This window comes from Vicia villosa, linkage group LG7 (assembly GCF_029867415.1).
Source record: "Vicia villosa cultivar HV-30 ecotype Madison, WI linkage group LG7, Vvil1.0, whole genome shotgun sequence".
Classification (NCBI taxonomy): domain Eukaryota; kingdom Viridiplantae; phylum Streptophyta; class Magnoliopsida; order Fabales; family Fabaceae; genus Vicia; species Vicia villosa.
The window spans coordinates 103,785,761-103,917,508 of NC_081186.1; the positions used below are offsets into that span (position 1 = coordinate 103,785,761).

The 131,748-nt window shown below is 32.2% G+C and overlaps 10 protein-coding genes across 15 annotated transcripts; 8 read left to right on the forward strand and 2 right to left on the reverse strand.

The window, feature by feature from the left end:
• Positions 1-14,743: 14,743 nt before the first annotated feature.
• On the forward strand, positions 14,744-15,956 carry LOC131618115 (stem 28 kDa glycoprotein-like). The gene is made up of 3 exons (XM_058889377.1): positions 14,744-15,192; positions 15,304-15,513; positions 15,604-15,956. The coding sequence occupies exons 1-3, from the start codon at positions 14,786-14,788 to the stop codon at positions 15,782-15,784; spliced, it is 798 nt and encodes a 265-aa protein (XP_058745360.1). The 5' UTR covers positions 14,744-14,785; the 3' UTR covers positions 15,785-15,956.
• A 6,608-nt stretch (positions 15,957-22,564) lies between these two features.
• On the reverse strand, positions 22,565-23,922 carry LOC131618116 (stem 28 kDa glycoprotein-like). The gene is made up of 3 exons (XM_058889379.1): positions 23,486-23,922; positions 23,180-23,389; positions 22,565-22,934 (listed from the first exon to the last, which is right to left on the reverse strand). Exons 1-3 carry the CDS (start codon positions 23,881-23,883, stop codon positions 22,754-22,756), a joined length of 789 nt encoding a protein of 262 aa, XP_058745362.1. The 5' UTR covers positions 23,884-23,922; the 3' UTR covers positions 22,565-22,753.
• A 10,855-nt stretch (positions 23,923-34,777) lies between these two features.
• LOC131618117 (stem 28 kDa glycoprotein-like) lies at positions 34,778-37,717 on the forward strand. Its single transcript, XM_058889380.1, has 3 exons — positions 34,778-35,218; positions 35,316-35,525; positions 37,380-37,717. The coding sequence occupies exons 1-3, from the start codon at positions 34,821-34,823 to the stop codon at positions 37,558-37,560; spliced, it is 789 nt and encodes a 262-aa protein (XP_058745363.1). The 5' UTR covers positions 34,778-34,820; the 3' UTR covers positions 37,561-37,717.
• Positions 37,718-42,247: 4,530 nt separating this feature from the next.
• LOC131619887 (malonyl-CoA:anthocyanidin 5-O-glucoside-6''-O-malonyltransferase-like) lies at positions 42,248-43,696 on the forward strand. Its single transcript, XM_058890926.1, has one exon. It carries the CDS (start codon positions 42,248-42,250, stop codon positions 43,694-43,696), a length of 1,449 nt encoding a protein of 482 aa, XP_058746909.1.
• An 18,382-nt stretch (positions 43,697-62,078) lies between these two features.
• Positions 62,079-65,410, reverse strand: LOC131618118 (protein IQ-domain 26). 4 transcript variants are annotated; one of them, XM_058889383.1, is made up of 4 exons: positions 65,266-65,410; positions 63,869-64,319; positions 63,321-63,527; positions 62,079-62,826 (listed from the first exon to the last, which is right to left on the reverse strand). In XM_058889383.1, exons 2-4 carry the CDS (start codon positions 64,298-64,300, stop codon positions 62,206-62,208), a joined length of 1,260 nt encoding a protein of 419 aa, XP_058745366.1. In that variant the 5' UTR covers positions 64,301-64,319; positions 65,266-65,410; the 3' UTR covers positions 62,079-62,205. The 4 variants fall into 4 exon arrangements, with proteins under 4 accessions (XP_058745366.1, XP_058745365.1, XP_058745367.1 ...); XM_058889382.1 differs by lacking the exon at positions 65,266-65,410 and adding an exon at positions 64,841-65,177; XM_058889384.1 differs by lacking the exon at positions 65,266-65,410 and adding an exon at positions 64,815-65,177.
• A 14,194-nt stretch (positions 65,411-79,604) lies between these two features.
• LOC131616328 (nuclear poly(A) polymerase 4-like) lies at positions 79,605-84,976 on the forward strand. Of its 3 annotated transcripts, none has more exons than XM_058887631.1 (11): positions 79,605-80,084; positions 80,158-80,235; positions 80,797-80,904; positions 81,132-81,194; positions 81,283-81,444; positions 81,719-81,832; positions 81,934-81,996; positions 82,102-83,448; positions 83,694-83,770; positions 83,861-83,937; positions 84,581-84,976. In XM_058887631.1, the coding sequence occupies exons 1-10, from the start codon at positions 79,929-79,931 to the stop codon at positions 83,886-83,888; spliced, it is 2,196 nt and encodes a 731-aa protein (XP_058743614.1). In that variant the 5' UTR covers positions 79,605-79,928; the 3' UTR covers positions 83,889-83,937; positions 84,581-84,976. The 3 variants fall into 3 exon arrangements, with proteins under 3 accessions (XP_058743614.1, XP_058743613.1, XP_058743612.1); XM_058887630.1 differs by lacking the exon at positions 84,581-84,976 and adding an exon at positions 84,075-84,242; XM_058887629.1 differs by lacking the exon at positions 84,581-84,976 and having other exon boundaries at positions 83,861-84,242.
• A 5,211-nt stretch (positions 84,977-90,187) lies between these two features.
• LOC131618119 (hexokinase-2-like) lies at positions 90,188-94,367 on the forward strand. The gene is made up of 9 exons (XM_058889385.1): positions 90,188-90,505; positions 91,218-91,368; positions 91,506-91,688; positions 92,680-92,754; positions 92,842-92,997; positions 93,091-93,189; positions 93,284-93,414; positions 93,500-93,581; positions 93,758-94,367. Exons 1-9 carry the CDS (start codon positions 90,234-90,236, stop codon positions 94,079-94,081), a joined length of 1,473 nt encoding a protein of 490 aa, XP_058745368.1. The 5' UTR covers positions 90,188-90,233; the 3' UTR covers positions 94,082-94,367.
• Positions 94,368-102,041: 7,674 nt separating this feature from the next.
• On the forward strand, positions 102,042-104,353 carry LOC131618120 (auxin-responsive protein IAA2-like). Its single transcript, XM_058889386.1, has 5 exons — positions 102,042-102,690; positions 102,868-103,145; positions 103,503-103,698; positions 103,949-104,013; positions 104,094-104,353. Exons 1-5 carry the CDS (start codon positions 102,356-102,358, stop codon positions 104,117-104,119), a joined length of 900 nt encoding a protein of 299 aa, XP_058745369.1. The 5' UTR covers positions 102,042-102,355; the 3' UTR covers positions 104,120-104,353.
• Positions 104,354-119,541: 15,188 nt separating this feature from the next.
• Positions 119,542-123,598, forward strand: LOC131616329 (lysM domain receptor-like kinase 3). Its single transcript, XM_058887632.1, has 11 exons — positions 119,542-120,548; positions 121,002-121,079; positions 121,204-121,506; positions 121,618-121,763; positions 121,852-121,941; positions 122,050-122,155; positions 122,261-122,412; positions 122,504-122,601; positions 122,685-122,832; positions 122,953-123,060; positions 123,248-123,598. The coding sequence occupies exons 1-11, from the start codon at positions 119,936-119,938 to the stop codon at positions 123,410-123,412; spliced, it is 2,007 nt and encodes a 668-aa protein (XP_058743615.1). The 5' UTR covers positions 119,542-119,935; the 3' UTR covers positions 123,413-123,598.
• Positions 123,599-126,470: 2,872 nt separating this feature from the next.
• Positions 126,471-129,081, forward strand: LOC131618122 (uncharacterized). Its single transcript, XM_058889387.1, has 4 exons — positions 126,471-126,639; positions 126,855-126,968; positions 127,694-128,561; positions 128,672-129,081. The coding sequence occupies exons 1-4, from the start codon at positions 126,535-126,537 to the stop codon at positions 128,899-128,901; spliced, it is 1,317 nt and encodes a 438-aa protein (XP_058745370.1). The 5' UTR covers positions 126,471-126,534; the 3' UTR covers positions 128,902-129,081.
• The last annotated feature ends 2,667 nt before the right edge of the window (positions 129,082-131,748 follow it).

Sequence of the window (131,748 nt, forward strand, 5' to 3'; positions counted from 1 at the left end):
TCTTCATTCTTATATAGTTTTATATAGTTGTTTAATACAAAGTTTATAATATATTCTCTAAGGTTTCCAATGCTTAAGTACCATATATGAGAATGACTCTCATATTCATTAGGCATTCTAATTTTATTGATTTGTGTGTTCATTCTCTCTAGCTCGAACCTTGGAAAAACTCCATGAATCATATCAAGAGTATCCCACGCATCCATGGAAGAATCACAATTAAATACTAGCGTCCAAACGGGCACTATCGTGCCCGTTTGTATGCTTTTTTAATGTGCACAACGTCAAAAAACAAATTGAACACTATTATAAAAATGATCTAGAGACCAATTTAACATGGCAAAGGTTAGATTGAGATAATTTAACTTTATCAAAAGTATATTGTACTTTTGAGAATTTGAATGCTAAACAAAGTGTTTCATGTTTTTTAGCTTAACTTCTACTCTCTCTCTCTCTCTCTCTCTCTCTCTCTCTCTCTCTCTCTCTCTCTCTCTCTCTCTCTCCCCAACTTTTTTGATATAATACTTCTTTTTCAGAGCTTCCTTACAATATTAAAACTACTATAATAATCATACAAATCATCAGCGAGTCCATTTAGAATATGATTTTGCATAGATAATCATTCTCTTTTCATAAGGTGATTTCTTTTATAAGTTGTAATCATTTGTTTTTATCTGTGCGCAGATTCAGCTTCAACATTATTAAGTGTTCCATCTAAATCCGCATATTTCTTACCGTTAATTTGTTTGGTTGATCTGGAAAGAACAACATGAATGCCATCGGTCATAACGTTGGTAAATCTTTTTACGACTAAGAAAAATCGCTTGTTTTTTTGTTGCCAACTTTTGAAATAAATCCGCATATTTCTTACCGTTAATTTGTTTGGTTGATCTGGAAAGAACAACATGAATGCCATCGGTCATAACGTTGGTAAATCTTTTTACGACTAAGAAAAATCGCTTGTTTTTTTGTTGCCAACTTTTGAAATAAATTCCGTCAAACTTGAACAATTTATCAAAGACAACAGCCCAAGAAGGACCAATAATTTTTTTGGTAGCCATAGCAGATCGGAACATCTTAAAATTGTTGTTTTTCAATTTTGAAAAATTGCCACTGAAGAAATTATTTGGTTCAGTCACGGATTAGATCGCTCTCTTTAAAAAAATTTGTGACACTGCTCAAAATTGTACAAAACAATCACTCGACCACGATGTCTCAAGGATAAAACAACTCAATTTTTTAATATACAATTATTACTTGAACAATAGATAATCAATCTAAAAATACACAATATGATACAAAAACCATTCAAATATGGTATAAATATTACTGATAATATCTAGTATAAAGATTCATCGTAATAATTTCTTAAATATCTTTTGTTCTCTCGTATTTCAATTATTTCAATTATGACTATAAAATTATTAAAGGAGTGATGATTATAATGAGAAGCCATTAGTGGAAAATGTCCAATTTCATTTCATTGGAAATCAATTATCAATATCAAAAATAAAATAAAAATAAAATTATAGGTTAGAATTTATAGTTGTTGCCTCACCATTTTTTTTCTAAGGGGTGTTTCTTTGGCATCTCAGATTCTGATGTATTCTTCTTTCTTCTCTTCGTATTGTAGAACTATTTGATTATGTGCATTTCTTAAATTATTAGTATAAAAAGTGATTTAATTTTTATAAAAAGTTATTTGCATAAAATGAATTTTGTTGTCGCTGCATATTGTAAAACTATTAGATTAATGGTGTGATTGGTTTGGCGTTTGAGCAGCCAAATGCACGTCTACTACCTCTCCCACCGTAATTTTTGAAAACTGCAAAACTAAACTTCTACAGTAACGTAGAATTTCGCCGCACTTTTTCTTTCCTTTTCGTTAAACCAAACACACCATAAGAGCGTTTCGAAAATTTTTCTACTTTATCGGTTTATCCTACAAGTTTTATGGTCCTTTTAGCTTAAAAAAACTGATTTTTTTTTTGTATTTTAAAATATTAAAAGATCTTTTAAATTGATTTTTTCATAAATTAAAAAATTAATTTTCACATTCTAATATATATATATATATATATATATATATATATATATATATATATATATATATATATATATATATATATATATATATATATATATATATATATATATATATATATATATATATATATATATATATATATATATATATATATATATTATCGAAGATGAAAATATAGTCAAAATTATAACTTTAAAAAAAATATATTTTAAAAATTATTTATAAAATATTATTTAAAATATAAGTGATTTTTTCAAATGTGCAGTCAGATTCTAAATTAGTGGTTGCAACGGTTTCCAAACCTTCTTTGGTTCTTTGGAATATTAGAAATAGATGGAATAGATGTTTGATAGGCGTTATGTCTAGGAATTTTTGTATATCTCACATCTATATAGAGAGAATAACAAATGTGCAGATAAGTTAACTAACAAAGGTCTAACTTTAGATAATTTTTCTTGGTGGGATGATGTTCATACCAATGTTTTGGTGGACTTCAATAGAGATTTGCATGGCTATCCGAGTTTTCGGGTTATGTCCTATTAAGGTTTTGACCTGATCTCCCTTTTTTATTTCTCTTTTGCTAATACAGGTCTTTAACCCCTTTTGATTAAAAAAAAAAATGTTTGGCTATAAAATTGATAATCTCCGTACATGATAGGCTCAGTATTGTTTCTTATATTTTACCTTATTTACTGAAATAGGAAACAAAATTGTAATTTAATTTTTAAAATGTTAGTTAATTTTTAAAAAAAAATTAAGTTGTCAAATTTATTGGTTGAAACTTTAATATTAATAAAATTGTCATTAAAGTAATTTGATTTATTTCAATAAAAAAATTAATTTGATTTATTAAAGTTTAATGATAGATAAACTAAATTACAACTTAAAAAAAAAGGTAAAATTAAGAACAATTATAAATAGTATTGCTTATATTATCAATTTTGTATATGCTTGCTACTTTTAAAATAATATATTATTTTTTATGTTTATAATAGTGAAGAATAAACCATTAAATTAATAAAGTTAGTATGATAAAAATATAATAGTTTTAACTACTTTATTATATTTTTAATTTATGGGTACAATACAACTTTATATCGAAAAGGAGGGAACACAAATTTAGTTACTTTTTCTGCAGGTTCATTTTTAAGGAAATGAGTACAGAACATTATTTATTTTTAGTGGTCAATAATAGGTACAATGATACTACTAGCAACTAGTACATGTACGTAGAAAATGTTTGTAAATTAAGAAAAAAGTGATCACGTTTCTCTCGTGCATAGAAAAGACATTGCAAACGAAACAATAAAGCTAGATGATACATTTCCATCTTTATTCTCATATTCAAATCTATTCTTTGTTTTTGTATTGGATTTTTGCCACTAAAATATTTTGTTCCATTTTTTTACCACTATCCCACAAAAATAAAACAAAATACCATTATGTCACAGGTTAAAAAAAAAATCGAAAGTGTCATCTTTTATAGTTGGAGTTCGTCCATACATTGCCTGAAGCAATACTAAATTTTTTTTTCTTCATAGTTTCGTCCATGCATTGGACGAACACTTGAAAAATTCCAAAAATTACAGAAAATATGTTAAGTCGGTTATATAAGATATTTGACTTAAACGCTCGTCCAAGGGTTGTCTGAACCTCAACTGCGTGAATTTTTCTTCACGGGATTGACCAATGTATGGACGAATCCCAACTGCAAAAGAGGACACTTTAATTTTTTTTTTTAATTTGTAGCATATTGATATTTTATTTTCATTTTTGTGACATATCGGTAAAAAAAATCTATTTTGTTCATCATTCTCATTTTTGCAGATTCCCATAGTTCTGCGGATATCTATAAACATAAATACATTATTTTTAAATTAATAATTCAAAAATTCAAAAACTAATTCTAAAAAATTAAGAAATTAATTATCTACTATAAATATATTGTTACGACCATTATTTGTGTGAGAAGGCTCATGGATGTTGTTTGACCATTATTTGGCAGTGACTCGATAGACTCCAGATTTTGCATGTCCTCTCGTATAAGTGGAGAAGACTCTGGTTTGGATTCGATTTCCAAGGTCTAACTTATTGTATTATGATGAAAGTTTCATTCTTAGTTTGACATCTATTGGGGGTACTCCTATTAAGGTAGATACTAATACCCTAAGTGTAGAGCAGGGAAGGTTTGCCAAAATTTGTGTGAAGATTGATCTGACCTTGCCGGTTGACGAAAAGGTCAATGTTAATGACCAGTGGTACAACATGCAGTATGAAGGCCTTCACATTATTTGCTTCAGTTGTGATTGTTATGGATATCAGGCTCGTGATAGCAAGAAAATACTAGGTAATTTGATGCAGTCGTCTGTAACTATGATAGTGCAACCAAGAGGTCTGTCCAAAAATGATGTTGTCCATGAGAAAAGGCTTATAGAATTGCACAGGAAATGGGCGATAACAACACCGAGATTGTAGCAAAAGAATCGGGAGAAAGAAATGTAGGTCATGGTGATTTGCTGCTGGTGCAGAGGAAAAAATGCAACAAAAAAGTCAGTTATGGTCAAGAGAAATCTTTATCCAATAATGCGCATAGAGATATGAGAAGTTCTAAAATAAAGGGGATTGATGTATCTTTAAAAGAAATAAGCACTGAAAGCAAAACTGCTAGACCTAGTCAATTTGACTTAGTTTCCAAGAAACGAAGATTTAATAAGAGTGGACCTACCCCATACGCACGTCAGCCAACACGCAGAGGGGACCCATGCACCAAGGTCAAGTCTGACATTTTGGAACCATATCTTTTTCTTAATGGGCCTTCACAAAAAAATGGTCAAACTTTAAATTCCTACCCAGCTCAAAAGGGTGTACCTAGTACTACAAAATACACCTATATCGTTCCTATAGTAAATTTAGGTTTGGAGACCATCGCATGATACAACATTCCTTATTTTGAACCGAAAACAAGTAAGCATAATGGAAATAACCAATGTGTTATGGATGAGGGGGTTCTTCTCAAGAAGAGGAAGTTGTTCGAGTAACTTCCATTGAATGGGAGTCGGCTACATATGTTGTCTTGTTTTCTGGACTTTCTTTTTCACCTCCATCAACTTGACTAGTTACGTTAGGTTTCAAAGAAGTCATAATGCTCTCCTCGAATATCTAGGGAGCCTTTGATAATAAGTCTAACAAGCAGATGATGAAATTGATTAGAAAACACTCTCCAACGTTTCTAATCGTTATGGAAACACACAGTAACTTTCAAAAGACCAAATCTTTCTATAATAAAGCTGGATGTGTGAGTGTTCACTACGTGGATGTGCATGGTCAATTTGGAGGCATTTGGATGTTAAAGCAAAATGGTAGTAATATTTCAACTGTCGTGCATGAAGTCTTTATGGATACAACTTCTATCAAGCTATCAATGAGAACTTTCTCTTGGTATGTAACTAGAATTTATGCTAGTCTCGTGTACACTTATCATCTTGATCTATGACTCCATCTCATTGAGCAGAGGAAAATCTGTTAATGGTCCTTGGATGCTGATTGGAGACTTTAACGATATCATTCATCTGAGTGAATAAAAAGGAGGTAGTTTTAATTATCCTAAGGCAACTTCTTTGTTGAATGTTATTGAGAAATGTAATTTAGTTAAAGTAGACATGACTGGTGTAAAATTCACTTGGAATAGGCCTTGTAGTGGTACTAGAATGGTCAATTGCAAGCTGGATAGGGCCCTGGTTGACGTTTCTTAGTGCATGGCTTTCACTGATGCATATGTTAAGGTGTTGTGTAAATTTCATTTTGACCACAACCCCATTCTCCTAAGGTGTGGCCTTCCCCTCCAAGACTACGAGCCACACCCTTTTAGGTTTGAGCCAACTTGAGTCACTCATCCAGAATACTCTAATATAGTCCAAACTGTTTGGGGGAAATCCCCAAATGGCATCGTAACTTGTCTCCAAACTATAACGATTCTACCCTTTAAAGATGAATTTATTGAAAAAACCAAGTATCAAGCTGATAATTGCGTTGATATCTATTATGAACTTCTCAACTTCCTTACTCAAGAATCTTTGATCACATCTCATAGTGCTGAGACATCTCCACCTCATGAAGTCTTTGGACTCAAGAATATTCTAAGTCTCAATATCTGATAAATGTGTTGACTTCGACTTTGTGTCGAAGGTTTACCTTATGTTACCCTTTTTGAGATTTTGGACATGTTTTGAAGAGAGAGTGATCTTAATCTTGTGGACCTGTTCTTGAGATTCTTCCAAAGCATTCTTACCACGCTAACCAAACTACTTAGCTGGAGTGGTTAATATGTCAAAGCTTTTCAGTCGAGACTTCTTCGCACTTAGCATTTTTCAACGTAGCTATTAGCATTCTTCATTGACTTTTATCAGCTAGAATTTCCAAGATAACAGTAGGGTCACCTGCATGATCAATTTTCACCATTATGTTCTATCCATAACCATGCATCTATCCAAATAGTTAATCTCGAGATCTTTTTAAATAACGTCTCTTATAGTATTCCTAGATCTTCTTCTTCGTCCAGTTGTTTGACTTTGCTTCATCTGATCTACCCTCCTTACCACAAAATTGACAGATCTTCTCTCTACATGCAAAAACCACTTAAGTCTATTTTTCACCGTCTTCTCTAGTATAGGTGCTACCCCAATACTCCTTATAATATTTTCATTTCTAATCTTATCTTGTCTAGTCTTACCATACTTCCAGCGCCACATCTTTCACATGTGTTACACTTATTTTAATATCGTGTTAATTCTTAACTATCCAACATTCTGTCTCGTATAATATCGTAGGTTTTATCGCAGTCTAATAAAATTTTCTCTTAAACTTTAGCGGTATCTTGGCATCACATAAAATCTCAAAAGTCCTCCTCCATTTCAGCCACACAACTTGAATTCTATGGTGTATATCTTTTTTTATTTCTCTATATTTTTTATTAAAGATCCAAAATATTTGAATTGCGTGACTTATGGAGAAGATTGTCTCATATAGAAAAATTGTATATTACCAAAGTTGATTCATTTGGTTAGAAATGCTCATATGAAAGATTGTAGGTTAAACTTTCACTGTCCTCTAAAAGCGTTTGTTCAATATTCAAATATCTTAGAGTTTTCCTTTTTTTATTGAAAAAGTAATCGTTACTGTTTTAATAATTATTGTTTTCTATTTGAGAGCATCATGATTGTATTATTCAACTACTATTTCGGATAGTTTTGCTCACAATTTCTCAAATTTCTATTTGAAATCATCATGATTGTATTTTTCAACTACTATTTTTTATAAAATATTTATTCAAATAACTTACTTTTAAAAAAATAAATATAGTCTCTCCTATTTGTTTGTACACTGTCATCAATCAGATTAGCAACTCTTCTTATATGTTGAACATTGTTGTCAATTGAATTGACGTTTTTTGTGTGTTTGAATTTTTTTATTTAAAATCCGGTGAACCGGCGGTTTTGGAAAATCGACGAGTCAAATGTATGTGTTTTTTTCCTATAAAAAATGACGCTGTTTTCATAATTTAAAAAATATATAATTAGACTTGATTCAAAAACTTATTTCAAATAACTTTTAGAAATTTGTATTTTATATTATTTTGTTGTGACCAATGACTATATTTAGAATTTAAATTTAATGAATGAACATGTGAAATTATGATATTTTGAAATTTTGTAAGTATTTTAATATTTTTTAGAGACCAAGTCATCTGGTTCGACCAGTTTAATAAATACATAGTTTTGTTATGGAGACCGGTTTATTCAACCGAGTTATCTAATTTAATCTGTTTTAGTCATATTAGATACGTAGGCTTTATTATTTGGGTCTGATGTTGTTTATTGGGCTCAATGTAATATATATATATATATATATATATATATATATATATATATATATATATATATATATATGACCCAGTACAATTACTCTAGGAAATGAATCTAAAATTGAACTGATTCCCTTTTCCCACTATAGCTTATTTCATCTTCTACCTTGCAGCTAAGTTGCGCTAAGCTGCAACTGTAATATGGTATCAGTCGACTACACTCCTTTCATTCATCTCTTCCGCTTGCATTAAACCTACCCTGCATGGCTGCATATCCATCTTGCTTCCATGGCTTCCGATGACGAATCCGATAAACCCGATGAAAATTCCAACGACAAACAAGATCAAGTCTTAAACCTCAGAAACGCGTACTACATTCATCCCATTGAAAACCCTGGTGCTACCTTTGTTGCACCACCCCTCGATGACAACAATTACCACAATTAGAGAAAAATTGATGAAAAACGCATTGGCGTCCAAGAACAAGATCTCCTTCATTTATGGCACTCTTCTTCAACCCTCTGCCTCAGATCCAAACTATGAACTATGGGAACATGCCAACAACATGGTACTTTCTTAGATTAATCGCACCCTCTCTCCTCACATTGCACAAAGTACAATCTGCTTGGATTCAACATATGAGTTATAGGAAGACCTTCATGAAAGATTGACAAAAGGTAATCATTTTCATTTCTCTGATTTTCTCCATGAACTGCATTCCATTCAGCAAGGTGGCCAATCTTTGTCTAATTATTTCACCAATTTGAAGATTCTATGGGATGGAAGATCTACGTCCAACCCTTTCATGTTCTTGCACTATACCCAGCACTTGTGATTTATCCAAAGTTGTGGGTAACTTCAAATAGATGAAGTATGTCACTTGCTTCTTGAAGGTATTGAGTGACAACTACCACAGTATTCATACACAAATTTTGGTCCTCGACCCTTTTCCTTTAATCAACCGTGTATACTCCCTCATAGCACAACAACAAGTTGCTTCTACTATTAACTCCACCATTCTTTACGCCAACAACACCCTAAAAATTCTGCTCACCGACCTCCTTCCTTCAATCAGCCGTGTATACTCTCTCATAGCACAACAACAAGTTTCTCATACTATCAACTCCACCATTCTTTACGCCAACAAAAAATTCCATGGTTTGCACTAATTATAGCAAAACCAACCATACAGTGGACACATGCTATTTCAAGCACGGATTCCCACCAGGATATCGTAACAAGAACCCTAAAAATACTTCAAATTCCAAGCAATCTCATACTATAGAAACTGCCCCTAACATTTCCAAGTAATTTTAATACTCCCTCCATGTGGATTTTAGATTATGGTGCTTCTCACCATGTTTGCCCGCATATCACAAGTCTTTCTAACTTAACCAATATCACCCTTGTTTCCATTCACTTACCTAATGGCATATGTTTGACTGGTAAATTTTTTGGAACTATTACCATCAATGTCTTCCTTCATTTGAAAAATGTTTTTTACATACTGGAATTTTAGTTCTAATTTCTATTTCTAAACTTTGCCAAAATTCTGATTATAGCATCACTTTCTTACACAATTCTTGTTATATTCAAGATGTGTCTACCAAGCAGAGGATGGGACAAGTCACTCAACATAACAATCTTTACATTCTTCATTGAACCCATATTTCCCACCTTATTTCTCATCCTACATGTAATAATATTAGTTCTAAGAATCCTGAACATGTGGGTCTTTCTCTATGGCACCATCGTTTGGGCCATCCCTTTAATGAGGTTTTACAACAAATGTCCAAAAAATTTCATATTATAAAATTCAATAAAAGTTCTATTTGTCATACATGCAATTTATCTAAGCAATGCAAACTCCCATTCCCTATAAACACCACTGCCTCTCTTAACGGCTTTGATTTAGTCCATATGAACATTTGGGGGCCCATTTCCATTCCCTCTAAGGATGGTTTCAAATATTTTTTAACTATAGTAGATGACTTCTCTAGATATACTTGGATTTTTCTTATACATAACAAGTCTGAAACCAAAAAACATGTTCAAAATTTTATAGCTAATTGCAAAACACAATTTTCTTGTAATATCAAAACTATTATAAGTGATAGTGACCTTGAATTTCTCAAGCATTCCTATTATAATTCTATTGGAATTTTTGTAAAGAAGTTGTATTGAGACACCTCAATAAAACTCTCTTGTTGAAAGGAAACATAGGCCCTTATGTCAAGTCACTAGATCATTGTTATTTCATGTTAAATTACCTAAGTGTTTCTGGTCTTTTGCTTTGTGTCATGCTACTTATCTTATTAACAGAATCTACAGCTATACCATAAACAACAACACTCCTTATGTTATTATTTTTCAAACACCTCCTTCATACACCAACCTTAAAACCTTTGGTTGCTTAGCCTATGCCTCCACCCTTACAAGACATCGTGACAAACTAGATCCTAGGGCCACTAAATGTGTGTTTTTAGGTTTCACTCTAGACATTAAAGAATATCTGCTATTTGACCTTCAAAACAGGTCCCTTTTCACTTCCAAAAATACTATATTTCATGAAAACACCCCCCCTTACCGACCTTACCCTCCTAATTATTCTAATACTGAAATTACTCTTCCCACAAAATCATCCACTATTTTTTTCATCTTTGATCACCATCCTATTATAGACAACCCAATCATGAACAACAATATGTTGAATGCTGCTAATGACCATAACATTAACTCTGCTAAAACTATTTCCCCAACACACATCAACACTCTCATTCACCCTTTTGGACATCTCTCTTACTGATAATACCGATAATATCTCCAACTCTAAGGCTGATAATAACAATGATCATGAAGATAATAATGTTAATGATATATCCAACACTAGACAGTCCACTAGAATCAAATCTGCTCCTGCCTACTTAAAGGGTTTTGGATGTGTTTGGACTGACAGTGGACAAAATTGATTCTAGTAGAATTGAGTTTGTTATAATTGATTTTATCAAAATTGAGTTTAACAGGGTTGATTTATGTTTGGATACATTTATGTAAAAGTGAGTTGAACAATAAATTTTAGTGTAAAAATCACCCAAAATCAATTTTAGAGGCAGAAACTACAAATTCCAGCTTCAAGTTGAATCAATTCTACTTTAATTTGTCAAACCAAACATCTTAAAAACGCCCAGAATCAATTTTATATCTCTAAAATTGGTTTTTGCCTCTTTCAAATGTCAATCCAAACATGCACGTTGTATGTCAAGCTTCCAATTCATCTCATCGTTTTGCGTTTTAGTCATGTAGTTCAATCAATGATTCATTGCTTCGATTAATGAACTATTGATCCAATACTCTTACCGATTTGATGATCGTCCGATTTTTAAAACATTGCATATTCGACTTTGAATATTATTTTTTTGCAAATAAAATCTATTTTAAAATGAACTTAATTGAAATTTTTTAGTTATGTTTTTTAATTATTATTATATGTGCTACTTTCAAATAATATGTTATTTTTTACGCTTATGATAGTGAAGAACAAACCATTAATTAATGAAGAATATTTTTAAAAACACAATATTTTTTAACAACTTTATTATATTTTTAATTTACGTATAAAGCCTTATATTAAAATGAAGGAACACAAATTTAGTTTTTTTTTGTACAGATTCATTACTTAAGGCAATAAGTACAGTGAATTATTTACTTTTACGGGTCAATAGTAGGTACAATGATATTACTAGCACTAGTAACAGTATGTAGAAAAAGTTAGTAAATAATTGAGAAAAAAGTGACCACGTTTCTCTCGTGCATAGAAAATATATTGCATATAAATTTAAATATTTTTTAAATGATTAATAAAAAACTACTCTAATGAAAATATTTTTTAGAACCTACATTAACAACATTTTTTATTAATATGGTCCATTGACAAATTTATGTAAGATATTAATTAATTAATAAAAAGTTTTATATCGTGGATATTTTGAAATAAATAAGTTAATTGAACGTCAAATCAGTTGATATTCTTATAGATTTAATAGGAAAAGATCTTTAATTGACTCGGAATTATAGTAATCAAATTTTTAGATGCTCCTTTTCAAGAACACATATGTATGTTGCGATTTGAATTTAGAGATATATCAAATATGATACAAGAAAGTCTCATTTATGAAGATAAAGGACATCCATAACTGATTGGATACTTTGTTATTATTGGACATGATCACTCATTGATAGACGATCCACGTATGAGTATTATGTACTCGTTGGAGGAAAGGTGAAATCTTAGAAAAGTAAGAATTAAAATGTAGTCACTAGATCAAGCGTCAAGGCAAAATATATGACCATGACACTTGTAACATGTGAGCTCATTTGATTGAAGTAGTTGCTAAAGGAACTCTTATTTGAAAAAGCAAGACCAATGTCACTTATTCGTGATTATCAAACTACATTGCATATTGCTTCTTATCAGGGCCGGCCCAATCAACACAGAGACCCTGTTCTAATTTTCAAAATGGACCCAAATTGAAAAGTATAAATACAATTATAATAATTAAAAAAGACACATAAAAAATACAATTATGTATTAGTCAATAATATATTAAGTATAATTATTTTGAGTTTGATTTATTGCAATTTCAGTATGTATTGACTCTTTATCATAGCACTTTTTTAATTTATTGGATTTTTATTATAAACATTTTATTTATTTCGATTAATATTTATTAAAAAAATTGAACCTTTCAATAATTTGGGGCCTCCCAAAATTTGGGGCCCTGTGCTGTAGCACTTCCTGCACATGCACAGGGCCGGCCCTGCTTCTTATCACATGAATGTGATTTGATTTGGTGCCCAAACTATTTCTTGATTTGAAAGGAAGTTTGTCTTCATAGAATTCAACATTATTTGATTCTATGATCACTTTTGAATTTAGATCATAACACAAACATACCTTACTATTTATTGCATACTCAAAAAATGCACATTCATATGAACAAGTAGTGAGTTTAACTTGTTTAAGATCTTAAATTCTGACATAAGCCATACAACCCCACATTTTAAAGGAGGACAAGTTTAGTTGTCTTTTCTTCAATACCTCTTAAGGAGAGATTTTATGTTTAGACTTGAAAACTCTATTCACTACATAGCAAACAGTCAATAAAATTTCCCAACTAGTGAGATGCAGCACTAGAATTCAACATAATAGTAACAACTTGTTTAGTAAGAGTTGTATTCTTTCTTTATGCTTTACCATTCATTTCAGGAAAATATGGTGTAGTAGTTTCATGTACAATTTTAAGTTCTTTATAAAATTCATTAAATAACTTGGATTCATACACAGTTTTCCATCTCACTACGAAATCTCTTAATTTTATTACTAAATTGATTTTCAATTTTATTCATAAAAATTATAAATATATTAGTTTTATTCACAAAATATCATTCTTTGTAATGGTGTATTAATCTACCCTTCTAGAGTGACTTACAAATCTTTTATTTTGAGGCGAAGGAAAGTGATTAAGACTTTTAAACTATGGACAATTTGTTAATAATGAAATAAATTTGGGATTATTCATCTAAAGATATACCTTTCATTGATGATCTCATTATCAGTATTTTGAAGTTCATAATATTGAGTCTCCATAGACCTTTCATCTATACTTTCTGCTACTTTAGGTAGTGGCTAACGACATACTTCTTTGCTCCAACTTTTATCGATATCATACTTCTTTTCCAGAGCCTCCTTACAATATCACAACTACTCTAATAATCATACAAATCATAAGCGAGTACATTTAAAATATGATTTTGTATATATAATCATTCTTTTTCTCTAAGGTGATTTCTTTTCTAAGCTATAAAATATTTGTTTTTATTTGTGTGCAGATTCAACTTCAATATTATTAAGTATTCCATCTAAAATCCACATGTTTCTTACCGTTAATTTGCTTAGTTGATCTGGAAAGAACAACTAAATGGCATCGGTCATAACGTTGGTAAATCTTTTTACGATTAAGAAAAATCGATTTTTTTCGTTGCCAATGTTTGAAATAAATTCCCTCAAACTTGAACGATTTATGAGAGACAACAGCCTCAGAAGTACCAATAATTTTTTCGGTAGTCATGGCAGTTCAGAACATCTTAAAATTGTTGTTTTTCAATTTTGGAAAATTTCCATTTAAGAAATTACTCGGTTGAGTCGCAGATTAGGTCACTATCTTTAAGAAGTTTTGCGGCACTCCTCAAAGTTGTGCAAAACAATCATTCGACCACGACGTCTCCGGGATAAAACAATTAAGTTTTATAATATACGATTACTACTTACACAATAGATAATCAATTTAAAAATATACACTATAATAATATAAAAACCATTCGAATATGGTATAAATAGTTAAATAATGTAAAGATCCGTCGTAATAATTTTTTAAATATCTTCATTCTCTCGTATTTCAACAATGACTACAAAATATTAAAAGAAAATTAAATTCTTTTCTACAGAGTACTAGTAAAATAGTTTACTATATTTATAAATTTTCATATGAGAAGCTTCATGCATTTTCCGTTGTGGTTCTCTCACTTCAAGTGATAAGTTGTAGTTTTGCACAAAAATTATGTAGATTTTACTATAATATACCGTTAGATATAAAATTATAAATCATCAATTTATATATCAATTTAATTCAACTAAATAGGAAACACTAGTTGAGTGTTAAACTACCACAGCCACGTTAATTTGTACACCCAACTTATCTTTTTCACTGTGCAATTATTATGTTACCAATTTTGCTATCCTCTAACTAGAGAAATCCTCTATATAAAGAACAAAACCCTCTCAACCATAAGCACACTAAGTTTCAAAACCACTCACAAGAATGATGAAGAGTCACATCCTCCTTTTCTCTTTTGTTACTCTCTTGGCAACATGTCATGGTGATGTTGAAAACCTTGAACATGGTTCAAACTTCAACATTTTCCCACTCCGAATGAAAACTGGCTCAGGTGGACACTACATTCCAGAAGTCTCATGTGCTAGCTGGAGACTTGGTGTTGAAGCACACAACGTTATTAACTGGAAATCTGTTCCACTAGAATGTGGAGAATATGTTGGTAACTATATACTAGGTGACCAATATAGAGCTGACTCTAAAACTGTTAACCGTGAAGGTTTCTTCTATCTTAAGACTCTTAATCTAAATGGAGATGGAAAAGATGTTTGGGTCTTTGACATTGATGAAACCACACTCTCTAATCTTCCATATTTTGCCAAACATGGATTTGGGTATGCTAATATTTTTGTTTTCCTATTTTTTCTTCTAATATATACATATACTCATATAAATATTTTCTAACAAATTTTTTTTTTTCATTTGACAACAAAAAATATTGATAGGGTTGGACCATTCAATAAAACATTGTTTAATGAATGGGTTCTCCTTGGAGAAGCACCAGCACTACCGGAGACACAGAAGCTGTACAAGAAACTGTTGGCACGAGGTGTGAAGATTGTGTTCTTAACAGAAAGACCATTGAGACTAAAGGATGTAACAATAACCAACTTGAAACTTGCTGGTTACCACACTTATGAAAAGATAATCTTTAAGTAAGTTTTCTAAACATTGATTAATTAATTATTCTTCATCTATATCCTTAAAGTTTTCATGTTAATTATTTGTTAATTTTTTTGATGTAGGGATAATTCAATTTATCAAGGTAAGACATCAGTTACATACAAATCAGCTGAGAGGAAGAAGCTTGAGGAAGAAGGATACAGAATCATTGGAAACAGTGGTGATCAATGGAGTGATATTCTTGGAACCAACACTGGTGCTAGAACTTTCAAGCTCCCAGATCCACTTTACTATGTTGCTTAATTAATTAAGGTTTATGCATGGTTTAAATAATTAGCTACTAGATTAGTGGATAATTAATGATGTTTTATTTACATGAAATGTTCGTATCATGTAATATCTAATTCTAAGCTAGCTAGTTTATGTTTCCTGTAATAAAACTAACCATGTAATGAAAGGGAAAGTATTCTCCTAATTTTGTGGTTTTAATTATTGCATGTGTTCTTATTTTGTTTACTTTATGTGAGTTACAAATCCACTAAAAAAGTCTTTAAAAATTGTGAATCTAGGGCACATAACTAATATTTTTATAATCAATATTTTTAATGAAAACAGATTGATTCTCCTTATAATTTATTTTAGTTTTTAATTATAACATAAAGAAAAAACTAACTTATAATTTATTTTGGTCGCTTAAATCAACATCACTATAATTAAATATATTATATTATCTAACTTTATATAAAAACAACAATTTCAATAAAAAAATTTATCTACTATCCACTATAAATTATCATTATGTGCAAAGCTCTCTTTTAAAAAAATTTAACACTAACTTTTGATTAAGTTAAAAGAAATTGTTAGAATTTGTTAGGTTTGAGGTTTTGGCCTTTGTCCCCTCATTTTTGTACCTACTTTTTCTTTTATATATTTCTGGGCTGAGTGCCTTTTTGAGTTAAAAAAAAAAAAAAAGAAATATTTTATCAGCTCATTTAAGTGTCCTTGGATATTATTATTAGTTATTAGATAAAAAAAACTTTTAATAAAATAACTCACTTTTGAATAAAAAATCCAAAATACTTTCTATTTTTTTTTGCATTTTTACAAAATATTCACATCAAATAAAAATGTATGGATTTTTTTAGTTATTTTTAAAATCTCATAAAGACTTTTCTAGGTAGGTTTAAATTTCAACATATTTATTTCTAAAACTTAAAAAAATTAAAAATAAATCAATAGAAAATCTATAGATAAATTCGTATAAAATATAAAAAAATAATTAAAATAAAACTTTATGCCCGTTCATTTAGCATATATATTGACAAAACTTCAAAAGTGAGATATTTTAAATTTTTTTTAAATATGATATAATTTTTTAATATTATACTTAAAAACAAGTTATTTAATTTAAATAAAACATCCATAAAATAAAACATCTGATTTTTTGAAAATGTTTAAATGATTTGATTTTGATTTTGAAATTTCCAAAAGCACCCCTGGTTGTCGCCAGAAGAAGAAAGAATTATAGTACTAAAAAAGAACCCTAGTAATTTAAATTTGACTTGACCAGTCATGATTAAAGACAAACCGACAAAAGCAAATGTTTTTGTGGGCTCCACTCCAGGGTTTGAAAATTGAAAATGCGTGGATCACGTGCTATCTTTCATTTAGTGTTAATAACTACAATTCAATTTTTAAAAATTGGTAATTACTTGTTTAATATCAAAATTTTATCATTGATTTACACATTTAATATTCGTTCTCACTACCTATAAAGTATAATAGATTTAACTTGCAGGTTTATGTATAAAATAATTTAGTATGTTTTATGGTTTTACTTATCTATTTCATGATATAAAAATAAAAAGCTGTTGAAAAACATTAAATAATACAGTTTAAGCACCTTAGCGTAAGTGAGTTGCGATGTTAATTAGGGTTTCACTTGACTCACTAATGCCATGTGTACCAGTATGATTATAAGGGGTTCAGAGGAAGGAGCATAACGTTCACTAAGGACATGCGATACCGCATATCACCCAAAATGGGTCTTCTAGTCTCTCTTGATTGAATCACTCACCCATTGGGTGTCACATTCGCCCGTCAGTCGTATCACTCACCCTCTGACGGGATTAGATAAATCCACCTATTTCTCATTCATGAAACATGGGGATTAACATGTACTTGGACACTAACAGTATGGAATCTCAATCAAAGGGAAAATTCATGTTCTCTTATAGAATATGGGAAAATATTAGTTTCACACTCATCATAAGAGGGGCAAATAACTATCTCCATGGGTCCAAGAATCCAAGCCCAATAAACCTCTATAAATATCTCAAACTTGAGGTTGAGAGGGGAATTCAAGTAATTCAAAAACCACATGGATACAAAGCTCCTCACCATGGGGCCATAGTAAACTGACCAAGTAACTTTTGCATCAAGCTATCATATTGGTATCAACATATTCACTCCCTCTATCTAATATGGTGAACAAATGGATAGCAACTCCAACAAATAGTAGTTCTGGCGGAGATGAAGACACCATAGTGGAAATGCATGCCGCCATGGAAACTTTATGTTGTCAAAGGGACAATGTCCTTCTCATACACCATAGCGGATAACAACTCTAAAGGAACAACGTCATTCTAAAACAACATTGTGAGTAAGAAGATGGCCTTCTTGAGAAGACATAGTTTTTGGACCCCTAACTTCTTTCTTATGAAAGATGAGGGGCATACCCACCAGAGAATTTCAAGCATCCATCATTGACCAAGTTTGATGGATGCACCAACCCCCAAGAGCATGTTACCTTCATTAACACACATATGGAAATTATTGGAGCCTCAAATTGCGTGAAATGCAAGCTCTCTCTGGAACCTTAAAGGACGCAACACTAAGGAGGTACGTGAGCCTGCCATTGCACTGGGTCACCCGCTCTCAGGACCTACAAAATAAGTTGGAGGAGGTAATAACACACACAAAATTTATATATAAATGGTGATGAGAGAAACACTAAGAAAAATGCCCAAATTTTGAAGGAGTGGACAACTAGAAACCTTGATATCTCACAACAGTCGTGCAAGAACCATTATACCTTGCTTCTTAGAGACATGGTGGCCTTCAAAAGGAGCAGGAGGCCTACGGATATTTTCATGCCCTTGAATACTCTCTGTAAGCAGATATAGTGTGAGGCCCTATATACACACAATTTTCCTCTTCCGCCAGCTGATAAGTGCCAAAACTATGTTAAACACGTAGGCACTCGTTAACTTATTTTACAAGAAATCAAATGAAAACCCCTATCTTATTAGTGAAAATGATAAAAACACTGGTATGGAAATTTTAACTGTGCATTTATGAAATACATACAAAAAGATTAAGAAATAAACTAAATCAACATAGGAGACCATAATATGAACTTTCCGAACAAATCAAAGAAACACAAAGGTGCATCCTTGCAAAGAAAGCAAACAGATGCGCGCTTAGCGAGCAAAGGTGGTTCAAAGATTTCAGGATTCGTTTACTTCAAGGAGAAGTAAGGGTTTGGTGGCTAAGCGAGCAGGGGCGGTTTTGTTAGCAAGCATAAGCGGAAACTTTAGTCCCATGATAGTTTAAATTACTTAACCAAGAAGAAAGTAGGCGCACTAAACGAGCCTTGGCAGTGCGCTTTGTGAGCTTACTTTTCCCAAGCCTATAAATAAGGGTGTCACGCCTTCATTCAATTCATTCAATTTAATTTGATTCAAGAGGATTGTATCATATTCGTTGGAATTCAAGATGGTTGCTTAGACAAACTAGGTTGTCACCACAAATCATAATAAGAGAGGAAGATCTAGGGCGGAAGCACTATCCAAGGAATCGTCAACAAATTATTTTCAACTTCCTTCTTCTTGGGTTTGATTGTAAAGCAACGATGAGTAAGTGTAACTAGATTTCTCATTTTTATTTGGGTTAAATGTAGTTGTCATGTTACTTGTGTTATGATATCGGTCATGGCATACTATGCAATTGCTATTAAGTTTTAATATTTGATGGATTCATCATTCTTAAGGCTTGTTTTGGATTGGCTACCTAAGACACGTTTTCATGGTATGACTTAATATTCAGAAGTTAAATAGCAGTTATTCACTTAAGTTGGTTGGAAATACCAAAAACACTCTTTCAGACCAACTAAGGAGCAAAATAACATGAACTACTGAAATCAGCGTCGCTGCCCAACACTGGTTGTGTCAGGCAACACGGGCACCATTGTTGGCTCTTTGTCAATTTATTTTCTTTTTCAAGTTCCAGGGCGTGCAACACGGTCCGTGTCAGCTGACACGGGCACCCGTGTTGCATCACTAACTTCTCTCTTTCTGAACTTCGTTCCCAGCTCTCTTCCTGACATGTTAGGTAACATGGCCACCCGTGTCAGGTCTCCTGAAGCATTCTTTTTGAAATTTCTTCTAAATTCCAAGTTTTGTACTGCGTTGTCCCGATTTATTCGTCTGAGCCTAAAAAAAGTAAAGCCCACAACCAACGCATAAAATCACGAAGAATGCAATAAAACACTTAACAATATAAATCAAAGACAACAAAAATCAACGGCAAATAACCGTGTAAAACCACTGATCAGTAGCCACACCTTCCCGAGGCGTTCGTAGACTTGTCTGATTTTAGCCAAGTGTGATTTGTGCTCGACGGTCGGCCAAGTGTAAGCATGTACGAGCAAGAGCTCAATTGGGCTTTTTCCTTGGTTAAGTTGGGTTTGGGCCTTGCATTATGTTTTGGCCAAGTGTCGGTCCAGTCTAGAACAATAACCATTTTATAAATAAATGTTTAATATTTAATTTGTATTGGATATATGTGTAAATCTTTAAAAATAATATAAATGAAGATATAAATGACATTAAGAACATAATCGATGAGGATCACTCACCACCCCATATATACATATATGGGCCTGTTTGTTTCAGCTTTAAAAAAATGGATTTTTTCTTTATATTTTTTAAAATAGAATTTTCAAAACTATTTTTCAAAATATTACAACTTTTTTATTTTCATTTTTTCTAAAATAAAACACTAATTTTGACATCTTATAACATAAACATATATTATTGAAGACCAAAACTTGGTCAAAATCACAACTTTTTAAAAAAGTTATATTTCAAAAATAATTTTTATGAAAATCTATTTGAAATAGCTTCAAAATTAAGTAATTTTTTGAAATTTTGATATTCAATTTTTTCCCCATATATGTAGATGAAATACCTAAAATCATATTTTAATATTAACTATTCAAACAAAATTTTTATTTGATGTTTTTTATATTTGTAAAATTATTTTACACAATCATGTAACACTATAAAAATCATTTTTAAAAAAATCCAAAACAAACTAGAGGAATAGTCTCCTAATGAGATTAACTATGAGTTTCCATCCAGGAACATTATATGTCAAAATTTTCCACAACGGAGTTAGGTTACATTCAAGGAAATATTTACGAGGGGACAGCATGAGCTATATGGCCCCTCCCTCCCCATCCATTAGTTAATATTCATGTCAGTGTATCTACTACCTAATTATTTATGTGCACAAATTCCTTAATTGAACCACATGTAATTCACAACGTTATTATATATGAAATAATTAAATTTAATAAATTGATAATTATATTTTTTAAATTTTTTTATTTTATGAGTTTAATTGAGATATATATTTTTATTATAAAATAGTTTTACTCTGTCTTTTAATTTATTTATGAAAAAATGAGTGATGCACTGACAGCATAAAATAGTTTTAGACTATCAACGAATCACAATCATGTATTCAATTACAACCTACTTTTATTTTAAAATAAATTTAGTGACATGTCATATTGTTTTTTTTTTTATAAGCAATGATATATTGAAATAGTCAAGAGCACAAAATGTACTCAAGACGTTAATGTACAATTAACAACGATTCAAAAATTGAACCGGACATTGGCACCATAAGTAAAAATCAGATACAAAATTTGATTTAGATCCTATTACATTCCACATCCACGCTAGAGTAATTGCCTTGTGAACAACTTCATCTTCATGGTATTCTTGATCATTAAAAATGATCTCATTTCTCATCCACCATAATGCCCAAACGGTTGCCAACCACACCACAAGACGCTTCCGTTTATTCACCAACCCGACTAGCCTCTCAGCAAAACTCAACAAATGGTCATCAATCTCATCATAATAATCCAAACCCACTCCTAACCAAACCCCAATTTTCTGCCAAACAAATCTTGAAACAAAGCATTCCACAAATAAATGATTTACGGTTTCAATTTCGTTGAAACAGAACACACATACCGTGTCACTTTCATCTAAAATTATTCCGCGAGCCGCCAATTGTTCTCTTGACGGCAGCCTGTCGCGTAGGATCCTCCAAGCAAACACATGCAACTTCGAGGGCACTTGGGTTTCCCAGACTAAACGCATTGCTGCCACATTCAGGTGCTGAGCTGAAACAAATTCCAACCTTTTTGAGAATTCTGCATAGCCCGGTGCTACCGTATACGCGCCATCCACCTCTTTAAACCACTTAAACCTGTCCAAAGATGTTCTTTGCGGTGATACACCCTGCAAAATGACATACAACTCCTGCAGCTGCTGCACACCGTCCCCCACCACACCTCCATCGCAAAGATTAATCATCCAGTGCCAAGAATCTTCTTCAAATGATCCACATTCAGAAACAAGCGCAAATTTATCAGAAACAACCACATATTGTTGGTTTCTATTAGATGACAGTGTATATGCATTAAACCCTTTATTATTTATCATATTGTCATGTAAATTTATATTATAACCAATTTATAAACAAATGTTGATTATATATGTGTAAATATTCTATAAGGCAACGTCTCATTTTCTTTTGTTTTGATTGCAAATTTTTATTATAATACATTTGTATGTTAAATTGATTAATAATAATCTTTTGAATGGATTTTTGAATTCGTCCTTGATTACATATCAAAAAAATATTTTAATTTAATCATGTAACTAAATTGAAATTTCTCGAACAAGTTCTAAATACATCAAAAATCAACAAAAACACCATGAATTTATAATTAAAACCACTAAGTTAAGAGAAAGCTAATGTTTCTCATGTAACACTGTTAACATTATTTGAGAAAATACAAAATTAGCTAGCTCAGAATGGATTACATGATAGGAATCTCAAATAGAAAAAGAAAATCCATTTGATATAAGTAGCTAATTATTTAACCCATGGGATAGAGAACTTAATTAATTAAGCGATGTAGTAGATGGGATCAGGGAGCTTGAAAGTCCTATTGCCAGTGTTTGTTCCAAGAATATCACTCCATTGATCACCAATGTTTCCAATAATTCTGTATCCTTCTTTTTCTAACTTCTTTCTCTCACTTGATTTGTATGTAACTGCTGTTTTACCATGATATATTGATAAATCCCTGCAACCATCAAAATATAATATTTACAAATAGTTTGCTGAGTAAGTTAGCAACATCATTATCCCAAACAACCCTATTTAATGTTTGCAGGCCAACAATAATGTACTAGTGTGTTTTATTCTTTATCATATTAGCTGGCTTATATTGAATCAATTTATAAACTAATATTTTATTATTTTCTTGATGGATTAAAAGAGTAAACAACGACCTATGTGAAAAAATTTAATTTAGAAATAAAAACTTACTTTAAAATAAGTTTTTCCCATGTGTGATATCCAGCAAGTTTCAAGTTCTTAGCAGTTATATCCGTTTGTTTGAGTGGTCTTCCTGTTAAGAACACAATCTTCACACCAAGAGACAACAATTTTTTGTATAATTTCTGTGACTCTGGCAGTGCTGGTGCTTTGCCAAGTTCAACCCATTCATTAAATGATGTATCATTGTATGGATTCACCCTATATCAATAAATATATTTAAAAAAATATCAAATGAATATATTGTCAAAATATACATAAAAAAAAAACAAAATAAAAAATCATGAGCATACATACCCAAAACCATGTTTAGCATAATATGGAAGATTAGATAGTGAAGTTTCATCAATATCAAACACCCATATATCTTTTCCATCTCCACTTATATTAAGAGACTTAGCATAATAATAACCTTCACGGTTAACAGTTTTAGAGTCTGCTCTATACTGATCACCTAACAAATAGTTACCAACATATTCTCCACATTCTAGAGGAACAGTTTTCCAATTAATTACGTTGTGTGCTTCAACACCAAGTCTCCAACTAGAACATGATACTTTTGGAATATAGTGTCCACCTGGACCTGTTTTTGTTCGGAGTGGGAATATTTTGTTGGTTGAACCATGTTCATGGTTTGGAACATCACCATGAGATGTTGCTAAAAGTGTAACAAAAAAGAGAAGGAAGATCTTCATTTTTATAAATGATTAATTTGCAACTTAGTTGATGAATATTTTTGAGGCCTTGTGTTCTTTAAATAGACATTATTGTAGTTGAGGGATATCATGGTTGTGAATATAATAATAAGACAATAAATGAAAAAGATAATACAAAATTTCTTGGAAAATATATTTTATTGAAAGAGATAAAATATAGACTCGTTTGAAATGAGGGATTCAATATTTCAATACACCTTACCTTAGGACCTATAATATGGATCGACCTTTTGGAAAAAGGTTCCAAAGGTTAAGTTAAGCCTTTTAATTTGATTAAGTATTATCAATATAATAAATTTTATGGTCAAAATCTGGAGCCTAATTGTTGTGCGTGGATGATATTATATGTATGAAATGAAGTTGAGTATATTATTTAATTAGATGTTCAGAGATCATCATACCCTTATTAATTCAATGATTTTCTTATGGTTATTTTTTAAATCAACTAACAAGGTGCCTTGGCAAATCGAACCCACTTTCCAGGTGAAGACAAGTGATCTCTTTTCTCCATTCTTAGTTACAGGGTCGGCTAAAAATATAGAGACCTAAGACAAGTTTTAAATGGAGGCTTTCTTTTTTCATTGACAAAAAAAATTGTTGAAATCTTTTTTAAGTTATTTTTTTCATTAAAAAAATGGTACAAATGATAAGCATAAGGGATGTTAAATAAAAAATACACAAGGCCACAAACATTACAAGGGGCCCAACAATAAATTAAGAAATGTATTGCATTGGATTAGAATTCCACAACTCCCAATCTAGGCTAACCCTCCCTTTGAAACTAACAACCAACAACTTCCAAGTTAACCCTTTGACTAGACCTAACACATCCTCCACATTCCTTGGATTACCTTTGAGGACAACCTAATTTCTCGCCAGTCACAAAGACCAACAAACTGCTAACCACAACAAGCGGTGAACTTCTTCCTTATCGTACCTTAAAGCCACAATCGTGCCTGCTGCAGACAATTTGGATGGAACCAACACCATTAAATTCACTAACGGGCTGGGTTTGCCTGCGGTCAGCAGGTCCATATAGTCACGCAGTCATACATTTTAACCGTTTGATCAAGACAAACGGTGAATTTTTTTTAAATAACTATTTTTTTCAAAAAAATTACACATATAATCAAACTTTTAAATTAATTACATAAATGACCATTTTTACATAAATTACATAAGTGACGGCAATGTGTTAAAATAGTGAAAAAATGGTCATTTATGTAATTAATTTGAAACTTTGGTTATATGCGTAATTATTTTTGAAAAACTTAGTTATTTAAAAAAAATTATCAAACGGTTGTAATTTAAGGGAGACATTTTTCAAATGATTATATAAAATTTAAATTTTTTTGTTTTACACTGTTTGATTAAATTCTAACAGCCATAAGCATTGCGACTGTGTGATTGCGTGAAAACTCCGACGGTAGAGAATTCATTTTCATTCATTGACTCCCAACCAGTTACTAACCTTACACCACACCCGCACAATAGTCAGGCAAACAAAGAACATGTGGTGTATTCATTACAACAAATAACGCTTTTCATTACGAAGTTTTCACAACGTATAAAACTAAACCGCAAGTACATGTGAGCGGAACTAATTGTTATATTTAAAAAAATATTAATAAAACTGTTACCTCAAATATTTATAAATCCGACATAAATATATGCTAAGGGTTTGAGGTTCGATTCTCAACTCCTGATATTTAATGTTATATATGGAACCAAAAATGCGCCATCATATTTTCTAGATTTTATGTCGCATATGTTACCTCAATTTTTTTGAAAACCAATATAAATAATTCCTAATTTTTTTAAGTTTAACCGAGATAAATTTTTAAATTTTGACTCCCACGTCCATCTAATTCAATTTTCGAGCCCTAACGAAATACTCCCTCCGTTCCTTTTTAAGTGTCGTTTTAGTAGAATTTTTTTGTTCCTATTTAAGTGTCGTTTTATAATTTAATATTATAATTTGTCATTTATACCCTTGTTTTCTCAATAACTCCGCCTCAAATTTTTCAATTAGTTATTGGAAAAAGAGAGTGAATGATTGAATTTATTTGGAAAGAGAAAAATAAATAAGGGTATAATAGGAAAAGTAACTCTAATAATCCACTATCTTGGTTGAAGAGCTTTTTGCTAAAACGACACTTAAAAAGGAACGGAGGGAGTAACACTTTTTTTGGAGCTTAGCCAATGAAAGAACACTTCTTCTCTAAGGAGCTTAGCCAACGAAAGAACATTTCTTCTCCAATGTTGTTGTTCTTGTTGTTCTCCATTACTGTTGTTCTTGTCGTTCTCCACGCATTATTTTATTGTTGTTGTTGTTGATAAGATATATTTTTAAACTTTTTCTTATTTTATTTTCAGAAGCTTTATTTGATTATGGATTGCAGTTGGATGAAAGCAAATAGATTAAGTAGCGGGTATGGGAAAGGATTGTTACAATTTCTTGATTTCATAAAAAAAAAAACATTCCTAACAACAATGAAATTTTTTGGTGTCCTTGTATGAATTGTTATAATACGAGAAAACATCCAAGGAATGTTATATTCAATCATTGTGCCTGTGATGAAATCATTCAAAATTACACAAAATGAGTATGACATGGTGAAGGAATAAAAAATAGACCTTTGTCACAAACAGTTGAAGATGATGAATGTATAATCTAGAAGACATCATTCGTGATATTGGACTCGATGCTTTAAAGAAAGCTAATATGGTAGATACTTTGCAAAGAGACATGGAAGATTCGTTGTACCCGGGATGTAAAGATTTTACAAGATTGTCAGTTGTGTTAAGAATATTTAATCTTAAGGCAAAAGGTGGGTGGACGGATAAAAGTTTTACTGAATTGCTTCAATTGTTGAAAGAAATGCTTGTTGAAGGTAACACGTTGCTAAACCGTACTTAAGAGGCCAAGAAGATATCGTGTCCAATGGGTTTGGACTATGTCAAAATACATGTTTGTCGTAATGATTGCATCTTATATAGGACAGAGTTTGAAAACCTGAACGAGTGCCCGAGATGTGGGGTGTCACGCTACAAACAGAAGGACAATGGTGTTGATGACGATGATGGTGCAACTAGCAAGGTTGTTTATGTCAAGGTGATGTGGTATCTACCGATAATTCTAAGGTTCAAGAGATTGTTTGCTAATGTTAGTGTTGCAAAGAATACTAGATGGCATGTAGATGAAAAAGTCTAAGATGAAAATTTTTGTCATGTAGCTAACTCATTGCAATGGAAGAAAATTGATTTCTTGTTTCTATATTTTGTTAATGAACCGAGGAACATTAGGCTTGGACTTGCCACCGATGGAATGAACCTTTTTGGTAATTTGAGTACTAACCATGCGTCATGGCCTGTTCTTTTCTTAATTTATAACCTATCTATATGGTTTTGCATGAAGCGCAAGTATATGATGTTATCGATGATGATTTTGGGTCCAAAACAACCAGGGAATGGCATAGATGTTTATTTATCGCCATTGATTAAAGATTTAAGACTTTCGTGGGAGGAAGGTATTGATGTTGATGATGATAACTTTAAGTTCTGTGCCATGTTATTTTGCACAATCAATGACTTTCCTGTATACGGTAATTTATCTGGGTACAACGTCAGGGGTCATAAAGCGTGTCCTAAATGTGAAGTTGATACATGTCACAACCAATTACCAAAAGGAAAAAAGACAATTTATCTTGGGCATTGAAGATTTCTAAGACCTAATCATTCGTATCGTAGATTGCGCAAGGCATTTAATGGAGAACATGAGTCTGGTATCGCTCCAAAACTCATAACTGGGAAGAAAGTTTATATAAGACAACAACACATTAAAGTTGTCTTTTGGAAAGAAACAAAAAAGCCAGTGGAGAAAAATTCTTGGAAAAAGAGGTCGGTGTTCTTTGATCTTCCATAATAGTTCAGTCTTGATGTAAGACACTTCTCAACATTAAAGGCAAGATAAAAGCTACTAAGAAATCGCGCAAAGATATGGTTGTGATGGATATACGACAAGAATTATCTCCAAAAGAAGTAGAAAATATAACCTATTTTCCTGTCACACTCTGTCTAAAAAAAGAAAAAAATTGATTGTTTGCAGAGTATCAAAGTTCCCCAATGGTACTCATAAATTATGAAGAAACTTGGGTCAGAGAATGATCACAAATTAATTGACTTAAAATCTCATGATTGTCATGTCTTGATGCTACAACTTCTTCCAGTGGCTATCTGTGGCATCTTACCAAGAAATGTAAGAGTGACTATAACCAGATTGTGCTTATTATTCAATGCTATATGTAGTAAAGTTATATATCCTGAAAATTTAGATGAATTGGAACAGGAAGCTGCAATTATCTTTTCCCAATTAGAGATGTTTTTCCCTCCATCATTCTTTGACATTCTGGTTCACTTAGTTGTTCATCTACTAAGGGAGATTAGAATTTGTGGTCCAGTTTATTTGTGGTGGATGTATCCAGTAGAGCGTTACATGAAGATTTTCAAAGGGTATACAAAGAATCATCACCGTCCAGAAGCTTCGATCGTAGAAAGGTACATCACAGAAAAAGCTATTGAGTTTTGCACAAACTATTTGTCAGATGTGAACTTTATAGGAGCTCCCGAGTCTCGTCATGACGAGTTTTATGATGGTAGAGGTATTCAAGGTTTAAATGTTAAAACATTTAATCGATTAGTAGTTCTTCAAGCATATTTGTATATATTGAATAACCTTAGTGAAGTTGATCTACACTTGACCACGCACAAAGCTCTTATAAAGGAAAAACACCCTCGGATGAATGAAAAATGATTGTTGACGAAGCATAACAGAACTTTCATATATTAGTTTAATGAAAGTATTTCTAATGGGAGTGGTGCATCAGATAATTGAAAATGGTTGTCACGTATGCCTAAGTTTAATGTAATTACTTGGAGTGCATACGACATTATAAAATATTTATTTTGTACAAAATCAAAAGATGATCGTAGCACCATGCAAAATAATGGTGTTATGGTTGAGGCTGAATCCATGTACTTTTCTAATTTCAAAGATTACAATCTCGCGTACTTTGGGATCATTGAGGAGATTTTGGAGATTGAGTATATTTCTTTTAAAGTGCCTTTATTTAAGTGCAGGTGGATTGACAATAAAACTGGTGTAGAAACATATGAATTAGGATTCAGAAGGGTTGATCTTCGAAAGGCAACTTAAAAAAACGAATCATTCATCATGTCAAACCAAGCAAAACAACCTTTTTATGTCACTGATCCATCTAACACTAGATGGTCAATTTTTCTTCAAGGAAAACATATTCCCGATAGTATTGATGAAAATCGAGATTTTAACTATGAGACTCCTTGTTTAGCTACACGTGTAAGTCAATCATCTGAAAAAAATGATTTAGATGATGTGCATGCTATTTGTCGTGATCGTGAATAGGGCATATGGGAAAAATAGTAAGTAAATGGTTTTTTGCTTTTGTTTCTTAATCATTTGTTTTAATTTTGATGAAAAATTATAAAGTGTGTGCCATTTAGAGTTTGTGTTTGGTGTTAATCAATGAATATTTCTGTTTGAGATTGAGGAGTGGGCAAAATATACAATATCTGTTCCAGGAATCTGCAAAACATGGTTTTGTATTCTAAAATATGGTTCTGTAGTTCAGGTGCAGACGGTAGTAGAAAAAAATAAAACAATAACCCCTCAGTTTCTAAAATAAACTGAGGTAAGAATATTGATATATTACCTCGGTTCTTGAAAATACTGAGTGTTAATATTAGGCGCGCCATCCAATTATGAAAATAATAAAAATGTTGACATTGGGAATCAAACTCACGTGCAGTTAACTTAACTCCTCAGAGTTTTAATAACCGAGGTGATAAGGAGTAGCCTTTCATGACACCCTTGTTTATCTCGCTTATGTAACCGACATCAAACACATTTTGCATCCGTCGTAAGATGTTTTTTTTGTAGTAGTGACTGTTTCTTCCAAATCGATGCACAAGGGACAATTAACCTACTGCACATCACCCATGACACCTCTAATAGACAATTCTTTCCTAGTTGACAACTTGTTGAGGATAAGTCTCCAATAAAACAACTTGATCTTGCTTTTAACTTTGGCTTTCCACAAAAATCTTAATTCTTCTAGCAAACTATCATCTAGTGCCATATTAGCATTACTCAAACCAACCCACTTCAAGTAACTTTTATTTACAAAGAACCCATTAGTATTTCTCCACCACATTACTTTATCAACACGATTTTGAAAAGGTTGAACCTTCTTCAAAATCTCCATTAATCCTTCCAATTGAACTACATAATCTTCTAACAGGTTAGTTTCCTATATACCTAGGTCCCAATGCCACATATTTTCAATCCAAAATCCCATTTTTGTCACTTTAATAAGTGGAAGAGTGGAGCAATTATGAACCTAAGGATGAAGGATCCTTAGAGGAACAACTCCCAACCATTTATGGTTCTAAAATTCAAAAGATTACTCATTCTCAAACTTACAGGAAATGCTATCAGAAAACCACTATTGACCTTCAATAGGGGATACAAACACACTTCTCACACTTTCCACAAAAGTGAATATCTTTTTTCGTTGCAAGACTCTACTGCATCCAGGACTTTGGAACTAGTATCACCATACGTGAATGTTAGCAAACTTGACCAAATGGCATCTGGCTCAGTTAGGATTCTCCAGCATCACTTTAAAATGAAAGCATGATTGAACTTCTCATAGTTCTTGGTGATGGGGAGTCTGGGAGAGTCGGGAGCCAATTGGACCAATGCACCAGGACCATAAGAGAGGGAGACGCAAAATATCAACCCAAAACCTTCAGGTGATAGGTGAATGAGTCTTCTCTATTATAAATAAAACAATACACACATTCATATGCAATGTGGGACTTTAATCACTTACACTTTCACCCAACATTCTCCCCACAAGTATGAGTCCCCCACATTCTATAATAGGATCCAATTCAGAATTCAACTCTCGCTCCTCCACCAAGCTGAACCACAACTCAGATACCATTGTTGGGGGACCGTGGGAGCCGAGAGCCCCAACGAGATCAATGCTCCAGGACCACAAGAGAGGGATACACCACATATTAACAAAAACCTTAAGGTAATAGGTGAATGGGTCATCTCTCTTATAAATCCATCATTTCACCCATTCATAGGCAATACGAGACTTTAATCACTCACACTTGCACCCAACACTTGGCTCCTAAACCACCATCTTCTTTAGCCATATATAAACTCTAGCCCAATCCAAATGATCTTTAAACTAGTTTAGCGAGCAATATGACTGGTAAGAAGATTGGAAAATTGCAATAAAATCGACCCAAAGTAGCAGTTTGGCTAATTCTCCAGGTTTTTAATGTTTTGGAACTCCACAAACATATGAGGTACATCAGGAGAAAGAGCGACCCACACACCTTACATGAAGAAATCTCTGATATGTTGTTTTAATTACATTGAAATTTTTTGTTGTTTTCTTTATATAATAACTTCTAATTTAATATATTTTCAAGGGCACGATTTAAAGAAGGAATTAAGGATCGCATTGCAAGGGAAACGATTGACTTGATGGATTTTGAGATATCTCCCACCTATGACACAAGGCTGGTTAAAAGGTTATAGTCTAATCGCACTTCTAAGAACCAATCTGAAGTTTGTTGATGCCAACATTATATATGCATTGTAATAATGTGGCATCCTGAGACATCGTCATTTTACATGTCATTTGGTGAAATGATTATTACTTATGATGATGTTTCTTGTTTACTTCACCTTTCGATTAAAGAGGATTTCTATCGCCATCCTACGAGTATAAATCAAAACAGAGGTGTTGCACTTGCTGAAGAGTTATTGGGGTTGACTAACGAGGAGGCCAGGGCATATAGATGATGACACTCTGTCAGCACATAATTTTTATAGCATTTTTTCTTTTCTTTCACTAAGTTTGAGTTGATTTTAGTTAAGTTTTATTAGGAATTAATGTGTTTTTGGAAGAAGACCAAGAATAAGGAAGAGAGTAGAAAACATAAAGAAATAAGGTGAAAAGGAGCAAGAAAGAGGCAAAACAGATATGGGACTTACGGTGGGACTTGCGGAAAATGAAAGATAAGATTCAGAGCTAAAACTTTCATGAAGAAGTATAAGTCTAAATGAGAATTTAAATGGATGAAAAATAGAGATGAAAAATATGACGTTGTGATAATGCTAAATTGTGGGATTGGGTTTTTCTCTCAACTCTAAAAGCCCAATACCAACTCCTATTTAAGAGAAGGATTAGAGGAGGATTCAATATCAGGTGTTGGGAAGAAAATTGAACAATAAATCACATTCTGGAGCGAAGGTTTTCATCATCGAAAATCAAATTTAAACCAGACTTCCACGTACTATTTCTTCATTACTTCTGTCATGAATTTAATTAGTATGAGTTGTTAGTTTTCTCTTTATTAAGTTTTGTTAAGATGAACTTGTATGAATCTATTGGGATCATCTGTTAGGTCTTTGTTCTATTTGAACTTTTGATTAAATCAATTATGTTATTCAATTGATATTTGTGTTTAATGTTTTATATGCGTTAATGAATGTCCATATATCGATTCAGATTCGTGTTGATTACTAACCCTAACTGTATGAATCCGACCTAAGTTAACTACTAATTTTTATAATTGAGCAAGAGATAGGAAATTATTGTGACATAGGATTTAACACACCGAAACATAGCCTGTTGTAACTATCCAGCTGACCTAAGAGATTGAGGATTTGTTGTATAGAATAATGAGTTATATACCAAGAGATTGAGTATAACAATTAAGTTAAACCGTCATGATTGGTGAATTAATCATCGTAAGAGTAAATAGACGCTATCATCAATAATGACATATAGGAGATTCAAAGCAAAATCTAATCGCCTCTAATTTGATCAATTTTTCAACGATTTGTTTATGCAATTTACTTTTCGCAAATTAAAATCTTTTAAAACCCTCCATTTAATTTCAATAGCACTTGAATCACCTTGTTAAAAAAAAAAGCAATCCCTGTGAAGATGGGCTTGTAAATTTTATTCATTTGATAACAATTAGTACATTTGCTAATTTTGTCATCAATGGGTAGGAGCTGATATTATAGCACAATAAGAAAAAGGAGTTGATATTATAGCACAATAAGAAAAAGGAGTTGATATTATAGCACAATAAGAAAAAGGTGTGAGGAACATGTGATTCTGACCTCCTATCAACTTGCCACTGTTGGATCTAATTGAATTGAAAAACGATCTGTAGGAAGGGTCGGATAAGGTGGAGACAGTTTTAACCGCTTACACTATAAAAACTTGAAAAGTGCCAGTTCCAAAAAAAAAAAAATTTTCTCACCCCCCAAATACTTCTCAGTCATTCATCCACTTGGACGTTACAGTTCCAACTTTGCAAATTCTTTAGGGTATGTTTGGAAGAGAGAAGAAGTTGAAAAGAGAGAAAGATGTGAGAAAGAGTGTGAAAAGAGAGAAAAAGAAGAGAAGTAGACTAGATTTGATGTAGTGTTTGGAATAAGAGAAAGAAGAGAGAAATAGAAGAGAAATAAGTGTTTTATTTTATGATAAAGACATAAATGTCCTTGGTTAAAATAAATAAATTTATTAATTTTATTAGTTAATTTTTAAATAATAATATGTGCTAAATAAATTACTTGATTTTATTTTTAACTTTAAATATTATTTTAATATTTCTTAGTTAAATTTTTTTTATTTTCATTATAAATAAATTTATATTAGTTTATATAATGAATTTTGCAAATAGATTTAAATTATGTTACGTAATAATTGGTCTACCAATTTGTTTTAGGTAAAAAGAAAAAAAAACTAGTAGTATTATATATTATTATTATTATTATTATTATTATTATTATTATTATTAATTATTAATTTATTATTGTTGTGCATATTTTTTGTTTCTCTACCATTCATAATAGGTATTGTTTCTCACCTATATTATAAAGTGACATTTGAACAAAAAGAATGAGGGTATATATGAAAAGTTAAAAAATAACATGTATCCTTCATGTTTCTTCGCTCAAGAGAGAAGATTGGAAATATTGATGGGATCCACTATATTTGGATCTCTCCTTGCTATTTCATTGCCCACCAAACAAGAGAAAGAGTGCATTTCTTTCCAACTTCTCTCTCTGCTAACTCTCTCTTACCAACTTCTCTCCAACCAAGCATACCCTTAGAAAACACAAAATTCAAACCAGACTTTCACTCTATCTTAACTATAAAGTTTTAGAAGAGATGAAAATTCATATATATAATATCATCCATGAATAACATATGGGCTCCAGATTTTGACCACAAAATTTATTATATGGATGATACCCAATAAAATTGAAAGGTTTAACTTAACTTTTGCACCCATTTGCGAGAGGTCCATTCATACTAAAAGCACTAAGCATTATTGAAATATTGAATCCCATATTCCAAACGAGGCGATTATTTTTTCCAATAAAAATAAAAAGTGTACATTCCACCAATCACATTGCATCATTTAATTTTATCTTATTTAATTAATTATTAAATAGTATATTTTTTTTGTTGTTTCCAAGACATTTTACATTGAAGGTAACTTTACCCAACTTTTTAAGTTAGGTAGATAAGAATTCACAAAAATATTTTTTCCTCAAATTTTGTAGGGACACGTTAAGATTTATTTAACTTTTCAACGACAAGATATATAGTAAATAATTTGTACAGATCAAACACGCTATCTTTTTCATTAATTGTCTTATTATTATATTCAAAACCATGTTATCTCTCAACTACTGAAAATTTGTATTTAAAGAACACAAACCCTCAACAACAATCATCAATTAAGTTACAAATTAATCATTCATAAAAATGAAAATCCTCCTTCTAGTTTTTGTTACACTTTTAGCAACATGTCATGGTGATGTCCTAAACCATGAACATGGTTCAACCAACAAAATTTTCCCACTCCGAATGAAAACTGGTCCAGGTGGACACTACATTCCAGAAGTGTCATGTTCTAGTTGGAGACTTGGTGTTGAAGCACACAACGTTATTAACTTCAAAACTGTTCCACTAGAATGTGGAGAATATGTTGGTAACTATTTGTTAGGTGATCAATATAGAGCTGACTCTAAAACTGTTAACCGTGAAGGTTATTATTATGCTAAGTCTCTTAATATAAGTGGAGATGGAAAAGACATATGGGTGTTTGATATTGATGAAACTTCATTATCTAATCTTCCATATTATGCTAAACATGGATTTGGGTATGCTCATGATTTTTTTTTCTTTTTTTATTCATGATAATATATTGATTAATCATTTTTTAAATTTATTTGACATTTATATGTTTATTGATTATAGGGTGAATCCATACAATGATACATTGTTTAATGAATGGGTTGGCCTTGGAAAAGCACCAGCACTGCCAGAGTCACAGAAATTATACAAAAAATTGTTGTCTCTTGGTGTGAAGATTGTGTTCTTAACAGGAAGACCACTCAAACAAACTGATATAACTGCTAAGAATTTGAAACTTGCTGGATATCACACATGGGAAAGGCTAATTTTAAAGTAAGTTTTACTTCTAAATTATATATACACACGTTGTATATTCTTTCAACCTATGAAATACAATTTCTGGTCACACCTCTAGGATAGGCGTGTCGCGGTGTCTGATATTTATATGATAATTGTCGAAAAGTCAGATACTAATATTTTATTCATAGAACAAGTGTTAGACATAGACAAATATTTTAAAAAATATATTTATTCTTTTTCTTAAAATGCTTCATACCTTTTTTTAAAATATAATTGTTACACAAATTTAAGAAGATTAAATATTATTAAAGAAATATTATCAATGAAGGATTAAAGGAAGACATAGATTTTTATTACAATAATTTATAATTTTTTTAATAATATATGTATAAGTGCAGGTCAATTATTATCGTATGTAACAGTAGAGCTGTCAAAACGGGTTAGTCCATATAGGCCGGTCCAATAGGCCTGAAAAATTATAGGGTTTGGACTTCAAAATTAGAACCCATATTTTTCAGGGCTTTTTTAGCCCAGCCTTGAAAAGTCCGCTACCCATTAGGGCTAGCCCATATGGACCGTGGGTAGCCCATTTGACCCGCATAATCATAAATTTAAAAAAATATATTAAAATTTATATTATCTTACTCCAAAATAGCATATTGACTTTTCTCACTTCACTAAATTTTATTTCTATTTTATTCAATTTTTCTCTTTTAAATCTTATACATTAATATAATCAACATTTTTCATCGTATTATATTAGTTTTTCTCTTATAATAAATATTCAAGTATTATTTTATACAATTTAGACCTATATTGTATTTAGAAACACATTATAGTATTCATAAGAGATAATATAGTACTTAAAAATGTATTATGTTTAAAATAACATAATTTTTAATTTTATTTATAATAAATATTATGGAGTTTTTATTTTAATTTTTTAAAATAAAAAGTCCATTTAGGGTCAGGTAGCCCGAAGTCCATTTAGAGTTGGGCTCGGGTAATAAATCTCGAGCCCATATTACACATGGCCTTTTTGGCTCAGCCCTAAAAAGCCTAGGACCCGTTAGGGTCGGGCCATTTAGGGTCAGATAGTCCATATTGACAGCTCTTGTAACAGTACTTAAATTCTAAAATTTTAAAATTATTGATGTTGAAGTGTTCGTGTCGTGTGTATTCTGATGTTGTGTTAGAGTTGATAGCTTTCGACCAAGAACAAAATAATAAAGTATTTTTATCTTTAATATTAATTTTGGGTTCTAATATTAATCTTAGGAGTTTATTTTGATCTTTAATTTAAAAATTGTCCAAATAACTTTTTTAGCTATCCAAAATGTGTTGTGGTAATCATTTTTGTCTATTTAACAATCAATTTTTAAAATTTTTTATCGCTAATTAAATATAAATATCAGCATAATACATTTTGAAGAATTAAATTTAAAGAATTGAATTGATATACACCAACCGTGCAAAGAATTTTTACACTATCAATTAATTATAATCGTTAAATTTTTATTTTTATTTGACTTTTTTTATCATATTTAAAGGATCACCGATCATTAATAATTGTGAATGTGATCCAGCAGATAGTGTAAAATATTCTATACCCACAGTATATATTCTAAATTTATCATTTGCATGGTATATACTATATATTCTATAGCTAAAATAATAAAATATTTTATGAACAAAATAGACTAATATGATAAAAAATACACACTAGTGAATTATTTTTGACCTTTAAGCATTAAATATGTTTGTTTGGGATACGTGAAATCATTTGGATAATGATGTCTAACTTACTCTGAAAACTATTTGTAAATATTATATATAGATAAAATAGCAAGTAAAATATCAAGTATAACACTGTTTATATGGTTGCAGGGATTTATCAATATATCATGGTAAAACAGCAGTTACATACAAATCAACTGAGAGAAAGAAGCTTGAAAAAGAAGGATACAGAATTATTGGAAATATTGGTGATCAATGGAGTGATATTCTTGGAACCAACACTGGGGATAGGACTTTCAAGCTCCCTGATCCTATCTACTACATCGCTTAATTAATTAAGCTTTATCCATGGTTTAAATAATTAGCTTAGCTACTTACCGAATGGATTTTATTTTTCTATATGAATATTCCTGTCATGTAATCCATTATGAGCCCTTTTGATAGAAAGGTTTATCTCAAGTGATATAAGTATTGAGTTTTTATTTTTAGCATTATCGTCTTGTTTAAATTTTTCCTATAGTCACTTGTGACATTTGAAATGGTCTCAACATCACTAAAATCTTCCTTAGCCAGGCCTATGTTCCAATTCTAAACATATCCATTAGACTTCCCCATCTTTGCTATTTTGTAGGATGGTTAGGATGCAATTGAGTATATGCAGTTGGATATAGAATTTTTAATGGCTCTTGCCTCATCCAATTGCACTTCCAAAACCCAATATTTCTGTCATTGCCTAGTCTGCAGCAAACTTACTTGTTAAACCAATTATGATCCTCCAAAATACTCAAGCCTACACTTATCACATCCCTCCACCATAAGGACTTTTTGATGCCTTTTATTGAGCCTGCAGCTCCAAAATCTTGTCTTGTAAATTGACATACTTGGGAGATAATAAACCAACCCAGATGGATAGCTTAAAGTTTTGTTATTCTCTTTACTTTTTGTGTAAACCCCTGTGTTCTTGCTAAAATTACCTTTTGGATAACCTTCTTGATGCTAGTCAAGTGAGGTCGCAAATGTATGGAAGTGTGTCTGTAACGAGTTTGTTATCAGTGTATTTTATCCTCCATTTTTCAGATGCCTTCCTATTTGCTTTGGTATCCTTTATATAGCTTGTGTTTCAAATCTTTATCCATAATGAGTCGCCCCTTCGTCTCTCATGCTTAAATGTTTTAGATACCGCCTGCCATCACCATTATTGCCACCAATCATGCTCTAGAACAGCTCTACCATCACTTTCATAACCTCCGTGCAACTCTAGGATTGTCTCTTAACCGTTACGTTGGACTACCAACTCGACTATCAAGCATCTACCAAGAGTCGAGTTATGTGTTCTATTCCGGGATCCTGCACGACTATGGCACACGGGCAATAACTCGGCACCTTGTTGGTTAAGGATATTCCTACACCTCTGGTTTCACACCCTCGACTAACACTGAGAGAGATATCCCGACTGAACTAAAAACTCAACGAATTACATAAGCCCCTGAGGCTAAATCCTGAAAGGAGGAAATGTTCAGACAAAGAATCCTGAAATGATTGTCTAGCTCAGACTTGATTTGTCTAGAGATCGTCCATAGTCCTCGGCTTGATGTCGTATGACGGTGTGATCAGCAATGACTGTGAATATCTTACAAGATTTCTCCTTTCTCTTCGTAATGATGAATTTTTATGGAAAAACTAAGGCCACAAGAAGCATGAAGTGGAAGGAAGCTCGGAATCTCTCACCTCAACATGTTTGGAAGCATTGCCTATCCCCATGTTCCAGGCGGAAGAAGAACAAAGCTCAATGATAAAAGTGAGAAGTATATGTTCATGAGTTACGACTCAAGCTCCAAAAGGTACAAGCTCTATAATTAAAATAATGGAAAGCTCTTCATAAGTCGCGACGTGGAGTTCAAAGAAAAAGATGAAGTGGAACAACCAATGATAGAGGAACATATTACACCACCTACCTCACCGACACCAAGGTTGGATGAAATAAGATCAAGTGAAAGGACATCGTGACTAAGGAGCATTGAAGAGCTTTACGAGGTAACTGAAAACTAAAATGACATTAACCTCTTTTGATTTTTTGGTGATTGTAAGCCTTTAAGATACCAAGAAGCGATAGAAAACATAAAGTGGAGAGACGTTATGGACGAAGAAATCAAGTCAATCACGAAGAATGATACGTGGGAACTTACTACACTTCCACGAGAACACAAAGCAATCAGAGTAAGATGGATGTATAAAGCAAAGAAGAATGCAAAATGAGATGTGGAGAGATACAAAGCAAGATTGGTGGAGAAATCATATAGTCAAAGATAAGGAATTGACTATGATAAGGTATTTTCTCCCTTTCCTCGACTTGAAACTATTAGATTGGTCATTTCTTGAATGGTTTTCTCAAAAAAGTTTATATCAGACAACTATTGGGCTATGAAGTAAAAGGGCAAGAAGAAAAAGTCTTGAAGTTGAAGAAGGCGTTGTACGGTTTAAAGCAAACACTGAGAGCATGGAATGTCTGAATCGACAAGTACTTTCAAGACGATAACTTCATCAAGTGCCCATATGAGCATGCACTCTATATCAAAGTGCAAAGTGGAGATATTTTGATTGTGTTTGTACGTAGATGAGTTGATTTTCACAGGGAAACAATCCAAGCATGTTCGAAGAGTTCAAGAAAGACATGTCAAATGAATTTTAGATGACGAATACGGGACTTATGGAATATTATCTCGGCATCGAAGTAAAGAAAGAAAACAAAGGAATTTTCATCATCCAAGAAGGTTATGGCAAAGAAGTCCTTAAGAAGTTCAAGATGGATGGCGCCATTCCAGTTGGCACCCCGATGGAATGTGGCAGCAAGTTGAGCAAGCATGAAAATAGAGAGATTATGGATCCAACACTTTACCAAAGTTTGGTTGGAAGTCTATGTTAATTGACAAATACAAAGCCAAATATTCTCTATGATGTCGGAGTCGTAAGTCGCTACATGGAAGCTCCAACAATAACTCACTTAAAGGCGGCAAAGAGAATTCTTCGATATATCAAAAGTACAACAAACTTTGGCTTGCATTATTACTCTTCTAAGAGTTATGATATTGCTGGCTATAATGATAGAGATTGAAGTGGAGACTTGGATGATAGAAAAAGCATTACTACTTTTGTGTTCTTTATAAGAGATGCTGCTTTTACTTGGATGTAAAAGAAGCAACCAACAGTCGCACTATAAACTTCTAAAGCTGAGTGTGTCACCGCCACATCATGTGTTTGTCATGCTATTTGGATAAGGAACTTGTTGAAAGAGTTAAGAATGCCACAAGAAGATCTAATAGAAATATGTGTTGACAATAAATCAACACTTTCTTTAGCAAAGAGTCTCGTCTTTAATGAAATAAGTAAGCATATAGACACCTGTTACTAGTTAATAAGATAATGCACCGAGAAAAAGGAAGTGAAGTTGAAGTATGTGATGTCTCAAGATCAAGCTTCCGACATTTTCACCAAACCACTCAAGTTAGAAACGTTTATGAAGCTAAGGAGTATGCTTGGAGTCACAAATTAAATTTAAGGAGGATATTGTTGAAATATAATTAAACTTGATTTGGGCCTAACTTTATTATTTGGTTTTTTGGACTTAGTTATTTTGAGTGTTAATAATTTTGGGTAATGTTTTTAGAAAACTATAGCAGTGTTTAGAGTATCTAGATATTTTTTATGGTTGTAATATTTTCTAGAATACTCTTGAGATTTTTAGGATTGAGAATTCTCTAGAAATTAGTGTGTTTGGAGTTCTCCTTAGAATGCGATAAATAGGGATGTAATCACACATTTTTGCATCAAATAAAAAATATAAAGCTAAAAAAAATATCTCCTACCTATCAAGTCTCTAATATTCATAAATACTTTGTCTAAACATACATAAACATAAACATAAACATAAAAGGCCTTATTTCCAACAGTATGCACCAGAATTATGCACCAGAAATGATCTAACTTAAAAAATCATTGAACATGTATGCACCAAAATTTAAAACATGGATCAAATTTAAACATGTATGGACCAGAATTACGCACCAGAATTGATCAAATTTAAACATGTATGGACCAGAATTACGCACCAGAATTGATCAAATTTAAAAAAATCAATTGAACATGTATGCACCAGAATTTTACACTTGGATCTAATTTTAAGCTACACATGAAATTTTCCACTTGGTTCGGTCGGGTAAGCTCAGATTGATATTAGAGTTGTGGTAAGGTTATAATTAGATGGTTCGGTATTAAAAGTTACTCACAGTTTCATGTTCTTATTATTTGATATTTAAAATTTGTAAGATGATTTAGTTTTGACAATATCATATTTAACAATTGTATTCTTTTTTTTACACAACTCTCTGTTGTATTCTTTTTTTTTTTTACACAACTCTCTGTTGTATTTGTATTCTATATGATCAACTACTTGTAGCATTTCTTCTTGTATTCTTGAGTAGTGTTTTAAACACAATTATGTCTTTTCAAAAAATAATAATAATTATGAGTATAGAATTTAAATTTATTACCATTATTTTTTTTAACCCGCTTTACTAACTTTTATTTTAATTGAAAGTAAATCATATTAAATTCAAATTTATCAATTTTTCTTTCTTTTATTATTATTATAAATATAAAAAATTTCAAACATCAATACAATTATAAATCATAAGTTTTCACAACATAATTTTACAAAATTTATTTTACAAAATAATTATTTATGCTTTTAAAAATATATATTTTTACAAAAAAATTAAAAAAAAAACATTGTTAACATATTAAAAAAACATTATTAACACACATAAATATGATGAACCGTATATGTTGAAATATGAAATGTGTGTCAAAATAAATTGCGCTTTCTATTCCTAAAGATTCTCAACATGAAAGATATATAAACATGCAGCTTGCATGCATGCTTGGTAAAACAAAAGCTTAATATTTGTAACTTAAAATCAATAGTTCTTCTATTTGTAATATCAATAGTTCTTCCGTTTCTAATGGCTTTCAACAACAACAATAAAATTCACCAGCACTTGAAGGTTGTTCCTCCATCATCATCATCATCATCACAAACAACAATAACCATTCCTCTCACTTCCTATGACCTACTTTTTCTAAGGTCCCGTCCAGTAGAGCGCATCTTCTTCTACACCCTCATAAATTCTCAATCACACCCCTCTTTCTTCTTCCAAAATATTGTTCCAACTCTCAATTCTTCACTCTCTCTAACCCTCCAACACTTTCTACCTATAGCTGGCAAAATCGTTTGGCCTTCAGATTCTTCAAAACCATTCATCCGTTTCAATCCTAATGACAATGATACCGGAGTTTCATTGCTCATAGCAGAATCTAATGCTGATTTCGATCATGTCATTTCAAACTCACCCCATGAAGCTTCGTTATCTCGGTCATTTATACCCGACTTGGAATCTTCAGATTCCTTTGCTTCTATTATCTCACTGCAAATCACTTTTTTCCCAAACTCTGGCTTCGGCATAGGAATTACTTCACACCATGCTGTTTTTGATGGAAAATCTTCATCCATGTTCATGAAAGCTTGGGCTTATATATGCAACAAAATAATTCAATCTGAAACACCAACTTTGTTGCCAGAGTTAGAGCCTTCGTTCAACCGAGAAATCATCGACGACAAAAATGGAGATGACTCAATCGAGCGCATAAACAAGTTATTCCAAACGGAAACTGTAAATCAAAGAAGCTTAAAGATTTTTCCATTTGAAACAAAACTTGTAGACTCTGTCCGTGCTACGTTCAAGCTCACACGCGAAGATTTGGATATAATAAAGCAAAATGTGTTATCAAAATGGGAAATATCTGATACTAATGAATCAAAGCCACATACTCTATCCTCTTTTGTTCTCACTTGTGCTCATTCAGTTGTTTCTATAGCAAAAGCTATGCATGGAGTTGAAAAAGAGAGAGAAAAATTTTCTTTTGCTTTTGCAGTAGATTGTAGAGCAAGGTTGGAACCACAAGTACCAAACAACTATTTTGGTAACTGTGTAAGAGGGGCTTTTATGGATACAAAACCATTTGATTTCAAAGAAGAAGATAGTGTCTTTGTAGTTGCCAAACGTATGCATGAGAAAATAAAGATGATAAAAGAAAAGGGTCTTGAAGGAAATATTTTGGATGTGTATGATAAATATAATTCTTTAAATAATGAAGGATGTGAAACTATAGGGATTGCTGGGTCTAATAGATTTGGTGTTTATGAGACTGATTTTGGTTTTGGAAGGCCAAAAAAGGTGGAGATTGTGTCAATTGATGGAGGTTTGGCAATTGGTTTGTCAGAGAGCAAAGATGGCAATGGTGGAGTTGAAGTTGGTCTTGTTCGTAATAGACATGTAATGGATTTGTTTAGCATTTTGTTTCATGGATTTCAACATTGCAACAAACCTGCATCTCTGCTGGCAACTTGTTAAAGGAAACTCTTGCTGGTCCAATCTTCTGGCTGCTAGGGTGTTAAGGAACAAAAGAGCAATTTCTTACCATCTAAGCTCCTCTATTTGGACAAGCATTAAAGACAGTTATCAAGTGGTGATGGATAACTCTAAATGGATCATAGGTGATGGAAAAAACATTAACTTCTGGCTTGACAATTGGTTAGATGAGCCTTTGGTGAAGAAGTATAAAATTCCTCAGATTTTTCACAAGAGAATTGCTGTGTTGGTTAAAGATTGGATTGAAGATAATAGGTGGAAAATCCCCTCAAATGTGTTAGCAGCTTATCCTGGCCTTAGAGATTTAGTGGAGAAGGTGGAAATCCCAAATTTTGACAGTGAGGACCAAATAATATGGAAGAATTCTGGCACTGGGGAGCTCACTGTTAAATTGGCCTTTGACTTTCTTCAAAATCAGGGCAATGGTAATATTCTGCCTTTTTATCCCTGGAACAAATGCGTGCCTCCCTCTCACTCAATGCTTATATGGAGAATTGCTCATGATAGAATGCCCACGGATGAGCATTTGAAAGTCAGAAGCTTCCAATTTCCGTCTATGTGTGTTCTGTGCAGAAAGAGTTCTGAAAACACTGCTCACATTTTTTTCCATTGTTCTTTTGTGCAAAATATTTGGAACTGGCTGCTTCCTAGGCTGCAGTATGCTGGCAATATTCTCTCTTTGCAGGATTGCTCCAACCTAGTGAATGCCTCGTGGTCTAGGCAAACTAAAGAGGTTGCTTTCTCTTGCATTTGCAGTGTTTTCTCCACTGTTTGGCGGGCCAGAAACCTGAGGATTTTTGAAGATAAAGAGATGCACTGGAAAATCTGCATTAGCAACATAATTTCAAGAGCTAGGCTGGTGGGGAATCACACTGCTTGTACCTCTAATAACTGTATCGACAGTTTCACCATCCTTAAGAATTTTGATGTGGTTATCTTGCCTAGTAAACCTTTGAGTCTTTTGGAGGTTGTGTGGTCTCCTCCTCCTATTGATTGGATAAAGATCAATGTGGATGGTCTCGCTCGTGGATCTCCTTCGTTGAGTGCGTGTGGAGGCATTTTCCGTAATTGCCATGCCTTGCATTTGGGAAGCTTTTGCAAGTTCTTGGGTGAAGGGGATGCTGTTCATGCTGAGCTTTGGGCTGTTATCATTGCCATGGAAAAGGCCAAAGTGCTTGGCTACAAGAAAGTTTGGCTGGAGACTGATTGCAAGTTGGTTGTCTCTGCGTTTTCGGATCCTAGTCGTGTTCCTTGGAAGATTAGATCTCGTCGGCTCCACTGTATTGATTACACTCGTAAGATCGAGTTTATGATCTCTCACGCTTTCCGTGAAGCCAATTTTTGTGCTGATCTTCTTGCGAATTTAGGACTATCTTTCGGTAAATTTTTTTGGTTTGATCATGTACATTCTAGTTTAGTTTCTGACTACCTCTTAGACAAGGTAGGCACTCCTAGAATTAGATTGTGTTCTTAAAGGGGTTTTGGCTTCATCCCCCCCTTTGTGTTGTTTTATTCTTCTTTTGGTTTTAATATTATTATCAGTTTAAAAAAAAAAAAAAAAGGTAATAAAATGCATTTGAATTTTTAATTTTTTAAACAAAGTTTAATTTAATCGGACTTATTCATACTTCTAATTATAATTATTTAAAAGGATGTGCTTTAAATTACTAAAATATTTTTAAAATAAGGAGTTTTTTTGGTATACATTGAGAAAAATGATATAGATGAAGATATTTGATATAAAATGTCTCACACTCGGAGACATCTTGTTTAAGGTTGCTTTGCGCATAAGTATTCTTAGATAATTATCACGATTTTGGTGAAGTGTTTCTTTTTATAGATAATTTGATAGATGTGGCGATGATGTGGTTTCGTTAGCACATTTCATTCTTACTTAGACATGAAATATTTAGGGTTATCAGTCGGGGGTTAGGATTAGAAAAACGCGGTAGGGTATTTTTTTTATGTATTTTCAGATGTTTTACCAGTATTTTTCCAACTTTGAGAACTATGTTTGTAATATTATGACATGTTTTTTTAATTACTAATTGATTATCCTATTTTGAGATTTTAATTGTTGAATTAAATTATGGATTATGGCACTGTTAGTCAGATTAAAATGGCTTCGGATTCAAAAAAATACAAACTTGAAAAATGTTTTTGCCTACACTTCATGCAGGAAAGTTTTCGAATATACATATCTGAAATCATTTAATAAATATTCGAAGATGCATATCTGAAACTTATACTGAATAAATAAATGATAATTCTCATTGAAAAACACTGAACAATTGGTTCATGGATATTTTCGAAGATGCATCTCCAAATATAACTCAGAATTATTCGTATATGCTTTTCCGAACCATTTTTGTCAATAATTCATAATGCGTTCAAAGATGCATCTCTGAATATTTTAAAAACATTTTTAAATATTTAAAAATGTGATTCACTACACAAAGAGTAGAAGAAGAAAAATTGCCCATTTTTAAAACATTACACACAGCTTATGTGTGTTCTTCTTCTACTTAATTGGGCTCAAGCTCAAACCTACTGCTTATCATATTTTACTTTAATAAATAACTTGTTGAATATTCGAAAATTTTATATCATACCTCTAAAATTATATTTTCACCCTTACAAACTATAATAATTTTTTTTTTTTTGTCTTTAAACGTTGTCCTTGCAAAATATATTGATACACAGAATCTTTCTTAAAAATTATTCACAACTTAACCGTGACTAAAATTAAGTTATTTGTATTAAAATTTTATTAAGTTCTGGAAAAAAGATTTCTGAAATATTTCACACGGCTTAACTATGATGTAACTGAATCTTTTGTATTAAACTTTTAAACTGAACGATTTAAAATATAGATTGCCGAAAATTTACATATAACTTAACTGAAAATAAATTATAAATATTTTTTTTATTTAAAATTAAAACAATCCATAGCAAGATTACTCGCGCAATATCATATCATGTTGATCATTCTCATCCTCATACAGTTGATGTTCATTCCCACCTAGCTTTGTACAAAAACAATTTTAAAAATTACTATCGAATATTTTCGTTTTCAAAAAATTTGGTTTAAAGATTCATACTAAAAAAGTTTTAAATTCATAAGATCCATCACGAATATTGAAACAAGATGTTTTGAATTTAAAACTTTTTATAAGAATATTTCTAATCAATCTTTTTAATGTAAAACTTCCTATAATTTGAAAAATAATAATTTAATTTGTTATAATCAATTCTATAGTTTGAAACTCATATATTTAGGGATATGAGTATTATTGAGGGTGTGCATAGAGTTAGCAAAGCTGGCAACTTAAATTGGGCTGCACGTGATGGACTCAAATGTGTTTTGGATGAGCTAAAATGTTTGCAAAACTTTACTTTATACATTTACCCCTCCATCCTTATAGCTTTTAAAAAAAAAAAATCATTTTGTTTTTTTAACATATCAACTAATTTTCGTTTTTTTACTATTCCATTCAAGTATTTGGAATTTGGAAATTTTTCACTCCCACATATGTTTATTGAAGTCCTTTAGAAAAGTCATCTAGTACGTTTTTTTCATAATCGGAGAACTTATGATGTATATTTTTTATTCTAAGAGAACTTGTTAGTATGCTCTCCGGTTTGTAACATGTGTTGGTGGATATCTTTGTCTAATATTCAGTGATTTTCATTTTGTGTACTCGATTAATTACCATTAAGTAATCTGGTAGTTTTTTTATTAAAAAAATTAACTTTTTTTTTTATGATGCTCAGATATGGAAATCCCTTTATAGATATGCAATAAAAATCATTTATGAGTAGATAATCCTGATGCACTCTCAACTACACAAATATTTGATACACAAGAAGAGGTGGTGGGTTAAGGATGTTGAAATTAGAAATAAAGTAATTGTTATTATCACTCGTTCAGATATCAAAACAAGCAAGAGAAGGAGAAGCAACAAGATAATATTTGGTTGTGATAAAGGTGTGAAATACAAGGAAACATATAGTGGAGCACCAAATGCCACTAAGAAATGTGATTGTCCATTTGAAATTAGATCAACACCGTCGAAAGATGGTTCTAAATAAAAGATTGATGTAAAATATAGACTTTGTAACCACAATTGACCTGATAGATTAAAAGTTCAGGCATTTATCGATTGGATAAGTGTTTATGAGCAACAACAAGTTGTTGATTTGACAAAGCATCGTGTTTCACCCAGACACATATTGATGTCACTTGGATCACGCAAATATATAAACATAAGAGTAAGTTATTAAAAGAGATAAGATGTTCTAGAACTAAGATACAATATTTGTTTAAGCTGATAGAGGTTGCGGACTATGTTTGCTGTGTAGAAGAAGAGATTACTCAGATGTTGTGAGAGATATTTTTTTTTTTGCCCCACCAAGATTCAATCAAGTTGTTGAATATTTTTTCTATTGTGTTGCTTATGAACACCACATATAAGACAAACAAATATAGACAACATTTATTTCAAATAGTTGGCATGACGTCAACCGAGTTGACATTTCTTATTGCATTTGCCTATATGGAATCAGAGGAGACATCAGACTTTAGTTAGGTGTTGGATAAGCTCAAAAAATTGTTTGTTAAGGAAGAGTCATGTCCACAAGTGATTTTGATCGATAGATATCTTGCTTTGATGAACGCAAATGAAGTTATGTTTCCAAGGACGGCTAATTTCTTTTGTCAATTTCACATCAATAATAATGTTGGTTCAAAATACAAGTAATATGATGTGAATGACCTGTAAAAGGCGACATGCACATTATGGATGGAAGTTGTATGGGTTATTGATGCGGTTGAGTATCATCAACGGTAGCAAGAACTTGAGCAGGCATGTGTTGATTGTAGTGAATTTATTGATTATGTGAAAGGCACGTGGTTGACTCGTCATAGGCATAAATTTGTTGAAGCATGGATCAAACGAGTGATACATTTGGATAGCACCACAACTAATAAGTATGTATCCCTAATATCTATGGTTTATATTATTTTGATGTTTAGTGTCGTTTTTATGTTTTTATTTTATTTTAGAGTGAGATTTCTCAATGAAAATTAAAGTAGATGTTGGAGAACAGTACAGGTGACATGTGCAAATGTTGGGAGAAAATGAACAAAAATTTGAAGTTACAATTGGACAACATTAGTGATTCTTTTTAGAAAAGTTTTTATGAAGTTGAGCATGCACACACTAATCCATTTTTTGGGAATCTACGTGGATCAGTATCTTGAGCTACTTTGAGACGCATTTCCGAAGAGTTATTGAAGGTTGATTATGTGAGAACTAACACCCAAACTTGTGGGTTCACTCTTAGAACATCTTATGAGTTGCTTTGTGCTTATAAGTTAGAAAGATACACAATTGGTGGTGATCTGATACCAATAGATATTGTTCGTATCCATTGTAGGAAACTAAGCATGAAAGTTGACTTGGAGATTAATGCAGATGATGGATAATAGGTGAATATGAGTAATGCAATAGATGCATTATGGCAAAGCTACAGGTCATTGGATATTGTAGGTAAAAGTGCATTAAAATGTAGGGTTTGCGAAATTTCTTACCCCACTACGAATTCACTGTGCCCATCATCTGAAACATTAAAAACTAAATGAGGATCGAAGAAGAAAGGGAAGAAACCGGTGGGATATGATGCTTATGGGGACCCTTTATATCATAAGTATGTTGATCCGAATTTCAAGATCTGGACAAACCCCTCAACCAAATTCTTTGTTTGTTTGGTGCTTTGTCTACGTGATAGAGAATGGTAAATATGGATTTCAATATCTTGACATTTTTCTTACTTGTATTTGGCATGGTTAGGGTCGGTGTGAATTCCAATTTCTGGATTTAAAGGGTATTTTGGAAAATTCGTCAGGGTGGGTTAGTGAGGCACGAGTTGCAATGAATAATGCTCTAATTTTTAATTACATGAGACCAACCCGATTGATTGAAAACTTGGGAGAGTGGTCAAGGCAAAAATTAGGGATATTTAAAAAAAATGAATAATCCGCTATGTTAAAAACCTGAAAAATGTGACTCAAACAAAAGTTAGGGATTTCCAAGAATACAGAGTGACAACAATGTGTAAGCCCACACAAAATGCAAATATAAAGATGGGAAAAATCAAACTAACTACTATCCTCAAAAGCCACGTTTTATGGATTTAGATTTATGTGCGGGAATGACATTTGTTTTACTCTAATGAAATTCTAAAATTTCTACTTTTCCATTTTTATTTGAGTGTCATTTCATGTTTAGTTTTTGTTGTATCAATGAATTCTCTACATAGAATCACGCCTTTATGTGATGTCATTATATGTATGTGTTGCATTTCTTATCAAATATTACAATCTCATTTTGTACCTTCTTTGTTGAATCTCGTTGTAAGATGTCATTTATTTTAATAAACATCGAAATAATGAAATTAAAAAAAACATGATGGAAAATATAAATATTTTGATGTATGGAAAAATTCTAAGAAAGATCAGTGAATTTTGACGATATGTCGAGCTCGTAAAACATAAATAATCAAAGATCATCCGAGTCAGCAAGGGAAGATACAAAAATTTACTACCTAAAAAAATCAACACCAAACGTACAAGTAGCATATCAGGCTTGGGTTATGTAAAAGTCTTTGTGATCATCCATATAACCTTGAAGTGTTTAAGTGTTGGGGATAACATTTCATCCATTGATCAATCATCATATTTTACGCACACTTGCATCTTTATCGTACACATTACCCATATCATATATCTTTGCATGGCACCACTAAGTAAAGAATCTATCATCAGCATCCATAGCACGAACCATTTTTGACATTAACAATTGTCGCACTCTAAATTAAGCCATCTTGATAGTCACATAGCTGATAATGAAAATATGGCCTCCGTATAAATGAATTCGTGAAAAAATAAAGTATTTCTTTGTTTGATAACTTGATGCTTGTATCAAATTATATATTAATAATAAGGCATTTCTTTGTCATGTTTTTTTCGAAAATAATAAAGTCCTTATAATAGTTAGTCCGTTTAATGAAACATTAAGTATGACTTAATCATTAAATTACATTAAAATAAGGACTTTATTCTTAAAGTATCCATAGTCAATCATTATTGTGAAGTGGGATAACATTAAAGCACTACGGCTATTATATGTATAGAGTGATGGTCACATCTCATGAATCATAGATAAAAAATTATCAAGTCTTTACATAAGTATGAATATTAAGAGTAATATTTATACTGAATTCACCCACAATGAGAATACCATATATGGATCCTAGATGTGGAGTTGAATACCACATATATCAATCAAATACTTTTAGTAACAGGATGACCATAAAGATGGTTGATATGTACTCCAGAAATCATGTTGAGGGACATGAGTGACCTAAATAAAATTTTCTCATCCTGCGTAATAGGATATAAGTCTAAGAGCCAATATTGAACTAGACAAGGTTGACACAGCTTATGTCTTATGTTCAATATAGACATGAGAGCAAAAGGGTAGTTGTACACACAAATATTATCACAAAAAGACTTTTGTCATATCACATGACATTTTTTTGACTTGGGTAGAAGTGATGTGTTGGAAGATATCACTCACTATTTATTATATTAAATGTGTCATTTAGTATAATTGTCAACATCAGGAGAACCTTTGGGGTCACGCATATAAGGGAAGATTGGTGACAGAGTGAAATACAAAACAATGTAAGATACGATGTACTTGAGAGAATTAAGGAACACTGGAAGATATAATGCGCTTAAGTGAATTGTAGAACACGGTAAGATACAATGGACTTAGTGGAAAATAGAATATCGTAAGGTATTGTGCACTAAGATGAAATATAATACACTGTAAGGTACAATGCACTTAAGTGGGCCTTTTCACATTACAACCCACACAAGCGATTCTTTAAATAGAACCCTTGTGCATAATATTTTACACTTAAAGAAATATGATTTTAAACCCTAGTCCTATTGAAGGCATCACTCAGTCTTCATTTGTACCAGCTATCACTAATATGGAAGGCATTATATTCATATTGTTTTTCTTTCGATGCTTGTGATTGTTCATTTGATTCTGCATCAAAGGTGTTAATCGTCGTAAAAGGTAATCGTTCATATCATTAATCATGATCATTCTTAATAAGGGTCGACTTAAGGGGAATTTTTAGTTTTTGCTACGTTTATATTGCGATTTCCCTAGAACAATAACTATGATTTGTTTATATATTACCAAAGTGCATCAACGGATAGGGTAAAACTTCAATTTGGCTTCTTACAACAAATATCAACTCAACAAACATGTCTTAGAAAACATCACAATATGACCATGATCAGGTCATGGAAACAAAATTATTTCTAGTTGAACAAGAGAGCAATATGAGCGGAAGAGAGGGTGTTATTTGGACTTGAAAGGCGCATCAATGAATTGTGAGGTAAAGTCAAACCTATAATATATGGCTTGGCTTAATCTAATTTATTTTACCCATGTTCAATGACACACACACAACGCAATTTCCATCTCAATACACTTCCTCCAAAAACTCATACCCAAACGCATACTTCCAACTAACTCAAACTTAACAATATTATAGCCAACAAATTCCTTAAACACTAACGTACTCCAACAACCCGCAATCTTACCACCACACTCAAACCACAGAACAATAGAATTTTTATACTTCACAGTTTCAACAATCAACTCCTTACACCCTAACCCCTGAAACAAGCTACCACTAGCAACTACCATGACAACAAACCTTATTTCTCTCATCCCTTCAATACCTCAACTAAACTTTGATAGCTCAAACCCCCAACAATATCATATCCTTTCAATTGATCCCATTTACCCAAACACCAACATACAACCAACACAATCCCAAAATATTTTTGCATCAATGGACGATGATGTCTTAGATTTTGATTTCGAGGGTTTACAAAATACTTTATAGAAACTCCTAATAAATCCTACATTCTTACACGCATCACAACATGACAAGATTCTTCGTCAGAAACTACAATATCTCCTCCAACTAGTCCAACTAAAAAATTAGATTGCGGCAAGCGTCAGACCAAACATCGCCGATGTGAAACCGACGACCACCTATTCTGACAACATCGATAATTAAGCTTTTACTTTTTTTTATATTGTAATCCTTCGAACTTATATAAATTTAAATTTCTCCATGATTATTAGAGTTTCTTTATCTATTTAAAATAAATATTTTTTAGAATGAAAAAAATAATTAAGAAATATTATAACATATGAAAATAAAGCATTAAAACTTTGTTTTCATTCAAGGGGCATTCCCATCAAAAGTCACTAGTACTACTTCCTTATTGGATTTGGTTTTATATTAACTGTGTGCGTATAAAGAAATGGATATTAATGGAGCAGCAATCTCAAAATAGCTCCATCAAGTGACGAAAGCAGCAGAACAATTAAGCCACTAGTAGACCAAACAAATTGGACTCCATTTTCTTGAACCAAGTGTTGATTGATGCATACTATCGTATAAAAAATAATACTAGTACTTTTTTAAATAAAATAATGTTTGAATCACAAGTTTCGGATTAATATAATGTTTGTTTAAGGAAGCACTTAATATATTAATACATCTTGGCTTCTTCTCAACGTCTCTTTCTGTGTTCAAACAGTGGGAATAATATTAAGTCATAAAATAAAGAAGAAGGAATAAGTTAAATCGAAATTCGTGGAAAAAAATTCAGTGTGTTTTTCACCAAAGCTATTTACATATGTGTGTGTGGATAATCTTTCACTCCGATTGCTGTTATACTATTTCAGTCTCACATTAATATTTATGTGTCCAAGTACAATGAATTTGGCTACTATAAAGTTTATTCTTAATTTTCTAATATAATTTATCATTTTAATGGATTATAATTGAATTTAGCAGAGATGCACTAACAGTTTTGCACTCTCATCTAATAAGAATTATCATTTTGTCATGTCATATAAATAATTTAAAATTTTTAATTTGATTTAGTTGGATACATGATCATCATTGATTGACAGTGTAAAATTAATTTACGCTGTCAATACATATTCTATTTTCTTATTATAATTTGCAATTATATCTATTTTTTTTATAAATAAAGAGATTGAATTAAAAGTGAGCAAATGAGTATTCAACTTTAATACAATTAAAGTCTTAAAATTATGCCAAATCCACAAAGTTACATAATGCAAATTAACGGGCTAAGAGCTCAAACACCAAAACCAAAAGCTAAAGGGCTCATACAACTTGTCCTGAACTAATCTCACGCAAGAAATTTAGTTAAAGAAGCAATATCTTTCACCCCTTTGTGGGCCACCTTTAAAAAGGGTATCATTTCTAACTAACTAAATTGGTCAAGTGACTGATAACCAAAACAGTAGACACAAGTTCCTCTTGATCATTTCTTTTAAGATATGTCCCCAGGCCTTCAAGTGATCTAAGATCGCAACACATTGTGGCATCCTATCAAGACCAACCAAGTCGATAATGAGCTTCCAACACACACAGAGTCACCAGGCAAAAAGAAAAAGATGAAAATGAGTTTCTTCTGGTCCAAAACACAAAGGACGAATTAGATTATGATAATCCATCGAGGCCTCTCGTTTTGCAAGACCATTCCTAGTTTGAAGCTTCCTTAGAATCAACCTCCAAGTAAAAACTTGAATTTTACTAAATTTGCTTTCCACGACTGCTTGAGAGCATTAGACCATTCCAAATCCAAATGTGAACCTACCATGGAAATAGGTGTGAGTCTATTGTGGGCAGATTTAACAGAAAAGCATGTTGTTTAACGCCACTAAACAAAGGAACCCATTGAATATAGATTCAGACCAGCACCCAACAGAGTATTCTGAAGCTCTTCCCATTCGCTCTTTAAGGTACCTGAACTCAAGTTTGAATTGAGTCTTACATTCCAAACCCAATCACCACTAATCCAATAACCATACTTCTCCATCGAAGGCCTTGATTTCTGCACAAGATCAAACAGGCCAAAAAAACATTATTTTAAAGAATTTGCTCTAATCCATTTGTGACACCAAAAACCGATCTATTATTCATCTTTAACTTTAGTAAATAAAATATTCATCCTTTATTCTTACTTAATAGTTAATGTTATTTACTTGCAAAAAAAAAAGCAGAAAGACAACAATACATGTCGGTATCATTTTTTAAAACCAAAATTTTAAAGAATATGTTTGTTGTCCTAGGAGATACGACATTGTTATGTATGAGCCTTTAAACTCTATGTAAAAAATTCATTATTTTAGAAAAACAAAAATGTCAAATATAAATGATATGAAAGCATGTTGATTGTCTGAACACGATTTCTCATATTTGGTCAATTTACTTGAGACTGCTTTGAGAGTTGTCTATTCCACAGTAAAAAAATTTAGTTCTCAGTCCCACAAATGGGGAAAACATCAATCGAGTTCACGCATGTATATTTCTCTCCTATCCACTCATACACCATAACATCACTTGGCCTAAGGGTCGTTCTTCCATTATATGGTCGGTCAATAAACTCACTGACGCCTTTTACATCACAGATATTCCCGTCCGCCAAAATATATCAAACAGTCTAACAGAGTCAAGTCAATATTTGAATTTTAGAATCCCCCCACAATAAAATGCAATTTCATCAAATATATCTAAGCACGCATTACGACATATAGGACAAATCTCATCATCAAGAAATAAGAGAATCATAAGGCGATAATTTATTTCTAGATAAGTGTAGCTTATTTCTTATAATTATCTCAAATGAACTACGACAAATTAGCAAAATAGGTTAAGACCAATTCTTTACCTCATAGTTCTTTCTCTATAACAAAATTTCCTAATTTATTAGGTGGATTAATGTTAACGAAAGTATTAACACTCGTTAATTTTCTAAGTCACGACAAGTAATTCAATATTTCTAAAGTCATTGTCAACAATTGTTCTAGTTCTAGCCACGATAGTCGTGACCAATGATCAATCATTTTTTAAAATTAATTTTTATACTAGTCAACAAGTAAATAATGAACATAATAAATAATTAAATAATTTTTAAGTCAATAATAATATAAATATAGTTCATAGCTCAAATAATCTCACAAGCAATTCATCTATAATCTTATACAAAAGATGACTTTTTTTATGATTAAATTTGATTTTGCTTATTGATTCTGTTAAATTCTCCTTGTTTGATGAGTTTGATTCATTCCCGTATCTTCTTTTATTTTATTTTTGATATTTAGATACTTTTGAAGTTGTGGGACTCTTTATCTTCTTAAATTTACTTTAAAAAATAGGAATAAAAAGAATATTTAAAAAATATATTAAAAACTAGACAAGTATTTCATAAAGATTTAAAGATTAAATATGTTTGTAGTCCTCTATATATTTCATATCTCATTTTTAGTCTTTTAAAAAGTTTTTCTTTAAAAAATGATCCTCCTAAAATTTTGCATCCACATTTTTGGTCTCTCATGCAACTTAGCGATGGTTTTTACAAGTTACTAACAGAATTAGCAACAATTTTATCGACAGTTTATTACTTACCGACTGATTTAGCAACGATTTTAACAAAAGGAACAAAAATATGAATAAAAAATTTTCAAAAAACTATTTTTTTATGAATATTTTTTGAAAAATTAAAAATATAATATAAAATATATAAGAGAACAACAAACATATTTAATCCAAAGTTTAATACATAAAGCGATACAAACTTTTTTTATAAAATAAGTTAATATTTGATTAAAAGCCCAACTAATATAAAAGACTATCAAACACTCCATTAGAAAGAGTGCGCGATAAACTCTTATTCATGAAAAAAGAAATGATGACTCGAAATTCAAAAATTAAAATGTTCTCAAGACCCAATAGTCTGAATGAAACTCAATGATTAGTGATCTAAAATTCAAGATTCATATTCTATATATGGTTTTGGATTTGATTCTTTAACAATCCAGCACCTATGCGCCTTCTCACATAGGATTTTGTTTGTTTCTTATTTATTTATTATTTCTTACTACTTTTTCTACAATTTTTTTTTTTTGGTAAGATCTATACATTCAATATACTTCTTAATACATCTAATATGATATAATTAGATGTATATATGTAAAAAGAATAACAATAATTAAACTCTTATTTTCAATATATGTTCAAATTTGAATCTTGATTTTAAGGGCCAGTTTGTTTCAGCTTTAAAAAAATGGATTTTTTCTTTGTATTTTTGAAAATAGATTTTCTAAAACTGTTTTTCAAAATATTACAAATTTTTTTATATTTGTTTTTTCTAAAATGAAACACTTAATTTGACATCCTATAACATAAACATACATAATTGAAGAATAAAACTTAGTCAAAATCATACTTTTTTCAAAAAGTTGTATTTCAAAAATGATTTTTATGAAAATCTATTTGAAATAGCTTCAAAATTAAGTGATTTTTTGAAATTTTGATATCCAAATTTTTTCCCCATAAATAGATGAAATACCTAAAATCACATTTTAAGAATAACTATTCAAATAGATTTTTCATTTGAAACTTTTATAAAAAAATTCTTTGTAAAAAAAAATTTCGCAAAATTTGGTAACACTATAAAAATCATTTTTAAAAAAAGCCAAAACAAACGGGCCTTAAATTTGAGTCTCCTAATATTTTATGATTTCTTATTGCTAAAAGCATATGTGCTCATGACATCCAATAATTAAAGAAACCCACATTTGAGTTTTGTTCCTTGTAGTAAATAAATGAGTTGGCGTAAGTAATAAGTTTAGTAGGGTACATGCATATTTTCATAATTGTTTTCAGAGTAACAATATGATTATCTTTGGAGCTTAACTTGAAATATATGTCTACTAGAAATGAAATATAATCATATGTACTATATGATTATGCAACATAGGAGAACTTAAAAGGTGACAAAAAACAGTAGGAATGAAAATAAGCATGACATATAGAAAATAATTGTTGATATTATATAGAAAAGAATCTTTGGTAGTGATTTTAGTGGCACCAATTTTGAAATATGAAATGATAAAAATTGGTTACTAAGATGAGAAAAGACAAGGAAAAGGAACATATGAAGTAGTGTCTATGTCATTGCAACTTGATGCTTTGGCATTTTACTTGATTTTGAGAGATTCTTTCAACTTGAAGATCACTAGCTAGCTAGCTAGCTGGTAGTTATTGACAGGGCTTCGCACATAATTAGCTGGCAGTATCAATGATAAATAAGTGGCAAGGATTGAGGTTCAAATTTTGGCCATGATAAAATAAGGTTAAGCTAGTAAGTGTCATGCACTAGTTTTTTGTTTTTATATTAAAAAATTGACATTCATTTAAATTTATAGAAAAACATCCACTCACAATTGTACAAAATGAAATTTATTAAAATTGAATCATTTCAAAATTTTCGTGTAATCCTTTATGTTAAATTTTATCAAAAAATGTTAAGTTAGCCATTCCAGCTGAAATTAATTTAGTTGAGATGAAATGGTTTAATTTAGCATGAAATATTTCTTTTATTAAGTATCAATTTATAATTAAAAAAATAAGAGAGGTTAAGCTGTAACATTTCAAGCTCAGACTATTTTCACTTTCACTTCCAAACTCAAAAGAAAAAAACTAATGTGTTTCAGGAGACGACGATACTCAGAATACTATTTTTTTTTTATAGACAACATTGTATTAAACAATGAGTACTAGGGGAACTCAAACTCAAACACAACAAAAAACCAACAAAATCATCAGAGAAAGTCCAGAGGATATTTACACCATTCGTAAAAATTACAATTTAAAGAATACTATGATCTGAAGAGTAACGAACTACATTTGAAGTAAATATTTTCATTTTTCATCTTCCTGACGTTTGAAGACTTAAACGTATTTTAATTTCTTCAAAAGGTACGAATACTAAACTCTAACTTGCTAAAAATGTAAAAAAATTTGTCTATCCATCTTCCTTACTACTTCTCCTATCTTATTTAGCTTGAATAAGTCATGGATAGGAGGTTTGAGTGTATTGTGCATCACGAGGGTGAGCTTTTTTAGCTTACCAAGTTAGGTTATAAAGGGTTAAAGGAGGTTTGGGATATTGATCCTAATTACTTGATTTATTTTGAAGTGTTAAGTGGTTTAAAATATTTAGGTTACCCAACTGTGGAGAACCTTTAGTATTACAATGAAATGGACATTAATAAGATTGTTCGGTTGAAAGATGATTAGGAAAATAGGAGGATGTAATTATTTCAGTGTTGACTAGGATTGTATATGCATCCGCTATCACAATCTGACATTATTGAGGAGTCAATACTTTCCCTATAAATTAATGTTGTAAGACCCAATAATAAAGTTAGAGATATCGACGGTGTACAAGAGTCAAGCGTGGAAGTCAACTATGTGGAAGAAGAAAACATTGAATTAGGAAAGAATAATATAGAAAAATAGGATGTGGATGAATAAGTCAATTTGAATGAGAGGCCAACTGTGTTGAAAGATGTTGTGGATGAAAAAGACAATTTAGATGAGGGAACCACTGTGGTAGATGAAGGGACCAGTGTGTTGGAAGATGTTGTTGATAACCATACATGTAGTATAGATTAAAAGGTTAGGTTTCTCACTTCCAAGTGGATGACTAGTAAAATACAAACTAATGTGAGAGAGAATCCAAAATTTAAACTAACAGATATCATGGAGAAGACACGACATAAATGAAATGTAGGGATCAACAAAACATTTGCATAAATAGCAAATATGGTGGCTATTGATATTGTGGATGGTTTTTTAGGGAGCAATATAAAGAATTCATGATTATGCCCATGAATTGTTAAGGTCAAATCCAAGGTCAAGTGTGAAAGTGACAATTCAAGTATTTCAAGGTGCATAGGTCATTATTAAACATCCCGAGAGATCATTGAGCCAACACCTTCAAAAGATGTATATATGTTTTAAAGCTTGTAGAGAGTTTTTTTTTCAAGCGTAAGCCCATAATAGGATTGGGTGGCTTCTTCTTGAAAGGTTATTATGGTAGGAAAATACTTGCAGCATTTGGAAGAGACTCAAATGATCAAATGTTAGCAATTGCATTTGTTGTTGTAGAAGGTGGAACCAAGGATTCATGGAGTTGGTTTCTAGAATTATTGATAACTGACTTAGGAGGTGCAAGATTATGCGAGACTTACACATTAACCACTGATTAACAAAAGATAATCACAAAAACCCAACAATTGGATAGTAAGGTAATGAATGCTGAATTTTTGTTGTGTTTTACAATTGGATATGAAACTGAATTTTTGTTGTGTTTTACATTTATTGTAAATTTTTCTTATAGGCTTGCAGTGGAATACGATTATAAGGTTATGAATGTCACATATAATATAGAAAAATAGATTGTGAGTCTGTCAAATGGTGTAACATAATACAAAGAGAATTTATTTATTATTTGGTTTGGCTATCAAACTTAACATGTTTGATAAATAACATATTTGGTCCTTTTATTTAATTTAAGGTTTCAATTTAGTCTCTTATATATCAAACAGAATATATTGAGTTCCTAAACTAATATATTTTATTTTAAAATGATTTATGTACTGCAATTTTACTCAACACAGAATATAACACAAATTATGCTACAACTGTATTACCAAAAGTGTCACCAACTATTTATTTAATTATAGAAGAGTAAAGCATCAACACATATTGTTTTGATCAACCAATTTCATTAAACCAACAAAGATATTACATAAACTGTCAACACAAGTATTACATGGATTTTAACCAACACATACAACCAACTAACCCTATTTGAAATATATTGTTAAAAACACTACATTCAACCCTAAATTAAAAATGTCAACACATTTTCAACATTCCTCTTGTATGGACAACCTCATTCTTCAACTTAAATTTTTTTATCCTTTTGTATTTCGTTTTTCAGATCCCTTCCATCAACATATTTCCTCTTACTACCCTATCCTTGATCTCTTACTAGTCACAACTCTTTCTCAACAAAACTTCTATCTAAGGTAATTAATTCGAGATCCACATAAATTTCCACATTACATTTGTGGAGTTATGCATATTGAAACAATTTGATAACATATGTGACATCCTTTAATAGCTTAATGTCATTACCTAACGATTTATTATTATGCATCTACCATAAATTAAAAAGAAGAATCACCAAATCGAAAGTCTATTTTCTTCATTATATTATATATCTCTAAACATATTATATATCTCTAAGCATGACCACATATCAATATTTAGTCCTTTAAAATGGATGAATGAAAACATGTTATTTTTAATTAGTTTAATTAAATGATTTTGTTTATTAAGTTTAAAAATTTTCAAGTGCTTTCTACATATGATTTGGTTTAAATAATATATAAGACATGTCACTAAAATAATATGTTTGGTTGTATCATATTAAATTCGGTAGAGTCTGTTAACATCGATGATTAAACTCGTGATAAATTTGGTTCAAGATTAAAAAAATTTACACTAGAAAAAACTAAAAAGCCTAAAAGCAAAACAAAAAAATATTTATAAAATAAAAAACGTATCTAATCATAAATAATAAAAGCATACAACATTACAAAAATATTGAGAAGAAAACACATGCATCACAAGATTGATATGAAAATAAAGGACAAAACCCAACAAAGATCTAGATCCTATATTCTAGCCAAACCAAACAAAAGTTTCCCCACATGGCCAAAGACAAACAAACTAATAGCTTTAGATTGAGACTCCACAGTCTTATTATCTATCCTATTAGTGTCCACTTCTTCAACCTCAACTTTTAGGATCATGTTTTCCTACATTCTTATATTCTCGTATTCACGCATTTGGCATATTCTCAGTCGTTAGATCAAAATTGAACGGTCAAAACTTAATTTCAATATTTTTACTTTAAAACAAACTAAATTATATTTAAATTTAGATAATTTGATCTTGACCCGACAACAGAGAATATGCCGAATGCAAGGAATATTTAACTGCAATGGATCTGATTTCAAACTTTTAACCAAAATTAATGTGCTCAAAGATTAATAACAAATAGTGGTAATGTGACAAAGACATTTCAACTATTCATAAGTCATTTGAAACTATTCAAAGTCAATAATTTTGATGTAACAAGCTTTCCTTTTCAAGGAGCACTAAACATTTCAAATTCTTGTTAATTGGATTTTCCCACATTCCAAAGAGAGAATAAACCAATAAGCACTATGAGTACAAAGTACAAACCAAGCCAAATTTTTTACTAGTTGTAAATCACTTGGAAATAACAAAAGAAAGTGAATGATTCAAAGAAGAAAAAAAGAACTCTTTAAAAGAATGTACACAAACACAAATGAGAAAGTAAAAAAAAAAAAAAACAAATTCAAAAACACTAACTATAACATTATAACATAATTTGATAACTAAGAATCTCAAAAATTCCATGATTCTTCTTCTTGTTGTGTCTGTAAATTGGATGATTGTGGCTTTTGCATTCTAACACTACCTAAACTGTTTCTTGCAGCCATCATTTCATTGAGTGAAAGCCTTTTCTTAACTTCTGGCCTTTGTTTAGGAGCACTATGAGACCTTAACTTTGCCTTGAATGATTGTGTATTCGCCATGTAATTCGGAAAATTCGAGTAATAATAGGGTCTATAGAAAGTGGTTTCGCCGCCACAAACACTTTTTGATGGTGTGTTTGGCGGTAGCGTTGAAGACGAATGGTTGAAACGGGGCGTGTTATGTGTGGTTGGGTAACGACACTCTTCGAGATTGTTGAAATACCAATCAAAGTCTTGCTGTTGTTGATGGTTTCGATGATCGGGAAGTGAGATTCTGGTTGGAAGAGGTGAGGAAATTGTTGCGTGACACGGTGGTAATTCTTCTCCGTATTCGGACATTGTTGAGGAGAATCTTCGAGATTTTGATTTGGTTTTGTATGTGTCGATTTCGACAATCTTTGGACTTTCTTCAAATCCACTCAATGGTGTTTCATAAGATGTTGGTACTCTTTTGCTGTGGAATTCGCTCCGTGTTTCATCGTATCGTTCCTAAGCAAAACAAATTCGATACAACTTGTTACTAGAAGAAAAAATAAATTAGCCACGCTATCGTGCAAGTTCAGATCGAGGATGAGTTTCACGAAATCGTCGCGTGATGCCATGATTTTGACAAAAACTATATTTTACGCGTATATTTGAATTGGAAGTGAGTCTGAAAAAGTGTAGTTTTTACCAAATTCGCAGTTGTTCATTGTGATTCTGTCAATCTCATTGCAAACTCAAACATATACAAAAGCTTCAACAGAATCACATATCAATGTGATTTCGCAGAACTCATAGAAAATACTACGAGTGTATATTTAGATTGACGATGAGTCTGGCAAAATCACGGTGAAACTGTAATTTTGCTTAAGCTATAAAGTGTAGTTTTTTTTCCAAATCTCAGTGATTATTCGTGATTTTGCTCGCAAAACTCACGGTTGATCAACGGTGAAGATGTTTGGTAATGCAATGCAGGCTGCAGGATAGATCAGCTAACTTACCAGAGATTTTCTTGCAAGATTTTCAGATAGAAACCGATTTTCCTTGCTCATGGATCGACGAGCCCTTTGCGTTCTGACCGAAGTTTGAGCTCGAATTAAAGCTTGCATACTATGAAGAGTTGCAGCAGCTCTTTTTCTAACAAGATAGCCTCTAACAAGTGCTTGTATCTTCACCAATCCTTTCAATGCTCTAAGAGCTTTTCTTGCCTAACAAAAAAAAAATCAATTCAACAACATAAATTTTGAATCAAATCCTTAAACCTTAACAAATCAAAAGATTCAAGAATCCAAAACATAAAATAGAGAAAAACAAAACACTGTTTCATTAAGAATCTAAAAAAAAAAATCTAAAATAACACTTTCTCACCTTTTGAGAGCAGACAAAGAAGAGTAGAAATCAAGCAAAATATCTTTGTCACACAAATTCTTAAAACAATGCAAATTTATTCAAACATTGAGAAAAAACAAACATACCCAAATGAAAAAAATACTAAAACCAAATTTGAAACATTAAAAATTTAAAAATACAACAAAAAACACAAACATACCAAATAGCCTCTGAAGAAAGTTTGGATCTTTACAGCACCCCATTTCTCTCTACTTCCACTAAACAATGTACCTCTACCACTTGTCAGCCTCACAACCGCCACGGCAGCCTGCGCCGCGGCCACCGCTGCATCCGCAGCGGCGGCCGTGGCCGCCGCAACAGCAATTGCATGTTTGTTCTGCTGATTCTCAGTATCAGCCATATAGGATCTAAGCCAAGCAGAATCAGAATCAGAAGCTGAAGTTGGAGCAATGTTAGGATCTAAACTCTTCCCTTGCTTTCCAAAACTCCATCTTTTCTTCTCTTTCTTAGTCTTATTAGGTGTCAATGAACCTGAATTAAAATCAACATCAACATGTTCCTTCTCTTTCTCTTTCTCCTTCTCCTTCTTCATTCCTAAGAAATTCTTCAACCATCTACTAGCTTTTCCCATAACTAACTTTTTTTTTAAGCTGAAAAAGTGAGAGAGAAATGTTGAATAAACAGAAACACAATACGAGGGAATTGAGAGAGGTTTAAAACAAGTGGAGTTTAGTGCAAAAAGAGAGAATCTTAGCATAATCAGTGATGAAAGCAAAACATGAAGGAAAATATTATTCAATACTAAAAATTTGGATAAAGATGGAACATTTTTTGAAAAAATTAATAATTAAAAAAAAAAAAACCTCTGACAATACCTCGTGAAGAACTGTATTAAATGACAAAAAGATGTCACAGAAAGCTATCAGAAAGACTCAAATTCAAAATCAAAACAAAAACAAAAATAAATTAAATTAACCTTAATTCAAAGATTCAAAACCTATTAACAAAAATAAAGTTGAAAAAAAATCTAAAACATAATAAAGAGACAAGAATAACAGACAAAACATAAAGGTAAAATCCCATGAAAAAAAGTGATAATCATATGAAAAAATGAAACCTAAAAAACAGGTTCATTAGAATCTAACCTTAAATTCAAAAAGCACTTACTCACCCAATAACAATCTCTCCAAACGTAGAAAAAGCACTTCCAAAAGCTTCTAACAATGTGTGAAAGATACCCACTAAGAAACAAACAAAAAAAAAACAATTTTTTTTTCTAATTCAAATATCTCATTGAGTAGTGTTTCAATTCAAAAACCCATTTGAGTATTTCCTCTTCACACATCACATAATCAAAAAGTTTGATCCTTTATAACACTGAGTTTAAATTCTGCAACCAAATACTAATAATTACATTTGAACACAATAATAGTACACTGTGAAAACATGTACTATACATAAGCATTAAAAGCCTTATACCAACTCAAAAATGGTTACTTTATGTGTAATCTTGTTTGTCCCTACTAATAATACAAAATTGGGTCTATGAAAATGAAATAAAAAAGAAAGCTTTTTGATTCCATTGATTTTGCTTACCCTTTTATTTAGTTTTTGTGATAGTGAAACCTGAAAAAGGAGGTTTGTGAAAAGTGCTTTTTTTCTCTTTCAGATGAGAAATAAAAGGAGCAGTGAATTCAGAATTGAATGGGATTTGGCATAACTGATGATAGCATTAAATTCTATTCTGAGGTGAAGTTGTAGTAAGAGATTTCTTTGGGATACTCCAAATTTGCTTGGTTTTTTGGCCTTAGAATAATAATTAATACTAATAGTAACCATGTGATATTCATATTTTTTTAATATTAATATATGTTATTATTGTAATTTAATTATTTTTTATCTTAATATATGTTGTTAATATTATGATTTAATTATTGGGTTGTGATTCAAATTTTGAATTCAAGTGTCTTTTTCTTGCTCATGTTGTTTAATCTATGTTTATTCTTTTGACAAAAGACTATGTTTTGAATTGGTTATGGACTGATGGTAATTGAGATATGAGAAGGGGCATTTTAGTCAAAATAATATTTTTCTAATATTTTATATAAATTTTAGAATTTTTATTCTCGAAAGAGGTAACCCAAACTTAATTGGTCTTTGACTTTTTCTAACAATTTACAATGGGGTATAGTACTTTCCCAAGCTTCAATGTTTTGAAAATATATTATATAAAATTCACACATTTTTATTTAATTTTATGACTTAATTGATGAATTTCACATGATTTTAAGACTATTTGTATAATTTAAAGATTATATTGAAAATTAATTTAATTCACATAGTGTAAAAATATTTTGTATAATTAAAGATATTTAATTATGTTTAATTTTTACTTTAAATATATTTTAATCTCCAATTAAAAAACATGCACCAACAATATAAAATAAATTTTCGGTGTCAATCAAACAATATCTTATATTATATATTATCTAAATTATTAAAAATAATTAAAGAGCATTGGATGAGATGACGGTGGTCTCTTTCAACTTAACCAGAGGTCTTAGATTTGAACATAAACATGCAACAGTGTTAATTTTCTTAGAGAAAATTTATTTTTTTTGGCTTTATACCACCGGTTTAGTCCGGTTTGGGGGCGAGTTTTGGCATCGAGTGGTTTCATCCCTCTCCCGATCGCAGTTGCAGGGGATCGAACCGTGGTTCTCCCTACCAAGTTCAGCGTCAATCACCACTGGACCAACTAACGATTGGTTTCTTAGAGAAAATTTATGATCCTAACAGATTTGAAGGATTAGTCTATGCAATTGCGCACAGATAATACCTAATTTATAAAAAATAAATATTAAAAATCATTTGAGTTTTGAATTGTAACTTATAATTTTTTGTCAATATTTATTGCACACTTTAAGTTTATCTAAAAAAATTATGAAGATTTTTATGAAAATTATTAATGCAAGTTGATCGATTTTAGCAATTACATTTATCTTTATAAAATAAAATGAAAATTTGAAAAATTGAAAAAACAAAAATATCATAATTATGAACCATTGAAGTATATCCTAGATTAACCATCATTATTTCTTATTATATGATTTTAGCACAATTTATATTTGAAATTTTAAGAAAGTTGTGTCAAGATTTGTTACCAAAAAAAAAAAAAAATTAGTAACTTGAGTTCAAAGCTCAACTTGATTCTAAACATACACTAAACTCAAACTAGAGGTTCTTTATCCTCTTCATGTGTCTTCAACATTAACCATATATCTATTGGTAATTTTTAAGCTAAAACTCAATTTAATCTTCATAATTTATTCATGGCTCAATTCAAACATTTACCAAAAATAACTCTTAATATTTTGAGTATAGATAGAATGATTAACGTTTAACATTTAAAAAACAAGATAAATAACTAAGAGTTTAAAGGTAGTGCACTGATAGTGTAAACAAACTTTACACATACATCCAATCAAAATCCTTACACTTGCCATGTCATATTAATTTTTTTAAATTAAAATTGTGTTTTAATTGGATGCATGGTTGTGATTGGTTGACAGTGTAAAAATATTTTACACTGTCAGTGCATATCCCTTTTTCTCAATAACTAAAACGAATATTCGATGATAAAATATACTTTTATTTGAGAGATTTCAAAAATGGAAACAGAAGTACAGGTAGTTTTGTTTATGGAAAAAAAATGCAAAAGTTAGGTAAGCATAATAATAAATGAAATTAAAAGACGAAATAAAACGCTGCCGTATCTCTGTATCCACTCATTATTTCATTTAATAGGTTATGATTTATAAAATGACAAAAGAAATTAATACTCAGAAACATTTTCTCCGAATATTTTGGCACATTGTTGGAATCCAAATAAATTCAATTCAATTTGGACTCTGGAAGGTACTAACTAATAATATGGGAGAGAAGACTCTGGTTCAAATTCAAACAGGTTTCAAATAAAACTACAAATTGATTTTTTTTTTAAATAAACAAAATCAATTACTATATACTATTATAGTTTTTTTACTAATGTGATATATTCTATTGATATATTATTTGTTAGTTTTGAGTTTTTTTATAAAAAAATTAATAACACTTAAATTTGATAGTAGTTTTATCATCTTTTTATTTGTTCACAAAATTAGTATTTTAGTTAGAAAAAAACCATATTCACCTTTGGTTACTTATTATAGTTTCACATAACTCGTGCTTATAAATTCGGTTTTATAAATATGAATTAGGTCAAACTTTAATATATCAGAGCCCATCAATCAGACTATGGGCCGCCCACTATTAATATCCACGCACCAAGCCCAAAAGAATGCTGGACTAGAAGGGGTGTATTAGGAAGATCCTAAAGTTCTACATTGATTAGAGATAGAGCAATGAAAGAGTATATATAGAGAGACACTTCACCTTACGAATCAGTTTTGTAAGATGAGTTAGGTCAAACTCTAATATTACTCAATACATTTTTTAATTATAAAATAGTGATATAACATGTTTTGTAAAGATGGTACGGAATAAATTCAAAAAAATGATATGGTATGGTATTAGGGCCGTCTTTGAGAGCGTGCAAGACAACCTATCGCACATGGTTTTAAATTTTTATGATTAAATTGTTATCAAATAGGGTCTCATAAATCTTTGACACTATTAAAATAAGATTAAATAGAACCTTTAATTATTTTTTCATGGTTGAACCATGACTAACCTGCACAAAATCTTTGGCACTATTAAAATAAAATTAAATTGAACCTTTAATTATTTTTTCATGGTTGAACCATGACTAACCTGCACAAAGTCTTAAAAAAAATTGAGACGGCCCTGTATAATATGTGATTTAATGATATAAAAATTCATATTGATTACTATTTACATGTCATAAATTAAACTATAAAAATAAATATATTTAGTTAAAATTGAATTTCTTTTAGAAAATCTTGTCACATTTATTATCATCTCACAATGGTGGAGCTAACTTGGGACATGGTCATCACAAAAAAAAAAAAAAATTAAAGGTGGTATTATATACCTGTTTAACTAATATGTTATATTTATATATAATATTTGCGGAAAAATTAAAGTAACTAGCAAAGATGGGCAAGTTACAAGTGGTTGAAGCTTGGTTTTGCAAAGTAACTAGTTTATGTTTGTACTTTTCTTCGAAAATTTTAGGAACTTCATCATCAACTAACGAGAAGACATTTTCGAACACATTTGAGAAAGAGTCAACCTTGTTCTTACAATCTTTGGTGTCTGGAGTAAATTGATGATTAGAGCTCGCACACCAACTTGTTTGATAAAATTGACTAAAATTAGTTAGTATTGACCAAGTTTTTTTTTTAAACTACAATTTTTCAGATAATTTAGTATGCTCAATGGGTTTTTTTATTAAAAAAAAACTAAAATTAGAATAAGAATAAGAATTAATGTATATCCGACCCTCTCATGACATTTTTTTAGTTGCTATAGTTGTGATAAAATTAGTCATTTGACAAAATTGCAACTCAGTGTTGTGATTTCTGAAATAAATGTTATAGAGGCTGGTGTAGTAAATATTGGTTCAATTATGAAACTTTATTGCTAAAAGTTATAAATTGTTCTTGTTGGGACTTGGGAGAGTAGTTCTCAAATTTAAGTTTACCTATAAAAAAAACTAATAATTTTTTTAAAGATGTAGTTGCATATTTTAGAAATTAAAAAAAAAAGTTTCTGATTATTTTCTCAACAGATTTTGAGTTTACCCAAAATTATATTTGTATACTACCTTACATGAAAGAATAATATTTTTTATTGAAAAAGATTATAAATGTTGATGGAATGTTTAATCTGACACTTAAAAGTATTTCTTGTCAACGAAAAATAGCTATTGACAATTGACTTATTTAAAAGTGATTATGCTTTCCAACTGCAAAGATAGTTAATGTTGAGCATAAATATGAGGCAATGAATAAGTTGTTAGTGGTGGTTGTTACCGTCCATAGGAATCATACCTCAAGTTGTGTTTGGTGGGGAAACAGCTAAATTATTTGATTTTTTGGAAGCATTAAGGTTTGGTCCTTAGATATTATGGGCAGCTGAATAATTTAAATGAGGTGTATTGGTATTGGAGATTGGAAATGTGGAATATGGGGGACTTGCATACAATTGGAGGCGCTTGGAAGTTGGAAATGTGGAGTATGGGCTTCCATAAGAAAGTGCATTTCTAGATAGATAAATAAATAAATAAATATCACAATCAAAGTAACCTCACTTTTACAAGGAGCAACTGATTTTCCTCCCTAAACATATCATTATTTTGGAGGGAAGAAATGTAAAATATTTGTAACTCGGGGTTCGTTTTTTGGTAGGGTTAAGGTTTCTCTAGAAAGATGTTAGTTATATTCTTAAATAGGTATTCTATTATTAAATAATAAATAAAATTGATTTCTTCAGATTAGTCGGTCCTTTGATTGAATATCAAATTTTAAAATATATTAGATATTTTTTTGTGTTTAAATGTCTTCTATATCTAAAACACTGATACCATATTTTTACTTTTAAAAAAAATGTAAGAAAATAAAAACATATTTTCAAATTGCTTGAACACACACCATCAATAAATATGAGCAGCAAAATATTTTAATTCAATTGTAACGACAAAATACAAATAAGATCTCCACTCAATATCTACCATGTGATATTGTTGCACTTCAAAACAACACCAAAAACTTTGAATACAACTTGTGGTCAAACTTTGAAAGTTAGTTAAGGATTGACTAATAGCTCTCAAAAGTGATTCTCTCGTCTTCAAGTGATTGTGCTGGAAAAAAACGTGTTTTTGTTCGTAGGTGTTTTTAGCAAACAATCACGAGTTTAGTTCACTTGTGAGATTAACTCGAAAAATCCCGAAAGTAATTTGTGCAAAATAAATATACAAGGAAAAATGTTTGCGAATTGAATGTAAATTTTTGTACATAGACAAAATAGACACAAACTTTAATTGGAGAAAAGTAATGAAAGAAAAGTGATATAAATGACATTACACAGAAAATGCAGTAAATGACATTAAAGCAAAACATTTTAATTAAGAAAACATGAAAACAATGCATGAAAGGGACGCCCCTAAAAATGTCGCTTTCAACCATATGTGTCAGATGGAAGAAAGGTGTCGTTTTTGTAAATCTTTGACATTGTTCAAATAGCATGTACACGTCACATCAAGTAGACATTTTTTAATCACCGTTACAACTTTCTACTAATCGTCATGTAACATACGTGCGCAGGGCTGGTCATCATCATATCCAAATTCCTAGGAGATTAAAGAGTCATTAAATTAAATGAAATTAAAAAATAAATCATTTAATTTTAATAATTCATCTTTTCCCATAAACTTTTGGTGCCATTTGTTGATTTTGAGCGTGCCACTTATCCAGATTTTAGAGGGGAAATTGAAACGCCATCTTCCCATTTTTAGCTATTTAAATGCTTATTCATCCACTATATTCTCCTTCACTATTTTCTTCCTTGAAAAAACACTTTAGAGAACTTATGTGTTTTTTGTTTTCTTTTTCCAACTTTCTCCCCAAAAAGTTTTTGAGAATCAACAGTGGCTCCTAAAAGCGCCTTCAGGCCGGTTCCACACGCTCATTTTACTGTTACCATTGAAGACCCATTTCATATAGATGATCACACCTATGTCCCAAGCCTCCCATGGAAGACGAGAAAAGAACAGTCTGATACTCTGAAGTACTAATTCCTTACTCCATTTCAGGTACCACTTTCGCTTTCATGGGTCCCCTTCCTAGGCATATTAGGAAATCCTATGTTTTGAAACATTTCTTCCTCAGACTCCCTTCATGTGAATCCCTGGTTTTCCATGATAAACCTTTTGATTTTAGCTTCTTGAAGAATCGGGAATTTTGATCATCTCCTCCGATTGATGACAAATGTTCATATATCCAGTGGTTGAATAGGGTTCAACAGAAGAAGAAACACATATGAAAAGACCCGGGTATTTTTGACCTGATACAACTCTCAAGTGTTGGCCATAGGTACAACCCTCATATGCTCCTTGCTACCAAGTGCTTATGGAAAACCACCACCAATATGTTTCAACTATCTTGTGGAATGGTAACCCTTACGCTCTTCGACATTGCCGCTTTATTGGTCTTCGACCAACTAGAGAACCTTTTGAGCCTTCAAAACTCATTAAGACCCAACATTAATTTGTCTTTACCAAACATGCCTACAACACATTCATAGACGAGCATCATGCTTCAACAAAGATTATGGAAGATCATGAACACATAACCTTCCTTACTTACTGGCTTTCTCGCTATGTTTTCTGCTCTCACTTCATCCAAGTGGCCAAAAAATTTGTACCTCTAGCCACCCAACTTCTTGTGGAGAGGAATGTTTGCCTCATCAAACTAGTCTTATGTAGAAACTTAATAAGGATAGGAATGTTTTAATTAACTTAATAAGTAATGGAAACTTAAAATGCACTAATATAATAAATTGGGAAATTATCATAAAAATATCACACACTCTTTCACGTTTTCTTCATCACTCATAATTCACACACACCAATTTACACTCATTCCACTCACTCAGTCGCAACTTTTTTACACACTAAAAGATAAAAAAACAATAACCAGTTTATATTACATTATCATACTATATTAACAAGAATGAGTAGCACACAAGTGAAATTGCAAAAAAATCCCACAGTATACACAAAAATTTCATCCTCCATCACTCTCTCATTCAACTTCATCACTCTTCATTACCGCATAAAACATACATCTTCATTCTTCCTCCACGCAACCACCGCGTAAATTTCTTAACCTTCATTTTTATCTTTACTTCTATCTTCCTCCATAAACCTTCACAAACTTCCCTCTTCACCAAACAATCAAAACTCCATCTAAAATTCTTCACACCTTTCATCCTTTATAAACTACCTCAAAATTCTTTCTCCATCATCAACCAATCCCTCCTCCATTGATAAACCTTCAACCTATTCAAACAACTATCCTCAACCAAAAATATGCATTCATCACTTTCAAGCTCTTCTCAACTACACCTTCACTTTCATTACTCTAAAACAAAAATCATTGACAAATATATAACTTATTCATACAAAAACTCTTCATTTATCACCATCACCTAAACCATTTCTTCCTCCATTTTCAACAACTCTTCACCAATAACACATAAATCACAACAACCATAAAATTTTCATAAATCACCACCATATCAAACAACATAAAACTTTAAAACCTCACAAACAACAACAACCACAAATAATGCAACACAAGAACAAATGTAATAACAAGTAGAAATTTAAGAACAAAAATGAAATTGGATCCGGCGAAACGCTCCGACGACGTCGACCACTATGAGCATCCTGTAGATCCGCCACTCCGCCTCCTTTTGTTGGCTTCTCGTGCAAAAAAAACACAGCCGTCAGAGTTCTAATTCTCGACCACCAATCCCTCGGTCATAATCAGTATCTCACTCTTTCTCTCACACGAGTGCTCTTGTGTTTGTCATTAATTTTTCCTCTTTGTTTCTTGATTTAAAAAATAACTTTTGGGTAAGGTTTGAAAAGTCAATAACATGTGGCTTTGATATAACACGGTGTAACAAAATGCAATGTCAAAATAGCAATGCTCCACAATGCCACACTTATGTTGATGTATATCCTATATTATACATTTGCTCTCTCTTGCATATATTGTTGTTTTTACTACACTAGATTTTAGATTAAAAAAAGGAATTTCTTAGTACTCCCCTATACATTGAAAAATACCTCTGAAAACCTGAAAATACCCGTCGAAAGTGCATATCCAAACGCACCTTTTTCACATGTTTCGGATATGTACATCTGAAACCACCCCGTGTATATGAAAAAAAATAATTCAGATATGCACATGCAAATCTTTGTTTGTCATTTATATTTAAAACTTCATCATTACATTGATAAAAACGAAAAAATGGACTAACATAACCTGATACGATTTAGATGAAAAAATGAATCGAAAATAACAATTACATTAGATGTTCTGAAATACCAAAATACAATACATAGGTTGTTCTAAACGTGTGAAATGTATAAATATTACATCGGGAAATATAAAACATAATAACATAGGCTACTGCTACTGAGTATGCCTAATCCTAACTCCTTATGACCTTCTCTGCCTCCTATAGCCTGCCGCACTAGACGCCTCCCTAACCATCCTCTCACTATGGAAACCGCCTCTGCACCTTCCCTCTTAATGATCCCTCTATCCAATGCCTCATGTCCAATCGAGTGTATTCGCTCACATATCGGCAGGACATTAGTGGCATGGTCATCCTCGCCCTGTTGATTCTCCAAGAGCTCCTCATAAATTGGTCTAGGTGGATGCTCAAGAGCATTCGGTGTCATGATAGGATGTCACACATTAAAAAAAAAACATGTCACGTATCCCTTTACACAGTGCCAGTTGAGGGATGCTCGCATCATTTGATACTCCTCTGACACCAAATGATGCGCCAAATCCTAAAAGATGTCATTGAGAGCTCGACGGTGAATGGTGTCTGGGGCAGCCTCAAAGGGAGATCTCGGTATCTTTTACACATATCCAAACTGTCTCATGCACCACTCAAGCAGATACTTGACCATAATGTTTTCCCCACAAGCTAACCATCTGGAATATAATGAGATGTGGTCGAAGGGGACAACACTCATGTAATCCTCAAACGGCGTCCAGTTTATGTCATCATGATTAGTACGATCGAGGTACACCTGGTATAGCGCCACTTTATGATTCCCCCTGTAGAGGACGTACCTTGCAGCCCTAGACATGTCGTCAATATATGCCGGATCAGGATCGTAGCCATGAATGCGGTGGAAGTAAGACATGATCCAGCTCTGAAATACAAATACCAAAATATACAAATTAATAAATAACAGATTAAATGTTAAACGATTAAAATGAAAGGTACCATGAAGAGTGTGCAAGGGCTAGTCAATTGCCTGGTCCTCTAGTTTGATACTTCATTCAGCTTCTGGTATATATATATATATATATATATATATATATATATATATATATATATATATATATATATACCAAAATGGCACCCCCCGGTTGCATTTATGAACTCTACTCAAATCCATAAAATACTAGAGGTATGTCACGTCCATGTAGGTTGAACTTTTGTCCAAAAAGAGGGATATGACAACCAAGAACATGAACCAACACCGCAAAGCACAACCATGGTGGTACTCAACAAAAATCTCATCACCCTCATCCTCGGCCCCTGCTGCCGCAACCAAGTGGTGTTCATATAGCACTTTTAGGGTGGAGAATCTGACATGCGGCCTATTGGTTGTTCTACACTCTTCTACTATCGTAGCTAAGGTTCGCCTGTTCCATTGTTGCACGTAATAGGGCAGCCTGTGTATCCTGAACCCCCCCCTGAGGTACCTCAACCTGCTCTGGTTCCTCCCTACTGAGGTACCTAAACCTGCTCTAATACCTTATCATCATGCACCTGCTCATGGAAACGAGAGGATAACGCCTGAGACAGGAGACTCCTCCGTGCAGATGTGGACTCTCCAAGTGCTTCCTGCCGTCGGACTAGACCCCGTCTCCGAGTCATGTTTTGTTGTGCAGCTCTCTCACGCCGAGCAGAAGCTGTCTGGCTTAGCCTGCATTGTCTTAATCGGTTGTTTGGGCCCTGGTTGTTAGCCATTTTCCTGAAAAAATGTGGCAAGTTAATAAGAGGGAAGGGAAGGAAACAACTTTGAAAATTAAAAAAAAAAATTAATTAACTCAGGGAAGAATTGAAATGTGCATATCCGAAACTGGTCAAAGGGGATTTCGAATATGCACTTCCGAAACCACATGTAAGCTGCCATTTTCGTAGAGCTTATACTTCTTGCCCTAACTCATCCAAAAAAAATTTGTTAGTATCCAAACACCAACATTTAAACTACTTTAACATCTACCTACACATTGTCCTTGATTCTAACAAACCTAATAACCTATTATAACATTGAAAATGGAAATAGAAAAAACTTACACAATTTCGGAGCTTTGAAGATGAGAAGCTATTGGTAGGAAATGCTTCAACTGAGCTTTTGAATCTTCAATCGCAATGTAGTATGAGTTGAAATGGGTAGAAATTACAAGTTTGAGTAGAAATGAGTTATTTTGGTTTCGGTTTTTTGGTGAAAATGTAAACTGAGCATGGGTTTTGTTCCGTTCGCGTTGAGTTATATGTTTAAATGACTTCGAATGTGCATATCCGAAGTCACATTTTTTTCCAAGAAAAGGTGACTTCGGGTGTGCACATGCGAACTCACATTTTCTTGAAAAATGTGTCTTCGGATGTGCACATGCGAAGTCACATTTTCTTGAAAAAAAGATGCGCTCGGATGTGCACATGCGAAATCACCTTTTTATGAAAAAAAAGGTGATCCGAAGTCTATGGATGTTTTAGGTTTCTTCGCCATAGGCCTCTAAGAAGCCATATGGGTGTAATAAAAAATTCCCAAAAAAGAAAGAATGTTTTAGGTGGGCTGTTGGATTTAGAATTGACCCCATGTATCTATTTCCTCATGCATACACTATTTCATACAAATTGCACCCCATTTGCCTTCTTTTTTTGATTAGGACCAAAAGCCCATTAACTTTTATTTTTACTACACTCAAAGCCCATTTTGTTTTACTCTATCAAACCCATTTGGCATGAATAACACCCCTTTCTAACTTTTAATTTTTATTTCACAATTTAATTAACTAATTAATCAATTATTATTTCAATTTATCATTATTATTATTATTAAAATGAATACTCAATTCAAATACTCAAGAGTTTGATCGCATTATATTTCAATAAAACCAAACTTTCTTGATTTAGTTTAGTATATTAATTTAACATAGGAGCGAGATTAAACGTCTCGTCACGCATCCTAATAAAAAATCTAAAAAATTTCCCTTTATTTCCTTTTGTAAATACAACATAACACTTAGAAGAAATCAAATAACATAAGCTAACACTCATATTCTCAAACTAACTAAACGATTCTCATCGAGTACAACATATGTGAGAGGTGTGAATATCTTCTTCGCGCATAATCGACTTCTGAACCCAAATTTGGTTACAACGAACATATTTTTGTTCTCGTAGGGTTTTATCAATGTTTTCCCTTTTAAAAATAAAATTTGATGGCAACTCTTGTTGTGTTTCGATCGTTGATGTGCTCAGATATTTTTTGCCTCACGACAGGGGGGAACTTAGACCCTATTGTAAAGACTGTTGAAACTCAAACAGACGAATCCACGCCTAAAAGGCAAGACCCACTCATGCATGAAGCAACTTCTCCTCAGACTAAAGAGCTTAAAGCTCCAATGCCAAAGACTTCGTCCCTACTGGTCATGTACAAGAAAAGTCAAAGGGTGCTTCAGTCGAGGAGATTGAAGGTGTTGATCTGCCTAAAAAATTTCAAGAACTTATTGGGTCTTCATCTCACGAGGGTAGGCAAGAGTAAAACATGTGATAACCCCTTGTGTTATAGGGTTGGCAAAGGTTTTTGAGGTTGATGTGGTGTTAGAGTTAGCTCACACAGGGACATGAGAAGCTCTATATATTGGTATTTTCAGGTGAGATTGAATATCCTCCTCAACCTAGGGTTGATGTATTTATAGAAATCTCGTGGGCATGGATCTTAGATTCCAAGGAAGTAGTATCCACTCTTAAGAGGGTGGAAATAGGGTCGTAGCTTTCCTAATTTCTTGGGAGAATTTGGCTACATCATTTTAACACCCTCTTCCATACCGTTATGAACATGAACTCATCACATATACGTTTTTTCAAGAAAGCGAGTGATATGGAATGTGGGCTCCCTAACCAAATGATGGACGCTCGTTCCAACAATGGGCGACCAGGAAGTTGACAGGGATAATTTGTTATGTTTTTGTCTCTTAGTGAACTTCTTACGCCGACTCTTTTTAGCCCTTTACAAATATACCAATACATGTAGCTAATCTAAAACAAACATTAAACGTGACAAAATTCTTCAATATTAAAGCATAAGAAGAAATACACATAATGCCATGATCAAAATCAATATATTAGCATTTGGACAACCACATATAACCCTAACAAAAGAGAAATTAGCTACGCACGTAGAAGTACAATATGATATAGAAGAAAAAAGATGAAGAGCATTTGTGTCGATTCCTCGGACAACGCTTCTGCCTTCAATCTTCCTCTCTTGTTGTGTTTTTTTATATGAATTATGGTGAAGCATTCTGCCAAAGTCGCTATCAAGAAACCACCAAAAGCCCCCTAACTGAATGACTTGAGCTCCTATTTATAAAGTTTCGATGAGGCTTCCTCGCTTAGTAAGGCTTGTAGCTCCCTTTGTGAACTTGTGTTTTCTTCCCTAGGTCATGCCAACTCAAATTCATGTGTGCTTTGTTTGCATACCTTGCTTGGCGATCCGCCTATTCTCGCTTAGCGAGCAAACCCTTCATTTACCCTGAAGTAACTTATTCAATAAGCATTGAACTGTTATTCCTCGCTTAGGGAGTGTCTTGCTTAACCTTAATGTAACTTGGCTCTGAAGACATATTGTGCTGCCATTACTCGCCTAACGAGACCTTATCTTAGCTTAGCAATAATATCTTTTAAAAGGTACTTTGTTCTTGTCTTGTTTCACTGGGCGAGCCACTATTTTGCTTGGTAAGATCTTGATTGTTATTTGTGTGTTTTCTTAATTTTTTTACTCGTACGTTATGAATATATAGTTAAAATGTCTGTACAAATATTTTATCTTGTTTTAATGATAAATGAGGTGTTTTTCTATTAATTGCTTGTGAATTAAGTTAATAAATATTATGTGTTATAGGTCTACATGAAATAAAAGCCAATCCAACATATAACATAATTTTCATGATAAGTGGTATCGCTTCTTTCTTAAGAAACAATCAACATCCTATTTAACATGCGTAATTCCTACCACCATTTAAATTCACATTAAGATAGATATGATCATATAAAAAAAATCAACATTAACGTAGAAAAATTGACGAGATAGAATTTAGGGAGGGGCTAAGAATTTGCTAAAATTGCAATCATAACAAGGCATTTATATTAAAGTTAGATAAAATACTTATCAATTTGTCAAAAAATAAAATAATGATCAAATCATTGAAGAACTTGATATGACACACCCTAATATTTTGTTATAGCTATAGCTAAATTTTGGGAGCGCACCTTTTAATAAATAATACAGTTTTTATTTTACTAAATTAATATTCTTCGATTTCATTTGTTAAATAAATTTTTATAAAACTATGAATTAAATCCTAATTAAATAATTATTGAATTTAATTAATATTAAACTAAAAAAATAGTTACACTGTACATATAAATTTTTATATATGTTTAATTTTTTATTTAATTACATATAAAATATCACTCATAAATGATAGTGATACACGGATGATATAAATTTTTTTATACATGCATATCAATTAATCTCATAATTATTTTATTTGCAAAATAAAATACTATATTGATTCACACCTATTAGGTTATATATCTAATTTTTTTCTTTAAACTAAAATATACCATCCAACCAAAATAAATTCTTTAATTCTATAATTTTTGTTAATTAAAATATATCAAATTCAAACCAAATTTAAATTAAATTTTAACTAATGATCTTTTAACAAGCAAAACTCTAACAAACTTGAGATATATAATTGTAAAAATCAAATCTTAAGATAATATAATTGTAAAAATCAAATCTTAAGATAATATAATTGTAAAAATCAAATCTTAACCAACTAGCCCTAAAATCATGTACACATTATTATATCTTTTAAAAATATTGCGTATAAAAAAAGAACCCCACCACACCACTAATCCACTATTGAATACACGTTTATTTTCACTTTCTCTCTCTAGCGGTTTTTCTCTCTCCTCCGTCCGTTTTTGTTTCCGCGTGCGCGCTCAATTCATCACACCCTGTGATCAACCCTACCTTTCCCTTCTCCTCTGATCCTTTTTCATCCCTAATTTTGGGATCTAGGGTTTTCCTTTCAATTTTCTCTTCCATTTTCTGTATTTCGTTTAGGGTTTCTTTTTTTTTTTCTTCCCTTCAATTCGGTTGTTTTGTTTCTCTATTTTGTTTCGTTGATTTGAGAAAAATATAAAAAAGATTCGATTTCTTGTTGTTTTGAGAGATCATGGGGAGTTCTGAAGGGATGGGTGCATCGTCAAAGCCTGCGAACGCTCCGTCGCAGGCGGCGGCGCCGCCGGAGAAACAATATGGTGTCACAAAGCCGATTTCAATGGCTGGGCCAAGCGTGGCTGATTTGAAACGCACTCAGAAATTGGAGAAGGTAAGATGTATGATTCATTGTTATTTCTTACGTAGATTGATTTTTCTGATAAATTATTTGTTTGTTGTGTCAGTTTCTGGCTGATTCTGGACTATATGAGGGTAAAGAGGAGGCTTCCAAGAGAGTTGAGGTCCTTCAGCGGCTTGAAGAGGTATATCGTTTTCTTTTGACAATTATATGATATATGTGATGTTGCTGGACCAATGTTGTTATTTGATCACATCAATTTTTGTTAAGGTTTGGATATTGTTGATCATGGTAAATTAGGGTTGTAGGGGTAAATATGGAACTGTATGTTTTGGTTAATCAACATGATGTTTATTTGTTAGTGATGATTATAGTAGATTAAGAACTTAGATATTTTATTATTATCAGTTATTATTTACATAAGTCATTTTTGTTACTTTCTTAAGTTGGTAGTAATATTTATTTATCATTGTAATGGTTATTATATTAGTATTATAGCAAAAGACAATATTGCTAGATTGGATGTCGCCACTAGGGTTCAAACCTTGATACTCACGGGTGTGGGTATGAGTTTCTAGTGGGTATTACCACTTTGTCTTCAGACCAATTTTTTTTAAGTGTTATCATTTATTGAAGCCATTTGTGTAGGGATCCTGTTTTCCTTCAACTCATGGGAATGTCTTGTTTTATTGAATGCATTCATGGTAATATTTTTTGCCCATATGATTTGTTTTCTGTGTTTCAGATTGTAAAAAATTGGGTTAAGCAGCTAACTCGTCTGAAGGGGTACACTGATCAAATGGTCCAAGATGCAAATGCTCTCATAGTCACTTTTGGTTCTTATCGGCTTGGCGTGAGTTTGCTTGACCCTGTACATGACATGCACATCTTTATGCTTTTTTATTTGTGTTTTTGGTGAATTAAAACTCAATGGATGTTTTACATGGAATTGTATATTATGGAAATTCAGATATTAATAAATATTTAGTCCTCAGTCAAGCTTCACATGTAGTTTAATGCATCTCTGTTGTTGTGTATGGCCATCTTATACTCTTTTTCTTTGATTATGTTATAATGTAGGTTCATGGTCCTGGTGCTGACTTAGATACACTTTGTATTGGGCCATCCTATGTGAACCGAGAGGTAGTTTTCAAATACTCATGATTTTCTGATCTGTGCTTCATCAAAATCATTTTCAATTTTCACATCTGATCTTTCATATTTTTATCAGCATGATTTTTTCTACACATTGCATGAGATCCTAGCTGCTGTGGATGAAGTTACTGAACTACAACCAATTCCGGATGCCCATGTTCCAGTTATGAGGTTCAAGTTTGATGGAATATCGATCGACCTTCTTTATGCTAGTATTTCTCGTTTGGTTGTACCTGAAGTAAGTGAAATATTATACATTGTCTACCTATTTCTTGCTAGATTTTGAATATGGGTTGTATAATAATATTTTCAATGTTCTTTTATTTTAAAATGAATCTTTTAAGGCTTAAATGTGTATAGATTTTCTGTTCCATCTAAATTCATTGATTTCCTGTTAACACTAAATATTCAAATGTTCATTATATTGAGCTGGTCCTGAGGAGGTCAAAGAAATTGGAATTTTTTTGTGCCGATGACTTTTATCATGCATTTTTTTTAATTTTTGTTGGCAGGAATTGGACATATCTGATGTCTCTGTTCTACACAATGTTGACGAGCCTACAGTTCGAAGTTTGAATGGTTGTAGGGTTGCAGATCAAATTCTAAAGCTTGTTCCAAATGTTGAGGTGATGTTGGATATCTTATCATTTTAATCATCCATCTATGATTATTTGTTATACCTGATACATTTTCTTTCTAATTTAACATTTTCTTTTTTTGTATATAGTACTTTCGAACAACACTTCGCTGCTTGAAGTATTGGGCCAAAAGACGAGGTCTTTATTCCAATGTAAGTATTGTTTTTTCCTCTCTTACTAACCATGCAGATTCATTTGTTTGCTTTAAATATCCAATGCTAGTTCAAAATATTCCTGTCTTGTATGCATCTTTTCAGGTAACTGGTTTTCTTGGTGGTGTGAACTGGGCACTTCTTGTAGCCCGAGTGTGCCAGATGTATCCAAATGCTGTTCCGAGCATGCTTGTCTCCCGGTTCTTTAGGGTATATACACAGTGGAGGTGGCCAAATCCTGTTATGTTATGTCCAATAGAAGAGAACGAGCTTGGGTTTTCATTGTGGCACCCTCGCAAAAATCCTCGTGATCGAACCCATCTTATGCCAATCATCACTCCTGCCTATCCATGCATGAATTCAAGTTATAATGTTTCTACAAGCACCCTTCGGGTTATGATGGAGCAGTTCCAACATGGCAACAAAATCTGTGGGGATATAGATATGAATAAAAGCTGCTGGAGGGCTCTGTTTGAACCATACCTTTTCTTTGAAGGCTACAAAAACTTCTTGCAAATTGACATAGTTGCTGCTGATGTTGATGACTTGCGGAATTGGAAGGGTTGGGTGGAATCACGCCTTCGACAGCTGACTTTGATGATTGAACGTGATACTTTTGGGAAGTTGCAGTGTCATCCATATCCTCGGGAGTATATTGATCCTTCAAAGAAATGTTTACATAATGCTTTCTTCATGGGTCTTCAGAGGAAAGAGGGAGAAGTTGTTCAAGAAGGCTGTCAGTTCGATATACGTGCGAGTGTTGAAGAATTTCGGCATTCTGTTAATAGCTACATGTTCTGGAAACCTGGAATGGATATTCATGTTTCGCACATCCGTAGAAGGCAAATCCCATGTTATGTGTTTCCCAATGGTTTAAAACGATCTCGACCATCAAGGTCAACAGCACAACTGAAGAAGTCTCCTACATCATTTCATGGAAATGAGTTATCTCCGACTGAACAGGGTGAGAAGAACTTTAAGAGGAAGCATGATGACAGAGGGATGGGGCAGAATGTTGTACTGAAAAAGCATTGTGTTAGTCCTCCTGTGGATAGCTTGACCGGAGGCAATCCATGCCTCCATGCTGGTGACATGCCCGTTCATGCCGTAACTGATTGTCTAGAGTTGAAAAATGTTACGAGTATGAGTTTGTCCAATTGTGAGCAAGATCAGTTTGATAACCGAATGTCTCCAGAATCTGGGACTGAATCTGCATCAAATTCAAGTGGAGTTACATCTGTTTCAAGTAATGGTGGTTCTTCTCCTGAAGATGTTGGGTCTGCACCGCCGGGAGCTTTTGTTGAGGATAGTGCCATGGCTGTTGAGGCAACAATCAGTGGTAGATTTGAAGATACGACGATTTACATGGAAGATTCTGTTAAACTTGGAAACAATACACTGGCGGGTAGAAATAATGACGTATTACAAAATGAGCTAAAGGCACAGTTGGAGGTTTTGGCTTTCATTCCTTTCCAAACTTTTAATTTATTTATTTTATTCCTTATTTTGGTCCCGATATCTCTCTCATGTCATTGTCATAAAAGGGCACTATGTGGCTAAAGATTTGCTTTGCTCTTCTCTTTTTTTGTTTTGTTTCAACTTTCTACTTTTTCTGTTGGCTTATCATGGGTTATGTTATGCACTTACCAATTTACCTTTGCTTGTTTTCTTTTTTGTGGGTCTACTTTGGTATGAAGCCAATTGCAATGTCAGGGATGTTTCTTGATGCCAAGGGAACCTTTGACAAAGATACTGTGCAAAATACAGTGATAAGGCAAGTTAAAGTTCAAGTTCAAATTCAACAATTACTTCTCTGTTTACATTTTTGTTTTTATGCTGTCTTCTCTGCTTGTATATGTAACAGGAGACTGAGTTTAACATCGACAGCGTAATTCAACATGCTAATCCATTTGGTATTATTCGGAGAAAGCCAGCAATTTGGTAAGTACTAATTTAAATGCTGGCTTTCATTTTGCTAATTTTTTCAGGCTTGCTTGGTAAACCAAGCTTGCAACTCGGGACTGATTTGGTATTAATTTGAAGATCTGGGGCATCACCATCTTTGATCTTTTGTACAGTTGGCGATTGTTTTTGTGGTGTCAACAACTTCATTAGTTTACATTAAAAAGCCCTTGATGTACTTTGTTGTTATTTTTTATTTTTTGCTTATATATTGATTGTAGTACTTTCTGAGGTTACATATGAACTTAACCTATTATTTCCAGTTAGTTCTTTATTGTACATTTCTTTCTCTTGCCTTGCATCGTCTGTATACTAATATTATTCTCCAACTCGTTATTTTTTCCATCAATGCGAAACAAATTACTATTTTTTAAATGTTAATGGTTGAGATCAACACTAGTTTGGTGAATTGTACAAAAACAACTTAACAATGAGGAGAAAGTACTTGTTTTATTGATAATATCACTATATAAAAAAGCAATTAGATGGTTTTGGTGTAGTCTATTTTCATTTCAATTATACCATTGGAAAAAATTGCTTCACGGTTATACTACCACAATGTCATTTCACTTCTCCCTTTTGATAAGCATTTTTTAACTTCTTTTATTTTGTTTATTTTTAGTTTGTAGACCAAGCGACGCACAACACGAAATCCACACGTGTTTAAAGTATCAGATGCACATTTCACACAAGTTTGAAGTATCAGATTCGTATAACTTTAAAGTACCAGATGCACAATTCACACAAGTTTAAAGTATCAGATTCAGATATGGATGAAAGTATTCAACTCAGCAATAGTAGTATTGGTAGATGTTGTGCGGGCTCAATCTTAAGTAGGATTCACCAGATTGTTGAGAAAAAGAAAATTAGAAAAGCAAGAAAAAGAAAAGTAGAAAAAAAGGGAATTAGTTTTAGTTTCATTTTTGGCTCACGTGCCCATGTGGAATTTAAAGGATGTTATTGGGGTTATTAGTAGACTTGGATGTAACTATTATCTTACATAGTGGATTATTTTACTGGACTAGGTCCCGTGGTTTTTATTCTCTCATTTTGAGAGAAGTTTTCCACGTTAAAATTTGGTGTCTCTGTTATTAAATTTTTTGTTATTGTTATTGTATTTTTAAATTGTAGTGGAATAATTGAGAAAGACTTTGGGGCTAGAGGCACATACTTTGTCCTTTTCGAGACATCCATGTATTAGTCTGAGTGCTCTTCATTTGGTTTGGTCGCCCCTTGTCAGAATTCATTGCACGACTTCTCATTTCTCCGTATATAACGTGCAATCTTGGGTGGAGAGTGTACTAGGTAAATGATTTTTACCTAGGAAGTCGTGGGGGCTTAACTACATCTACTTAATTTTTAGGTATCAACAATGCACTTCCATGAAGGCTGTTATATTCTAGGGAGACTTGACTCACTCGATTCAAGATTTATGGGGAGCTAGATATACATTAGTATCATGATAGTGAAGGAAGATCCAATCTCTAACGCAGAGAAACCACCTGTATAGAACTTCTCACTTCATCGTGTGGGATAGCTCTAATCCACAATAAATCTTAAAGTCTCTGATAGTCCTTACTCAATAGGTTTTTATCTAGTACAACTGGCGTTAATCAGGGCCGTCCGATAAAACTTACCTGGGTCACACACACATCATCATATCACGAGTTGCTCTCACCATCTTCCCACGAGTATGCTCGAGCAAAATGTCAAGAAGACTACTAACACCATCACCAGTGGTTTTGCTAGAATGAGATAATCTAGTTCCTCCCAGAGAAGATACGCTCGATAAGTGTTAGTAGTAAACATCACACCCCTAAAATCCCTTATTACCTTTGGTACAAACTAGGAGCCTGAAATCACCTCCTTGAGAGAAGATGATGAATGCGTACTCCCCCATAACAATGATTTTATGATCATCACAATTTAACACGCTGACTAGGACGTGAAAATAATTTTAATTGAACCTGGCAACTCCACAAATATTCTGTTAAGAGTATCTTCCAAGGGCTCCAGATAGATCCCCACAATATTGGATCTTTTTAGGGGTCCCTGATCGATCTTTCAGACGAACGAGTACAAGTCAAATACTAAGCCGCCCTTGAGACTACAATAGACATAAGGGTGAGAGCCAGGGCCAAGAAGGAGCATAAGAACCAAAGGAAGAAGAATTGCAGGATGAAGCCTACAAGGAAAATTTGATGGACTTACCCAGAAAGGAAATTGATCTTGGAGTAGTTGTATTACCTATCTCTTTAGGTAATATACAATTGCAATTGCACTTTTTAGCATAGATGCAAGGGTCAATATTATGCCACTATTAGTGGTAGAAATAATTGGGTATCTGCAAGTAAAGTCATATGTAGGATAACTACAAATGGTTGACAAAACATGCAGGAAACCAGTGGGAGCAGTCAAAGATGTGCTAATACAGATAGACAAGTTCACATTATCTATAGACTTTGTAATACTTGATGTTAAGGCAGATTAAAAAAACACCTCTCATCTTAGGAAGAGCTTTCATGAAGACTATGTGGATGCTCGTGGGTATTGACAAAGGCAAAGTAAAGGTCAAAATCAAAAATTTTGAGGTAAGTTACAAGGTAATTTGTGTCACAAGACAATGATCATTATCAATCCACTAACATTAAACAATCGATTGTTGGGAGGCAACCCAACTACATTTTACAATTTTATTTAAATTAGTATTTGAGATAAAGATATCTCAAATACGCTTTATGGTGTGTTAGAAATGAGAAAGGATCGCTTTATTTATATGACAAAAGGTGACTCAAATAAGGAAACAAGTCACGGGCTTTTCAAAGCTCGTAATCGATTATCCCAAGTGCATAATCGGTTATGTCACACCAAAATGGAAGGTTTTGATTTCTATCCGTTTACAATCATTAAGATACAACTTTAATTGATTTTAGATATTACAAACTGAAATAATTGATTATACTTTAATAAGATATTCTCTTAATTAATCAGACAATTCAATATTCAATAGGCTTCACTTTTAAAATATTATAGTGATTTTTATAAAATAAGAAAGGTTTTTCAAAGGGTTGAGTGTGTGTATGACTTGTCTTAGTAAAGTTGAGAATTAGTCTTATACCTTTTTAGACATTAGACAAATGAGCTTTGACACTTTCTTTCTTTCGTAACTTTGAAATTTCAAGTTTCTTGCCACATTATCTTTGACTTTAGAACTAATATGTAACATCGAATATTCTTTTGATGAGGCTTGAGATAACTCTTCATGATAACCTCCATCATAAAAAAAACTTCTTGATCAGAGATCTTCGTTGACTTCACCATACGCTGTGTGACATAAGGTGTGGTCTCCACAAATAGCCTGATCTCCAAGCCTGACAATCTTGATCACCATAACTTGATCAACACAACTTAATATTCCAGCACGTCCACTTGATCACTACATCATATGATATTCACGCTTCATCTTGATCAACACATCTAGATAAACACATTTTAAACTTCAAGCACCACCACTTGGTCTACATGTCAAGCATTATCACTTAATCTACATATCAAACACCTTCATTTGATCATCCATATCAGATGATATCATCTGAATCCAATAGTCTCGAACAACAATACTTATGAAGATTTCTCTTAAGAGCGTTATTAACATCAAAATTAGATAGAATTTTTCGGACTCCATAATTGTAACCACATAGATCCACATGCCAAACGTTCGCTTCTTAGTGTCTATAACCCTTTTCTCTGCATTTCTCTCCTCGCCCTATATGTAACATATCCTAGGCAAGGGATATATTAAAATGTTCAAATATAAAACCATTATGGAAAGCTCTTACAATCATCTACTGGTTCTGGTGGATGATGACTTTGATAGCCGTCCCATTGAACTATAGGCGAGATAATCCCTTATATATTCTGAATGACCCTAGCGAATATTGAACAGACAAGGGTTTGCATCTTCCTGTATCTGCTCGCCAAGAATTAGTGGACCATCTTCTTTACTAGGTTCTGATAGCTAGCGATTGATAATTGCGGAAGGCTCATATACCAACTCAGGGCGATGTCCTTGAAGGTGTTGGAAAGGAGTTTACACTTTAGAGAGTATGAGGCTCTGATGATCGCTATTTGTGTGTAAACGTAGGCAGCATGCTCATGGGTATATTTTCTTTTATGGAATTTTGCGAGCGAAAGTGAGTTGAAACTTTGTGATATATGAGCCCCCTAAATCTCGTCAGAGAGAGGTTGGGGATCCAAAATTTGTTTTCTCAATGGGATCTGTTTCATGTTAGTGCTACTGGAGGTTAAGTAAATTATCCTCCAAAGTCTGGTTGGATAACACAAATAATTCATAATGACACACATCTTTGATATGGCCCACTGAAGTTGTTGCTTACCCACACTCACCATATTCAGGAGGATTGATGGGTGGGAAAGGAGCTGGTCGCTGATTATGAAGGTGGCCCAAGTAAGTTTTACTAGGGCCCCGCGGTGGGCGTCAATTGTACTCGCTATAAAGCACAATGAGAGACAACCCTTTGTGGTGTGAGGCTGTGTGAGGTTTCAGGGTACATTTATGTGATGAGGGCTTGTTCACGCTGGGTGATGAGAAACTCTGTATCTGACTTTCTGAGAGAATAATGGTGTTCCCTCTTCCCATTCAAGAAATGTACTATATACATAAGGTTTTCTTAGGTTTAGGCTGGATGACTAGATGGGTGGTTTCCTTATCTTTTTGGTCAACACGTGAGAACATGGAAAAACTCAGCTCTTCCTCAAATAATGGGGAACAATTTCGCTATCTTTTTGGTTAGCGTGGGAACATGGAAAAACCTAGCTTTTCCTGATGTAATGGGGGAACAGTTTTTCCCTATGACTCAATTCTATAGTCGAGTGGTGATTGAACATCTCATCAGTCACATATGGTGAGTGAATGAGTCACCTCAGACAGACCAATCCCCATTGAACAACCCATTGTCACTATTGGATAACTTCATCCTCATTACGGCCGACCTCTTAGCTTATTTCAAAAAAATTATTACCATGTAATGGAAGTCGCTCAAAGTTGAGACAGTAGACTTATATCATATATTCACGGACCCTCATTCCTAAAGTCCAATAAAATTATCTCGTTACAATTTATATTTTAAAAACTATTATTTACATGTCGCTGCATTTCAACTTTTTTTTTCAAAAAATTGTTTTATTTTTCCTTTTAAATATTTAACTTTATTGAATATCTTTTTTTCTTTAAATATAAATAAAACATTTTTTTTGCACAAAATCACAAGAATTAATTTTTAAAGTTAAAAATGGTCACAAAATACAAAAAAATATCTTTTTACAAATATATTTTTGATTTTAAATATAAATAAATGAAAATCAATCAAATAAAAGTGCTTAATTTATCCAATCACATTAATATTTTTGACTGACTTTTATTCATACTTGAAACAAAAAAAAAATTGACCCACTATTCATCTTTTTAGAAATTAAAATAAAACAGTAATTGACCCATAGACACCAATAAAATTCTCATGTTAACTTAAGTGTTGACCAATCTTCAACATAGTTTCTTTACTTTTGTCACTGTCTTGTTCCAAATCCAAAACCAAATTATGCTTCCATGTTTGATACACGTCATCACCATCATCCTAATTTTATTCAATCACGATTTTTTTTTTTTCATTTAAAAATTAAAACCATTATAATAATAGCATAAATTAATCATTTAATTTATTTTCAATTAAAATATAAAATTACCTAAACTTTAATTAGCCAATAAACTGTATCTATATATTTTATTTTCTAATCAGCATATGAAGTTTATCCTTCATATTTTTAAATTACTTTTTTTAAAAATATTAATTAATTTAAATCACTTTTTATTCTGTAAAATGAAATCAATTGATAGTTATGTATGAGTATCAATCGTAAAGGTGATAATTTGAACTCTCGACTTTTTACTCAAGTTCAAATCTTTAATATTTAATGTGGACTTTTTATTCAAATTCAAACCTTTGATATTTAATGCTAATTTGACTCATGATATCTCGTTTCTCTTATTTTAAAAAATGAATTTCAACAATTAAATTAGTATTTAATTAAAAAATAATTTTTATTTTTATTTTTGGATAAACCTATTTTTATTTAGATAATAAATAAATAATAAAATTTGAGACACGTGATAAATAGTGTGTGAGTGTCAATTTTCTTCGGTGTGTGTCGATTTTTTCTCATACAAAAATTCTTACATTTGATTTAAACTCATAACAATGGGGAAAGTGGTGGTGTGTGCGACGGTGATCGGAGCTACGGCGGCATGTGCGGTGGCGACAGTGTTGATACAGCGGCATGTGAAGAAATCGAAGCGATGGGGAAAAGCAAAGGCGATATTGAAGGAATTCGAGGAGAAATGTGCGACGCCGACGTGGAAGCTGAAGCAGGTTGCGGATGCAATGGCGGTGGAGATGCAAGCTGGTCTTGCTTCTGAAGGTGGTAGCAAACTCAAAATGCTCATCAGTTTCGTTGATAATCTTCCTACAGGGTATTGAGTTTTTCTGATCCATCCACCTTGATCTTATCGTTTGTTTGATCTATCGTTTTGTTTGAGTTATTGTTACGAATTCATTAGATCAACCTGAATTCGTTTATATGTGTGTGTTTGTATTGTATTTGTGTATAGTATAGATATTGTTGTGGTGTTAGATTCATATATTATAATAACTTGTACATGTTTACAAGTGATTATGAAAAAAAAAAAAAATTGATAGGTTTATATCAAATCAAAATTCTATTTTTTTTTACTATTGTTGATGAAGTAGATGACTTTGTTAGTTGTAACTGGCTTATGTGAATGTGAATAGCTTATTGAATTTAAATGTTATGAGAAGCTATAGTTGAATAAGTGTTTATTTAAGCTGCTTATCCAAAACAATTGGTAAAGTATATGGATTTGTAACATGCGTATCTGAATACATATAGCTTTTTGAATTTAGACGTTTTGACGTGTTTTCTGAGAAAGTGTTTTTTTAAGCTTCTTATCAATAAACAGCTTGTTGAATTTCTGATTTTTATACAATTTCCCATAAGTTAACATTACACTGTTTATTGCTGTGATATTTGAAATGATTGTGCAAGATTATTGAGTAAGTTACATTTCATAGCTGTTAAGATTTATGAAACTATGTTCTTTTTTTGCATATAGACTGAAAAATTATTTAAACATTTGGTTTCTCTTTGCATTCTGCTCTATTTAGGAATGAGGAAGGACTATTTTATGCATTGGACCTTGGAGGGACTAACTTTCGCGTATTACGTGTTAAACTCGGTGGCAAGGAAAATGGTGTTGTTAGTCAAGAATTTACCGAGGTGTCTATTCCTCCAAATTTGATGGTTGGGACATCAAAAGTAAGCCTTTTTTTTCTTCTATCAATTTGAATATCTTTTTTTCCCTGATAATTGCATTTACTATTGTTTGCTTTAAGTTATCTGTTTTAATCCAGTCACATGAGAAACCTGACCAATCTAAAAAAAATGTGATCCAGGAGCTCTTTGACTTTATTGCAGCAGAACTTGTAAAGTTTGTTAAAGAAGAAAATGGAGATTTTCAGGTTCCTCCAGGTGGAAAGAGGCAGCTAGGTTTTACCTTTTCCTTTCCTGTCATGCAAACATCGATTTCTTCTGGGAACCTTATCAGGTGGACAAAAGGCTTCAGCATCGAAGATACAGTAAATCCTGAATCCTTATTGTTTTGATGCTTTAACATTTTTTCTGATTAACTCCTACACAATTTCAAAGCTTGAATTTTAATTTACAACTACATCACAAATTATTATTGTAATACGAATTATTTTATCATCTTAATCCATTACCCAAGTTATTGAAGATATGTTCATGAGAACCTAGCATCAATGTTATCAACAGTGCTATAACGGCGTTATAAAGGAAAAACACAGCGGTGGTATGCACATTGCTTTTGGCCAGCGAGCCGCCATCAGCAATTGCGGTTGTTGAGGGTGGCTAGTTGCTGCCTCAAAAACTGCTATCGCCTCCGCTGTTAGGGTTTTGAGAATAAAATCCTCCAATCATTTTTTTAAAGTTGTCTATTTTTAAGGGTATAAATTTCAATCCGAACCCTTTAAAAAGTAATGTTTTATTCTTCATTCTGTTATGATCTTACTCATAAACAATCTTCTTCTATTCTTAGTTCAATTCTGTTATGTTCTTCTCTCCTCAAGTTTTATTGCTCTATACTTAAGGTTCTTTACCCGTTAAGTTTGGCAGTCTCTTTAATTTTGTTATTTTTTAATTCTATCCTAAGTCTTTGCAATAGTAGCTATCCTGCTATCTTCCGTAGCATTTTAGGGGGTCGGTTCTGCTCAACTCTGTCTGAGAGTAACAACATAGCCTAGTATATATTTTCTTGTTATTTGAAATGTCAAAAGTATAGATTATTAGTATATGTTTCAAAATTTGTTAGTATGATCCCCTTTACATTGAAATTCTATATCTCTTCAATTTTTGCAGACAGCATAGATGAATGTTGGAAACCTGTCTTTGTTGAAGTAGTCTATATAATTGGCGCAGAAATTCATTATTAGCTTTAAATTGTTACGCATTAATTTGTTCCTATTGTTGGAAAAACTATCTATGTTGAAGAAATGTGGGTTATTCTTTTCACCTTTACATTTATACTTAGTTTTATCGTTGTTTACATAGGTTGGTCAGGATGTTGTGGCTGAACTGAGAAATGCCATTGAGAGACAAGGTCTTGATATGAACATAACAGCTTTGGTAATGAATTTAGAATTAAATTTTTCTGAAGTATTATTATTTTTGTTTGTAGACTCTGGACTTACAAGTTCAGCATTTATACTATAGGTCAATGATACAGTCGGGACATTAGCAGGAGGACGATATACGAACAAGGATGTGTTTGCTTCTGTTATTTTAGGTACCGGAACAAATGCAGCATATGTGGAGAATGCTCAAGCAATACCAAAATGGCATGGTGATTTGCCCGAGTCAGGAGAAATGGTGAGTGTGTAGTTTTAAAAATGGTTGAAGATTGTTTGATATTAAAAATGGAATAAATATTGAAATTTGAATAAATATATGGGATTGATGTAGGTTATCAACATGGAGTGGGGAAACTTCCGGTCATCGCACCTTCCATTAACTGAGTATGATAATGCATTAGATGCTGAAAGTTTAAACCCTGGTGAACAGGTGCGTTTGCGTTAGCTCCAATTTCCATTCTATCTGCCTTAATGAATGAGGCTATTCATTTTTTTTCCTGAAATTTTCAACCATGCATGCACAGATTTTTGAGAAGATAATCTCTGGAATGTACTTGGGAGAAATTGTTCGTAGAGTACTGTTGAAAATGGCTGAAGAAGCATGGTTTTTTGGTGAAACTGTTCCTTCAAAACTGAAAGTTCCATTTGTATTAAGGTAAAAAATCATTTTGAAGTTGATGCCAGCAATTGAATTTGTACAAAACCATGCCTCATTGATTGCTTTGTGATTTGATGTGTAGGACACCTGACATGTCTGCCATTCATCACGATTCATCTGCTGATCTCAATGTGGTCAAAACCAAACTGAAGAGCATTTTGGAGGTACATGAATTTCTAATGTTGTTTTGATAAATGTTTTCCACTCGGGTCCTAACTTCACAGTTCACGCATATGAAACACCTTCAATATTTTTAGTTCTGTCCTTGATTTCCAAAATTTTAAAAGTTGCTATGGAGAACTTTCATAACTTAATTCTGTTCTCCCTTTCTGAATATTAGATCTCTGATACTTCCCTGCAAGTGAGAAAAGTGATTGTTGAACTGTGCAATATTGTTGCTACTCGTGGTGCTCGTCTTGCTGCTGCTGGCATCTTAGGAATTCTGAAGAAGTTGGGAAAAGATACCATAACTACCGATGGTCAGAAGAATGTGATAGCCATGGATGGTGGATTGTACGAGCATTACACTGAATACAGCAAATGCTTAGAAAATACAATAAACGAGTTGGTTGGTGAAGATGTATCAGGAAGTATTATTGTTGAACACTCCAATGATGGTTCGGGAATTGGTGCTGCACTTCTTGCTGCTTCTCACTCTAGTTAGTTACGATGATGATTAAGCAATGGTCGTGATATTGGGATTTTGTATCAATTATTTTTTGTGGAGGTCATTTTTCAATTTTGACCAGCAATCTTAGCAGTCTTGGTAAGGATTATATGAAATCATATCCTTTAGGCCAATTTTTTTGCTCAACATAATCATATTTATGATTATTTTAGGAAAATTCTGAAATTTCTATTGCTGTGTTAGCTATAAACATTATCTTTTGAGCCTACATTATTGGATTAGTTGTCTAATTGTTGGGCCATGTTGTTTTAAATTTCTTTTTGATAAGATTTGTCTTTTGGAAATTAAAACTCAAAATAGTTTTAGATTGCGGAGATGCATTTCCCGGACGCACCCAAATACATTTTGACATCTCCATAAGGCATACAGAGTTAGATTTTTGGACGATAAAACACAAATGCAGATTGAAGCTCAAATAGTTCTAGATTGTTGTTAAGATACGAAAGACTAAGAGGCATTTGAATAAACCGTGAGTTTTGTAAAGTACTACGGAGACTTTATTATATATAGAGAGATTACAGCTAATTACATGATATAGTCGATGTGGGACTATTCTATATACAAATATTCTTAACACTATATATATATATATATATATATATATATATATATATATATATATATATATATATATATATATATATATATATATATATATATATATATATATATATATATATATACAAATTTCAACATCCCCCTCAAGCTTGAGCATATAAGTCAAATGCACCAAGCTTGCCACATATATAATTAGTTTTGGGATTTCGCAGGGATTTTGTAAACACATCTGCTAATTGATCATTGGAGTTGACAAAGCTTGTGACAATTTCGCCTCATTCAATCTTCTCTCTGACAAAGTGACAGTCTATCTCAATATGTTTGGTCCTTTCATGGAAGACTGGATTTGAAGCAATGTGCAATGCAGCTTGATTATCACAAACAAGTGTCATTGGACTTGCTTCTTCAATTTGAAGTTTTTTGAGTAACTATTTTAACCAAATGAGTTCACATGTTGCCTTATACTCTGCCTCGGCGCTTGATCTTGCAACTACATTTTGTTTCTTACTTTTCCAGGATATAAGGTTTCCTCCAACAAACACACAATACCAAGAGGTGGATCGTCTATCAATGGGTGACCCTGCCCAATCAGCATCAGAGTATCCAACTATCTTAAGATGTCATTTATCTTCATACACGAGACCTTTTCCTTGAGCACACTTAATGTATCTCAGAATCCGGACAACAACATCCATGTGTTCTTGGCAAGGAGAATTTAAGAATTGGCTTACCACACTAACTACAAAAGAGATGTTCGGACGAGTGATCGTGAGATAATTCAACTTTCCAACCAATCTCTTATACCTTCCTGGATCAGATAGAGGCTCCCCTGATTGGGTAGCAGTTTGACACTTGGATCCATATGAGTATTAACTGGTTTAGCATTTAACAACCTAGTTTCTTGTAAAATATCCATAGCATATTTCCGCTGGGATATCACCAAGCCATCTTTAAATTGGGCCACCTCAATTCCCAAGAAGTAGCGGAGTTTAGCAAGATCTTTCGTTTGAAATTGATTCGAAATATGTTGTTTCAACTGGAGTATTCCCTGATGATCACTGCCAGTTAGCGCAATATCATCAACATATACAATTAGATAGATACACCCTTGGACAGTGTGACGATAAAACACAGATTGATCAGCTTCACCATGGACCATACTAAATTGTTGTACTACAGTGCTGAATCTGCCAAACCAAGCTCTCGGAGACTGTTTAAGACCATAAAGAGACCTGTATAGCCTACAAACCATGTGTGAGGACTTCCCTTGAGCAACAAACCCATGTGTTTGCTCCATATATACTTCATGTTCAAGATCACCATGTAAAAAGGCATTTTTGATGCCAAGTTGATGAAAAGGCCAATGTCGAATGGCTGCAATGGCTAGAAGAAGTCTAACAGATGCCATCTTGGCTACAGGGGAGAAGGTATCACTATAATCCAACCCAAAAATATGAGTGTATCCTTTGGCTACCAAACGAGCATTAAAACGATCAATCTCACCATCTGGATCAACCTTCAATGTATAAAGCCACCGACAACCTACTAAAGATTTCTCAGGGGATGGATGAACCAATTCCCAAGTACCAGTGCTTTCAAGAACACACATTTCGTCAATCATTGCTTGCCTCCACTCAGGGTGAGATAATGCTTCACCTGGAGTGTTAGGAATAGAAACAGAAGACAAAGAAGACAAACACATATACTAAAAAGAAGAAAGACGGTGATAACAAATCAATATAACGTCGAGAAGAATTTCGTGTTTGACGTATACCTTTTTGAAGAGCAATTGGGAGATCAGAATCAGGTTGCGGGATCGGATCTGGTGATGGCGAAGGCGTCGGACGAGAGTCTGCAATGACCTCAGGGACATGTACTGCCTCAAGAATAGGTACAACAGAAGTGGGTTGGAAACGCTGATATGTTTGAAGTGGGCGAGTAGTGGGAGGGTCAATCGTAAGGCTAGAATGATGAGGGATAATGGGAAATGACACTTCCGGAAGACGTGTAGGAGTACTTTCCTGAAGGGGTTCTGGAGTTACTTGGTTGGACTCGAAGTATGGAATATAATCGAAAAAGGTAACATTGGTCAATACGAGGTATCATTGTAGAGTATGTGAGTAGCAACGATAACCCTTTTGGCATCGATGATAACCAAGAGAGACAAACTTTAGTGATCTAGATGATAGTTTATCAAGACCAGGAGAGAGATTGTGTACAAAACACGTAGACCCGAAAACTCGAGGAGGAATTGGGTGAAGATGATAGTTTGGAAACAAGATTAAGTGAAAGATTTTATTATTAAGGACAGATGAGGGCATATGATTAATGAGGTAACATGACGTGAGCACCGCATCCATCCAAAATCAGAGAGAAACATTACCATGGAGAAGTAAGGTCCGAGTGGTTTATACAAGAAGTCGATTTTTACGTTCAGCTACCCCGTTTTGTTGAGGTGTATGAGGATAAGATGTTTAATGCAAAATACCATTGGATGACATAAAAATTTGAAATTGTTAGGATAAATATTCGCGTGCATTGTCACTTCTTAAGGTACGGATAGACAAGCCAAATTGGGTTCTTATTTCTTGATAAATTTTTTCAAAAGTAGAAAACAATTCTGATATGTTCTTCATTAAAAATAGTCATGTGCAACGTGAAAAATCGTCAATAAAAGTGACAAAATACCTAGACCCAAATATAGACTCAGTACGCGAAGGACCCTAAACATCGGAGTGAACTAAAGCAAAAGGGGACGCATCTTGTTTATTGACTCGATTGGGAAAGTGAGTACGGGTATGTTTCCCTAACTGGCAAGACTCACAATGTAAACAAGATAATTTCGATAAACTGGACACCATCTTTTTGAGCTTGAGACCTGGATGACCTAACTGCGCATGTATAATTAGTGGAGAATCTGTGGCAGAGCATGTGGTGGATGACGCAGAGAAGTAGTAAAGGCCTTGAGACTTACATCCGACATCTATCGACTGTCCCGAACTCCGATTCTGCAAAGTAACAACACTTTTAGTAAAGGTGATAGAACAATTAAGGGCACGAGTTAAACAATTAACTGGCAGTAAATTAAACGGACAATTAGGTACATATAGGACAGAAGTAACAGAGAGATGGTAGGATTTGAACAGTACCAATCCCTTGGGTTTGGGTTTGAGAACCATTTGCGGAAGTTATACTAGGTAAAAAACCAGAGGTAGAGATGGAAAAGAAAAAACCTTTATCACCGGTAACATGATCAGACGCACCAGAATCGAGGACCCAAGGACCAAGAGGAGATGATTGAGAGAAGCAAACAGATGAATTACCAATGTGTGCAACCGAAGCCGTGGAATCAGAGTTCTGATTAACCTTACACCACATGAGAAAATTGTCATAGCGTGGCGTAGAATTTTGAAGTGAAGGTGAAGTCTGCATAGTATCTCGATAATAAATTTAGCTGCATTTACTTGTTGTGGAGGTCTTCCATGCAGCTTCCAACAACGCTCGATACTATGCCCAAGCTGGTTACAATGGTCATACTTGGGACGAGGTTTGGAGTTGGATGACCCTCCTCGAAAGAGATTTTGATTGTTTTCCAAGAGATGCAAGGGCATCAATGTCACCTGGTGTTGGAGCAACAATAGATGGAGGAGAAACCGTACCAAACGCATGAGGTGCAGCCAAGCGCAACAGTTGTTCACTGACTGTATCATAGTTTGGAACAGTAGTACCTGATAAAATCTGGTTACGAACGGATTTAAGTTCTGATTGTAGTCCTTTAAGTGCCATGACCATGAAATATTTACTCTATTATTCGGCATGAGTTGTTGCTTATTTTTTGTAAGACATGAGGGTTGTGTAACTTGCTTTCAAGGCATCAAACTTACTCAGATAAGCTTGCACATCCATATTTTCCAACGTTAGTGTGTTGAGTTTGATGTTGACACTGTATAGAGAGTGAACGTCGTTGGAAAAGACTTTCTTGGTCTTTTCCCATATCTTATAACAAGTGGAGAAGGCTTGGTACTACGCTTGAAGGTTAGGTGCTATGGAAAACCACAACACGGTACACGGAGAGGCATCAGTTTTTTCCATTTAGCGAGTTTGTCGGCTGCAACGGCAGACAATTTTGTGGTTACGTGCTCTTCATATCCCTGACCGTGAAACCACATATCGACAGCACGGGTCCATATGTTATAGTTGCTGATCTTGTTAGTTTTTATCATGGGATCAGCGGAACTTTAGTAAACGAGTCTCATATAGCTTCAAGTTAACAAGAACGGGGCTGTTTGAACTGGAGGATTTTTTTCGTGAACAGTACCGCGGCGATGAATAGTGCGCACGATGAACAATACCAAGATAGTCGCAGAAAATTAAAAAAAGGTAAACCGGAGTGATAACACGGTTTGCAGAAGAAAATTTCTCACCGGAAGACAATAGGTCAACCGGGTAAAACACGGCAAAGAATTTCCTCTTAGTAGACTCTAGATACCATGTTAAGATACGAAAGACTAAGAGGCATTTGAATAAACCGTGTGTTTTGTAAAGTACTACGGAGACTTTATTATATAGAGAGAGATTACAGCTAATTGCATGATATAGTCGGTGTGGGACTATTCTGCATAAAAATATTCTTAACACTATATATTTACAAATATCAAAAATTGCGGAGATGCATTTCTCGGACACACCTAAATACGTTTTGATATCTCCATAAGGCATACGCAGTTAGATTTCTGGACGATAAAACACAAATGCAGATTGAAGCTAAAATTAAAATTGATAACATATATAATCAGACATTACATATATATAATCATACATCACACAGATGAAACGAAATTTTCATTTTCGTATACCGGTCAAGATTCTATAAAGCCTTTACATCGGCAGCAACTCTCTTTTTGAAGTTATCAAATTGAAGTTTTGGAATGAAAATCTTGATTTAGGATGGAATGATCATGCAAGGTTCTGTTACACCAAGACAAGAATCTGCTGAATCAATCATCAATTGAACTAAAGTGGAGATAGTGTTCTTCTAGTTTGGGACCCTTCGCTGAGTTAACCCAACTTATTACGGCTTCATGTATATAAATTAACACTTCGTAAATAAATCACTGTTATTTTGTGAAAAAATCATTCTGAAGCCTCTTTGCGAGTCTATTATCGATCCACTTCTTAACATATTCATATATTTTTGATATTTATATTTCTAATTTGACTAATTTTTTTTAGGTAAATTTAATGGCTTGTGAAGTATCTAATAGATATGTATAAACTACATTATATATCTTTTCATTATTTTCTTACAATTTTATTTAAAAGAAAATTTTTAGTATGGCATAAATTTATTTCCGAGGGGTTCTTTTGATAATACTAAATTTTTATTTATACTATCAAATTAATGGATGAGGAACCATTATAAGTTTACGGAAATGCATTTTTGGATTCGTATTGGATGAGTCTAATTTAAATACGTTCACATTAGATGAGTGTAATTTAAATATGTCCAGAGATGTATCTCTAAAATTTAAAAATACTTGTGAAAAATATTTATGATATTTTAGTTTTTACTGTGGTGAACTAACACTTCAAAGGTGGATAAAGTAATGTCGCTTTTATTTGAGGCAGACTTATATCGACTCATGGCAGCCAACTCAAAAATAGGATAGCAAGAAAACTTTTATTTGACTATTTTTTAGACTAATTATATGACTAATCTAACAAATATATAAATTATTATCACTTTAAAAAAGAAAAAAAATATAATTCATTTAAAATACTGAAGAATAGAGTTATGAAAAAAGTTTATGAAGAGTAAAGAAACAAATAAATTATTATTATTCTAAAAAACTTTGAGTGAGAAGAGTGAAGAAAGAAGAAGAAAAATAATATTATTATTAAATAAAGAAGACGATGAGAGGTGAGAAACATGTGAAGAAGTGAGAAGACAATGAGAAGTGAGAAACACATGAGGAAGTGTGAAATGCGTAGTGAGAAGACGATGAGAAATGAGAAGACAATGAGAAGTGAGGACATGAGAATCGTGTGAGAAAGTGAGAAGACGGTGAGAATTGAGAAAAACGTGAGCCGTTTTCTAACTTAGGGCAAATAGAACGAAATTACAGAAAAACTCCTCAAACCTTAATTTTTTTAAGCGTAAATATATGTTTTTCCAGTCAAAACAGATAGCGGATTGTAACTCACTCTAAATCAAAAAATGCTCTGCTCCTATCCATCCTAATCCATATAGAGGTCATGATCTCAAATTGAGACGCGAGTTGCTACGCCGTCCTTAGCATTGTGCCATTTTCCTAAGATATCACCGGCATTCAAGAAAAACCCAATTTAAAAAGTTATAATAATTAAGTAAGAAACAGTTGTTAATTTTTTTAATAAGTTAAAATAATGTGCACATCGAAGAATAATGATATTTTTTATCAATTTATGACTTAAATTTATCATCTTTTCAATTAATGAATCACACATTTAAAAGTATACTTTTTAAGCATTAGATTACAACAAAGATTACTCAGACTTTTACAACAATAAATCCCCAACAAAAAAAAATGTTAAAATTTGACACATGTATCAAAGCATGCAACACAATGCTATAATTTTTCATTATTCATTGGTTGTACTTGGATCCTCTCATGCTATTTTGGTTCACACTCCAAATTGCCTTTGATATTAATTTTAAATCAACTATATCATGAATCTTTTATTAACTACTTTTTAATATATTTTATTAAATATCTACCACCTCTAAAAGTTAAAACAAAAGCAAAAGGGAAAAAGAATTAAAAGCAACAGTAAGTTACTATCCTATCCATCAATTCAATTTCTTGACGTACAAAAAAAGGTTAAGTAATGAATTTGAATTTTGAGTTTAATTAAAATCATGAGCACATGTTTGTATCTAAAGTCACGTTTAACCAACTTAACATGCACTTAACTAAAAACTAAAACAACATGTTACATTAACAAAAAGGAAGAAACATTGGTTGTGTTTGTGCCAACAAGGTAAGAACTTGAGTGTCCTAGTGTTCCTCTTTTTTTATTCATTCTTTGAAGTCTTTTGATTTTTGACTCCAACCAAAAGGAAAAAAGATGCAAAAGTTTAGAAGTCATGTTTGGTGTATTGTACTAACAAGCAAAACTCATTTAATGTTTTATTGTTAAGTTCGATATCTTAAAAGCCGAATAATACATCAAACTGACAAGATATCTGAGTTAAAGTTCAACTGCTTTTAAGTCAGTCGAACCATAACAAAAGCGTAATTAAACCACTTAAATAATTGAAGTGTAGATATTCTTGATTTTTCATTCCGTTCGATTTTTAAAACATTGATTAAAGGTATAACTTAGTCAAACATGTTTTGCTTTACTTTACTTCATGTGATAAACCACCTAACATTTGTTTGAAGTTGCGTGCGCAATGCTCTAATTCCTTTTATGTTTGTGGTTTGTTAGGCAAAGGAGAATCTCATAAAGTTTGATCAATCTATTCCTAAAAAGAAGAAAGAAAAATAACCATTTTAAGTGTTTGAAAACCAAATTTAGGCCACAATTCTATGCTATTCTTTGATTCAATCCATTTTTCTTTTCTTTGAATGTGTTCTCACTGTTCAACCTAGAAACTTGTTTTAGAGAAAGGAAAAATAAGAAAGTTGAAGAGTTTTTGTGAGCAACAAGATGTGGCAAAGAAGCATGGAATTGGAGCTTAGACTTGGTCCACCAGGTGAAGAAGAGTGTGTCAATGAAAAAAGCATGAAAAGTGTTAAAAAAGAAAGATATGAAGATGGAGATGAAGAATCATTACTCACTCTTGGTAACTTTTCAAAGAAAGATTCAACTTGTGATTTGTCTAATGCTAAAGGTTCTTCATTTCTTCAACTCTCATCAATGCAAGGAGTTGAAAAAGATGCATCACAATCACAACCATGTTGCACAAACTTGCATGATAAAGAGAAGAAAGCATTCTCACCTTTTACAAAAAAATCAGATTTTCCTAATAGGTCTCAGAAAAGGTACTACTAAGGTTTAAAATTGTTTCTCTCTATAATATCGCGGTTTTAAATTGCGGTCTGCATCTGATTATGCAATACTAAGGTTTTTTAGTCACAACCATGATTTAGTAGAATCTTGATATGTAAGTTTTGGTTGTTGTTGCTGATATATTATATAATTTGATCCATCTAAAACAGAAATTCAACTAGTACAGCAGTTGGTTGGCCTCCGATTCGTTCTTTCAGGAAGAATATTGCAAGCGGAAGCTCGTCTAAATCACCTACCGAGCCGCGGCATGTGATTCAAGACAAGGTTGCTGCTAGTAACAAACCTATTAGAGACTCTAGTAAAGGTTTGTTTGTGAAGATCAACATGGATGGAGTTCCTATTGGAAGAAAAGTAGACATCAATGCTTATGACACCTATGAAAAACTTTCATCAGCGGTAGATGAACTATTCAAAAGTCTCATTGAAGGTAATATTTTGATTCAGACTACAATTAATAAACGTTAAACCCTAAACCTAAAGATTAATAATTTTTTATCATAACCGTCACAAATTTTTAGACGTCATATGTCGATTAGCCGCAGTTTAACCATAACAAAACAAATAGAGGTTATATTTAATTATAGTTTAACTGTGATAAATTTTAGATTCTATTGGCCCGGATATTTATAAAGTCACACATATGATTGGCTGCGATTGCTGATAGTGTAAATGTTTTTATACGGAGAAATGTATTATGATTTTAATATGGCCTTTTAAGACAATTTTACTATTATTATTCTTTCTAAGCTCACATCAAAATTGTGATAATGAAAACATGATGCAGAGATAAATCTATCACATATTCTCTATTCACAAAGCTGTTCTGCACAAAGAGATTCCTGTGATGATGGAATTGATAACAAACAAGAGGAAGAAAATAAAGCTATGATGAAAGGTTCATTGATTGAAAGTGGAGAATATAGTCTTGTTTATGAAGATAATGAAGGTGACAAGATGCTTGTAGGGGATGTGCCATGGCAGTAAGTATTTGTTTCATCATGCATTTTTCATCTTATTATTCTATTCAATATTACATCCAACTTTGTTCACTCTTATAAATAAATATTTTCTTTTCAGACTCATTAAATAATTAATGTATCTGATGTATATCTAGATGACATACTAAGTTATTCAATGGAATTGAAAATGAAATATTTGCTTATAATAGTGACCAGAGAACGTAGAGAGTGTAGTTTACAAAATTCACATTTTAATGTGTTTGTTTGGCAGAATGTTTGTATCAACAGTGAAGAGGCTGAGAGTGTTCAAGAGTTCTAATCTTCCTGCTTTTAACAGTAAGTTTTAAGTCTTTTCAACTTCTCAACAAGATCTTGATTGTGATCAATAATAATTGAATAATTGTTGTTATTTACAGTTGGTAGTAAGAAAGACTTAGATTGATACACCACTTGACTTGCCAATGCAAATGAAGGATGAAGTTGTTTGAGTTCTTCTTCACTCAAACTGGACAAGTAGATTGATACTATTTGACATTTTTGTTCCTTTTTTTTGTGTTGAAATAGATTAGGGAATACTAATACTAATGTCAAATTCCAAGTAATGATGTGTATGAATGTAAAATTTTGTTAAAGGAGATTTCAATTATAGACAATTCTATTAATATTTTGAGAGAAATTTGTATAGAATAGTGAGATTTTAAAGATCGTTAGTAAAATTACTTTTTTAAATTGCTCTAAACTGAAAACCTGTAGTTTTGGGTTCGATTCATGTCCTGGACACGCAACAGTGTTAAATCTTTTTAGAGAGAACTTTTCGATTATATGATCATATCTGATTCGAGAGATTAGTCTCTGCAGTTGCGCGCAGAGAATATCTTATTTATATATAAATAAAAAAAACTCTAAGCTGATGTATGATAGGTAAGTCTAACTATTTTCAAATTCACTTAAAGAAATTTTGTTTTTACTTTAATTATAAAACTGTTTTTTTCTTCTCTATTTTTAAATGATTGTACAAGAATTTTTTAGGATTAAAAAATTAATTCTATTTGAAAAAATATTTTAAGATAAAAAATTAAAAAAATAGATTCTTTATTTTAATAAAATAAGTAGACCTAAAATTGTCTTAAATGGAGTTTAATTTTGGCTAATATACACTAGGCAAAATAAAATTGCTTTTTATACCATAAATGTCAATTAATGTTCCCAATGATTTGTTAATATTAGTTCCAATGGATTGGGCCGGACTAAGTATGATTTTGCACAAACCCATGTTATGTACTGTTTAATTTAGAGAATTCTATTTGGCACCCCTTAATTTGGATATAGCACCCCTGCTACTTGGATGAAATGACGAAAATAAAAAATTTTAAAAGTGAAATTGTAAAAGTAAAACTAAATATGTTAGATTTTTCAAAAGGAAAATGCTAATTGTTAAGAAAACATAAAAACAAGAAAGGCAAGAATAAATCTCAACCATTCATTATTACCACCACCCCATGATTCCTATTAAAAAGGAAATTAAATTAAAAATAAATTAAAAACTTCCCTATAATATAGTGACATGTGGACATTCTTGCATTTCTTCTCCAATTTCCTTCGTACTAAATAGCATTACTCTTTTCAAAAAGCTTTGTAACAATTCTCATTTGTGTGAAAATGTCTGGATATTCACAAGTAAGAATGCTTTTTTTTCTTTTACATTATAAAAGTTTATATCATATTTTACTCAAAATTCATAAAAAATCTTGTATAAATGCATTAAATGATAGGCAGTGTACATTTAGAGTTTTGTGGTACTCAAGCGAAAGAGTTGTTGCCAAAATTGACTGAAGAAAATAGGATGTATGTCAGACACCATGCTCATCTGCATACCATGCAACTAGACCACCATTTGAGAGAATAAATATGTCACTTGGCTAGCAGTGAAATGTGTATGTAGCATCCTAAAGTGTTTGCCTTAGATTACTTGTTAACTATAACCAAAGTCATAATGTTTGTTTAGAAAGAAGAGATATGTCCTCCCACTTCTTATATGGTATAGGTAGTGGGTGTAACAAACCACATGGGAAGTGATTGGCCTATATGGTCTATTGACATACAATACAAATCTTGACAAAGTGGATTACATCGTTTCATATACCATTCCAAAAATCCATTTTCACGAAGACGACCAAAAGTTCTATGTATTCTATTATGGCCCCTGATCAAGAAAAAATAGAATTCCTCCAATAATACTTGCTTTAGAGGGGGAGGTTGTATGAATGAACAAATTTTCCTTAAAGAAAATTAGTCTATTAAGCACTTGAATATTCGATGATGCCATTTGATGTGTCTAACGCGCCATGTGTATTTATGGAGTACATGAATAGGATCTTTCATCCTTATCTGGATCAGTTTGTTGTGGTATTCATCGATGACATCTTGGTGTAGTCAAAGTCAAATGATGAACATTCCGAATATCCGAGAGTTGTGTTATAGACCTTGCAAGAAAAGAAGTTGTATGTGAAGTTGTCCCAGTGCGAGTCCTGGTTAATTGAAGTGTGCTTTTTTGGTCACGTGATTTTCAGGGGTGGTATAGCAGTCGATCCATCTAAGGTAGACGCAGTGTTGTAGTGGGAAACTTCTAAGCCTGTCATCAACGACATCTTGGTGTAGTCAAAGTCAAATGATGAACATTCCGAACATCTAAGAGTTGTATTACAGACCTTGCAAGAAAAGAAGTTGTTGGTGAAGTTGTCCAAGTGTGAGTTCTGGTTAATTGGAGTGTGCTTCCTTGGTCACGTGATTTTCAATGATAGTATAGCAGTCGATCCATCTAAGGTAGATGCAGTGTTGTAGTGGGAGAATTCTAAGCCTGTTATTGAGATCAGAAGTTTTCTTGGTTTGGCCGGTTATTACAAGAGGTTTATAGAATGCTTTTCGAGGTTAGCTTTGTATTTGACTCAGTTGACTCGAAAGGGTCAAGATTATGTGTGGGATGTTCAGAGCGATGAAAGCTTTCAAGAGTTGAAGAAGAGGTTGACGACATCTCCAATTTTGGTTCTACTAGATGCTAATGAATCCTTTGTGGTGTTTTGAAATGCTTCGAAGATGGGTTTGGGTGGTGTGCTTATGCAACAGAGTAATATGGTGGCTTATGCTTCAAGACAAGTTAATGTTCATGAAAGGAATTATATATGACTTAAAGTTGGCAGTTGTTGTGTTTATGCTTAGGATTTGGAGGCACTATATGTGTGGTGTGAGATTTGAAGTGTTCAACGATCATAAAAGTTTGAAATACTTGTTTGATTAGAAAGAGTTGAACATGAGGAAGAGAATATGGCTTGAGTTCTTGAAAGACTACGACTTTGAGTTGAGTTACCATCTAGGAAAAGCTAATATGGTGGCAGATGCTTTAAGTAGAAAATCCTTGTATATATCGGCATTGATGATTAGAGAGATGGACTTAACTGTGCAGTTCCAAGATCTTAGTTTGGTGTGTGAGATGACTCCTAACAATGTGAAGTTCTAGGATGTTGAGATACAGGATGAAGTCAAGGTGATTATTTCGGATTGCGATCTCCTTTCACTAGGGACTGTTTGCTTACCATGCTCGACGATCAACTATTGACAATCTTTGGTGAGATGACGATTACCCTAAATGATATCTCTTTTTTTGTTCCACCTCCCCCTGACAGGTAGTTTCTTCATAGCTCATCTTATTAGTCAGGAGGTTGCACATATGGTTGTTGTATAGGACTTGGGAGTTACTGAGGAGAAAGTGATAGAGGATTTTAGGACCGTGGGGGATGTTCACTTTCGCCTATCTTGGCTTCGGGATAGGTGTGGAGGTCTCGTGTTCTAGGAAATGTATAACCTTCTCATGTCACACCTTCTGATGTCGAGGTACCTTCTAACAACGTGTCTCCGGCTCACCGCCTCCACATGGTGCGGATGACGCTCAACGCTTGCAGATGATAGCAATCATTATGGATAACCTCATGGATTTGGTGATACCATATGGTGAGATTTATACTTTGGCATCGTGGACAACACACACAGCCATTATGGGACTTATTTAGACATTATTATCATTTGTATGTATTATTTGTATATTATATGCAGTATTACTCAGACATTTACACAACATTGTTTATTAGATAACATTTTGGCACTTCCATTTATGCATAATGAACATAACTTAGCATTTGAAAAAACGCTTACATAACTTAGACAGACGATTACATAACTTAACAAAACAATAATAAATAAGAAAACATAAAGACTACCAAATGATTCTAGATGTTTCAATATCTTGATTATATTGTCAATGGATCTAGTAATTATCGCATCAAACTCGATAGGTGCCTTAGTTAGCCTACAATGATATGTTCTCTACATAAATTTCAAAATTTCATCAGTCTTCAACTCCATAAGGTCGTATTTCACAATTCCATTAGTATCAATTTAGTTTGCACGAAACTCAATCTTACTCACCTTTTTGTTTTCAATGCTGGGGAACAAATTATTCAACTTGGATCTCATAACGGAAAGACATGTAGTGTCCTCCGGGAGCCGAAACTCTACAGAAGCCCTTTGAAGTACACTGATGCCTTACACAAAAATCGAGGCATTGTAAGATGTTTTTCTTAACAACACATGACCCCTATTTATACAACTTTGAAGTTATTTCTGACCACATAAAACGGTCTGTGCAATTACAGCCGTACAAAACTGTCGGCAAAATCTCAACCATTCAATTGAAACTAAATTAGCACTACCGAATTTTTTACTGATCCACGAAAAATCCAATAAGTAACGAATTTTTTGAAAAAATAGTACATGTTCAGCTACTAGATTTTTCAATTGTAATAAAAAAATTCGATAAAGATAGATACTTTAAAAAAAAATCGATATCCCCACAACATACCAGATTTTTGAAATATCTGGTACGCCGAATTTTTTAAATATACTATTGAATTCTTAATTACTACCAAATATTTTGATTGTTCTACCAAATTTTTGTTCGAACTTTTGATAAAATTTTGAAGAGGACAGCATGAACATTATGGGATATTTGTGGTGCCAGATCAAGATGGGGTGTGAAGATAAAATCTCTTATTTTCTCAATCTAATCCAATCTTCATTTTGGGCCTCATCCTCCTCTCCATGGCCCATGACAATATTCCTTTTAAATAACTCAAATAACAATCAACCAATTAACTTAAAGACATTTATTCGACTTCCCTATGAACTGATTACATTTTATTTAACAGAATTGTTCTTCCTGTAACAAAAATAAAGAAAAAGAATTATTCTTAAATGAGCTCATCATATTTAAAATATCAAACTTAAATTAGAATTGTCTCATTGTGAGTGATAGTTATTGACATGAGAACGCACAATTGCATAAATTTCTTAACTGCATCAAATTCCGGTTCAATTCATCCAACCAACCAACCAACTCTATTTTCCTATGAAAGTCTATCCCAATCGTGAAGCTATGCCATTAATTTCACCATTAAAAGCCTTACCAAAACTCTCTCATTGTTGTAAGGAATGTTAGAAGACAATATTTTCATGTGATAGTAATGGGTAGCTCAGCAAATGTGGTGGGACTGGGGGGACCTTAATTATTATTACAACAATGATGGATGAAAGATATGGAAATAGTATTAAATTGTAAAACGACAATTCCAGTCTGGATATGATTATGATTTGGTTACTTACTATAACTACTACCAAGAAAGAAAAACAATTGAAAATATCTTTGCTTTTTTGTATGTAAAAAATGAATTGGAGTATATAACGATGATGATGGTTCATGCACATGCTCTGGCTTCTTAGGTTTCACATGCACCTGACGTAACTTATTGGCCCACTTTTTCTTTTTTTTATTTAATGATTAATATATTATACTAGTTGTTCTGGACTAGATTTAGAGTTGGCCCACCATCAGACTGAGTCCAGTTCACATCCGCGTCGAGGATGACCCAAATTGGTCCAATCCATTAGGGTCAGCAGTAAGCATGTTTCCCACGTGCTCTTCACCCGAGGAACACGTCTTCAATTGTCTCCCAAATCTTGCTCAGCAAGTAAGATGGTTACGCCCTTGTAACAGGCAACTTCGTCCACATCTCCGAAAATTTCGAGGCAGTTGATCTAGAATGGTGAGCACTTGCTAATCACTCTCACGTATATGCGGAAATCCTGACGGTCATCCATTATGGGCCTAGACTTTCAGGTCGATAATGGGGATCATTGGACCTGCACTAGGGCTCATTATAAATACCCTCCTCTGAAGGAGGGTCAGGTATTCAAACTTTCTAACCATAATCCTTATATCAGCAATTAATATTGAATTTGACATCGAAGTATCTTGCAGGTGCATTCTCCTCCTCCGTTGATTATTTACAGTTCACGACGATCGTCGATTGTGCCTCATTTTTTGATCAAGTAAGATCACTAGCATATCATTAAGAAAAATAAGAGCCAAAGTTTCATATCCTCAACAAGCATATTTTCAACTACACCGTATATATTGAGGGGTATGTTTAATGAAGCATATATAATTCTTTAAATATCACATTATATTTCATTTATGAAAACTTTCATCTTCTCTTTCTAATAAACATAATTCCTTCTATTAAAGGATGTGGTTTTGTTTAGTGAATACTTTGAATTCATTCTTACCTCCTAAGACTCTTAATCGCCTGTGAGCGATCTTGAAAAGCCTTGTGTTTGATGTTTTTTTGCTTACTTCCCTATTGCTTTATGGTCCATTGTCGATCGGAGAGACAATGAGGTAAGAGGATGATTCTGAGGTAGACGAAACCACAGTGGTTCCAAATGTTGGATCGAAAATCATCATTTTCTTTTGAGCAAGATCGTTGTGACCAATTTGTGGTTTTAGAATCAGAAGGATCTTATTCTAGAAATTCATGAGAATCAAAAGTTGTTCCAACAGACAGTGTCATTCTTATTTACATGAACAATAAATGATGGACATGAAAATGCGAAGTCGAGTGGAGCATGATCAAATGCTTTCTGATACGAAGGAGAGGGATAGACATGCAATGTTAGTAAGTACAACACCCAAGTAAGTGAGATGTGTGAAAAATAGTGATGTGAGTTATGGTGAGAACATATATATGATCATTGTGTGACAATCTTTATATATGAGGGCAGTTAGAACCGCTCTATGTTCTCCCGTGTAAGACCCACATAATCATCCAACGAAAATATATATTTTGTCTTACATTTTGGTTTTTTTTTGATAATATACATTTTGGATTTTAATGGTTTGACAAAACTATAAATTTTTTAATATTTCAATACCAAATTCAAACCTGTTAAAACATGGGAGGATTGAATGACTTTGCGATTACTGCGATTTTGTAACTTTAATGTATTTGATAAATGTAAGAGTAATTATAATAAGATATTTATTGAGAAAAAGTGATTGAACTAAGTATCTTCATTACCAGAGCTATTTTGATAGTCATTTACAATTTTAAACAATATTTTATTTACTCATAAAATCATGGAATTTATATCTTCAATTACAGATTGCAGAGATTGCTTAAGGAGATGGCAAGGTGGGGTTTGGTCAGAGGAATAGATGCTGACTATTTCTTGAATAAGATGTAATACTTTTTAAGGCATTCACTTTTTGTTTCCCTTATAATGACAATACCAGTACACTCTTTGTTTTCTTTGCTTTATTTGCAATTTTCATATAAAAATGTTTATTTTTTTCCCATGCATTAAAAACTTGTAATAATTTATAGGTCCGGGTTTAGTTAAAGAGAAAAAGTTACAAGAAAGAAAGAGAGGATGTTTTTTATTGTTTGATAGAAGAAAAAGTAAAGAAAAAGAAATGTAAAACATTTCTATGCTATTGCTTGGTTGGATTGAGAATAAAAGGAGAAAATCAACTATATTTCAAAAATGAAATAAATAACTTTTCACTGATGACATTCTAATAAAAATGGTCTGTAAAACTGTAAAAAAAAAAAAAAGAAGAAGAAAAAAAGTTGATTTTGGTGGTTTCTCTTCATTTTGGACAATGATGAAAAGAATTGTCCTAAATAGGTTTAACTTTTAAGAGCATAATTAGTTGAAATTTTGAACTCTGGTAGATTAATAGCATGTTTGATATAGCTTTTTTTTCACCACCGCAAATTTGGATAGCATGTTATCGTGAAAATCAAAAGCTATAGAATATAGCTTCTATGTTATCGTGAATTTTTAGTGTCTTTTTTTTTAATTTCGTGCCAATGAACAAACATGCACTAAGTTGGTATGTAAGTCATTTAAAAAAAAAAACTTTTCTATTATTTCTTTGTTTAAGAAATTTAAATTTATTCTAAAGTGGAATCTAAATTATGTGTGAGTTGTGTCGTAGAATTTTTTTTATTCTAAATAATGGAATATATGGTGAATATATTGATGGGATTGATTGAAAATATACATGTTGATATTTTTTATGGTAGAGTATGATTGTCGGTGAAGACAATGAAAGTTTACGTGTTATTTTTAATCAAGGTGGAGATTGTTGGATTTGTTGAAAATATATATGTTGAAGTCTCACATCGCTTAATTTTGTGAAGGAAAAGGGAGTTCAAGTTTATATAAAAGATTCAAATTCTTCGTTACAAGATGCACCAGTCAAAAACACTTTAAGCTTGTATTTGACTTTCTTTGTTCTCTTATGCTTTTGTATTAGAGTGTTGTGAGATATAGTTAAATATTTGTTTTGGAGGGTGTGGGTGTACTGGGGGCCTGGGGTGTTTGAGAGTATATTATGTGTTGTAACAATTTTCACATAGTGTTATTCTCTGGTTGTCATTTGACAACGGCCGTGGTTTTTTCTCTGGTTTTGGAGTTTCCACGTTAATCTCTTGTGTTGTTATTTTATTCCTCTTTTTATCTATGTTTGTTACTTTTCCCAACAACTGGTATCAGAGCTTTTGATTCGATATGGGGATAGGAGTTATGAGCATTCTCTGTGGTTGTAGATTATGTCAATGGTCGAAGAGCTTCATGCCAACAAGTTACACCATAAATTTTCAACCTGGTTTTCGCCATGTGAAAATTCTTGGAGTATTTAGCAAGTGAAATTTATTCTTCATGATAAAGTATATTATTGTCGGTGATGACAATGTGAAACTCTTGAAGTGGTTTATCTTCAAGTGAAATATATTCTTCATGAAAGAGTATGATAGTTTTATAACTATGATTGTCGGTGAAGACAATATGAAAATTCTTGGAGTGATGTAGCTTCAAGTGACTATACTCTTTATTGTGGAGTATGATTGTCGGTGAAGACAATGAAAGTTGATGTATTATTTTCAATCAATGTGGAGATTGATGAGATTGATTGAAAATATACATGTTGATATTCTTTATGGTGGAGTATGATTGTCGATGAAGACAATAAAAGTTTACGTATTATTTTCAATCAAGGTGGAGATTGTTGGGTTTGTTGAAAATATATATGTTGAAGAAGTCTCACATCGCTTAATTTTGTGAAGGAAAAGAGAGTTCAAGACTATATAAAGGATCCAAGTTCTTCGTTACAAGAAGCACCAGTCAAAAGCACTTTAAACTTGTATTTGACTTTCTTTGTTTTCTTATGCTCTTGTATTAGAGTGTTGTGAGATGTAGTTAAATATTTGTTTTGGAGGGTGTGGGTGTATTGGGGGCTTGGGATGTTTGATAGTATATTATGTGTTGTAACAATTTCTACATAGTGTTATTCTCAGGTTGTCATTTGACAACGATTGTAGTTTTTTCACCGATTTTAAAGTTTTCACGTTAATCTCTTGTGTTATTATTTTTTCTTTATTTTTTTCCTATGTTTGTTACTTTTTCCTAAAGATTATTACTTTAAAGTTTAAACATATAATGAGTTAGATAATATAACATACTCAAGTATGAAAAATGTAACTTTTTAAAAAATAATAATATAAATTATGTTAAATTTAATTAAAATTATACATGTTAACTATTGATTATGATGTTTGTAACATTTCTTCTGTCTTACAATAAGTAATTATTAATTTGTAAAAAGAAAAAATAAATGACATTTATCGATGCAATATTAAGTGAATATATTAATGTATAAAAATATTTTAATAACTTTTTTTCTTTTACATTATTATATATTTTTTAATTTATATAAAATGATCAATTGAATAATAATTTTAAAACGAAAAAAATATCATATTTGACTCGATTATTTTGATAAAATTAACTATGATGTGTTATTTATGTTATTTTTTATGAGTACTTACTATTTTGAGATAAACTATTTTTTTGGTATAACTTGTTTTTTTTAATGATTTAACTTTTATACTTGTACAGTAAATGTAAAAGGTTTTAAATTTTACAACTAATAATAAGTATTATATTATAAAATAATTTGATTTCAATTTATTTTGTTGATTTAGAATAAAACTTTTACATAAATAATTATCAAATTTAAATTCTTATTAAAAATCATGGAAAATTCTCTTCTCTCTTAATATTTCCTCTATATTTCTTTGATCAAATTAACAAAATCTTCATTTTCTTGATGAGTCAGAAAGGTCAACGAACTGTTAACATATAACGAATGCTTTGGTTTTATTTTTGTGATTAGATTAAGGAGCATCCACCAAAACTGTCATTTTCTTTTGTTTATATACAGAATATTGTAAATTGCCAGCTATATTGGGTTCGCTTTTTGTTCCTTCCCTTTGCCGTAATCATAACTCAATTTCCAAATTATCCTCACATCATCATTATACTTCTAATATTAATATTTTCCTTTTCTTTATAAATTTTTTTCATGAAATGGAGAGGAGATACCTCTTGTAACACCTATTCATATAAAAAATATTACAAAAAGAGAGGATAAATTTCAAAACCTCAAGAAAAATAAAGAAAATAATTAAATAAAATTCTTATAAAGAAAGTGACAACTTTCAATAGTTTAAAAATTATTTAAAAGAAAATATTCTAAATTTAGTAGTGTATTGCTGACAATTGAATTTGGACCCTCATTCCCAATTACATTAGTTCAAAATTTTCTTAGAAATTTTATATTTTATAGGACTACAACAAAAAATTTTGAAACAATAACTGAAGACTATTCATTTTTCTGCATTGTATCTACAAATTTCGAATTATATAAATTTTGAGTATCTTTAGTTATGAAATTTTCTATGTCATTGTATTCCTCATTAAAATGCTTAACTAAAACCATCATGTTCTGAAATATATTTTCATTAAATTCAGTCTGAACAACATCATTTGCATTTTTAAGAGTTGGTATTAGCATTCTCATATATATTAACTTCATTCAAAATTTTCTCTATAGTAGATTCTAAGTTATATTTGTTATTTTACCAACATTTAACTTATTACATTGTGTAATATGTTTCTTATGGTATGGCAGTGGTTGCGAAAATCAAAAAGATTATTATATACAACGCCTACATTAAATACATGGTTGATCATGTGAGTGTGCAAGATGGACCATCACGCAAAGCTGATTAAGTGGGTGTGTAAGATGAACCACGGCACAAGAGCCTCAATTATTTGTGGGCCTCAATAAAAAGTTTGAGTTTGAATACTAACACAATTTACTTCTTAAGTAATATATAACTTTAAAATTAATTATGAATTTTGTATACCACAATTCACTCATTTTTTGTGTGTAAAGTTACTTGTTTAACAACGATGTAAATGAGTTTCATTTAATCTATTTTGAAATATTAGAATAATATACTTCTTTCGTCATGAAAATCTTAGCAAAGGATCAATCTTAGATATGATAAAACTTTTGTCTATATGTTTAATTATTTCGTTAGACTCTTAACTTAATGATAATGACTAGTTTCATAATAATCTTTTATTTAACAAACGTTATTATTTTGTCTCTTAAATATACTTTTGTTAGCTAAGGAGCTTATTCTATCAACTTATAATTTTAAATATCTAAGATGGAGTAATGTTGTTATTATTATTAATCATAACTATCTAGTCTTTTTTTAAAGAGTCGTTGGATTATGCGTAACTATTGGATTTTATAGTAAACCATAATCAACTAGTGTTTTTCCGATTTCTTCATCTTCTTCCTACATCTTGTTCTTCATCTTCTTCTCCACTTCAAACAACTTCATCATATTCAAAGCTCAAAAATCCATAAATTTTAAATTAAAAAATAAACATAAATTAAGTTAAATGAAATTCATGGCTTTTAAATAAATTAAAATAGAATAAAATTAAATAATAAATAAAATCTAAATCTAAAGTACTTGAGCTGAAATTCATGGTGCCATATTGATTACATGGGAGAGAAAACTCATATTTATGGTGCAAAATAACAAGTAAAACCTAGATCTAAAGTCAAAAAGTACTTTTTAGAATAGATCTATAATTACCGAATATAGATCTTCCCATGCATTATATAGAAGTCCCTTAACATCGTAATTACCAAATATAGATCTATAATTTTGCTTACAAACAAAAAGTACTATTTAGTTTTTGTTGTCTATTGCACATTTTATTATAATTTCTCCTAAATTAAAACAACACACACAAAATCCTAATGAAAAGTCCTAAACGCATATTGTCCTCGATATAAAGCTGATGTGTTTAGGATTCTCGTTTGATACATAACAGAATAAAGACTTAAATCATTTATTTTACTTCTTCTTCACATATCTGGTACGTCAAACATCACTACTCATGTTACATTAATGTTGTTGGTGGTGGTGTCATTATTTTAGTGTTGTTATTGTTGTTGTCGTTGTTTGTTGTTGTTGTTGAGGCTATAAACTCTAGAGTTTTATTCTTGTTGTTGTTGATTAATTGAGATTGATGTTATAAGTTTATTGTTTATGTTGTTGTAGTTTTGTTTAGAGTTTTTTTTTTTTTAGTTTTTGTCTAATGTAAATTGTTGTTTTTGAGTTGTTGATGTTATTGTTATCGTTATTGTTGTTTAGATATTCTACTTCCCATATTTATGAAAAGCTATATGTCGTAGTTTAGTTGTTGTTATTGATTTTGAGTTTGAGATTAATATTGATTTTATGTTTTTATGATTTTTTGTGCAACTCTCGTCTTGTTTCGTCGAACATGTCAAAAGAACATTATAGTGACAGAAAATATAATTGAGTTTATTATATCTAATGTCGATTATTTGCTTCATTAACCCCTCTTTGAACATATAATTTTTAGCATTTTGCAACTCATTATTCTCCCATATTCTTTAATTGTTAAAATTTCTTAAATACTTCTAGTTTTTGTTCAACTTTCTTTTATACTTGTTCATTTTACAAAGCATTAGATTTTATGCTTTCAAGAGTGAATTAATAGAAAAGGAAGTGTTGCATAAAGAACTTGAAACATTAAAGGAATTCTAATCATTAAAGAACGTGAGATGAATAATGAGTTACATAATACTAAAAAATTATTGATTAGTGTAAGTTGTTCTTCAAATATAACATAATTGTTCATATAATTATTTTCCTAACCAATTTGAGAAGTTATATGTTCTGTTAATGCTTAGTAAAATAAGTCATCTACGTTAAATATAATAAACTCAATTGTCTTTTACTCGTCGGTTAAATGTAAAAACCGAGGGGGAATGTGTGTCAGCCATTTAAAAATTTTAAAATAATTTTCTTGAGGATCGAGCCCATAACCTTTATACATTACTCGTCGACGGAACAAAAATTAAGAGATAAAATAACACACTTTATTATAACATCTTTTATTACTTTGTATTTAAAACCGAAATAAAATCTCTTTTTCAACCAAGATAAAATCTATTTTTTATCGTAGTGTGTCTGGACAATCCTAACTTTGTCATCAATAAAAACATTTTGTTGCATCAAAATATTAATGACTTCACGGTATGTCAAAGAATACTTCAATCTATTATGTAAAATGAGAATGGGTGATAGACATTCCATAGACATATGTTGTTAAAGTGAGAGTTTAGAAACAAAAGTACCATCCAATTTAATTGTATTTGTTCCTTAAAATTTGCTGGATTTAATTGTTGGAAGAATTATAAGTTAAACTTTTTTATTTAATTTGAATTTTATATTTGAGATGAATATATATGAAGGTGGTGATGGAGATAGAGATAGAGAAGAAGAAAATAAGAATATGAAGAAATGTCAAAAATATTAAGTTTTGATGGTTCATTGTTAGATTTTCTAAACTTCTAATATTCAATCATGTGATATTTGTTAAAAATATCAAATTATTAAAATTAAAGAAAATAATAAAATCTATAATAAATACTTAATAATATTTTTTTGTCTAAAATATTTAAAGTTAAAAGTTAATAGAATAAATTAATTTTATTAAAAAAAAATACATTTAAGAAACAAAATAATAATGTTTATTAAATAAAGAATAACGTAAAAACAAACTAATAATTAAATGTTGATTATATAATAAACATCTAAAAAACATTCAATTGAAGTGCACTGATCGTGATGGTGTAAAAATATTTTAGACCGTGAATCAATCACTGTTAACTTATTTAAAATATTTAACTTTTAATTTAATTTCTTTTAAAGTAATATATTTAAATAGTTGTATTTAATAAGTCCAAGTTTAATCATCACCGCTAGCCGGACACACACTCTCCAACCCATAATTAAAGAAGATTCTAAACCTTCAATGATGTTTAATTTATCTCTTTTGCTATTACAACTAGTCATTAGATATTGCCAACTTAAACTGATTTGTCAATTATATAGATTGTCCTCATGTATAAAAAAAAACACTTCATAATCACACCTCATGATAAAGGCTACATACACTTTGGAATTGCTTGTAATTAAGTTGACATTTAATAAACGTAGAAGTTAGTTGATACATAATTCAAGTTTTTTATAAATTAATTGATTAGTTAGTAATGAGCTAAGTTACACTAACAGAGTAGGAGTATATTTTAGTCTAATGATTATTATAGTTTTCTCTCACTTTTTGATAATAAATATATTTCTGTTTTTTAAATCAGAACCACTTAATGCCAGAGTTCGTCTCCGAACCGGACTAAACCGGTGGTACAAAGCCAAAAAAAATCAGAATACCATCTTTTTCTAAAATAAAATAACTTCTTCTTACTTTTTTTTACCATTCACATATTTATTTATTTATTTATTTAAAGGTTTAGATAGTCTTTTCGTTCAAAAAAATTAACGAATTTTTAATTTTGGTTTCTTAATTTTTTGTTTTTTTTTTAATGAAATTCATATATGTTACTTTTTTGTTGGTGATAATCTCTAACATCAAACTTCTTTTAAAATAAAGTTTAAGTGGCTAACATTGTTGACACTTTTAGCTTAATATCACATTATTTTCTCTCAAAAGATAAAAGGTTATTAACACTTTTAGCTTAATTTGGGCAATGACACTTTTAACCTACAAATCAACATCATAAAAAAAAACAACAATTTAATAATTTAAACAAACAAACAAACAAACAATGTTTTATCGTGATTAACTTCCCTTTTACTAGTTAAGTCAATCTTCACATTATTCTTGATCCTTTTCCTACACATTACACAAGATATTCTATCCATTCTAGTATCTTGTTCTTTGGGTAGAAGAAAGGGTGTAATAGTCAATTAAAAAATACTAAAAAACTCAACAAAACACCTATACCTATATGGTTCTGAAAACTTTATACTACTTTCAAGTCACTTTCTACTTTTACTGTCTTCATTAATCCATGTTTACCTGAGTTATGACTCCAAAAAAAAAAAACATTAACATTAAAACACTAATGTTCTGTTTTTTTACACTCTTTTCTTCTTCACTTCTTTACCTTCAAAGTACCACTTTTTTTTCATTCACTTAACTTGCTTCCTAAATTTAGCTTACCCCATTTTCCTCATTCCCTTCTTCTCCATTATTCTTCTATTCTCTGAACTTGGATTTTTTTTTTTTCCTTTTTTTTGTTGTTGTTGTCATCTTTCATCAAAAGCTAGTTCTTTTAAGCTGTTTTAATCTCAATCTGATTTTTTTCTTTCATTTTTTTATTTTTCTTAGCTGAACTTATATTGGGTTTTGCCATTTTTCTTCAAATCTAGATCAAGTTGTTTCCTTTATTTTTTTTTTGCTCCATTGAAACACAGCTTAAGCTCTTTGAGTAAATTAAAGTTAGCTCTTTTACATCCATTGAGCTTAAAGTGGTTTCATTTCCACCATTTTCTTTGACCCTTTTGTCTCAAAATTCTTGTCACTTGTTTATCTCCAAGCAATGATTCTTGTAGGAAAAAACCCTCATTTGAAGTTACTTCAGTTTCTTCTCTTTTTAGTTTACCTTCATTTCAACAGAACCAGTTCTTATCAGATGGCACCTATGAACTGTACGGACACAAGCCGTCTTTGCACTTCATTCTTGGCCTATAAGCCTAACAAAAACCAGTCTTTAGGAGTGATTCAAAGCATGTTTGATGTGTTGCAAAGTGACATCACAGTTGAAGGAAATGGTTGGGATTATATATTCATAAGGAAGAACTGTTCTTGTGCATCTGGTATAAAGAAATATGTGTCCAACACTACTTACACTGTGAAATCCAATGAAGGGTTTGTGGATGATTTGGTGATGGATGCATATGATGGACTTATTTTGCTTCCCAACACTTCAAGGAAAGCTAGGAATGGTGCTGTTATATCACTGAGGTTGTTTTGTGGATGTTCTAGTGGATTGTGGAACTATTTGTTGAGTTATGTGTTGAGAGATGGGGACAGTGTTGAATCTTTGGCAAGTAGATTTGGGGTTAGTATGGATAGTATTGAGGATGTGAATGGTCTTGATGGACCTGATAATGTTACTGTCGGTTCACTTTATTATATTCCTCTTAATTCTGGTTAGTGTTTCCATTATTGCAATCTTATTCAATCATTTTTCTTAGAATTTGCATGTGTATGTTTATGTATTTGTGTTCATATGTTTGTGGGGTGTTTTGGTTGAGGATGTGCTAAGATTCCCTGATTGGATGCGATAGCCGATATGATCTGTCTTTATAAGTGGTAGTCAGTTCTCCCTTTAGAAGTTGGTTTTGTACGGTTGAGTTAGACCTAATCAAATTTTAAGATGGTATTAGAACCTATTCAAGATTCATACGGCCATCTTTTGCCAAATTATTCGGGTAACACTACAGATGTCTAGTCCTGAACGTGAGATAGGTGTGTTAAGAGTCCTATGTTGGATGAGTTTAGTTCTACATAACATTTTGCAGTGGCGTATTGTTTGTCATATGGCAATTGGGTTGAATGTGAGCATTTGGACTACAATTTGAATTATTTTTACTTCATTGCAGTTCCTGGTGATCCTTATCATGTGAGCAATGCTTCTCCACCAGCTTCTGTTCCTACCCCTTCCGTTGATAATTTTTCAGGTATTCATCAACATATGCTACGAAAAAGGAAACTATTTTTTTTTCATTTCATTAAACTTTAAATTTCTAGTTCTTTGTGCTATAATAGAATGTTGTCTTAGTTTATTTAATTTGTTTGTTACAGGTGATGAGGTTAATCATAAGTATCATGTACCCTTTGGATGGATCATTGGTGGTTTAGGATTTGGTCTTATTCTGATAATATTTGGCATCATTCTATGTGTTTGCCTTAGATCGTCGAATTGTTTCTCTGATTCCAGAAGTCATGAAAAAGATGATGAGCGAAAGGTCTCTCATAAATTCCATATTCTTCGAAACCCAAGTTTTTTTTGTGGTTCCGGAAGGTACATATGTGGTAAACATGTTGACCAGAAGCAGACAGATGGTGACTCCAGCAATCACACCATTACCGTTCCAAAAGCTTCAAGTAACCTTCTTATCATGCACTCAAGTCGAATATTATATCTATGATTGTATCGTAGCTCAAAGTAATCATGTTTTGCATGTATTATATCTATGGTTAAATTTATTATTGCAGCTCTTGGACCTGATGTATTTGACATGGATAAACCGGTAGTTTTTGCATATGAAGAGATTTTTTCCTCAACGGAAGGCTTCTCTGATTCAAATCTACTTGGACATGGAACATATGGATCTGTGTACTATAGCCTCCTCCGCGACCAGGTTCATGACCGTATATTTAAAATCAGATATATTATAAACTAAGAAGCATGTATTTTTTCTCAAACGATGTTTACTTGAATCTTTATAGGAAGTTGCTATTAAAAGAATGACCGCTATGAAAACTAAAGAGTTTACATCAGAGGTTAAAGTTCTATGCAAGGTTCATCATGCTAATCTGGTAATTTATCTTTTGATCATAATATCTAACACACTTTGATTTTGAAGCCAATTGTGAAGCATTTATATATCAAAAATTTGAGTTGTATTCTTTTGTTAATTTGTCAAGGTAGAATTGATTGGCTATGCAGCTAGTCATGATGAGCTTTTCCTAGTTTACGAATATGCTCAAAAGGGTTCACTAAGAAGCCATTTGCATGATCCTCAAAATAAGGGTAAGTATAAGCGCTTATTAAGTTAGTAGTATGTTATAAGCGCTTATTAAGTTGTTTATTCACACAGAACCATAGTTCATGACCATTATTTGTCTTTGCTTATAGGTCATTCGCCACTTTCTTGGATCATGAGGGTCCAAATCGCACTTGATGCTGCTAGGGGACTTGAATATATACACGAGCATACAAAAGCTCATTATGTTCACCGCGATATCAAGACGAGCAACATTTTGCTTGACGCTTCCTTTAAAGCAAAAGTATAGGCTAATTTCTACATCATCAAAAACTTTCTATATGTTCCACATTTGTTGATTGTCATTGATCACAAATTACTCTTTGTTTCTCTAGATATCAGATTTTGGATTGGCGAAACTTGTCGGGATAACAAATGAGGGAGACGTTTCTACTACCAAAGTTGTTGGTACATATGGATATCTTGCTCCAGAGTAAGTCGTTGAGATTTTTTTAATTATAATTTGTTCCACCTTCATAAAAAAGAATAATATAAATACATTTCTATATATTGCAGATACTTGACCGACGGCCTTGCAACGACCAAAAGTGATGTCTATGCATTCGGTGTTGTTGTTTTTGAGATTATAACCGGAAAGGAGGCTATTATTCGAACAGAAGGCATGATGACAAAAAATCCTGAAAGACGATCGCTGGCATCAATAGTAAGTTCTGCTTATAAGTTATAAGACGTCACTCCTAATTTCATTCACGATGACCTGCCGTAGTGATTCACGAATGTACAGTTTTCCGAGGTTTAGCCTTATATGTTTGTTAAATTGCAGATGTTAGCGGTTCTTAAGAACTCACCTGATTCCTTGAGCATGTCAAGCATGAGAGATTACATTGATCCAAATATGATGAATCTGTATCCTCATGATTGTGTATTTAAGGCAAGTTTCTCTATTTTCTCCTACTTATCTTATTCAATATCTAAACTAGACCGTAATATTTAAACATAAGTTGTAACCTCTAATCCTAAGCTTGAACAATAAAAATCCTAACCATAATTGTTCTAACAATTTGATTGAGGTTTAACCGATGTGATTTACTCTTGTATTGTATTTTGTGTGCGTGCAGATGGCTCTGCTGGCGAAGCAGTGTGTGGACGACGATCCGATCTTACGACCTGATATGAAACAAGTAGTGATTTCCATCTCACAGATTCTACTCTCTTCTATTGAGTGGGAAGCAACACTAGCTGGAAACAGTCAAGTATTCAGTGGACTTGTTCAAGGAAGATAGTTCATGGAAGATAGGAATCAAATAAAAAGGATATTATCTTGATTTTGTTATCTGTATGTAGAAAAAAAATTTAGGAGTAATTTAGAGTATGTGATAATGGAGCTAAGGATGGATTTTATTTATTTGGGATTTGTTTTTTACTAGTTGAAATTTTGACAGAAGTATATGTATGTTTATATTCTTTGATTCCTTGCATTTCTTCTTCATTCTTATTCTTCTCTTTGATTTGATATTAATGTAGAGGAATAATGTGTTCATATTACTTGCATTTTTTATTTTATTCTTCATCTGTCAATGAGGTTTAAAGAGTCTCTCTTTGTAAGAGGCAAGCTTGGTATTGGAAATTGACAAACAATAATTTCATATTATGAAAATCTAAAACACCTCCCCATCAAAGTGATGTACTCCCTCCGTTTTATTATAAGTCGCTTTGAAAAAAAAATTGTATTTAAATATATGTCATTTTATACTTCTAATGAATAATTAATGATATTTTTCCTATTATATGCTTAAATATTTAGTATTCTCTGTTTTTAATTATGTAAATTTATTTTCACATGTCATTAATAAAAGATAATTTTGTAAAAATTTTCATAATTTCTCATTTTTATACAGAAGTTACCCTATATTTATGCATAATTCTAATTGTTGCCTTGTAGTGAGTATCAGTGGGTTGAGAAACAAATTGACTATGTTTTTGGATAGCAAAAGAGATATTAGAGCAAGTTGTAGTGAGATAAACTAATTAAGCAATTAGGAGACAATAATGTGTGCATTCATGAAAAGGGGCATAATAAGTGCAATAAAGTTTAAGAGACGAATTATAAGGAGTGGAGGAAGGTTTAGAAGCCAACATATCTAGGAAAATTCTGGTCCGTTGTCAGTATGAAGGCATTTTAAATTGGTCAAAATTGATTTTAAATAAGGGAAATAAGGTTTATTAAGTTTTTACTAGTTTCACTTTTATGGGTCATGAAGATAAGCTAAGTAAACCAAGTATATTCACCAACAAGTGTAAGAAAATACTTTTTATTAGTGACAAAGGGGGTTGAGTAAGGACCCCAAATGTCACTATGAAGAAGATCAAAAGGGTTAGATGAAATGCTAGTGTAGTCAGAATAAGATAAACGTTTTTGCTTAACTAAATGACAAAAATGACAAGGTAGATCTTTATTCATGTTGTAAGGAATACTAGAAAATTGAGAAGCTAAAATTTTATGAACATAACAGGAGGAATGACCTATGTGTCTATGTCAGAGAATAGTATCAAAAACAATATTACAACTAGGGGAGGAAGAGGTAGATGAAATGGCTTGAGCTTTGAAGGCATAAAGATCTCCATATCTGTCAGCTAAACCAATCACTTTCGTAAAAAAAGTCTACAAAATTAAACATTTGTTATTAGTTAAATTTAGGATACATGAAGAGGGATTAATAAGTTTAGTAGCCGAAATTAAGTTAACATTAAATGTAGGAATGTAATAAACATTCGAGAGAATTAAGGAGTTTGAAAGATGAACGGTGCCAGTAACATTGGTTTAGACAATAGCGTCGTTAGGAAGTTTCATGTTTATGGATGGAACAAAAGAATGAAACTGAAAATTTGTGTAAATTAGGAGTAATGTGATGAATGTTGTGATTGTATTTGATCATTTTTGTATATAAAATGTTTTAGAATGTTGTGGTTGTATTTGATCAAGGCTAAAGAGTGATGCCTTATAAGTATTCAAAAGATTCAAGAGCCTATTAAAAAAACAAAGTGGGTGGATGTTAAAGATCTTGACAATTGATGAAGGATAAGAGTATGCCTCCAAAGAATTTGAAGTCAATTGTAGTAAACAAGGGATTATGCATAAAGTCATAACACTATACAATCCATAACACAATGGCCAAGCTGAAAGGAGGAACAAAAGTGTACATGAAAAGAAGCATATTGAAGCAAAAAGAACTATCTCTTAATTTGTGCGGTGAAGCAATGACCACAATTACTTATATTTTAAACGTATGCCCTACAAAGTGATTGAAGGAGAAAGTACCCGAGGAAGCTTTGTAAGCAAGAAAGCCAATAGTGACTCACTTAAGAATGGATGGGTCATTATGCTTCAAACATATCCTAGATGCAAGAAGAGATAAGCTAGGAAATAAAATATCAATGGTTTTGGTCGGCTATTACATGATTAGTGTTTGCAGGTTGAACAAAATTAAGGTCAATAAAGATGTTAAAATGATGGAAGACGAAGTTAGGGCTTCGAAGAAAAATGTAGTGTACAATTCTAACTACTAAAATCACTTGAAGGACAAGGTAAATGACACTGAGATTGTATGCAATGATGTAAATTCAGATGAATAGTCTCAAATTGAATTCAAACCACAAAGAAACAAAAACTTGTCAAGAAGACTATCCGACTTTGATTATGGATTATGGATCTGGATTTCCTACAAACTACCCTATGATAACACTCTTACCTTGTAAGTGACTTGGTGGATATTTGTCGTCCTCTAGGCCGCATTTGTTGGACAATTTGACCAGCCCAGAACAAAAACACTTGGATTCGACTAAGTAGAAGTAAGACGAAGTATATAAAATGTAAGTTCAGCAAAAAGAGAAATGTTTCTAACCTAGAGGTGAAAGTTGGAGATTATATCATCCCATTAGTCATGTGGTTTAAATATCTTTATTCTGTAATACAAAATGAAGAAGAAATAGAATGAGATCTATACCATCAAATTCAAGCGGAGTGATTCAAATGGAGGAGGGCTTCGAGGATTTTACATGACACAAAGGTATTTTTCAAGCTAAACGAAAAATTTTATCGGCTGTGGTCGGACCTAAGATGTAGTACGAAACGAAAAAGTTGGGCAGTTAAGAATTAACATGAGAATTAAATATAACATATAAATCAATGAAAATAATATCAAATTTTGTTACTTAATAATTCAAAATTAAAAGAAATATCTAAATTTTTTGAAATCAATAATTTTTAAATTCTTTGGAATTCCGAGAAATCAATAATTTCTGGCTTATTCTACAAAACGACGTGATTAGGCCGCGTTTAACAACCCGCCTTTTGCAACATTCAAATCACAGTAACGTTTCTGAATTGCATTTTGCTTCGACGACGATGTTGAACAAAACAACAACAAATTCCTTCAATCACGATAACAAACTCGATGACCATTCCTTCCTCACTCTCCTCCACTCCGATCTTTCGTCTATCTTCCATCAGGTATCTCCTCCTTTTTCCATTCATGGTTTTTTTCCCAATTTTTTTTCATTTTTGATTTTGAAGAAACGAATTTAGTGTTATTAACTTATTCTACTATCAGTATTGTAATTTAGGTGAAAAATCGTAGTTTAAATCTTTGGGTTTTTTAGTTTTGTAGAAAAAAACATGTTTTTGAATGAAAAATGAGAAAGTAACAATTCGAATTTGAATGTTAGATCGATGAGCTTGTTGTGAAAGCACTTGAAGTAAAGAATGGTGTGAGCAAAGAGGGGAAAAGAGAAATGGAATCGTTCAACAATTTGTTGTCTGAAATGTTGTCTAGTTTGAAGGTAAAAACCCTAACTTTGGTTTTCCACAGCTAATTGTGTCATTATAGTATCCAAATGCATAAATTTATGAAAATATCTATGATTTTGTCTTTGTGATTTTGTGGATTAAACATATTAATGAAAGTCACATTTAAGGACCAAATTGATTCATAAAAACCTCTGTAGCACCGATGCCTCTGTAAAAATGTGTCAAGGTCGTTGTTTGTGTCAGTTAGAGGTGGCAAAACGGGTTTGGCTTGCCGGATATGCCATTTTTTCCCGCACTTTTTTGTGGGGCGGACCAAGGTTTTAGGACTTCACCATTTAATATGTCCGCTCCTCCCTTTTTTTTTGCGGGCACGAGCACTTACATAAGTTTTTGTAATTTTTAGGCTAAAAATGTGCAGTGCCCGCAAGCCTGCCCCACCCTCTTTTTGCGAGGCAGGTCAACATTTTAGACACGCGCCCTACACAATGCCCGCCCTGCCTCATTTTTTTGCGGCCTTTTGCGGGACGGGCATGCCCATTTGCCACCCCATTACTGTCGTGTTTCCGGTGTCCGTGCTTCATAGATAAAGACTCATTCAAAGATGCGTTTATAATTTTGATACATTCAAAGTAACAACACTATGCCTATTCAAAGACCAGGATTGTGGTTTACTCTTAAATTTAATTCTTCAATGTTCTATTTTTAAATGTTTGCTCTGTTGAGACTTAAGTGCTTTTGATATTGTCATCAAATGCAGCCATGGATACCAAAATTACAAACTTCACTTTCATCAACTTCTGTGGAATCTCAAAGTAAAAGTGAAGAAGTTTCTTGTGATGAAAGCAATGTGAGTGACTGTGAGAGTCCTAAAGAGACTGCATTAGTATCTCCTTCTCCCCTTGTTTCATGGCGTGCTAATTGCACAGTTCAAAGAGGTAGACAAATGTTTATGCTCACACCGCTACCATTATCAAAATCATTCCGCCAACCACAATCCAAATTAGATTTCACTGAATTGGCTTCCTCCAGTAATACTTCAATACTTTACGGTGTTGTAACGAAACCAACTCCAATAAAGCTTCCTCTTTCTATTTTGAATGAAGATGCAACAAATAATGAAGAGCTTGAGTTGATTTCTTCGCCCGAATTTTCTCATAGAGACACTTCCATGCTTTATATGATGACTCCTGGTTTGAAAATGTCACCTCCGAAGACTTGTGTTTTGCTTGAACCTATATCTGAAATACGTCATGTTGGTAATAACCAGTTTCGAAAGTCCACGCCATATCCAGTTGGAGTTCATTACAGTGATTCAGAAGATTCTGCCAGGGACAGTGTGTCACAGGGTTTGGCGTTGAAATATCCAGAATTCACGAGGATACAGCGTGTTCCTAAGTCAGGAATTGGAAAGAAATACGTGGAAGCATCACCTATTTGGCTTACCTCACCTCCAAAAACTTGTGTTTTGTTAGGAACATCTGCTGAGAAATCATTGAAGTTGGAGAAGGGTGATAATGATTCATGTATAGATATATCGGAATCCGTTCTTGAGCAACAAGTCAGTAAATTGAATTTGAAAGAACAAATTTCCAAAGGTCATAATCAAGCCAAAAAATCTTCTAAAGGTAGTGGTTAACTTAATAACTTGATATATATGCCTTATAGATTGTTGGATGAACAACATAACATGGGTTGTGTGCTTGATAATAGCTGTTGTGTTTTTTCTTATTTGCAGATCATTATGTTGGCGACTTATCACATATAGAGAACACTCCCATGTGGCTGAACCCTGAAAACACATTACAAAGAGGGAAACGTGCCGGTGAGAATACTTTGAAGAAGGAATTATGGGCTAAGTTTGAAGAAGTATCTACTTGTGGATTTGAGCCCAAGTTTCACACAGTTAGTATGAATTCTCATAAAGGCTTTCTTGACCTACTGGAAGAAGCTTCTTGTGATGAATAATCTCAGTGGAAAGTTTTGAGCTGTACATGCTGGTTTTTGCTGTAAGATTTGTATCAAAGAGGCATATCCTGGTTACACTTTGTGGACTATAGAACTCTTGTGAATCATTGAAGATAATTGCTAAAAATGTACATTTTTTTGTCTACGTTGTTATAATTATTAATATTAGCATTAAATAAGTAAGAGGCCCTGCTAAATATTCCAACATTTAATTTTTGCTTCAAAAATTTCTTCAATCTTCCTCTTAAAATTTTCCATCTACTGTTTTAGTCTCTCCTTCTAGTTAACTTTTGTTAATGGAAGTTGACATAGAGGGACACTTGGCAATTTTTAACATGTTGGATGCTTATTTGATGGCAACATGGTAGCCAGTCAGGATGTTAGTAATTACAGCATGGATTTTAAGCTTTGTTAACTCATTAGTTGAAAATGAAAATATCGTGAAGTAGAACATGAAAAAAAACAAATTTCCTAAATCAAAGATTTCATTATTGTCTGTGTTTGTTCTTTGTCTATCTTGTAGAGCTTTATTCATAAACTCCATTTTACAAAACCATTGTATTTCTAAAATCATCTTATTTTCATAGTTCTGAACTTACATCTAGTGTGTTTTTTTTCCTTGCCCCCAAATTTTAATCATGTCAACAACATCCAAACCCCCAAATTTTGGAGATGCTCCTTTTGGCACGAAATGTGTCAAAATTGATAACATGTATTTTTATTCTAATCTTGTTAATTTTGATGACAATTCAAGCAATAATTTACATAATATGATTCTGTTGATATAACGAAGAAACCTGAGACCTATTCATATGGGATGAACACACGCGTCTACGTACAAGAAGATAATGACGTTATTGATGATGAAATTGAAGATGGAAGCAAGAAGAACGATTTGGCTATTTTGGATGTTGCAAAGCTATTTGAAAATTTCAAGAAAAAGAACCAAAAATTGCAAAATAAACAAAATGCGAAGAGGATTGCCTGAAAACTCAAAATGGGTTGCATTGTTTTGTCATTGTTGTTAAATCTCTATTATTATAATCAATTGTAATGATTGAATTCCAAAAAAATTGTTGTTGAACTTAAATTGCTAATGTGATTCAATTCTTTAGTTCTCATGTCTTGTGTTTATGTAATTTTGTGCTCTATTTGTACTATGTAATGACAATTAGTGTTTTTGTTACAATAACCTATAACTACGCACATTTGTAATGATAGTATGCACACTTATGGTCTAACTTGCTTGTGTTGTAGTTCTGTATTCACATAATCAATATTCATATATTCAAATAGAACAAGTTCCATCTGTGAATTACTAATAGGTAGTTATGAATTCACCAGCTCTACATTTACAGGTTCAACATTCACTTCTTTGTCAGTTGTTTTGCCACATTTTAGATTAGATTTTTTACATGTTCTACTGTTGCACCCACATTCTAAGAACCTCTTGCAAGAACATGTGTGCTTTGCTAATTCAACAACAAAGCTATCACTAAATCATACATATGTGACTTGAAATGTTAATCATCATGCATAGATTGCAATCCAACTAGTACTTTTTCTGTTTCTCTATCTAGTCTCCCTAGGAGTTTAGACATTATCTCCCTCTCTATACCCAACTATGTTTTCTTTAAGTGTTGCAAACCTACACATAAGATAATTCTGACTCATCCAAACATGGTTACAATGGATTTGTCCCTTTATAGTAAGATAGTTGCATTGAAAAATTCACTGAGGTTGTTCATAAGCACAACACACTCAGAGTAAAATGGAAACATATACTTACACTAGTTTTATTTGGGAATAAGCCTTTGCATAGATCTTCTTTATTTTCAGCATCTTAACTTCAAAATATGTTATATCAGTTGCAGCCATCATGAGGTCTCTCAATAAAGTACCCTTCTGAATTGCTTCTTGAAATTGGTATATATAGGCCTAAGACGGAACCTATGTTGAGTTCCAGGATATTTCTCTTCAAAAACAGGACCAATCCTTGCAATATTAAAGAAGTAACATAACTTTTCAAGTTATAGATTTGTTCAATTAACAAAATTGCTCATGTAATGTTAAGGCATGGTTTTTGCTGATAAAAATTGAAACATTGTCCACAATCATTAATGTCTTCAAGAAGTAAAGTAATAAATCGATTTCATAAGTCTTTGGTTTGAGTCTCAACAACTCCAAAATTATAGGTAAATATAGATTATCTGGATCTCTCCCAATATTAATAAGTACTATTCCACCATATTTGTTCTTAAGATGACATTCGTTTAATTTAGTAAATGGTCTACATCACATTTGTTTTCTTCGATAAATTTAAACATTTCACATACATCATATTATAAACTTATATCAAATTACATAAGTTACAAAACAAGATCATATAAACACTAAAAGAAACAATTTAAAAAATAACGGTTTCATGAGTAAAAAAATAAATAATAATAATAATAGTTTCATAATTTTGTAAAAGTGTTCCAAGTTAAAACTATTTCATAAACAATTTTGTTTAATCACGTAAAATTGGATAACATAAAATCATTTGATTATATCCAGTTATATATTTTACTATGTGTTAATTCAAGTAAAATCGAGCTCAATTCCAATTTTACTCAAATTCAAAACCTTTCCAAAATTCATAAGATTGGACAATTTTGAGTTAATATTCAATTTTAAATCCCTTTTTATTATATTAATTTCCGATTTGGATTGTGCTAATGTTAGCTTGAGCTTAGAAACAGCTAAGTCTTCTACATCAAACTTTTTCTCTTTCAAAAAAAAAAAAAGTTTGATTCGTCAACACTCATAGGTTTGAAATGATGAACTTTGTATAACATAATATTT

Coding starts and splice junctions, on each gene's coding strand:
- LOC131616328 (XM_058887631.1), top strand. CDS start 79,929: ATGGGGAGTTCTGAAGGGATGGGTGCATCGTCAAAGCCTGCGAACGCT. Junction 81,195..81,282: donor CATCCTATGTGAACCGAGAG/GTAGTTTTCAAA, acceptor TATTTTTATCAG/CATGATTTTTTCTACACATT. Junction 83,449..83,693: donor AGCTAAAGGCACAGTTGGAG/GTTTTGGCTTTC, acceptor TTTGGTATGAAG/CCAATTGCAATGTCAGGGAT.
- LOC131618116 (XM_058889379.1), bottom strand. CDS start 23,883: ATGAAGATCTTCCTTCTCTTTTTTGTTACACTTTTAGCAACATCTCAT. Junction 23,390..23,485: donor TATGCTAAACATGGTTTTGG/GTATGTATGCTC, acceptor TTATTGATATAG/GGTGAATCCATACAATGATA. Junction 22,935..23,179: donor TGGGAAAAACTTATTTTAAA/GTAAGTTTTTAT, acceptor TGATGGTTGCAG/GGATTTATCAATATATCATG.
- LOC131616329 (XM_058887632.1), top strand. CDS start 119,936: ATGATTCTTGTAGGAAAAAACCCTCATTTGAAGTTACTTCAGTTTCTT. Junction 121,080..121,203: donor TTCCGTTGATAATTTTTCAG/GTATTCATCAAC, acceptor TGTTTGTTACAG/GTGATGAGGTTAATCATAAG. Junction 122,156..122,260: donor GCATGATCCTCAAAATAAGG/GTAAGTATAAGC, acceptor CTTTGCTTATAG/GTCATTCGCCACTTTCTTGG.
- LOC131619887 (XM_058890926.1), top strand. CDS start 42,248: ATGGCTTTCAACAACAACAATAAAATTCACCAGCACTTGAAGGTTGTT.
- LOC131618122 (XM_058889387.1), top strand. CDS start 126,535: ATGTTGAACAAAACAACAACAAATTCCTTCAATCACGATAACAAACTC. Junction 126,969..127,693: donor AAATGTTGTCTAGTTTGAAG/GTAAAAACCCTA, acceptor CATCAAATGCAG/CCATGGATACCAAAATTACA. Junction 128,562..128,671: donor AGCCAAAAAATCTTCTAAAG/GTAGTGGTTAAC, acceptor TCTTATTTGCAG/ATCATTATGTTGGCGACTTA.
- LOC131618115 (XM_058889377.1), top strand. CDS start 14,786: ATGATGAAGAGTCACATCCTCCTTTTCTCTTTTGTTACTCTCTTGGCA. Junction 15,193..15,303: donor TTTGCCAAACATGGATTTGG/GTATGCTAATAT, acceptor AAATATTGATAG/GGTTGGACCATTCAATAAAA. Junction 15,514..15,603: donor TATGAAAAGATAATCTTTAA/GTAAGTTTTCTA, acceptor TTTTTGATGTAG/GGATAATTCAATTTATCAAG.
- LOC131618119 (XM_058889385.1), top strand. CDS start 90,234: ATGGGGAAAGTGGTGGTGTGTGCGACGGTGATCGGAGCTACGGCGGCA. Junction 90,506..91,217: donor GTTGATAATCTTCCTACAGG/GTATTGAGTTTT, acceptor TGCTCTATTTAG/GAATGAGGAAGGACTATTTT. Junction 91,369..91,505: donor TGATGGTTGGGACATCAAAA/GTAAGCCTTTTT, acceptor AATGTGATCCAG/GAGCTCTTTGACTTTATTGC.
- LOC131618118 (XM_058889381.1), bottom strand. CDS start 64,426: ATGCTAAGATTCTCTCTTTTTGCACTAAACTCCACTTGTTTTAAACCT. Junction 63,528..63,868: donor CTTTCTTCAGAGGCTATTTG/GTATGTTTGTGT, acceptor TTTTTTTGTTAG/GCAAGAAAAGCTCTTAGAGC. Junction 62,827..63,320: donor ATCTTGCAAGAAAATCTCTG/GTAAGTTAGCTG, acceptor TGTTTTGCTTAG/GAACGATACGATGAAACACG.
- LOC131618117 (XM_058889380.1), top strand. CDS start 34,821: ATGAAAATCCTCCTTCTAGTTTTTGTTACACTTTTAGCAACATGTCAT. Junction 35,219..35,315: donor TATGCTAAACATGGATTTGG/GTATGCTCATGA, acceptor TATTGATTATAG/GGTGAATCCATACAATGATA. Junction 35,526..37,379: donor TGGGAAAGGCTAATTTTAAA/GTAAGTTTTACT, acceptor ATATGGTTGCAG/GGATTTATCAATATATCATG.
- LOC131618120 (XM_058889386.1), top strand. CDS start 102,356: ATGTGGCAAAGAAGCATGGAATTGGAGCTTAGACTTGGTCCACCAGGT. Junction 103,146..103,502: donor ATTCAAAAGTCTCATTGAAG/GTAATATTTTGA, acceptor AACATGATGCAG/AGATAAATCTATCACATATT. Junction 103,699..103,948: donor GTAGGGGATGTGCCATGGCA/GTAAGTATTTGT, acceptor TTTGTTTGGCAG/AATGTTTGTATCAACAGTGA.